The following is a 143,209-nucleotide window of genomic DNA, read 5'->3' as shown; positions in this document are numbered from 1 at the left end:
TCCTGTTATTACAATTGTATATTTTAATTCTGTGAATCCAGATTTCAAGCATAGTGGTCTATCCTGCAGGATGATGTAACTGAGCAAGAGTGGCAAAAAACATGTTTAAAAGCCCAAACTTAGACCATGTGCACTTATTTGAGACTTCTTCAGTATAAATGGCCGAGAGTGGACAATATCTGACTCCAGTTAATTTGCATCACTTCAACCTGAATATTCCTGAAATATGCAACAAAAATTTAAACAAAAGCAGCAAACATTATTCCATCTAATGTGGGAATGCAGTAAAGTTCATTGTATTTGGGTTAAAATATTGATAAGTCAACTCATTGGTAAAATAATTCCTCTTGATCTTATGTTGTGTTTATTACATATTTGTCCTCTGCATTTTAAAATCACCAAACATGAAAGATTGATGTTAATTCTCTGGTTACTGGTAGCGAAATGTGTATTTGCATGTTCCTGGAAAAGAAAAAGAAGAAAGTCCTGGCACATCTCGATGAAAAAAAGGGGATGACCTCATGCCTTGCCTTAGAAAAAAGATAGCTATTTAAAAAAAAAAAAATACGCCATGTATTTTGGTTCATATGGAAAGTGTTCTAGTCTAGAACTTTTTAGAGTCTAAAAAGACAATTTTGTGGAACTGATAGACATTGAGAGTATAGAGACAAGTATGTATTATTACAGTATTTTACGCAGTTATAACTGAACTGTTGTCTTAACCTACATGACAATGTTTAAAATAAAAAATTCTGTGAATAAGTTCAACTTAATTAATATCACTTCTCTGTTAGACCAAAAAGTGTCACTAGAAACAAGAAGTGGTTTTGTTTTCTTAGAGCAGGGGTTCTCTGTCCTATTTCTGGAGGTCCAACATCTTCAGTTATTGCTTTAATAAAAACACATTTGAAACAGTTAATCAAGGTCTTTGGGTTTATCCGTGAGCAAGCAGTCATGCTTGAGCACCGGATATTTTGAGACAGCACAATTCAGATTTGATCACAAATCTTCAGATTTAGTTCATTTAATGCTGAGTTTGACAGTCCTGGAAAAGCAGAAGCTGTGTGTTGTTTTGCTGAAGTACATTCTCAGCGAATCTGAAAGAAAGGCAATTGCCACATTTTCACATAAATGACAAAGCAGAAAAAGCATGACGAAAAGAAAGAGCTAAAAACAGCTTTCATTCTACAATGCTAATACTCAGAAATGGATTTACATGAATATCTTTATGAGGAATATGTCTCTGAGTGTGTGTATAAGAGGATGCTCAGACGTTATTCTGGACACATCAGCTCTGAGATCTTCAAGCTCTACAGAACTTCTACAGACTCTTTCTGTCATTGTGAAGAAACATCTTGAAGAATGAGAAGCCTGATGTGTTTGCTGTTCCTGGTGATCTTCTGCGCTCTGCAGATGACTTCAAACGGTGAGGGCTCTTTTCCATTTTAATTTTTTAATGAAGACCAAATGTATTGCATTTGTTGCAACTGGTGATTTAAAATGTGTCAACATGATCAAACTGAAACCTTTTGTTGTATTTCTCCATATTTCAGCTACCTCTTCAATTGATTTGGCAAACTCAATCTGTTGTGGAGAGTTCAGTAAAGTGAAGGTTCCTGTGAATAAGGTGGTGTCTTACTATTGGACCAGCAGCATTGTCCCACACCACTGTCCCATACGCGCTATTGTGTGAGTGTCATCAACATTATCTCATTTTAAAACTGTAAAGTTAATCTGAATGAGATACACCATTAAACAAACTTTGAACTAAATCTTATTTTGTGTCTTTCCTCTCAGGTTTAAGACAATTGCAGGGAAAGAGTACTGTGTTGATCCAAAGACCCCCTGGGTGAAGAGTCATGTTGATAAAGTGGACAAAAGAACAACAACTGCTACTAAAGCATAAACTCAGAGTCTCACAGTCTAAAAGAAGCTACACTGTTTCTATTTAAAATGTGCATTTCATATTGTATATTTAAACATTGTGCTATTCCCATTGTGTATTTAAAATATATATATTTTTTTAGTTGTTTTAATAAAATATCAATGATACAATAATACAAATGTTTTTATTCTCTATTGCATACAGGTATAATACATTTTATTAAAATATGTGTATCATGAAGAAACAAAGCATTTGTTTTTAAATATTTAGGTCAAGCTATCATACATTTTTTATGTGACTAATCTATTGTAATACATTTCCCTTCTCATGTAAACACTAAAACACTATATACTTAGTGTTAATAGATTTAGTGAAATTAAATATTGACAGTACACTCACCTAAAGGATTATTAGGAACACCTGTTCTAATTTTCTCATTAATGCAATTATCTAATCAACCAATCACATGGCAGTTGCTTCAATGCATTTATGGGTGTGGTCCTGGTCAAAACAATCTCCTGAACTCCAAACTGAATGTCAGAATGGGAAAGAAAGGTGATTTAAGCAATTTTGAGTGTGATATGTTTGTTGATGCCAGACGGGCCGGTCTGAGTATTTCACAATCTGCTCAGTTACTGGGATTTTCACACACAACCATTTCTAGGGTTTACAAAGAATGGTGTGGAAAGGGAAAAACATCCAGTATGCAGCAGTCCTGTGGGCGAAAATGCCTTGTTGATGCTAGAGGTCAGAGGAGAATGGGCTGACTGATTCAAGCTGATAGAAGAGCAACTTTGACTGAAATAACCACTCGTTACAACAGAGGTATGCAGCAAAGCATCTGTGAAGCCACAACACACACAACCTTGAGGTGGATGGGCTACAACAGCAGAAGAGCCCACCGGGTACCACTCATCTCCACTACAAATAGGAAAAGGAGGCTACAATTTGCACGAGCTCACCAAAATTGCACAGTTGAAGACTGGAAAAATGTTGCCTGGTCTGATGAGTCTGATTTTTTCTTGCCATACTTTAGGCCCCTAAGTGCCAATTTGGCATCGTTTAAATGCCACGACCTAGCATTGTTTCTGACCATGTCCATCCTTTATGACCACCATGTACCCATCCTCTGATGGCTACTTCCAGCAGGATAATGTCACAAAGCTCGAGTCATTTCAAATTGGTTTCTTGAACATGACAATGAGTTCACTGTACTAAAATGCCCCCCACAGTCACCAGATCGCAACCCAATAGAGCATCTTCGGGATGTGGTGGAACGGGAGCTTCGTGCCCTGGATGTGCATCCCACAAATCTCCATCAACTGCAAGATGCTATCCTATCAATATGGGCCAACATTTCTAAAGAATGTTTTCAGCACCTTGTTGAATCAATGCCACGTAGAATTAAGGCAGTTCTGAAGGCGAAAGGGGGGTCAAACACAGTATTAGTATGGTGTTCCTAATACCCTTTAGGTAAATGTATATAGCTTTTGATACTTTTCTTTATGGTGTCCTGCAGTCATACTGTCATCTAATGGTGGAAGTTTTCAGTCTGATAGACCTTCAATGACAAAGATAAAAGATTAAACTCTGCTGGAATACATAAGAAATTATACAAAGGTTTCCCAAAGTGTTGTAGATGATAAAAACCATGCTAAAAGTTACTGTTGACTGTAACTATTACATTAGAATTTGCAATGGACTATTTGCATTATAATTGAATCCTAAATCAAAAATCTATAAAAAACTAAAATGTATAGAAAGTTTCTGAGAAGCTAATTGTGATGAGTGGGGCGGGGCCGAGGGACGTGGGAACCGGAGCGAGGTCGGTGGAGTGATTGGAGATGAGCTACACCTGCGACCCACCACCGGTCTCGAGTCCCACGAAGGAGATGGAAGGATATAAAACTGGAGAGACGACAGTGAAGGACGAGAGAGGACCAGGCCTGGGCTTTATTTTATGTTTTGGTTTTTATTTGTGCGCATCAGTCGTCCGTGAGGGGCTGATGCGCTGTTTTGTGTTTATTTTGTGATTATTAAAGTTTCATTTGGATTGTCCGCCGGTTCCCGCCTCCTTCTTCCCTTAGTTATGCAGATTTTATTATTACACTCATGTTGTCTTGTGAGTTTCTAAAAGGACCTTGTAGATCTCCAGATGGACCTTTAGAACTTTCCAGAGACTCCCCTTTTCTAATTGTCTTGAGGAATGCACTTGCTGGTTTGTAAATGTCAAAGATGATTTGAGAGATGTAACAAAAAGCAATTGAGGAGAAATATAGTTGAGAAGTTGAACTGAAATATACTGAAATACTTGTTAATACCAGATCTGTTAAGCATTTAAATGTAAACTAAAGAGGGCAATGTGAAAGTAATCAAGTGTAGAGGAAATAGAATTTGAATAATTTTGATATTGCTGATTCTAAATGATTACTTGGGATAAAACGGGACACTGAAATAAACTAAATGAAAATTTTAATGTAGCATTTTATTCATGCTTTTGTAACTTTGTTACAGAAAGCTTGGAGATCTGCAGGATTTCTTTTTGATTCATTGCTCACTGAAGACTGAGGAGCCTGATGTCTTCTGTTTCTGGTGCTCTTCTGCTCTGAGCAGATGATCTTGAGGACTTTATTTTCAGATTATTTATTCAGCTCTTAGCTTTACTTGTTGCAATTTAGTGTTGCACTTTGTGATTTGAAAATAAAGATAGATACCAATATTCTCAAAAACCTTTGTCTTTTTTGTGCATGAAAAAACCCCAGATACATGAGATTTTTCTAATTTGAGATATTTCAGTTTTAGTACTTGATGTGGCACAATCAAAGTGCTGTTTAGAGATCACTAATGTGAAGATTTCTCTGAAACAGGTGACTTCTTACTACTGGATCAGCATCATCTTTCCTAGACACTAACTGCAAATGAGAAGCTGTCCTTTTCCTGTTATTATATTTGCATATTTCAGTTCTGTGAATCAGTTTAACTGGTGACTGAATTATTCTTACTTCTCTGTTAGACCACAAATGTCACTAGAGACCAGAAGTGGTTGTGTTTTCTTAGAGCAGGGGTTCCTGCTTCTGTTTCTGGTGGTCCAACATCTTAAGTTTAGTGTTTTAATTAAACAAACCTAAACCAGTTCATCAATCAAGGTCTTTGGGCTTATACGTGAGTAAGGGGTCAAGGTTGATATTTGATAACAGCAAAATTCAGATTTAATCATTCAAATCTTCATATTTAGTTCATTGAATGCTGAGTTTGACAGGCAAGGAAAACAGGAAGCTGTGTGTTGTTTTTCTGAAGCACGTTTTCACTGAATCTGAAAGAAAAGTATTTGGCACATTTTCAAATAAGCAACAAAGCAGGAAATGAATGAGAAAAAGAAAGAACTAAAAACACCTATTCATATTGTATATTCAAACCTTGTGTTGTTTCCAATTTGTATATAAATTATTTTAGTGACAGAATAATTTATGTGATTTTTAAATAAAATATAAAAGATGATCATAATGTTTTTATCCTCTATTGCATATTACATTTTATTCAAATGTATGTATCATGAAACAAAGCATTTGTTTTAAATATCTGTCAAACTAAAGAGTTGTATAAAAATGACTAAAAACAAATCTGTTTTAGCCACATATTTCACCAAAGTTTTACTAAAGTACAACATAAAACCATGCTACAAATTCTTATTGAATCTAACTATAAGATTACAAGATTACAATTTGGAATGGACTGTTTGCTATATAATTGTATCCTAAAACAAAAATCAATAAAAAAAGAAAATGTACTGAAAGCTTCTGAGAAACTCATCTTGTCTTATTGTCTATATTGTTTCTCAAAGGACCTTGTGGATCTCCGGATGGATCTTCAGACATTTCCAGAGTCTCCACTTTTTTAATTTTACTCAAAAAAGAAAGAAAGAAAGAAAGAAAGAAAGATTGTTTAATTATTATTTATTAAGTAAATCACAATTTGTTCAAATAAAAATTTGAGCCCCTGTCCCTTTAATCGCTGAAAAAAAAGGTAGCTGATGTTGTTTTCCTCAAGTACATTTTCAGTGAACTTCAGAGAAAAGTACCTAGTACTGTACCTTCAACTCTCTTACATGACCAGAAAGCAGAAAACGGATGAGAAAAAAGGAAGAGCTAAAAACAGCTCTCATTCTACAATGTTGATACTCAGAAATGGATTTAAATGAATGTGTTTATGAGGAATATGTCTCTGACTGTGTATATAAGAGGATGCTCAGACGTTATTCTGGACACAACAGCTCTGAGATCTCCAAGCTCTACAGAACTTCTACTGATTCTTTCTGTCATTGTGTAGAAACTTCTTGAAGAATGAGAAGCCTGATGTGTTTGCTGTTCCTGGTGATCTTCTGCTCTGTGCAGATGACTTCAAGCGGTGAGGGCTCTTTTACATTTTTAATTAAGATAAAATGTATTGTTTTCAGAATATTTATGGATGTTTAAATTGCATTTGTTGATTTAAAAATATTATAACAGCTTATAATCTTTTTGCATGAATACAGATATTTGATATTTCACATATCTTCATATTTCAGCTAGCCTGGCAAGTGAAGTTGCAAACTCAAAGTGTTGTGAAGGGTTCAGTAAAGTGAAGATTCCTGTGAATAAAGTCGTGTCTTACTATTGGACCAGCAGCATCTGTCCCATACGCGCTATTGTGTGAGTGTCATCTTAACTATTATTTTGTTTACAAACTAGAAAGTAAACATGATTTAGAAACTCTTCTGAAGTATTTGACTTAAATCATGTTTTTGTTTTTCCCTTCAGGTTTCAGACAATTGCAGGGAAAGAGTTCTGCTTTGATCCAGAGACCCCCTGGGCGAAGAGTCATATTGAAACAGTGGACAAAAGAACAACTGCTACAGAATCTAATTCTAGATAAACAACAAATGCTACAAAAACATCTGCTACAGAATCTAATGCTACAAAAACATCTGCTAAAGAATAAACTTCTGCTTCATTGACAACTGCTACTACAGCAAAGACTCAGAGCCTTACAGTCTAAAAGAAGCTACACTGTTTCTATTTGATCTCTGCATTTCATACTGTATGTACAATCATATTTCTGATGTGTATATGAATATATATTCTCCAAATAATGTATGTAAATAAATCCAGCTTTTTTTTAATAAAATATAAATTAATGAAAAAAATATTGTCATTCTTTTTTCCTTTTATGAATGTAGTATTTATTCTTTATTTGGATTGTATTTAAACTTTAGTTTTATTCATGAGGTGTGATACAAAACATTTAGTAAATAAATATGAAACAAACAAAAAATCTAATAAATAAGTTAAAGACATTTGTGCAAATCCTTAATTAATTATATAACTGTAAATGCTTCAAAAAGACTTTTACACACAAATATGTTTTTTATGGGTGTTTATTCAGAGTCACCTCTTCATTAATAAATCATTTTATTGCAATCTAATATGGATCAAATGCAAAGTGAAGAAAACTGGTTTGTTACCCTGCTGCAATTGAGGTTTCATATTGAGTGCTTAAAATTCCTCCTAAAAAGTGAGATTAGCAAAACTGATATGAACCAAAATATACTTTACAGTGCTTTATAATAAAGAGAAACAAATGTGATGGAAAAGTTATGAATTATGAATTCTTCTTAATATTATTATTACATTTATATGGTGCACCACCGTTTATTTCATTCACAATAACTCTGGTGGCTTATTTCTTGTAAAAATGGGCTCTATAGATTTATACGGTTCATTATCTCATAGGTTCATTATTCTTATTAGTCTCATAACTTCTTCATCATGTTCATCTCTGCAACCAAGTTGTGACAGACCATAGAAATGAAAGGGGAGATTATCTATAAATGTATACAGTACTTAATGGGAAAAGGCTTTACTTGTTCTTTAATTTCTATAGATAGGTTTATTGTTCTTTTATTACTCTAGAATGTATTTTTATAATTAATATTTATTTTGGTTAAATTATCTTTCTCTTTATACCAGCTGTATCAAACATGTTTATTGTGTTTGTCTATACAAATATGAGGTTGCATTGTAGTGTTTTTTTATTTATTAAATAAATAAATAAATAAAAAGTTATTTTCTCAATGTGTCTTCTGATGGTGATATTTGCTTCCTAAAACACCTTTAACATGAACACAGTTAAATTCATGTAAATATTGAATTTCAGGAGAAACGGTATTTAATCTGTGTACACATCATAATATAATACCTCCATCCATTTTCCTGAAATACACACCATATAAAAATATGAAGTCCGTGTTTGAAATTCACATTTATTGCTGAACATGATTAACTTTTTTTTTAATTTATTCATCAACATTACAGGGCCAAAAAAAAAGGGAAAGTTTTGTGTTGTTTTCAAAAGCATATTTGAATTTTTTTAATCTGAAAGAAAAGTTACCATATTTCCACATGAGCAGCAAAACGTAAATAGGATCATGGGGAAAAAAAGAGCTTAAAACAACTCTCAATGTGTTCTGAAGTTCATTGGACATTTTAAATGAATTTTTTTGATATCCCATAAAATGTAAATGATAAAATTAACACTTGTATCCTCTACTATATGCATTTTGATTATCTTTTATTATTATTATTATTTAGAAGTCAATGTTAAATGTAGATACTTCAAAAATTTGTAAAATTAAATAAAAAAATACAAAAATATGCAGAGCTACAGGGCCTGCAATACTTCTTGAGAACTTGAGTATACCAGCTAAACTAAGTGCACAAGACTTTCCCAAGTCTGAAAAATGCCAAAAGCACCCAGTAAATCCACACTATAATACTACGTCAGAGTGGTCCTCAGGAGCACAGACACATCTAGATCTGTACTGTAAAAACCAGGCTGGTATGATTTCAGTTAGTCTAAAATGTTTACATGCCATTAGGGTTAGAAGACAAATTCTAATTTTAGGCAGACTCAAAAAACCCTCAAGCAGATCACAATATTTTTGACTCTAACTGCAAATGAAAGGCAGCCCTTTTTCTTGTTATAATATTTGCATATTTTGATTCTGTGAATTAGTTTAGGCTGAATTATTCTCACTTCTCTGTTAGACAAAAAAGTGTCACTAGAAGTAAGGAGTGGTTGTGTTTTCTTAGAGCAAGGGGTTTTTGGTCCAACATCTTATGTTTAGTGTTTTAATTAAACACCTTAAACAGATTTATGTGTGAATAAGCAGTGAAGGTTTAGCACCTGATATTGATAGCGGAATACATAATTGATCATTTAAATATGCTGAGCTTGACAGGCATGGAAAGAGGAAGCTGTGTGTTGTTTTGCTGACGCACATTTTCAGTGAAACTGAAAGAAAAGTACTAGGCACGTTTTCACATTAATGACAAAGCAGAACAAAGATGACAGAAAGAAAGAGCTAAAAACAGTTCTCATTCTGCAATGTTGATACTCAGAACTGGATTTACATAAATGTCTTTTTGAGGAATATGTCTCTGACTGTGTATAAGAGGATGCTCAGACGTTATTCTGGACACAACAGCTCTGAGATCTTCAAGCTCTACAGAACTTCTACAGGTTCTTTCTGTCATTGTGAAGAAACATCTTGAAGAATGAGAAGCCTGATGTGTTTGCTGTTCCTGGTGATCTTCAGCTCTCTGCTGATGACTTCAAGCGGTGAGTGCTCTTTTACATTTTGAATTAAGATAAAATGTATTGTTTTCAGAATATTTATGGATGTTTAAATTGCATTTGTTGATTTAAAAATATTATAACAGCTTATAATCTTTTTGCATGAATACAGATATTTGATATTTCACATATCTTCATATTTCAGCTAACCATGCAATTGAAGTGGCAAACTCAAAGTGTTGTGAAAGGTTCAGTAAAGTGAAGATTCCTGTGGATAAAGTCGTGTCTTACTATCAGACCAGCAGCATCTGTCCCATACGCGCTATTGTGTGAGTGTCATCTTAACTATTATTTCATTTTCAAACTAGAAAGTAAACATCAATGAGACACTCTTCTGAAGTATTTGACTTAAATCATGTTTTTGTTTTTCCCTTCAGGTTTAAGACAATTGCAGGGAAAGAGTTCTGCATTGATCCAAAGACCGACTGGGTGAAGAGTCATATTGAAACAGTGGACAAAAGAACAACAACTACAGAATCTAATGCTACAAAAACAACAACTACAGAATCTAATGCTAAATCAACAACAAATGCTACAAAAACAACTGCTACAGAATCCAATGCTACAAAAACATCTGCTAAAGAATAAACTTCTGCTGCATTGACAACTGTTACTACAGCAAAGACTCAGAGCCGTACAGTCTAAAAGAAGCTACACTGTTTCTATTTGATCTCTGCATTTCATACTGTATGTACAATCATATTTCTGATGTGTATATGAATATATATTCTCCAAATAATGTATGTAAATAAATTCAGCTTTTTTAATAAAATATAAATTAATGAAAAAATAATCGTCATTCTTTTTTCCTTTTATGAATGTAGTATTTATTCTTTATTTAGATTGTATTTAAACTTTAATTTATTCATGAGGTGTGATACAAAACATTTAGTAAATAAATATGAAACAAAATAAATCTAATAAATTAAAGACATTTGTGCAAATCCTTGCATCACACAATTAATTATATAACTGTAAATGCTTCAAAAAGACTTTTACACACAAATATGTTTTTTATGGGTGTTTATTCAAGTTATTTTTTTTCATTATTCTAATTAGTCTCATATCTTCTTCATCATGTTCATCTCTGCAATCAAGTTGTGACAGACCATAGAAATGAAAGGAGATATTATCTATAAATTTATACAGTATTTATGGATAAGGAGGTTTATTGTACTTTTATTACTCTAGCATATATATTTTATAATAATATTTATTTTGTTTCTCTTTATACCAGCTATCAAAAATGTTTTTTGTGTCTGTCTATACAAATATGAGGTTTTATTGTAGTGTTTTTTTTTTATTTATTTAAGAAAAAGTTATTTTCTAAATGTGTCTTCTGATGGTGATCTTTGCTTCCTTAAACACCTTTAACATGAACACAGTTAAATTTGTGTAAATGTTGAATTTCATGTTGATCCAGAGAGCCCCTTGGTGAAGAGTCATGTTGACTCACTATTGAAACACTATTTCTATTTGACTTGTGCATTTCATATTGTATATTTAATCCTTGTTGTATTTCCAATGTGCATATAAAATAATTTGTTTACAGAATCATTTATGTGATTGGTTCAGTTGTTATAATAAAACATCAGTGATAAAATTATCATAAATGTAGTAGCCTATTGTTTTTATTCTCTATTGCATGTACGTTACATTATATTAAAATGTTTGTCATTATGAAACAAAGCATTTGTTTTAAATATCTCAGTCAGTATTATAAATGATACAGTATTAATGTAGATGATAAATGATAATAAAACAATGCTAAAGATTCTTGCTTTTTTCTGCTGATGTCACAGACTGCCAGATTCAAACTAGTTTTGAACTTTCACAGAAAGACACACTGGATCACTCATAATCACACAAAGGTGCTCAGACAACCTTTTCAAGCTCATAAATAGTTTCTTTTATTTTATTGATATCCAAATCATAGTCAAAGAAGTAGCAAATAAGAAATTGAATGGCCTTTTCAAGCAACTATATTTCATTATTTTACAGGTCTATAACAGACCAAACCACAGAGTAACTATATAAGTTTATACTGGAAATATGCAAACTAATGTAAACATACTGTATGAAAAGCGGTCATCTATCAGTATTTGGAAATGTAAATGGTCATCTATTCAAGGGCTGTAAAATGTTACTGCTGTTTCACTATTTGCTGTAACACGAGCTGGTGTGTAAATCAAGGTGCACGACGAGATTTATATTAAGTTCTTTTAATGATCAAAGGATAATAAGGGCACATACAGCACAAATCTTCATACATTAGAATATAACATCACATCAATAGTGGACAAGAAGGAACTGAACAGACAGGGTTTTTAAACACAAGTAAAAGTAATCAGGGGAATGGAAACAGGTGGGGATTAATCAATTAACAAAACGAGGAACGGAACATGACCAAAATAGGGAAACACAAAGGAACAGAAGTTCGTGACTATGAAAGTTCACCCCCATCTCGGAAGACCGCTGCAGAGCTGGAGCGACTGAGGGTGGAGGTGGAGCCGGAGGGAAGGAGGAGCCTGACAGAGCCGGAGGAATGGAGTCCCAAGACGGCGGATGGTCAACGACTGACCAAGGTGGAGCCGGAGGGATGAGGGAACCTGGTGGAGCTGGTGGAATGCCGGGCCATGGTGGAGATGAGGGAGCTAAGAGCTAAGGCGGAGCCGACAGGTTGGAGGGTACGAGGTGGAGTCCAGGGCTCGCAGGCTGGAAGCAGAGACAAGGGATCCTCACGACAAGGTGGAGCTTGGACTGGAAGTCCCGAGGCGGACCAGAGCGCCCAGACTGAGGTGCGCTGACTGAGGTTGTTCCAAATGGCTGGACGGAACCAGCGAAGATGGAGCAGAGGAACTGACTGGTCTAGGAGGAGGCGGGAGAGGGAGGCTGGGAGGGAATACAGGGGGATCAGGGCTGGACGGAACCAGCAGAGACACAGGAGAATTAGGAGTTACCTCCCCAAACCAGTCTATAAGGTCCATTTGAAAAATGTCCATTAATTCCTCTACATAATCTTCAGAAAGCAGTTGCAGCTCACCCTCAGTCGCAGAAGTGTGGGCAGGGCTTTCCTCCACGCCCTCGATCTCCACCAGTAATCCAACGATGCACGGTGTTGCCGGCTCACACACCTGGTGTCTAACTGCTCCAGGCGTAGGAGTCGGACTGGCGGGATAGTCATTCCGGGAGAGAGAGAAAACAAAACAAAAAAGAAAGAAAATCGTAGCTAAACACACTTTTGTAGGTCCGCTATTCTGTAACACGTGCTGGTGTGTTAATCAAGGCACACGACGATGGAGATATATATAAAAAGTTATTTTAATAACTTTTGAGCATTGTTTTATTATTATTTATCATCTACATGAATACTGTATCATTCAGGGGAATGGAAACAGGTGGGGATTAACAAAATGAGGAACGGAACATGACCAAAATAGGGAAACACAAAGGAACAGAAGTTCATGACTATGACATTTGCAAGGTTTTGTGTCTGTTTCTCACATAAAAGCATAAACAGTTCGAATAAAAATTTATTTAAATTAGCCAACTATGTAAATTTGTGTATTTGGGAAGCTGTTGAAGGTATCTGTGTGGTAATATTAGTGTCATTTCTCAAAGTAAAATATCCACATATCGTCTATTCAGAGTATATTTTTGTACAAGAATAAAACTGTGAATTGTGGAATGAAAGGCCTGAAAAAAAGGAAGCTGTGTGTTGTTTTCCTCAAGCACATTTTCAGTGAACTGAAAGAAAAGTACCTTCAACTCTCTAAGATGGGTAGAAAGCAGAAAAAGATGAGGAAAAGAAAGAGCTAAAAACACCTCTCATTCTGCGATGTTGATACTCAGAAATGGATTTACATGAATGTCTTTTTTGAGGAATATGTTTATGTCTATGTATATGAGGATGCTCAGATGTTATTCTGGACACAACAGCTCTGAGATCAATAAAAACTCAAGCCCCTGCCCCTTTAATCCCCAACGCTAAAGAACACTTTCAGTCCAATCTTGGGGCCCCTGGACCGCGAGGGCATTTGTTTCACGTCCTCATTGAGGGCCAAGCTCCCCTAAAGTTTAATAACTTTTTAAACTTAGAGTTAACTACTAACTTTAATAAAACACACCTGAATCAGTTAATCGAGGTCTTTGGGTTTACTTGTAAGCAAGGGTTGAAGGTTTAACGTCTGATATTTGGTGACAGCACAATTCAGATTTGATCATTAAAATCTTCACATTAGCGTTGAACTTGAGTATACATGCTGATTGTGTAGTGACTTGTGTAAGTTTGAAAGCATTAGTCACATCTAAACTTCTACTGTAAAAAAAAAATCAAATAAAAATACTATGATGATTTCAATTAGACTAAAATGTTTACATGCCATTTTAAAAAGACAAATTACTATTTTAGTCAGACTCAAAAAACATTTAATTGTGAATGGAAACCTGAAAGTATCACAAAGCTGCCATTTTCCCTGCATTATATTATATGTATTATATAACCATTTTAACTGTTGGCTGAATTATTGTAACTTCTCTATTAGACCAACAAGTGTCCCTAGAGACCAGAGGTGGTTGTGTTTTCTTAGAGCAGGGGTTCTCAGTCTTGTTTCCAGTGGTCCAACATCTCAAGTTTAGTGCTTTAGGAAAGGTGAGGAAAGAGACCAGGTTAAGCACCTGATATATTTTCATAAAATCTTTTGCTTTTTTTTTTCAAAATTCATCATTAAAATTTTCAGATTTAGTTCATTGAATGCTGAGCTTGACAGGCCTGAAAAGGGGTAGCTGTGTGTTTTCCTGAAACATGTTTTCAGTGAATCTGAAAGAAAAGTAGAACATTTTCACATGACTGACAAAGCAGAAAAAAGGAAGAGCTAAAACTACTCTCATGTAATGTTGATACTCAGAAAAGGATCTGTCTGAATGTCTTTACGAGGAATACGTCTGAACACATCAGCTCTGAGATCTTCAAGCTCTGCAGAACTTCTACAGATTCTTTCTTGTGAAGAAACTTCTTGAAGAACGAGAAGCCTGATGTCTGTGTTGTTTCTGGTGCAGAGACTTGAATAGTTTTATTTGTGTTTCAGTGAAATGCTGACTGTGTACTGACTTTTGTACGGACAATGCAAAGGTTAGTTTATTTTGGCAAGATCATATAGGATGAAAATAAATGAGTGATTTATGCACCAGCTTTATACACGAGAAGAGCTTTGACAGAGCGGATGTGATTGTTCTGCTTCTTCATTTTCTCCTGTTTTTACACTTTTGAACTTCATCAAATAAAAATGAAACCATTTAAAATAGAATGATACTTTGTCTATTGTAATAGATTGTGAATATACATGGTGGCATTGGTGAGGTAGTCAATGATCTGTTATGTATGCAATATGGAAAAAACTATTTTTGGAGTTTGCATCAGGAAAAAATGTCAGAGTACACTATTATAACATGGATAAGCATTTCAACTATCTTGTTCATTAAAAATGACTTGTCATTCCAATGGCACTGATACATTCTTATAAATATTTACTTTTGAGAGAAGAACTAGTATTTTGTGCAATTTGGTTACCCATTGTATAATGCTGTTTGTATGAATTGTCTTGAGAAATGCACTCGCTGGTTTGCAAATGTTAAGGATGAGATGAGAAATGTACTAAAGCAAGTGAGAAAAACTGTAATATGTGAAATGAAGTTGAATTGAATACTAAATACTTGTTAATACCAGATCTGTTTACCATTAAAATATAAAGTAAAAAAGGCAAGATGAGATGAGATACTCCATTAAACAATTTTTGATCTAAATCTTATTTTGTGTCTTTCCTCTCAGGTTTAAGAAAATTGCAGGGAGAGAGTACTGTGTAGATCCAAAGACCCCCTGGGTGAAGAGTCATGTTGAAACAGTGGACAAAAGAACAACAGTCTAAAATAAGCTACACTGTTTTTATTTAAAATGTGCATTTCATATTGTATATTTAAACCTTGTGCTATTTCAGATGTGTATATTAAATATTTGATTAAATAGAATAATTTATGTGATTGAGTTCAGTTGTTTTAATAAAATATCAATGATACAATTATCTTAATATAGTAATGTTTTTATTCTCTATTGCATACAGGTATAATAAATGTTATTCAAATGTGTGTATCATGAAGAAACAAAGCATTTTTAAATATTAAAGTCAGACCTAAAAAAAAATCTATTGTAGTAATACATTTCCCTTCTCATGTAAACACTATAACACTATATACTTAGTGTTATTAGAATTAGTAATTTAATTTAATTAAGTTGTGAAGATAAGATTTTCTTTTTCAGTTTTAGTACATGATGTGGCACAATCAAAGTTTTGTGGAGAGATCACTAATGTGAAGATTTCTCTGAAACAGGTGACTTCTTAATTCTGGATCATCATCATCTGTTCTAGACACTAACTGCAAATGAGAAGCTGTCATTTTCCTGTTATTATATTTGCATATTGCATATATTTGCATATTTCAGTTCTGTGAATCAGTTTAACTGGTGACTGAATTATTCTTACTTCTCTGTTAGACCACAAATGTCACTAGAGACCAGAAGTGGTTGTGTTTTCTTAGAGCAGGGGTTCCTGCTTCTGTTTCTGGTGGTCCAACATCTTCAGTTTAGTGTTTTAATTAAACAAACCTAAACCAGTTAATAAAGGTCTTTGGGTTTATACGTGAGTAAGGAGTCAAAGTTAAGCACCTGATATCTGTTGACAGCACAATTCAGATTTAATCATAAAAATCTTCAGATTTAGTTCATTGAATGCTGAGCTTGACAGGCTGGTAACAGAGGAAGCTGTGTGTTGTTTTGAAAGTGAAAGTGAAATGTGAAAGTGACGTGACATGGCCAATATGGTGACCCATACTCGGAATTAGTGTTCTGCATTTATGCCATCAAAAGTACACACACACACAGCAGCTTCTGTATTGTTTCTCAAAGGACCTTGTGGATCTCCAGATGGATCTTCAAATGGATCTTTTTTTCTTTTAGTCAAAAAAAGAAAGACAAATAATTAATGTTTTAATCTAACAGATAGGGTTTTAAAGTTAAAGTCTGACACCCAAGTAAATCACACATTTGTTCCTCACTAAATGAAAAAAAAAAAAAAAACAGCTGCCCTCTGTTCATAACCTGTGCATATTTAAGTTCAAATAAATATATGAGCCCCTGTCCCTTTAATCACTGAAAAAAGGAAGCTATGTGTTTTCATCAAGCATATTTTCAGTGAACTTGAAAGAAACGTAACAAAAGTAACACACTGGTAAGAATTTTTATTTATTTATTTTTTTCCCTTAAATCTATTATTTACTTACCGTAATTATTTATATGTTGAAATGTTGTGTAATAAGTGGCTTGACTGTTTCCCTTAAATGTCTGTCTGAATTTGCTGCTTGCTTGCAACTGCTTTGTTAATGGAAGCTTTGTGTTCAAATATTTCAGCTCAAATCAATATTTAGTGTCTAATTATTTACTTATGTGGCAAGTAGCTGTGTTATAACCAAGATAATTTTTCGTGGGTTACCTTCTCAGGGTTTATTCTGCAATAACAACCAGCTGGATGTACATTATCCTTTACATATATTATTGTCTTCATGTCAATGTCCTAGTCATACACTGTCATCTAAAGTTTTTGGTATGATAGACTTTCAATGACAAAGATAAAAGATGAAAATATGCTGGAATACATTAGATCGGGGGTTCTCAAACCTGTCCTGTAGGATATAGCCCTTGACAATTTGTAAGGTTCTCTTATCAGACACAACCAATTCACCAATCAGGTGTGTTACAAGAGAGACATGCTGTACAAAATGTGCAGGGCTCCTCCAGGACAAGTTTGAGAACCACTGCATTAGATATAAGTTTTCCAAAAGTATTGTAGATGATAAAACCATGCTACAAATGATTATTGACTGCATCTATGAGATTACAATTTTGGAATGGACTATTTGCATTATAATTGTATCCTAAAACAAAAATCAAAAAAGAAAATGTACAGAAAGTTTCTGAGAAACTCTTCTTGTCTTATTGTCTATGTTGCTTCTCAAAGGACCTTGTAGATCTCTGGAGGTTTCCAGAGAAAATTTCCAGAGAAACATCTTTTTTTTTTCTTTTTGTGTAAATAAATAAAAAGGAACAGCTGCCTTTTTTTTCCCTTACTTGTGCATATTTAAGTTCAAAAAAAAAAAAAAAAAAGCCCCTGTGCCTTTAAACACTGAAAAAAAGGAAGCTGTGTGTTGTTTTCCTGAAGCACATTTTCGATGAACTTGAAAGAAAAGTATCTTCAACTCTCTTACATGAGTAAAAAGCAGAAAACGGATGAGAAAAAAGGAAGAGCTAAAAACAGCTCTCATTCTACAATGTTGATACCCAGAAATGGATTTACATGAATGTGTTTATGAGGAATATGTCTCTGACTGTGTATAAGAGGATGCTCAGACGTTATTCTGGACACAACAGCTCTGAGATTTTCAAGCTCTACAGAACTTCTACAGATTCTGTCTGTCATTGTGAAGAAACATCTTGAAGAATGAGAAGCCTGATGTGTTTGCTGTTCCTGGTGATCTTCTGCTCTGTGCAGATGACTTCAAGCGGTGAGTGCTTTTTTTTTATTTTGAATTAAGAAAAAATTTATTGTTTTTAGAATATTTATGGAAGTTTTAGTTGCATTTGTTGCATTTTGTGATTTAAAAAGATTGTTACATCTTATAATCTTTTTGCATGAATACAGATATTTGATATTTCACGTGTCTTGATATTTCAGCTAACCTGGCAATTGAAGTGGCAAACTCAAAGTGTTGTGAAAGGTTCAGTAAAGTGAAGATTCCTGTGAATAAAGTCGTGTCTTACTGTTGGACCAGCAGCATCTGTCCCATACGCGCTATTGTGTGAGTGTCATCTTAACTATTATTTTGTTTACAAACTAGAAAGTAAACATAATTTAGAAACTCTTCTGAAGTATTTGACTTAAATTATGTTTATGTTTTTCCCTTCAGGTTTAAGACAATTGTAGGGAAAGAGTTCTGCATTGATCCAAAGACCGACTGGGTGAAGAGTCATGTTGATAAAGTGGATAAAAGAACAACAACTACAGAATCTAATGCTACAAAAACAACAACTACAGAATCCAATGCTAAATCAACAACAAATGCTACACAAATATCTGCTACAGAATCTACTTCTGCTGCATTGAGAACTGCTACTACAGCAAAGACTCAGAGCCATACAGTCTAAAAGAAGCTACACTGTTTCTATTTGATATCTGCATTTCATAATGTATATACAACCATATTTCTGATGTGTATATTAATATATATTCTCCAAATAATGTATGCAAATAAATCCAGCTTTTTTAATAAAATATAAATTAAAACTAGTTTTATTTATGAGGTGTGATACAAAACATTTAGTAAATAAATATGAAACAAAAAAAAAAACAATCTACTAAATAAGAGACACTTGTGCAAATCCTTGTAACACACAATTAATTAAATAACTGTACATGCTTCAAAAAGACTTTTACACACAAATATGTTTTTATGGGTGTTTATTCAGAGTCACCTCTTCATTAATAAATCATTTTATTGCAATCTAATACGGATCAAATTCAAAGTGAAGAAAACTGGTTTGTTACTGTTATGCAATTCAGGTTTCATATTGAGTGCTTAAAATTCCTCCTCAAATGCGAGATTAGCTAAACTGATCTGAATCAAAATTTTACAGTGCTTTACAATAAAGAGACGCAAATGTGACACAATACAAAAAGAAGTGAACACTAGGAAAAGTTATGAATGTAAGAAAAGTTTTTTTTTTTTTTTTTTTTTTTTAAACATGATGCAGCACAATTTATTTCATTCACAATAACTCTGCTGACTTCTTTCTTGTAAAAGCGATCTCTATAGACTTTATATGGTTCATTATCTTATTATCTCATATCTTCTTCATCATGTTCATCTCTGCAACCAAGTCCTAACAGACCATAGAAATGAAAGGGGAGATTATCTATACATTTATACAGTATTTAATGGGAAAAGGCTTTACTCATTCTTCAATTTCTATAGGGAAGTTTATTGTAGCCTACATTTATTACTCTAGAGTCTAGAATATATATTTTATAATAATTATTTATTTTTGTTTAAGTGATCTTTCTCTTCATACCAGCTGTATCAAATAATATTTTGTGTTTGTCTATACAAATATGAGGTTGCATTGTAGTGTTTGCATTGAAAGTTTTGTGTTGCTTTTCTGAAGCATATTTTCATTTTTTTTAATCTGAAAGAAAAGATGCCAGATTTTCACATGAGCGGCAAAACAAAAATAGGAGGAGAAAAAAAAATAGCTTAAAACAACTCTCAATGTGTTCTGAAGTGTACTGAAATTATTTATGTGTTTGGGTTAAGATATCCCATAAAATATAAATGATAAAATTACCCCCTGTAGTAACATTTTTATTCTTTTTTTATTATTATTTAGAAGTCAATATTAAAGGTAGATAGTTTAATAATTTGTCAAATTAAATAATAAATAAATGAAAAATACAGTCTATGCTGAGCTAGAGGGGCTGAAATACTCACACTTGGCTTCTTTAGAACTTGCGTATACCACCTGAACTAAGTGCACAAGACTTTCCCAAGTCTGAAAAATGCCAAAAGCACCCCTTAAATCCAAACTATCTCTAATACTACTTCATAGTGGTCCACAGGCACACAGATACATCTAGATCTGTACTGTAAAAACCAGACTGGTTTGATTTCAGTTAGTCTAAAATGTTTATGTGCCATTAGGGTTAGAAGACAAATTCTCATTTTAGTCAGATTCAGAAAAAACTCAAGTAGATCACAATATTTTTGACTCTAACTGCAAATGAAAAGTGTCCTTTTACTTGTTATTACATTTACATATTTTAATTCTGTGAATCGTTTAAACTGTTACCTGAATTATTCTCACTTCTCTGTTAGACCAACAAGTGTCCCTAGAAACAAGAAGTGGTTGTGTTTTCTTAGAGCAAGGGGTTTTTGGTCCAACATCTTAGGTTTAGTGTTTTAATTAAACACCTTAAACAGATTTATATGTGAATAAGCGGTGAAGGTTTAGCACCTGATATTGACAGCGGAATTCAAAATTCATCATTCAAATTTTCAGATTTAGTTCATTGAATGCTGAACTTGACAGGCCTGAAAAGAGGAAGCTGTGTGTTGTTTTGCTCAAGCACATTTTCAGTGAACCTAAAAGAAATGTACTAGGCACATTTTCACATTAATGACAAAGCAGAACAAAGATGACAGAAAGAAAGAACTAAAACAGCACTCATTCTGCAATGTTGATACCCAGAAATGGATTTACATGAATGTGTTTATGAGGAATATGTCTATGACAGTGTATATAAGAGGATGCTCAGACGCTATTCTGGACACATCAGCTCTGAGATCTCCAAGCTCTACAGAACTTCTACAGACTCTTTCTGTCATTTTGAAGAAACATCTTGAAGAATGAGAAGCCTGATGTGTTTGCTGTTCCTGGTGATCTTCTGCTCTGTGCAGATGACTTCAAGCGGTGAGTGCTCTTTTACATTTTGAATTAAGATAAAATGTATTGTTTTCAGAATATTTATGGATGTTTAAATTGCATTTGTTGATTTAAAAATATTATAACAGCTTATAATCTTTTTGCATGAATACAGATATTTGATATTTCACATATCTTCATATTTCAGCTAACCATGCAATTGAAGTGGCAAACTCAAAGTGTTGTGAAGGGTTCAGTAAAGTGAAGATTCCTGTGAATAAATTGGTGTCTTACTATTGGACCAGCAGCATCTGTCCCATACACGCTATTGTGTGAGTGTCATCTTAACTATTATTTCATTTTCAAACTAGAAAGTAAACATGAATAAGAAACTCTTCTGAAGTATTTGACTTAAATCATGTTTTTGTTTTTCCCTTCAGGTTTCAGACAATTGCAGGGAGAGAGTTCTGCATTGATCCAAAGACTGCCTTGGCGAGTGACTATATTGATAAAGTGGACAAAAGAAAAACAACTGCTACAGAATCTAATGCTACAAAAACAACTGCAATAGAATAAACTTCTGCTGCATTGACAACTGCTACTACAGCAAAGACTCAGAGCCTTACAGTTTAAAAGAAGCTACACTGTTTCTATTTTATCTCTGTATTTCATAATGTATATACAACCATATTTCTGATGTGTATATACTCTCCAAATAATCTATTTAAATAAATCCATCTTTTCTAATAAAATATAAATTAATGAAATAATTGTCATTTTTTTCCTTTTATAGATTTAGTATTTTTTCTTTATTTAGATTGTATTTAAACTTGATTTAGTTTTATTTATGAGGTGTGATACAAAACATGTAGTAAATAAATATGAAACCAAAAAAAAAAAAAAAAAACGAATAAATAAATTATTATAAACTTAATTTAATAACGTTTATGTGTGTTTATTCAGTCACCTTGTGAGGGACCAAGCAGTCAAGGGCAAAGAACACAGGATTTCCAACCAAAAAGTAATTTATTACATGCCAGAGTAAGTTACAAATTAAATAACTTGAAAAACTGAATGAAAATAAAGTCAGGTCTGGGCCCATAAAAAAGTAAACTAAAAAGAATCAAAACTAAACAATAATCAAACAAACAAACCAGACAGAGAAAAACATGGCCTCCCAAATGCCACACATCGTGAAACGTATATAGACGGTTTCATCGGGCGCACGCGCCTGGACCTAAGTTAACTTCCGGTCTGTGTTGTGTATATCGGTCTGGCTGCGGTGCCATCTACAAACGCAGTTAAAGCCAAGGTGATGAGTAGACTAAAGTTGGGCTCAGGTGGCTGTGCTGCGGGATGTGTTTCCCATACATTTATTTATTTTTGGAGACTCGCAACAATTTTAAAACTGATCGATTTTCAAAAAGGCTTCTTTTAATAAACATGAGTAACGTAACGTCACGTAACGTACTGCACGTTTAATAATAATAATTCCTTACATTTATGTTTAAATATCAAAACGAGGCACGGGTGTTTTTATATCGCTGTGTTTCTGAAAGAAGACGTGCATATGCGTGATAAAGCAGCGTATGAGCGTACCAGCTCTGCTTTGTTTACAGCTGTTACTGGGGAAACCTCTATTTCTCGCGCTTTATGTCTATGCTTTAAAACATCTCCTGCTGGCAAATAATGAATTAGCATTTTCATTAAGTCCGCCTGATCCACACAGAAAACACATTTTGTTTGTTATCAAAAAATATCTACTCTAGAGGGACTTGGCTGTTGTTACTGATTCTATTTGGAGTCTTCGGGAAGTTAAGTTAGGTCCACAAAAGCGCTCACGCGCATTAACGTTTGTTTATGTTGATGCCGTTGAAACCATGGGTGAGGCTAGCCCCTTTAGCAAATGGTGTCATGCTCTTCTCTTTTTCTACTTCTCCTCTGTACCTGCACCGCTCAGCACGACCGTTATCCAGCGCGAAACACGCTGAGTGAGAGCCCGTGATTGTGATCGGTTGAAAGCTGTGTCTGACACTTCTTTCCTTTTACCTAGAGTTGTTCCGAATTCGAAACTGTAGTACATTGATATGTGTGACATCACCAATTGTACGTGATTACGTGACCTCCCTAACAAGCCCCGTCTCTCCCCCTCACTCTGGAGGTGGTGTGATGTGTACGTGCGGTCAATAAACCCACAGATTATAAAGCAGTGCTCTTTGCCAGTTCATTTATAACACACGAGTCAACATGGTGTCAGAAGTGTCCTACAACTACACGCGAAAGTGAGTTTAGTCTACACTGGAAAAGTGTCCATGCAAGTCTCTCGACTCGCAAATAACTAACTAGCCGCTAAGCTACGTAAACTGCTTCATCACACGCGCCAGCCACGGCAGAGGAATTCCGAAGACCCGATCCCCTCTTTTTTTCAATGAAAATATTGCAGAGAACTGGCGTATATTTGAACAAGAGTTTGATTTCTTCATTGCTGCAGCTCATGGAGACAAACCGCGTCGAACACAAGCTTTCATTTTCCTCAACCTCGCGGGTCCCGAAGCCATCGAACGTGAACGGTCCTTTGTTTATGCACAAGAGGTGAGCGTTCCCGGTGAAAATGACAGTGTCGTTATCATTACGCCGGCTGAGTCAAGGGAAGACCCTGACTGTTTAAAGAGAAAGTTCCGCGAGATTTGCGCTCCCCATATCAACATCACAATGGAACGACACAAGTTCAACATGAGATCACAGAAGCCCGGTGAGACTTTTGAATTTTATATCAGCGATTTAAAGCTGAAAGCAAAAAGCTGCAAATTTGGTACATTACAAGAAGAACTCATTCGTGATCGACTAGTTTGTGGAGTAAACAGTGACATTCTAAGAAAATCAATGCTGCGTGATCCAGAACTTACTTTAACTAGAGCCATATCAGCATGTCAGATCTATGAACAAACTGAACAGCACACTAAAGACCTTGCAACACTCCAAACAACAACTGCGACGGTCTATGCTGTGCACCAGGCGTTTGCAAGAAGGACTAGACATTCCAAATCAAACCACAAACCAGATAGCAAAGCACCGCCGATCATAAAGAACTGTAACAATTGTGGTAGTGACCACCCAGCCAAAAGAGATAAGTGCCCTGCATTCGGTCAACAATGCAGCGGCTGCAAGAAGTGGAACCACTTTAAAAAATGCTGTAGGTCCACTAAACCAAACCAAGCAAAACGTGGTTATACCAGAACTGTCCACGATGTTGAACCAGACCAGACAAACAGTGAAGAGAGTGATTCGTTCTTCATTGATGGAGTAACTTCAAAGTCTGTTGATTCCTGCACTGTACACGTATATGGCAAGCCAGTGGAACTAAAAGTGGACACTGGAGTCAAATGTAATGTAATGGATTTTAACACTTTTCAGCACTTGCGAAAAGAGGAAGAACTTAATGTGTTAAACACAACAAAGCTAATAGCATACGGTGGCAGTGAGCTACACACACTTGGCACAGTCGCATTACCATGCTGTCTAGCCAGACAGACTTATGACCTGCTGTTCTATGTCATCAAAAGCTCTGCACAGCCCCTATTGGGTCTACCTGACTGTCTACGCATGGGACTTCTTACACTTGACAAAGAAGTCCACCAGCTGAACACATCCAGTCAGGATGAATTCACAGACAGAATTCTCACCAAATATGCAGACCTTTTCAAAGATGAGGTGGGAAGACTACCTGTCACATATTCCATGAAAATCGACCCCACCATACCGCCAGTCGTCCGACCAGCAAGACGCATCCCAGTCGCTATGCAAGACAAGGTGAAAAAGGAACTTCAACGGATGACTGATCTTGGTGTCATTACACCAATCTCTGAACCAAGTGAGTGGGTGTCTTCCACGGTTGCTGCTCATAAAAAAGACTCTAACAACATCCGAATTTGTATAGACCCGAGAGACCTGAACACAGCTATACAAAGACCCCACCACCCAATGAGAACAGTCGAGGAAGTTGCTGCCCAGATGTCAAATTCCACCATCTTTTCTGTGCTAGACGCAAAAAATTCGTTCTGGCAAATATCCTTAGACCATAAATCATCACTACTTACAACTTTCAGCACCCCTTTTGGCCGATATCGATTCCTAAAAATGCCTTTTGGTATAAACTCAACTAGTGAAGTTTTCCAACGCTCAATGGAGCAAATCTACGCTGGTTACCCTTGTGCTGTAATTGTAGATGATATATTGGTCGGTGGACGCACAGTAAAAGAACACGATGAAAACCTAGAAAGGGTGCTAGAGCGGGCGAGACAAGTTAATCTGAGGCTGAATCCACTGAAATGCAAATTCAGACTGAAGGAAGTGAGCTACGTGGGCCATATCTTCAGCAGTGATGGCCTGCATGCTGATCCATCAAAGATCAAAGCTATCAGTGACATGCCAGAACCTACAAACACGACAGCTCTTCAGAGATTTCTTGGCATGGTCAACTACATGGGCAAGTTTATCCCTAACCTCAGTGACATAGCTGCCCCACTCCGCCAGCTCACACACAAAGACACAGTATGGTGTTGGCTGCAACAGCACCAGGATGCTTTCCAAGCCTTGAAAAAATGCCTCACATGTCCTCCAGTCCTGTCGTATTACAACGTCGATAGGCCTGTCACTTTAACATGCGACTCCTCTCAGTTTGGTTTAGGAGCTGCGTGCCTGCAGGACAACAAGCCTATCGCTTACGCCTCACGAGTCCTAACACAAACTGAAATGCGCTGTGCGCAGATAGAAAAAGAGCTCCTAGCTGTAGTTTTTGCTTGCACTAAGTTCAATGATTACATCTATGGTAAACCAGTAACCATTGAAACTGACCACCAGCCTTTGGTGACAATCACCAGACGTCCAATACACAGCACTCCTGCGCGACTCCAACGAATGTTGCTCCAGCTCCAACGATACAACATCACCCTTATCTACAAAAAAGGAAAACACATGTATATAGCAGACACTTTGTCACGGGCGCCACAAGAATCTGTACATGAACAGGCCATGGAAGAAAATACCTTTGAGGTAATGAATGTTTGCAGCATCTCACCATCACGTATGGATGAACTTAAACGCCAAACAGACAACGACGCCACGCTTCAGATGCTTGTCAACACAATCAGGCATGGATGGCCAACTAAACTGCACAGTCTCCCCCCAGCAATAAGACCATTTCACCCATACAGACATGAACTGATCACAGATGATAGACTTGTATGGAAAGGCCACAAAGTGATCATCCCTGAAACACTTAAGCTGGAGTACATGCAAATCGTTCATAGAGGTCATCCTGGAGCCGAATCTACCAAGCAACGCACACGTGGCATATTCTTTTGGCCTAACATGACAAAAGACATTGATGCTTACATCACATCTTGTGCCACATGCAACAGCACCAAACCCCATCAGCAAAAAGAACCCCTTCAGCTGCCAAGCCTGCCATGGTCAATAGTAGCAGCTGACATCTTTGACTGGAACAGTCATCAGTTCTTGGTGCTTGTTGACTCGTATTCAGGATGGTACGAGATCGATCAGCTACAGAATTTGACCTCATCAGGTGTTATACAAAAGCTAAAGAGACATTTTTCTGTCCATGGATCGCCTCACACCTTCATCACAGACAATGGGAGACAGTTTGTGAGCAAAGAGTTTAAAGGCTTCGCCATGGCCTGGGACTTTGTTCATAAAACCAGCAGTCCATACTATCCTCAATCTAATGGCCTGGCGGAGCGCGCAGTCCGCAGCGCTAAACAACTCATGGAAAAGTCCAAACGAGATGGTACTGACATCTATCTCAACTTGCTGAATCTGCGAAATGTTCCACGAGATCCTAAGCTTGGCTCTCCAGCTCAGAGATTAATGTCCAGACAAACTCGCACCACCCTGCCACTCCACAGCTCTTTGCTGGAACCTTCACCTCTGGCTTCCAATGAAATTCGTGCACAGTTAACGAAGAAAAGACTCTGTCAAAAGATCAGTTATGACAAAAGCAGTAAACAACTGAGCATTCTCTCAAAAGGGCAAGTAGTGAGGATGCAAACCCCTCATGGTTATGCCAGTAAGGCAGTTGTGAAGGAAGTCTGCAGTGAACCAAGATCTTACATTGTCCTGTCTGGAGGGAAAGAATATAGGAGGAACCGCAGACATCTCCTAACTGTGAAAGAGCCTAGGCCAAGTCAACTTGATGATAATGATGATGAGGGTCACCAGGTGATCCCTGGTCCAACCAGAGTGAATGATCCAGTTGTAAAAGTACCAGATGTACTTATTCACAGAACCACAGGTCAAGTAACACCTCAAACACGAGCACAAAAGAAAGACAGTCCTTATGTGACACGATCCGGACGCACTGTATGCCCGAACCCTAAGTACAAGGACTGAAATGTTTGATATGTTGCTGAATTGCACATTTATTTTATCTTGGTTAACAATACCAGTTTCTTTATAGTGCAATATGTTTAATTTACATTTTATTAATTTACATTACATAATAGTTCCTGTTGGTCATTGCTACTGTTGCTAGTTTAAAATACCTTTGATGTTCTAAAGAAGAAATCTGATGTAAACACATCCAGAGTCTAATCTTGCTTTATGTTTAGAGACCATGCTTAGGAAAGGGGATGTAGTACATTGATATGTGTGACATCACCAATTGTACGTGATTACGTGACCTCCCTAACAAGCCCCGTCTCTCCCCCTCACTCTGGAGGTGGTGTGATGTGTACGTGCGGTCAATAAACCCACAGATTATAAAGCAGTGCTCTTTGCCAGTTCATTTATAACACACGAGTCAACAGAAACCATATCGGTGAGTACTGGAGTCAGTATCCTGAATCTCCATGTTGGTACACCTATAATAAGTGTTTATTATCGGACTATTTTAGTCCGGCGGGTCGACGCCGCTGTGGAGTAGCACAGGACCTAGGTGACTCGTCCATAGTCATAAACCGAGAGAAGTAACGACAGTTAAAATTTTCTTCCGCAAGACGCATGCAGTTCTGTTTCTTAACTGCTAGAGCGTGAAACAAAATCAGAAGCGCGACAAATAAACTGCGTACCTGTGTAGTGCGTACGTGTGTCTCTGTTGTTAAAGTTTATCTTTAATTTGATACTCATTTTAAAAATCGAGAGTCACGTAAACATGATGTCACGTGCGCCTTTTCTGGTCAGTCGTCATGGAAACATGAAGCCCTGGCGTCTTGAGTGAAAACAAACCAACAAGTCCTCCAACTCATACGACCGTATGGGTCGTTTGTCACTATCCATAAATACGACCCACACGAGCGTTCTCTAAATTAGCGCCCCTATTGGCAACAGGAGGTATGATAAATGAACTTTCGCCTAAATGCATTGTGGGTTTATTTTAACATGTTTGCTATTTGCGTTTTGAATTGTTTGATTTAAACTCTCCCAGATGTTCGTGGATTTTGATGATATGGATTTTAGATGACTTCGAGACATGTACAGGTAAGGTTTTCTCCCGTCTCATAAAGTAGTCGATCGTTTATGAATAATATGAGTTTTTATTTTCAAATCGATACTGGACACTGTATGTCCTATTAAACCAGTTTGACGTTCAAATCATTTAATCGAAATCTGCAGCTTTATAAAGTTAGTTTTCATTGTGATATTCGTTTGAAATTCGCCTGTGGTGGAAAGAGGTCATGTAAAAGTCGCGCATTTACCATTGTTTTTACCATAGTAACATGTCGCTGAACCATGTCACGTGTTATAAAACCTCAGTAACCACAACTCAATGTATCTCCCGTCATAACTGTAGTTTTACTTTGGTATTTGTAGTATAAACACGTTACCATGCTTTTCACCACAGTAACTGCTTATTGTGTACTCTTTAGTTAAGTAACACATTTGCCATGCCTTTAATACCTTTTTGTAATGTAATTGTGATTCAGTGTTTTTTTTCTTTTCAGTTTTGCAGTTTCTTCATATCACATACATCTCCAGCTCCTACAACAACATTCAGTGTCCAGCAGCTCTTTATGATGCTCTCTCTCTCTCTCTCTCTCTCTTTCTCTCTCTCTCTCTCTCTCTCTCTCTCTCTCTCTCTCTCTCATTTTCCTTTCCTATTTTTCTGAACTGTAATTCATAAATAAGTCACACATATGTTTCTTTCTTTCTCTTGTTCATCATGGCATATTTTCACAGCTCAGAATCAGATTTTGATCAGTTCTTGTATTAACAGGGAACTTGTACTCGAAGCTCAACTTGAAGAAGTTTCCAGTGAAGATGAAGTCCTTCAAAGGTTCGACACAGGTAATGTTGAAGATATGTAGTTATAACTGATTTACTTTAATTAATTTATCCTTACTTTATGTTAATAACCTTCCTTATAGTCCTTCCTTTCAAATATTTTGTTCACAGATCATTTCTAACACACTGTCTAAACATGTATGTATTAAAACAACAACAACAACTTGTTACTTTTTCTTTATTCCAGCTGAAAAGGAAGACCATGGGCCTGTCAAACCTTGTTTGTGGAGAGGGATGAATTTGACCATCTTGTGTGTTTACGGAGAAGACCAAAAGCTGCTAAGGCAGATATTTCCAGAGGTACGTCTGTGTTGATCTGAGCACCTCGACAGAACTTTACTGCAGTTACATTTTGCACCGAATTTTATGTTTTTTACTTTTTTAAATACCTCACGACCCCATCAGTACAAACCCTGTGCTATGTCAAAGTATTAATAATTCAAACAATTTCAGCAAATTCATATGATATTGTACAAGCGTACTCTCCAGCTTTTCCTCCTGCTGTCATTGACCATCGCCTCAGCTCTCATGCAGACTGTGTCCATTTTAAGTAGTCAGAGCGTTATATCCTAAAGTTTATATTGAGTCCACTGTATTCTTTATTAGCACCGTCTTAACCCGTTCTAACAGTACATGATATCTGTCCGCACCTCACAGTCTGCCTTTATTTCCATGTTGATTTTAATTGAACACGTCTGTTTAAAAGCAAGTCAGGAAATGCTGTGTAACTTGTCATGTGACACATCAGATCTTCAGTTAATTTGGCCAAATTAGATCATTTAAGGCTGTTCACACCAAGAATAGTAACTACAATAACTATTTTAGCATCCACACCAACATCAACCAATGATAAAGTTATGTTTATTAATATACACACTGCAGCGACGTTGATGTCTGCCACTTTAAATGATCAAGCTTTTGAAATGTGCATTTTGATTGGCTGTTTAATGTTCATCAGCTGGAAAATATATTCCACTGATGTTGTTCCTCTGTGTCATTAAGTATGGACTCATCCTTGGTATGAAGAGGTCTCTAAACTGCTTACAACAATCCTGCTGCATGTTATAGTGTAGAAAATAATTGAGAATAATATAGCTTGAAGATACAGCTTTCTTCCCTCTCATTTTGTTAAAACTCAAACGCAAGATTTTGCCTTTCTTTGCTTGTTTGTCTTCATCTTAGTCCTTTACTCTCTCCACTCACTCACACATTCTCTCTTGCTCTGTTGTAAGGTACAAACAGAGCGGATGGTTGCATGATGGCCTCTTTCAGGTTTGTCAACTGAATGTCTACTAGTGTGGCTCAGCAAGTTCCTGTCATGATCAGCCCTCTCCAAGAAAGGTTTGTAGAAAATTGTAATCAATATTCATTTAATCCTCTAACCTGAATCTTTTGGTGAATTTACTTAATTATATCTGTCTTAATTCATATGTAATAAGCAATAGTAATTAAACATGGGGTTAATAGACATATTTTTGTTTTACAGCTGAAGAGCAAAAACACAAAGAACATCAGTCCTGTTGGGGATGAGGAATGAACATGGCTCTATTGTGCCCAAACAGAAAAGAGTGAAAAGGTGCTCATCCCCATTGATGTGTCTGTATTCAAGCAATGCATTAGTACAGCATATGATGTTGATCTCTATTCAAGTCAGCAATTATCATTTTTCACATATACATCTTTTTATAAGTCCTAGAATGAACAAATCATCAGGGCATCATTTCTGGAATTTGGGCAGAAAATGACTGAATATGGTGAGTACTGACACCTGCACCTGTATTCACCAAAACTATTTTTCTTATGGACTTACAGTTTTTGAAGGAGGATGAAGTCAGTTGATGGAGAAATGAAGAACGAGATGTGTTGTATATGAAGACTTCAGATGCAAAAGCCTTTAAGTTCTGTATGAAATGTTCTTCTAAGAAGAATTTTAGAAGAAAACTTCAGGTGGAACTTAGATGCCTTTGCATCTGAAGTCTTCATATGTACTATGAGTTTTCAATACATAACTGATTTGTTATGACTGTTTTTATTATTTTCTACTTGTACAGAAAGACTGCAGTAGAAGGAAAGCTGGTACTGAGAACATTTGTCTTCACTCCAGACTAAAGAGAAGCGGGTCTGAGGCCAGAGATGGAGGAGTCAATGGTCACCAAATGCAGTGCTGCAGCCTGAAACAGTGAAGACTGAATTCCCAAACAGCTGTGTGACTGCACAGATGTTACGGCCATAAAAGAAACTTCACAACTGAGAGCCCATACCTCCAACAACCTTCAACAGGAATCAATGGTATGTCCATTACAACAATTCTAAATAATAATAATATATAATTGACACAATGATTTTGTCTCTCCAGGACATCTACGCAAGGTTTTTCTTTTGTTGAGGACCGTCAGAGACTCCAGCCACACGAGCCATGGATTGCTCTCAACATCACCATCAGACAGACATTATCACAGAACCAGCACCAGCAGACTGCAAAACAAGTTCCTTCAACAGGCAATCAGACTGAACTGAACTCGTACCAGTAACACCACACACACACACACACACACACACACACACACACACACACATACACACACCAGCAGCCTCATACTGTGTGCACTGCACTCTATCAGCTACACTGACTGGACTCTGACTCACTATTATTCTGCAACCTGATATTCTGTTTGCACTAATTCATACTGTACTGAAAGTGAAAGTGACGTGACATACAGTCAAGTATGGTGACCCATACTCAGAATTTGTGCTCTGCATTTAACCCATCCGAAGTGCACACACACAGAGCAGTGAACACACACACACTGTGAACACACACCCGGAGCAGTGGGCAGAGGTATATCTACAGTATACAGTGATTGTTGTTAATTGTTTTCATTTTGTTCTCTCTGTATAGTATAGTATTGCACTATATTTTCTACCTGTATTGAGCTCTTATGTATACGGTTTATATTTTTGATACTGTATATGTGTTGCAAATATATTCAGTACTTGTCATGCTGCAGTTTGCAGAAAAGCATTTTACCACCTGTATACTTGCATTAAAAACATTGGTATTGTGATAATAAAATGATTTGATTTGAATTGGTCACATGACTTGTTCATCAGTTGTATTGTTGTGCTGGATAACAATTGCAAATTGTTTATGACATTGAAGAAGATCATGATAGAGACATGGATTTGAAGAAAACCAGGAGAGCTCTGATGATGAGAAGGAAACTGGATGTGATTCTTTGGTGCTCAAGACATTTCACCATGCCTTCATCTGGGTTTCTTCATCTGATTAAAATAAAATGGTTTTAATGTAACCCATTTTTATTTCACTTGAATATAATTTGTCTTAATATGCTTCTTTATCTGTCTTTATGCTGCATCCTAGTAAAATATTGCGTATGGTGTTGGATAATCAAGTATGGTGAATATTCTGTACTAGAGATGGTTTTTTGGTAGATACACCATTTAATTTTGTAAACAACACATATAATCACCATGGTTGTTTTGATGAAGACATGAACATTTAGTAATATTAATGAAATTCAGTTAGATGAAGAGCTGCATTAGAAGAGACTGCATGGACTTCATGCACAACTGAAGGTGATGAATCAAGGAAAGATCAACATGAATCCTGTTCTGTATTATAATGAAGATGTTCATGCACATTACTGATGTCTAGCTCCTGAGCAGGACAAAGATGAGACATTCTTTACAGAGATTTATGAATTAGGTATTTTATATTATGATTCTTTAAATTGCATGAATTGTATGGAACCATAAACTGCACACTGTCACACATTGTCTTACTGAATGACACATTGGCCTTGTCTGATGAAATGTCAGAATATGTATTTGTTGTCTTTGTTTACTATTAGCACTGTATTATTGCTCTTGATCTTATGAAATAAATTGAGCTCTTTCCAAATGGGCACTTATGTTGATTTTCTGGTGTCTTAATTCTAAGATAACTATGACTTCCAACTTACATAATGGTATGCTTTTGAAAAGACAACCTACAAAATGTGTCTCAACAGTTTGTTGCCAATGATGAGAATAGAGCTGTGCATTTTTTTCCTGCCCTTCCATCCCCAGGGGCCCAGTAGAGTCCCCTTGAAGAGCAAAACAATTAACATTCCAAATGGCTGTAAATCAAAATCTGATTATAGTTTCAAAAAGAAAATTGGTAGGACAACTCATTATGCTATGTTTACTAAATAATGTTTGGCACAGCTTTCAAACATTCATAGAAAAGTGCTATACATGTGTTTATAAAAGTACTCTTAGTAAAATAAAAAATGTCAGCCTGCCTCTCACATATGTCATATAACTTTGCACAATAAACATGCTTAGATATCCCTTTGTTTAAAAAAAGAAGTATTTTTCACAATTTCATTATTAAACATTTTAAACTACATTGCCCATAAGCCTTAGCCATTCTATCGATGGAAAGTGAAAGTCATGGCGCTGTTTTTTGTAGTTCAATTAAGTTATGTTCAGGTTTAAGGTTAGGATCTCGGTAAAGAGGTAATTTCACAAAATATAGCAATGCACCATTGTTAACTGAAGGTACTATTGACGTAATAATTACAGCAAAATTTACTTTGCAACATTAAACGTTTTTTAATTTGGGCTAAAAGAAAGTCCAGTCACAGCGAGTCCTCGAGTGCCAAGTGGATTTCAAAGCCAATGAAAATCCAGTTGAGCAGAAGCGACACCCTTACTTGTCCATATACGGCCATTCATGACAGGCTTTTCCGGGTTCTTGTGGTGAATTTATTTTCACCCACTAAATATAAAACTAAAATGACGGATTTGCATTGTGGGGTAAACCTGATTCAGCAATAGATTTGTTGATTACAGTTATTTATTTTCAAACAAGGGCCTCATATTTGCGATTATACACATTCTTTACCCTAATATTAATGTACAATATTTAAGCTCAACATTTTTGCATATACTGTATGAAAAAAATAATATTATATTTATATATTTATAGTGTATTAAATGTATACATTTAATCACTTGTGTGTTTTTTGGAGATGTATTTACAATCTTGCAATTTTTAGCTCTACCAGTTAAACTACAGAAAAAAAGGAAAATAATAATAAAAATAAATAAATAAATACAATTTAAAAAACACAGGGATAATTTTTTTTTAGTAATTTCCATATCAGTGTTTATTGATATGTCAAACTTTTCAGACAAACAATGCAAATAACACCATTCTTTCTCTCTAGTTTGTCACTATGAAGAAATAAAAACAAAAAAATAATATATTATTGTGAAATATAACAACTTTTAAAAATTACTGATTGATAAAGTAACTAATAGGTACAGACATAATTATGTAATAGAAAATCCCTTTAAAACTAAATTGGCTAATATAAAAATATATATATAAAATAAAAAAAAATGAATAAATAAATAAAAATTGTCAATTTGTTTGCAGAGAAGTTTATAAAATGCCAAATAATATTTTTACAAACCAGGAGTTGCAAGGCACCAGCTGAAATCATATTCTTTTCTTTCATTTAAAAGTGATTAACTAATTAGAAAAATATTGTTAAGACTAATATTTCACATGATTACCTCTTAATCTCCTGTAATCACTGATCGCTTCTGTTGTGAACATATGCAAGACAAACTAAAACGGTTATTAATAATTATATTTTATAAATCATTTTCAGCTGGAAAATGCATTTCTATCATTAAATGACCTTAAAGGTCACACACACACACACACACACACACACACACACACACACACACACACACACACACACACACACACACACACATATATATATATATATGGCATATAGAATACAGTAGGTGGGATGGTGATAGTGACAGGAGTGTTCACAGTAGAGATGGGAGTGTTGACTAGAGGAGAAATAATACAAGTAGACATGCTAACGACTGAGAGCAGATGTGCCACACAAGAGAGAGTGATGTGGATGCTTTTGGAAGGGCTGCTATTGTGGAGAGCTGATGGAGAAGGACTCAGTAATCTGTCAGAAATCCTGCAAGACAGGAAAAAATTGAATTTATAACATGATGAATAATTAAAACATTGACAACAAATGAAAGTGACGTGACATACAGCCAAGTATGGTGACCCATACTTAGAATTCTTGTTCTGCATTTAACCCATCCAAAGTGCACACACACAGCAGTGAACACACACACACGGAGCAGTGGGGATCATTTATGTTACGGTGCCCGGTGAGCAGTTGGGGGCAGCGCAAAAAAAGTCGTATTGCCGGGCCGAGACTCAAACCCACAACTTTATGGTTAAGAGTCAAACTTTCTAAGCACTAAGCCACGACTTCCCCCTAGCAACGGGCTAGTGGTTAAAGACAACATAACTGCAGCGTGTATAATAATAAACAGAACTTTATAATTTGTTGGTAGCGATGCTAAAATAGTCATTATAGTTATTGTTCTTGTTGTAAACACCTTTAAATGATCTAATTTGGTCAAATAAATAAAAGACCTGGGGCCGGTTGCATAAACTGCTTAAACTAATCTTTAAAAAAGTTAGCCATATAATTTGATTTACTCTAGACTTGTCATAATTGTTTAAAGTCAGTTACAAAAACATAGATTGGTCCAATTTTACTAAGAAATATGATTATCTCTTGGTTAACTGCTAGTTGGTCACAGTCTTAACATAATAGCTATGTTTACGCAACCGGCCCCTTTTGTGTCACATGACAAGTTACACAGCATTTCCTGACACAGTCTGAACGAGAGCTGAGGCGATGGTCAATGACAGCAGGAGGAAAAGCTGGAGAGTACGCTTGTACAATATCATATGAATTTGCTGAAATTGTTTGAATTATTAATACTTTGACATAGCACAGGGTTTGTACTGATGGGGTCGTGAGGTATTTAAAAAAGTAAAAAACATAAAATTCGGTGCAAAATGTAACTGCAGTAAAGTTCTGTCGAGGTGCTCAGATCAACACAGACGTACCTCTGGAAATATCTGCCTTAGCAGCTTTTGGTCTTCTCCGTAAACACACAAGATGGTCAAATTCATCCCTCTCCACAAACAAGGTTTGACAGGCCCATGGTCTTCCTTTTCAGCTGGAATAAAGAAAAAGTAACAAGTTGTTGTTGTTGTTTTAATACATACATGTTTAGACAGTGTGTTAGAAATGATCTGTGAACAAAATATTTGAAAGGAAGGACTATAAGGAAGGTTATTAACATAAAGTAAGGATAAATTAATTAAAGTAAATCAGTTATAACTACATATCTTCAACATTACCTGTGTCGAACCTTTGAAGGACTTCATCTTCACTGGAAACTTCTTCAAGTTGAGCTTCGAGTACAAGTTCCCTGTTAATACAAGAACTGATCAAAATCTGATTCTGAGCTGTGAAAATATGCCATGATGAACAAGAGAAAGAAAGAAAAATATGTGTGACTTATTTATGAATTACAGTTCAGAAAAATAGGAAAGGAAAATGAGAGAGAGAGAGAGAGAGAGAGAGAGAGAGAGAGAGAAAGAGAGAGAGAGAGAGAGAGAGAGAGAGCATCATAAAGAGCTGCTGGACACTGAATGTTGTTGTAGGAGCTGGAGATGTATGTGATATGAAGAAACTGCAAAACTGAAAAAAAAAAAAACACTGAATAACAATTACATTACAAAAAGGTATTAAAGGCATGGCATTGTGGTTAATGATTTTTAACTACAAATACCACAGTAAAACAGTTATCATGGTAAAAAAAAAAATATGGTAAGTGTTGTGGTCACTGGTCATTTCAGATTCGTTGCGATTGCCACACATTCGTTCACTGGCATTCACAACATATTTGTAAAGAAAACGTCAAACTGCACTTACTTTGACATTAATTGCAGACAATCAGAACAGTACCTTAAAAAATAAACCATAAAATAAAATTGTTTACAAACCTGGACAACAACGCATGGTAAGATGTTGGGTCACGCCTCCTTTTTTTGGGTGGTAACGATGGTAACGACAGTCAAAGGTCATTTGATGACGACACACCCGACAAACGAGACTGTCGTAATACGGCCGCTAGAGGGCGCTTGATTTTAAAACGTAATAATAGGTCGTAATATGCTGCTTGCACAAACGACCTATGTGGTCGTTTTTAAGAGGAGGACAGTCTCAAACAAACGATGTGCCACTGAAAACACTCACTGTGGCTTTTTAAATGGATTGTTATTAATTCCTAGATTTATATCTGTTATTTTTCAGTTATGGCTGACTATCAAACTAGATAATAAAAGAAAGTTTCATGTTTTTCTTTTGCTGTATTTATTCATTCATCACACACAGGATTTAACCTGAACCAGGCTTAACTCCTGAACTCCTAGCATAACTCTCTCTCTCTCTCTCTCTCTCTCTCTCTGTGTGTGTGTGTGTGTGTGTGTGTGGCCTGGCAGTGAGCAATGGATATACGACAATTCTTTAAAAGAAAAAAGACAGATTCAGGTGAGAGACTAGGGACAAGCCATAATGACCTCTGTCTTGTTTTTGTTTTTTTTTCCTTCTGAAAAGTGTTAAGCTAAAGTAACAGATAATGCAAACCAGCTGTAGTTGTATCAAATTACTTATCTAGGCAATGGTCCCCTGCTTTTATTTATTTTTTATTTATTTCAAACTCACAAGCTTCTCTTGTGAAAGGAATTTGTCATTTAAAAAAGTTTCTAAGCCCAATAATAATAATAATAAAGACATTTAAAATGACACGCCTCTGTGTGCCTTTTGATCATATCCTTAGAATCTGTAAATGGTCTCATTTTTGTGACATGACAAACTGACCTCAACTCTCCTGCCTACAATATATTTGTGTATGATTGTCAGTGCCAAGGGAAAGAGAGGGAGATGGAGAAAGGGAAAGGGAAAGGGAGAGCATGCAGGAAGAACCAGGTGAGGAAACAACAACAATAAATTGACATATAGTGAATAGTGGCAAGCAAAACAGTAACTACTCATACTCCTATACAAACTTATTGGCATTAAGTAGCCTATATTATTATTTTTTTGAAACATTATTTTACACCACATTTTTTCATAATAAAGGAGGAGGAAAACAACAAGGAGAGTCCATAATGGATGGAGAGGGAACTGACTAGTGAAAGAAATGAAGAGACAGAGGGAGTGCAACATAGAGACCACCAAACCAAAGCAGCAGAGACAGAAGAGAGCTGTTCAGACTTAGGGGATAAGGACACTGGTCCTAAACAGTTAAAGCTGCCTCAATACCCTCATACTCAGTTTGGCACACAAAAAAGAGCCTTTCAAGAACAGTGGTTCAAAAGTTTCAGATGGCTGGAATACTCAGCTAGACAAAATGCTGCTTTCTGCTTTCCTTGTAGGGTATTTGGCAAAAATGTCAGAAAGGATGCACTTGTTAATGATGGAGTTAATAACTGGCAAAAGGCACTTAGCAAGTTTCAAAAACATGAAACAACACAGTCACATAAGGACAGTGTGGTTTGTTGGAACAGCTACAGAGCAAGCCTGTCAAAAGGGAATGTTGTAGAGCAGAGAGAAGCAGCAAGTATCACTGAAATTAGTGAAAGAAGGCAGTACCTAGAGCGTATTATGGCAGTAACCTGCTTCTTGGGGAAGCAAGGCATAGCATTCAGAGGTCATGATGAAACGGATGAGAGTCACAACAAAGGCAATTTCCTAGAGTGCATGTCACTTTTGACGAAATTTGATCCCTTCTTGCAGAGATACACAGCCCCTTCAAACACCACGTACCTCTCATCTGATAGCCAAAATGAGATGATAGAGTGCTGTTCACAAGGAATAACAGAAAATATCATCAGTGAGATAAAGGGAGCGAATATGTATGCCATTATGGCTGATGAAGCCAGGGATGGAAAGACAGAACAGTTGGCACTCTGTGTTAGATACGTGTCTGTTGAGGGTGCCATCAAAGAAAGATTCCTAGCCCTTACAGAGGTGTCGCAGTTTGATGCTACTTCGATAACAGCTGCAATTGAAAATCAGTTGGTAAAGAAGGGAATTGATCAATTGAAATGTGTGGCACAGACCTACGATGGGGCAGCGGTCATGAGTGGGGATGTTGGGGGTGTACAAGCCCATTTAAAAAAAAAGCACCCTGAGGCAATTTATGTGCATTGTTATGCACATGAGTTAAATCTTGTTTTATGTCACACATGCAAAGCTGTCTCTGAAGCCACAGAGTTCTTCAACATGCTGGAAAGTCTCCATTCTTTCTTTAGTGCCTCCCTTGTAAACCACCATAAGTTTGTGGACACTCAAAAGAAGTTAGGGTTGCAGCCAAGAGAACTTGTGCAGTTGTCAACTACACGCTGGCAATGCCAGCTTCATTCAGTGACTGCAGTGATTGATAATTTCCCTGCTATCATTGAGTGCCTCTCCACAATCAAGACACCTGCAGCAGTTGGACTGAGGGCAAAACTCAGTAATTTCTCCTCAGTGTATTTGCTGATGGGTTTCCACACTCTCCTGTCTGTAACAGCAGGTTTACACAGATACCTACAGAAGGAGACCATTGACATTGCCCAAGCAGTGACATACAAAAATGCAGTGACTGACACCATGAAGCAGAAACGCAATGATACCACTGCTGCAGATCTGTACTCCAGAACAATGGCTATGTGTGAGGCAAACCAGATAGCAGTAGAATCATCCTCAGGACAGAGGCGTAAGACAAAGAGAATGGATGAATATGTTGTTGAGTCAGCTTGTGGGGCAGGCAGTGAAACCTGTGGCTCTTCAGAATCTGAAGATCTCAAGAGGAAACTTTTGTTTCCTTGTCTGGACCGAATGATCTGTGAACTTGAGAGGCGTTTTTCTGGTGTGAATGAGGATGTGCTCAATGGAATTCAGGCATGCAGTCCAACCTCAGGCCATTTCTTGTCTGAGCCTCATCTGACAGCACTGGCTCTGCATTACCATATTGAACTTAAGTCAGAGGAAGTGATAGTTGCAAAAAACTTTCTGAAGCGCAAGAGTGAGGCTGGTACAGTTCAGGACATGCTAGCAGTGTACAAACTCCGATTCGGAAATGTTCCCTTCACTGAAAGCTGCTATGCAGGTTGCCTTGACAATACCAGTTAGCAGCTGTACATGTGAGCGGTCTTTTAGTGCCTTGCGTCGGCTCCATACATGGCTCAGGAGGACCTCAGGCCAAAGCAGACTCCAGAACCTAGCTGTGATGTCTATTGAGAAGGAGTTGCTTGAAAAAATGGAACACCAAAGGGTCATTGACAGGTTTGCCACCCTCAAAGTGCGGCGACATAGATTAACTCTCCCAAAGTAGAGCCAAATGGGGATTCAGGGGAAGTACTTGAAAGATTTCCCTCTTTCTTTTTTTATATCTTTACTTTCTAAGTATTTTCAAGACCTCTGTAAATAATCTGGATATTTTGGACTTTTTTTTTCTTTTTCTTTTTTTTTGCTCTTGATATGAAGCTTGTTTTATTATTATTTATTGATGACATATTGGTTTATGAAAGTTCAGACAGGCATGCATCCAGATATGTTAGAGGTGGCCATTTGTAAATAATTTACAGAAGATGAATTCAATTTTGTTGTCCAAGTACCTGTTACTTTGTTCAATGACAATAAAGTTCAATCTAATGTAACCAATCTGATGACTGTTGATACAAAATGAGGCACATGGAGTTAACGGTCAGGAAAACCAGCTGAGTGTCTGTGTGAACTGTCACAACTAAGCTGTTGTTCTGAAAAGGTCTCAAAAAAAAAAGAAAAAAATCTGGATTTTGGAGTTAGTTGAATCAATGTTAAAATGATAAAGTTATTTTTCAATAGACATATTTTTTGTTTTTGTGTGAAAGAGGGTGGGTGGTGGCAGTGGGGCTCATTGGGTGCTCAGCACCCCTAAAGCTCTGACCCTAGAATCGCCCCTGGTTGAAACCATAGACAGTTGAAACCATCTATACACAAAGGACTAGTCCATTACACACACCAAGAACAAACACCAATTAAATCCTATTAGAATGAATACTGCAATTCATTCACAAAAAATAAAGACATGGGTCATAAACAAATTAATCATATACACAAACAATTAAAACGAAAAACAAACAAATAAACAACCCTACATCCCCCCAGCTAATCTGCAACATGGGCTCAACCACTGGAACAAAATGGCGGCCACTGGCACCAGCCAGTCCTTTATTAGAACGGACCTCCACTGAAGTGCAGCGCTTTGCCCAGACAGCATCAAACCTCCGCCTTCCACACATAGGTAACTTAAACTCAAAAGAAATAACCGTTAACACAAAATACCACTCATAACTAGAAAGTTTGCGGCCAAACTAGTCATGTATGGTAGAAGTGTAAATTAGAAATAAAGTGGTGAAAATTAACCAAAGCGGTGTCTGTCTTTATTATTTATATATATATAATATAAAATGTTTAATTATGAAATATAGACTAAAGGGCAATCAAAATAGCATGTAAACAAATGAAAGAAAGATGCATGTCTGTGTGTGTGGTTTAGTTACCGCCTTGCTGTGTGGCCACGTTTTCGGCCATCACACACCTGTTCATTAATAAATCATTTTATTTATCTAATATGGATCAATTGCTAAGTGAAGACACCTGGTTTGTTGCTCTCATGTTGAGCGCTTAAAATTCCTCCTCAAATGTCAGATTAGAAAAACTGATCTGAACCAAAAGAGTGCTTTACAATAGAGACGCAAATCTGACACAATACAAAAAGAAGTGAAAATTAGGAAAAGTTATGAATGTCATTTTTTTTTACACTTGATGCAACAAAATTTATTTCATTCACAATAACTCCGCTGACTTTCTTGTAAAAGCGGTCTCTATATACTTTACATGGTTCATTATCTTATAGGTTTATTATTCTTATTATCTCATATCTTCTTCATCATGTTCATCTCTGCAACCAAGTCATGACAGACCATAGAAATGAAAGGGGAGATTATCTATACATTTATACAGTATTTAATGGGAAAAGGCTTTACTCATTCTTCAATTTCTATAGAGAAGCTTATTGTAGCCTACTTTTATTACTCTATAGTCTAGAATATATAGGCTATTTTATAATAATTATTTATTTTTGTTTAAGTGATCTTTCTCTTCATACCAGCTGTATCAAATAAAATTTTGTTTGTCTATACAAATATGAGGTTGCATTGTAGTGTTTTTTTTTTTTTTTTTTAGTTATTTTCTAAAGGTGTCTTCTGATGGTGATATTTGCTTCCTTTAAACAACTTTAACATGAACACAGTTAAATTTGTGTAAATGTTGAATTTCAGGAGAAACGGCATTTAATCTGTCTTGGTCATGATGTGTACACATCATAATATAATACTTCCATCCATTTTCTTGAAATACACACCATATAAAACATTTAAATGAGTCTTTTATTACTAATGAAAAATGAATACAGCAAGCTCATGAACATATGCAGTCTATATTTGAAATTCAAATTTATTACTGAACATAAGATCCAAGTTGTGGTTGCTTTTCTGAAGCATATTCTCATTTTTTAAATCTGAAAAGTTGCCACATTTTCACATGAACGGCAAAACAAATAGGATGAGGGGGGAAAAAAATCTTAAAGTGTACTGGACATTTTTACTTAAGTATTTTTATGTGTTTGGGTTAAGATATCCCATAAAATATAAGTGATAAAATTAAAACTTGTATCCTCTAATATATAGACTTTGATTCTTTTATTATTATTATTAAGAAGTAGATATTAAAGGTAGATAAATCAATCGTTTGTCAAATAAAAAAATAAAAAAATACACATCTATGCTGTGTTAGGACAGATAACTCAAGATTCAACTGCAAGTTAATAATTCCTTTATTTAGAACAAAAGAGAATGTACAACGTGATTGGTCAGGAAAGTCTTGGTAGAGTTGGTCCTTGGCAGCACAGGGACTACAATGGGCAGATCTCCGAACACAATCCGACGAGGAAAACACTGACAGATAAACATCCACTCTGAACAGAGGCAGAAACTCCGAGATGAGCTACTGGAACCCACGAGACGAAACGTAGAGAATTGCAAGGAACACAGCGTGAGCCAACAGAACAATCCAACAATGAACAAACAAACACAGAGACATAAAATAGCAGTGCTGATGAGCCGCAGCTGATCACTAATCAGCGCTCGTGAGTTGCCCAGCAACACACGTGACAGCAAAGACACACACAAAAAACAACAGAACAGGAATCCACAGACCTGTGAACGTGACATGCTGAGCTAGAGGGGCTGAAATACTCACACTTGGCTTCTTGAAAACTTGTGTGTACCACCGGAACTAGTGCACAAGACTTTCCCAAGTCTGAAAAATGCCAAAATCACCCCTTAAATCAAAACTATCTCTAATACTACTTCATAGCGGTCCACAGGCACACAGATACATCTAGATCTGTACTGTAAAAACCAGACTGGTATGATTTCAGTTAATCTAAAATGTTTATGTGCCATTAGGGTTAGAAGACAAATTCTCATTTTAGTCAGATTCAGAAAACCCTTAAGTAGATCCCAATATTTTTGTCACTAACTGCAAATGAAAAGTGACCTTTTTCTTCTTATTACATTTGCACATTTTATTTCTGTGAATCAGTTAAACTGGTGGCTGAATTATTCTCACTTATCTGCTAGACCAACAAGTGTCCCTAGAAACAAGAAGTGGTTTTGTTTTCTTAGAGCAAGGGGTTTTTGGTCCAACATTCAATTCAATTCAATACAATTCAAGTTTATTTGTATAACGCTTTTTACAATACGAATCGTTACAAAGCAACTTTACAGAAAATTATGTTTCTACAATATTTAGTAGTAGCTTATGGTGGTGACTGTCAGTTTGTGCACGTTTGACAGGATTTTTAGAAAAAATTAATACAAGACGTAGTCAGCTAGACGATGAACATTATTTATATTATTAATTAATAATTGTTATATGATGCAGTCACACTTGTAGCAATATTTGTTAGTTCTGTTTGTTGATTCAGGGTTAGCATCATCTGAGGTCCTCTGAGGGTCAGCATCATCTCTTCTCAGGTGTTCTGGATCCAGACTGGAGCTTGTGTAAATCCTAGTTACCACGGGATGTAAATCCCGTGGCAAAACATAGAAACAAATAGAGACATCATTAGCATAGCTGCTGATCCAACAAACTAAAATTAGTTTAACCCAAGCTAATGAATAAAAATGCACATTTGATCAGATGCAACTACAATCACAATTTAAGAGGTACATTATTCGAATGCTTGGCGAAAGAGATGTGTTTTTAATCTAGATTTAAACAGAGAGAGTGTGTCTGAACCCCGAACATTATCAGGAAGGCTATTCCAGAGTTTGGGAGCCAAATGTGAAAAAGCTCTACCTCCTTTAGTGGACTTTGCTATCCTAGGAACGACCAAAAGTCCAGCGTTTTGTGACCTTAGGATGCGTGATGGATTGTTGCGTGGTAGAAGGCTAGTTAGGTACGCAGGAGCTAAACCATTTAGGTTTATAGGTAAGTAATGATAATTTGTAACTGATACGGAACTTAATAGGTAGCCAGTGCAGAGAGTGTAAAATTTGAGTAATATGATCATATTTTCTTGACCTGGTAAGGACTCTAGCTGCTGCATTTTGGACTACCTGTAACTTGTTTATTGACGAAGCAGGACAACTACCTAGAAGTGCATTACAATAGTCCAGTCTAGAGGTCATGAATGCATGAACTAGCTTTTCTGCATCAGAAACAGATAACATGTTTCGTAGCTTGGAAATGTTTCTAAGATGGAAGAATGCAGTTTTTGTAACATTGGAAATATGATTTGCATTGTAGTGTTTTTCATGGGTCCCTGCTCGCCACATACTGGACAAGAGTCTTATTAAGGACTTCATTCGGCTCCACCCGACCCCAGCTGTTTGGAACGTCAGGAGCCGTTCCTAAAAGAGGGGGTTCTGTAATGTTCTGCCTGAGTTTTCCTGGTTTCACCACTGGATGGCGTACTTTCAACCCCAGATCACCTCTTTATTAGAGACTTGTAGCACACCTGTATTGATTCTTTGCTAATTGCACACCCTATTTAAATGCCTCACTGACTATTGTTCTTGTTCAGTCCTAAAGTCTTTTTGAGTATGATGCTGCCAAGGATTTTTGGTTAGAGAATTTAGCTGTCTTCTGTTGAGTGTTGCTTTGGATTTCTCTCTTGTCTGACACTTAAGGACAGAGTTGTTGTTGTTTTTTTTTTTTTTGAGTAAAGAACTTTAGGAGTCAGACTCTGAGCCTCTTGGTTATTTCCTCTGCATCTGGGTTAGACTAAAGTAGATGATAATAAAACCATGCTAAAGATTCTTGCTTTTTGTCACAAACTGCCAGATTCAGTTTTGCACCCTCTCAGAAAGACACACTGGATCACTCATAATCACACAAAGGTGCTCAGACAACCTTTTCAAGCTTATAATTTGTTTATTTCATTTTATTGATATCCAAATCATAGCACTTTTTTTTATTGTGTATTTGGGAAGCTGTAGAAGGTTGTTGAAGGTATTTGTGTGGTAATATTAGTGTAATATCTCAAAGTACAATAGCCACATATTTTCTATTCCGAGTATATTTTTATACAATAATAAAATGGTGAATTTTGTAAATCATCAGATTTAGCGCTGAACATGACAGGCCTGAAAAAAAGGAAGCTGTGTGTTGTTTTCCTCAAGCATATTTTCAGTAAACTGAAAGAAAAGTACCTTCAACTCTCTTACATGAGTAGAAAGCTAAAAACACCTCTCATTCTGATATGTTGATACTTAGAAGTGGATTTACATGAATGTGTTTAGTAGGAATATGTCTCTGACTGCATATAAGAGGATGCTCAGACGTTATTCTGGACACAACAGCTCTGAGATCTTCAAGCTCTACAGAACTTCTACAGATTCTTTCTGTCATTGTGAAGAAACTTCTTGAAGAATGAGAAGCCTGATGTGTTTGCTGTTCCTGGTGATCTTCAGCTCTCTGCAGATGACTTCAAGCGGTGAGTGCTCTTTTCAATTTTGAATTTAGAACAAAAGTGTTCTTTTCAGAATATTTATGACAGGTTTAGTTTCATTTGTTGCATTTGGTGATTTCGAAATATAGATATAACAGTTTTACATTTTCTTAAAAATGTTTTTCTTTGCATTTTTGCCTGAAAATGGGTTTGTGATATTTTGGATATCTCCTTATTTCAGCTGTCTTATCAATTGGAGCAGCACGATCTATTTGCTGTGGAGAGTTCAGTAATATAAAGGTTCCTGTGAATAAGGTGGTGTCTTACTATTGGACCAGCAGCAGCTGTCGCAGACACGCTATTGTGTGAGTATCATCTATTGTTTCATTTTCAAAGTGAACCTCCATGAAATAATCTTCTGAAATGTTAGACTTAATTCATGTTCTTTTTTTTTTCTCAGGTTTAAGACAATTGCAGGTAGAGAGTTCTGTATAAATCCAGAGACTTCTTGGGTGCGCAGCCATGTTGATATAGTGGACAAAAGAACTGCTACACCACCCTAATAATCTTAATCACACATTTTTGTACAAGTATTCAGTATATTGTCAAATTTATATTGTAATAATATTATTTTGAGTGGTGACTTTAATTGTTTCTTAATCCTACCTTGGATAAATCACCCTCAGTTACCATTGTGCAGTGTCTAGTTTGATTTGTGATTCAAATCAGTCTTCTTATTTCTGTAAAATAAAGCCTTTTGATTTTATGTATGACCAGTTTGTGGAATATTTAAACGAAAAAACTGATTATTATTTCCTTTGTAATGAGTTAGTAGAAACTGATCCCAGAGGGTTATGGGATAGCTACGAAGCTTATATTGGAGGTATGATAATTTCTTAAAAAGAATAAGGATAGAATAGATAAACAACTTCAATTAGAAAAGCAAATATCCAGTTTACAAGGGCAGTATTATATCTCAAAATCAGAAGATGTACTAACTCAAATAAAGCACATTAGGACTTTATTAAATGATTTGAGAGACCACAGAAACTATCACTATATCCATCAAATATAAAACCTTTGATAGTAGAGGTTAAGAAATATTTGACACGGTCTACTCTTCCTGTTTCTTTCTTAGGAACGATAAATGTAATTAAAATGATTATCCTTCCCACAATCATATATATTCTTTCTTCAATTTCTTTAAATTATCTGAAATTAATAAATGTATAAATGTATGTATAATAAAAGTAATATCAAAATTTATATGGGCAGGCAGGAAATCTAAGATTAAATTGGATGTTTTACAACTGGTAAAGGTGGATGGGCAATGTCAAACTTTAAATTGTAAGCTTGGGCAATACAAGCACAAATAATTATGAGCTGGATTTATAAACCTCTTGATGGTCAAATAGAAATGGACTTATGTGGCACTTCTGAATTAGTAAATCTCTTAGATGATAAGATCTCAGTTTCTTCTGAATTTAATATTTGTTTCTCTTATATTTGCAACTTTGCAAGCTTTGTCTGTTATTAAAAGATACCTTCATTATAAATAACCCTTATATGTTCTTTCCTCACTGGTAAACACATCTGGTTTGTGTCCTAAAATGTGAGCATATATTTTTCTCATGGAAGCAAGCTGGTGTACATTACATATGTATCACTTTCATATTGTGCAAAAAGACTTAGGTCAATAAACTTTCGTTACTCACCACCAGAGGTCACCAGCTGTCCACATGGACTCTCACACTGCTCTGACTGTTACACATCACCCCGGACTACATTTCCCATGCTCCATTACACCAATCACAAGTTCACCTGAAACCAGTCTCACACAGATGCTACCAATAACACACTTTATCTTACACCGCCATTAATGGTTGTGTAATGTTGAGTATTGCTTGGATGATTATCCAAGATGGTGATGGTTGTTTACACCACACAGAGAGGAGCCTTCAAATGGATGACAGGGGAGGTCTACAGACTCCTGAAGGCTCAGAACGCTGCCTTCATATCTGGAGATGAGGTGGACCTGAGAACAGCTAGGGCCAACCTGTCCTGTGGCATCAGAGAGGCTAAGAGACAGTCCTCCAGGAGGATAGCCCATCAATTCAGCGAAAGCAGAGACACTCGGAGCCTGTGGCAACCTGTTACAGACTACAACCCCCCCACCGCAGACCTGAGACAGCAACATCTCTCTGCTGAACGAGCTGAATACCTTCTTCGCTTGCTTTGAGAAACAAAACAGCACCACTGCACAGAAGACTCAACCTCCTCCCGGTGACCAGCAGGATCAATGCATGTAAAGCTCTGGGTCCTGACAACATTCCTGGGCATGTACTGAGAGACTGTGTAGCACAACTCACTGATGTCTTCACAGACATTATCAACATCTCACTTAGTCAAGCTGTTGTTCACACATGTTTCAAAGCTACCACCATTATTCCAGTCCCGAAGAAGCCATCTCCAACGATATTTGCATATAGGTCCAACCGTTCGACCGATGATGCCATCGCCACTGCCGTCCACTCAGCACTCACACATATAGACAAAAAGGACTCATCCATTAGAATGGTGTTCATAGACTTCAGTTCAGCATTCAACACAATCATACCTCAACAGCTCATTTACAAACTGGTCCAGCTGGGGCTCAACACTTGTGTGTCTTTACACAGTGTCTTTACTTCCCCCACAAACTGAGGAGAGCCAGAGCCCCGCCCCCTATCATGTTACACCTTCTACAGAGGCACCATTGAGAGCATCCTGACGAGCTGCATCACTGTGTGGTATGGTGCCTGTAGCGTGTCCTGCCAGAAGACTCTGCAACAGATAGTAAGAGCAGCTGAGAAGATCATTGGTGTCTCTATCCCCTCCCTCCAGGACATTTATGGAACCCAACTCACCCATAAAGCCCTCTGCATTGCAGGAGATACCACTCACCCATCACACAGCTTCTTCAGTTTGCTGCTTTCAATTTCCATGCCCTCATTCAGCATGGAGTTGACCTCATTCTACCACCTCATCAGTAAGTTTAAATAAAATAACTGCCCTTTTGTCACTTTAATCAGACTGAATAAGCTTTTTTGCACTAAATAAGCTTTTTATTTGCACTGTTTGTTAATTTCACTGGTTTGCACTCTATCTGCCACATGCCTTGCGCTGCTTTATTAAACTTTATTTTTATTATATGTCCTTTCTACATGCCCTGGTGGTAAGTAACGGAGTAGCTTTACTTCGTTACTGTACTTAAGTACATTTTTCAAGTATCTGTACTTTACTGGAGTAGTTTTATTTTGAGCAACTTTTACTTTTACTTCACTACATTCCAAAGCATAAAATCGTACTTTTTACTTCACTACATTTCATAAAACATATCGTTACTCCCTATAATATCATGTGCTCCGACACTCAGAAGCGGTGTCTGATTCATCATGAACGAACTGAATCTTTTCAAAATAAACTTTTAAATCGGATCGCGAATCACACCAAACAATTCGTTTACGAATTAGAATGATCCGATTGCAGCTGTTCTGGAGTCGACCACTCACTGATTCAAATGAACCGTTTAGTGCGAGTCACCAGAAGTAAGAACCGGGAGATCTTGTTAGCGCGCGTGCGTCTGATGTTGCTAAAAGTAAGTTATGTCGAAATTTTGGATTAACTATTGTAACTGAAAATCATATTTAGGTCAAAACTGTCAGTTGTTTGGGAACTAAATCCGTTGTAAAGATAGATCTATTTAAGCCCACTCAAATGCTCGAGTGCAGACGATGCAGACACATCAATTTTAGGTAAAAAAAAACAACAACAAAAAAACCTTAAAACAACACAGATCATGCATGTTCAAATTCACCGCTGCCGTAATGTTAACAGTTTTATTAAAATGTCCTATGTGACGTCTGTTTTTATATTGTTTATCGACAGTAACGTTATACATATGTATATTGTTTTGATTAACTAGACGAGTAGACAGACATGAATGTTCATCGTACTGAAAATAAGTAAATATTGTTAGCTGATGCTAACTGTCTAGCTAACAAGCTTGTTGGTGCTAAGTTGATGTATTTTTTATAAATGTCCAAATATTTTTATTCAGCCACACATATATATATATATATATAGATAGATAGATAGATAGATAGATAGATAGATAGATAGATTACATCTGGTTAGAAAAGAAAGGATGTGATGTTCAGAACATGGTAACTACAGTAATTATTAAAGTGGGAAGAGATGCACCCTGTTTGGTCAGGGGTGTTTTTAAACCACAGACAAGATTTTAGAAGGAAAAAATCATTATGAATTTTTTTTTATTATTTTTTTCCTTAAAATGTTCTTCCTAACTTCAGGCCTTATTATCATGTCATATATACAGTACAGACCAAAAGTTTGGACACCTTCTCATTCAAAGAGTTTTCTTTATTTTCATGATTATGAAAATTGTAGAGTCACACTGAAGGCATCAAGGGCTATTTGACCAAGAAGGAGAGTGATGGGGTGCTGCGCCAGATGACCTGGCCTCCACAGTCACTGGACCTGAACCAGTTTTCCAAACTTTTGGTCTGTACTGTAACTTTGATGTTCTGTAAAACAACTAACTTTAAAATACTTTTTTCTTACTGGTGAAAATCAGATGGTCATCTCTGTTTTCTCTCAGGTACATCACAGTGTAAGCTTCACAGTGAGCATTACTCTCATCAGCGTAGTCCATATCAACAACAAAAATATATTTTGACTCCATATAGTGGTTATTTTGGAAAAAATCCCAGGTATTTTGAGCAGTGGGATTATAAAAAAATGTGCTAATATAAAATTAAATTAAGTAGCCTATGTAAAATTGCAAACATCTATCTTGCAGTACTTTTTTACTTAAGTACATAAAAAATTGAGTATACTTTTGTAATTTCACTTGAGTAAAATTGAAAAAGGAGTACTTTTACTTTTACTGGAGTAATATTTTACCATATGTATCTGTACTTTTACTCAAGTACTTGATTTGTGTACTTCGTCCACCACTGGTTGTATCTATATTTTATATTTGATCTAGATTGTTAGGCTCTACTGTTCGTGTTACCTGTATGCACCGAGGGTCTGAGAGTAACGCAATTTCAATGTTCTGTATGTAAGTACTGTACATGTGGAAGGATTGACAATAAAGCATACTTGACTTGACTTTAGTGTTTAACGCTCATCATTCCTGAATCTAGTTTAGCCTTGTTCTTAGTCTTTTTACTTGTGTCTTGATACTTGCCTGTTATCAATTTTTTTCTGATCTCTGCCTACCCTGAAGTTTATAGACTGAGAATGAGCTTTTGCCTTGCTTTTTTGGACTGTGTTTGCACCTTACCTGGACTATTGCTCATGTTGTCAGATTACCCCTCCTACTACTAGCCACCGATCTACCAAGTCCGTTTTGGATTACTCTTCTCTTACCCTCAATATACCTCTGTGCCATTGTCTGACCCTTGCCTGTTTTGATCTAGTTTAAGAAAAAAAGCTTTGCGAATGGATCCTCACGTCTCTGTCACTTCGTAACATTATCTTAGTGTTATGGTGAACTCCACATCAGAAATAATGATTTTTTTGGAGGGAGTTTTTTTTCTTTGTTCAGACACTAAAATTGTATCTAAATTTTACTCTTAAACTTATTGATCTCCAAAAATCTTGGAGTAAAAACATTGGTTATGATGTTTCATGGGAAAACATTCTTAAACTCTCTGTTACTATTTCTGTTTGCAGTAAACTTGCAGTTTTATATAGTACATCAAGATTATGTGTCACCATATTAAATATAGCAAATTTAACAAACAGAAGTCTCCTAACTGTATGAAGTGTAAAAATTCCATTGGTACTTTGTTCCATTGTCTGTGGGAATGTAAGAAGTTGGACATTTTTTGGATTTTAATTTGTGAGGCCCATTCAAACGTTTGTAAAATTAGTTAAAGCTTCCCTTATTATGTGTTTTCTCTGCATTTTGTCGCCTCTTTAATAGGAAAATAAAGACATTTTTCATCCTTTGTTGATGCTGGCAAGGAAAGGCATTATGAATAAATTGGTTGGAGATAGCCCTCCCTTACACAGGTGCTTCTCAATAAATTAGAATGTCGAGGAAAAGTTAATTTCAGTAATTCAACTCAAATTGTGACACTCATGTGCTAAATAAATTAATTGCACACAGACTGAAGTTGTTTATGTTTTTGGTTCTTTTAATTGTGATGATTTTGGCTCACATTAAACAAAAACCCACAAATTCACTTTCTCAACAAATTACAATACTTCATAAAACATAAAAAAAAATACATTTAGTGAATTGATGGCCTTCTGTAAAGTATGTTAATTTACTCTACATGTACTCAATACTTGGTAGGGGCTCTCCTTTTGCTTTTAATTACTGCCTCAATTAGTCATGGCATGGAGGTGATCAGTTTGTGGCTCTGCTGAGGTGGTATGGAAGCCCAGGTTTCTTTGACAGTGGCCTTGGCTTTAAAAAAAATGAAATCAGCATCTTCAAAAAGCTGGTCAGCAGAAGGAAGCATGAAGTGCTCCAAGATTTCTTGGTAATCGGGTGCAGTGACTTTGGTTTAAAAAAAAAAATACAATGGATCAACATCAGCAGATAACTTTGCACCCCAAATAATTTCAGACTGTGGAAACTTGGGCTATGAGCTTCTTCACCCTTCCTCCAGACTTTAGGACCTTGGTTTCCAAATGAATTACAAAACTTGCTATCATCTGAAAAAAAAGTGAGTGAAAAAAGAATGACATGACATACAGCCAAGTATTATGACTTATACTCAGAATTCGTGATCTGCATTTAGCCCATCCAAAGTGCACACACACAGCAGTGGAAATACACACAAAGCAGTGGGCAGCCATCTATGCTGCGGCACCCAGGGAGCAATTGGGGGTTCAGTGCTTTGCTCAAGGGCACCTAAGTCATGGTATTGTCGGCCCAAGACTCAAACACACAACCTTAGGGTTAGGAGTCAAACTCTCTAACCACTAGGCCATGACTTCCCTTTAACTTTGGACCAATGGCAACAGTCCATTTCTTCTTCTCCTTAGCCCAGGTAAGACACCTCAGACGTTGTCTATGGTTCAGGAGTGGCTTAACAAGAGGAATTTTGTAGCCAAATTCCTTGACACATCTGTGTGAGGTGGCTCTTGATGCCTTGACCCCAGCCTCAGTGCATTCCCTGTGAAGTTCTCTAAAATTCTTGAATCCAGTTTGCTTGACAACCCTCATAAGACTTTTTCTTCCACACTTTTTCATTCCACTCAACTTTCTGTTAACATGCTTGGATACAGCACTCTGTGAACAACAAGCTTATTGGGAATTAATTTTTTGTGAAGGGTGTCAGTGGTTGTCAGAGACCATTTTGAAGGCTCAGAAAACATTTGAAGGTGTTTTGAGTTGATTAGCTGATTGGCATGTCATCATATTCTAATTTATTGAGATGAACTGTGAATTGGTGGGTTTTTGTTAAATCTGAGCCAAAATCATCACAATTAAAAGAACCAAAGACTTAAACTACTTCAGTTTGTGTGCATTTAATTTATTTAATACATGAGTTTCACAATTTGAGTTGATTTACTGAAATAAAATAACTTTTGCTTGACATTTTAATTTATTGAGAAGCACCTGTATAGGTAAAGGCAATTTATGATAAAATACCTTATATTCACTAGGGTGGAGAAAAAAAACACACACAACTTAACTATACTTCACGCTATGATACTTCAACAAACGTCAACCATAACTAAACAGAAAGGGTTTATAAAACAAGAAAAGTAATTAAAAGAAACAATTAACCTAACAAGAAAAGAAAAATGACCAAATAACGAAAAAAAAACTCAAAAGAAACAGGAGGATTGTGACAATGGGTACATTATTTAACAGAATATGGGAAGAACCATAGAGATCTTTGGGGGTTGATAAAGATCCCAGCATGGTACAAATAATATGAAAAATTGAATATAAATCTACATACCCGTACTTGTTTAGTTAGTTATAAAAATATGCTGATATAAATTGGACATGGTTGTTTTTGTTTTTGCCCATTATGTGTTATGGTGTGTTTTATCTCTCTCTCTTTTTTTTTTATATGTTTTTGTTACTTTTGTTTATATTATTGTTGCTATTATTATTATTGGCTTTTCTGTTGTGATCCTGATTTGTAGTATGCATTGTGTGCTACCCAATGGTTGCTCACCAATTAATAAATAGAGCAATTATTTCAAAGACAGTAGTAAAGATAGATGATAAAAATAAATAAATATAAAAATCTAATAAATATAAAGATAACTGCAGTGCTCTGCATCCATTTCAACAGCAATTTCAACAAGACAACAACAGAGACACTTGAGAAACTCCTCATAAGATACTAGTAATTTATATGACTGTCAAGTCAAGTCAAGTCAAAAGATTGTGTCGAAGCAACTGAACAACATTAATTAGGAAAACAGTGTGTCAATAATGCAAAATGACAATTAAAGGCAGTTCATCATTGAATTCAGTGATGTCATCACATCAGTTCAGTTTAAATAGTATCTGTGCAATCATTTGCAATCAAGTCAACAATATCGCTGTAAATGAAGTGACCCCAACTAAGCAAGCCAGAGGTGACAGCGGCAAGGAACCGAAACTCCATCGGTGACAGAATGGAGAAAAAAACTTGGGAGAAACCAGGCTCAGTTGGGGGGCCAGTTCTCCTCCGACCAGATGAAGCAAGGTCAGATTGTGCAGAAGAATCATCTGTTTTCTGTAAATGTTTCAAAAAGACAGTTACACACTAAAAGTGAAGAAAACCGATTACTTTAAAGAAACATTTCATGTTCAGTGCTTAAAATTCACGCTTAAATGACACAATCAAGGCCAGTCTAGAGCAAAGGGTTCACTCTGTCTGTTGCGGCGCATTACAGTACAAATGTGATGCAATACAAATGGTGAAAAGTGAGAAGTGAGGAGAAGTGGTCTCCCTTACAAAAATTAACAATGGTTTTACTACAAATAAAACCAAAACTATGGTTACTATTGTTGAACCTACTATAATTTGCAACACTAACCATAGTTTTACCATTGTATTTGTAGTAAATGCCATTATATCCATATAATTAAAGTAAGCATTTGTAGTAAAACAATGGTTATAATGATAATCAGTATGCCTAAAAACATCATCGATACTTCTACTATAATAAAGCCATGGTTAAATTTCATTAGCACTGCAAAATTTAAATATGAAGAAAAAGTGTTAATACTAATATTTGAGATAAAGCAGTGGAGGAAGGTCAAGTTTAAAACTAATAATGTCAGTATTAATGGGTTAAATGATTGCAGAAAGGTTGAACAGTTTAAGGGTTTAAAGTGTAGCCTAAGTGTACATTATGCATTCTTTGAAACAAGCAACAGAACTCACTCAAAACAAAACCAAATTTTCTCATTTCATATTAAGTAAATTAATAAATTTCATATAGGCTATTAAATGCAGATGAAAACATCAAGCCATTGGCATGACAACTGAACATTTGTAAGGATTCATTTGTAAGTCTGTAAAGTTATTCATACGTCATGTTTTAGGTGTTGTCAATAAGTCAGTATTGTATTGTTTAGATGCTGTAAATACTTCAGAACTGTAGAAACATTTTATGAAAATACACATAAATTCTCATAAGATCACATTGTAATTCCATGAATATCTGAGAAGCATGCCTTACATCTCTCTTTCTCGAATATTTGACCCTGTGAGAGTTAATGCTGAGTAAGATAACTTGAAGGAAACATCAATTGTATCCTTCCTTAAAAAACTGAGGAGAAATAAAACAGAAGTAGAAATGGACTATGAAAATAAATGGTTTAAGTCACTCATTTCACCATATATTGGTCCTCAGTAATGCATTTCCTTGAATATCTGTTGGAGAAATATCTCTTATAGTCAGCAGGCTAAGTTATTCTGTGCATGATCTGAAATGTCTTCTCAGCAGAAAAAAAGTCACATAAAAAAGAGCTTTTATTAAAAGAGGAAAATAAATTTCAGAATGTTCAAGATCCTATTCCTCTTAAGTTAAGACCATGACCATGGCAATGTTTTAAAGAAACAGTTCACTCAAAAGAAATTTTGCTCAAAATCCTCATATCATGCAAGATGTAAATGGATGTGTTTGCTCATCACAACAGATTTGGAGAAATTTAGCATTACATCGCTTTCTCACCACGGGATCCTCTGCAGTAAATGGTAACCCCCCCCCCACCCCCGGCTTATCCATAGTAATAGACAAAACAAAAAAGGGAACAGATGTGATCATCACTCAGTGTTGCTTCAAGTTCTGTGAATGTCTGCTCCAAGAACTTCTCTCTCCCTCACTATATAACAGGAACCAAGCAAATCATTCAGCACACGTTTCTAGACCAGATTTTGTGTGAGAAGATACTCTGAAGAATGAGGATCCTGATGTCTCTGTTGCTGCTGGTGCTGTTCTGCTCTATTCAGCTGACTTCAAGTGGTGGGTAGTGATTTGACATTATGTACTTCAGTGCAATGACCACTCAATGCATTTCATTTCAGGAAATATTTGACAGTGTTTAATTCAGTCTATTAATCCTGTCAGCATTTTAGCAGTAAACTTTTTGACATTTTGACACTTTTTCTAATACCAGTTGAATTCTTTCAGCTCCTCATGCACTTGAAACAGAATCATCATGCTGTTTCCAATTCTATAATAATAAAATTCCTTTGAACCGGGTGGTGTCTTTTTACCGGACCGGAAGCAACTGTCCCAGACCAGCTATTGTGTAAGTGTCCTCTAGAGATTTTCGGAGCCAAACTGAATGAGTCTGTTTAGTGAAATCTCTTACTTTGAAATTGTTTTGATGTTTTATTTCGGTCCAGGTTTCGAACAGCTGCTGGAAGGGAGTTCTGTTTAGATCCATACAACAGCTGGGTGAACAGCCATATTGCGGAAGTGAACAGCAGAACAACAGCAGCTACAGCAAAGACTCTAAGCACTACAGTATAAATACTGCATCTTTTTTAGTATTTAATGGGGAAAGTCATAATTCATAATTATTTCTGTAGAGCAACTATCATGCTTTTATTAAAATAAATGATAATATTTGATTTGTTGAAATTATATTTCATTTTACACAAGCTGATTCAAAAGCAGTTTTCTGTGAATTTAAATTAATGTGTAGTTGAATTGTTGTGTTTTGTGGACTTTAACATGTCTTTTTATAATAAAAGGGAATATCTATAGTTGTCTTCTGATGGAGATCATTCATAATAATATGTAATTTTCCATCTTGGCTGATTCTTGGCAGACAATGAGAATGTATTTTAAATGTTTTATAAAAACGTATTTTATATTTCAAAAATAGTGATTGATCTGTTGTGGTCATGTAAGGCAAAATCTGCATCATTATACCTTTGAATTACAAACTGACAAAAGCGGGTTTTCCAGTATATGAATTAGTTATATTTTCTATTAATAATAATGTTTTTAAGTATTATATACAATGCTAACATATAAATTATTTAATGTAGTGTTTATCAAAAAAAATAAAAATTCTCTCTCAGTATAAATGAGTCTTAAGCCGAGCTCATACTGCAGGAGTTTTAAAATCATATAACTGATTTTGAAATCTGGTTGCAGGACACACATAAGGAGATTCTTGGCAGATTATCTTCCCTCAAATATTAAACATGCACCTACTACAAGATTTGAACATCGTGCCACATCACACACTGCAAGATATCATTAAGATTATCATGCCAGAGGGAGCTCCGTGATCTCACACAGCAGATCGTCACAGTTTTTTTTAGCATGCTAGTAGCTTTCTGCACTCACCCAGTGCATTTCAGATATATGTGACATATTGAGATGTGTAGCCAAAACATTAAATCCACACCTAATACCATTTCAAAAACCCTAGGATGTGCCCTAAAAAAATCAAAAGAGAAAATGCAGAGAACACATTAATGAAAGAAATGATAGACATATTAGTGCTCTTAGTGCCAGTCGTTTGAGAACATCTGCAGCTTCCTAATGTGGGACACATTATTTTATCATAATAAGTCTGTGATAAAAGGTCAAAATCACCTTTCATGTAGAATAGCCAAATCTTAAAAGTTAGTATTTCTCTTGGTTATGGATGGATAAAATAATCAAACATCATAAGACAAATAATACAATATGATATTTTTTATTAATTTCATTATGCATTTATTAAGACATCAAGCAACTATTTTCATAGACCTGCTATACAGTAGACAGAATTCTTTACTGTTCTCTAGTTCAACAAACACATACAACCACAGCAGGCATAAACTATAGGCCTATTTGAAGGCAAAATATACAACCACATTTGAGTCTTTAGGTTAAGTTAAGTTTAACTTAGATCAACCTTGGCTAGATCAACCCTGATTCAGAATTCATGAACATGCAGTGAACTGCTGTTAAAAACATTTAAGACCAATTTGCCTAACTCTTTCTTTTTACTAAACAAACACAATCAACCATAACTGTCTTTTTGAAAACCTCTTACAGCTAGCCTGCATAAACCTTGAGAACTACCTGAATAAATACAACCTACTGAGGTTAACTCATTAAATCTCTGAAAACAAGCAGTCCTTTGCATGTTAGACACCACCAATATCATCTATAATCCCATCTACAATAACAGCATTGCATAACAACACCTAAACCCTGTAAATAATCATTTTTGCCCCACAAACCATGGCCGAGGCTAATCATACTCTCCCACTTTTCGAAACCATATTTCTTAAAGTGGGACGGTAGGAAATTTGATTAAAATATGAAATACATAGTTTATACATAGTTATACAATTTCATGATGGACAAATATTTAATAAGCACATTAGACAAAAAAGTAGCAGGATTGTTTAAAATCAATTTCTACGTCTTAATATCAAGTTTGTCAAAACTCTATGTCACTGACCTTTGGGTAGAAACTGGAATTCATTTATTTATGGTGGATCTACAAACAAGAAACCTTAAGTGTCCAAAATTAGGCAGTGTCCCACATTCATCATAGCTATCATCATCCTGATTTAAATCTTAAATATCAAACATATCTGGGTGCCCCGATTTGTGTGCGAGCAGATCAGTAGGTGCAAGATCCGAACGGTGAACGCCTCACACTACCATATAATCCACCCTGAACATTGGGACAGATCGAGGTGTTTTTGGCAAGATGTTTGCTCCGATTCTCAGGAGATGGAAATTGGCACTAAATCAAGCAAAAATTCTGTAGTGTGAGCCAAGCTTAAAACATACAAGTGCATCTCAATAAATTAGAATGTTGTGGAAAAGTTCATTTATTTCAGTCATTCTGAATAACACAGGTGTTTTGGTGGTTTCTAGAATGTGATGATTTCAGCCTACCTCCAAAATCTCTATTACACTCTTTTGATATGGCTTGGATCCCTCCATTAAATACAGTATATAGCAGCTGTTATTATAAGAAGGATGTATTTGTGGATTCACTCTCAGACATTAAAGAAAGACAGATGTCACTGGGTCAAAAAAGAAAAGAAAAGGAAAAGTCCATCAAAATCAAAGCTTCTCAGACCTAGAGGTCAAAGTTCAATTCAAAATAGTAAGAGTAGTAGTTTTGAGTAGATGGCCAAAATTTGAACCGAAACTGCTACTTTAACAGAAACTTTGACATTAAGCTGCCTGTAAGTACATGAAATGATCTAGGTTTTCATGTAAACTCTGTCACTGCGGTGGTACATCTTAAAAGCTACTATTTTGTGGAAATTGGAAATGGAAAAAATGGAACCACTAGAGAAAACCAATATTAAAACCAATAAAACCGATTCAGCTCCCATTATAAACAGTAAAACCATTACAAATTCTGTGTTGGTTTCTGTTGTGTTTAGTTAGTTTGTTTGTTTTGGCTACATTAATGTGACAATCTTGCATAACCTTGGTAGAACTGCAAGTGGATAATAAAAAATAGAAATCATTTTAATTTCCTTTTAAGGTGTAGCTGCACATAATTCACTCTCATAGAAAAAAAACTTTCACTTTCATCAAACGTTTTATGTTAAAAGTTAGAAGACGCTAACAAATGAACAATCCTAGGGTTTGGCAACACACCATTAGGCCTAGTTTAATTAAGACTGCTTTCTACTTCTCTACGGAAAGATTGTGTTACTGCCTCAGAGAATCAACATGAAACGAATTCACCTTCACTGTTTGATGTCTGTTTATAGCAGGATACAATCCAAATGTGTTGTTCCACACAGTATAGGGCATTGCTAGAGTGATATGTGGCTGACACTGTACTGCAAAATCTGTCTTCTGAAGCACAATCTTGTCTTTGAGTATTTGTAAAATTCAAGAGTAAAACAATTTTTTATTTCACCAGTAGCTCAAAATCTTCCAGTCTCTGAAAGGTGTTGCTTCTTTTCCAGTTCCTCATGTAGGTATAATTATAATTAAAGATCAGAAAAAGAGGTCAAAGCTTAATTTTGAACCTCTTATTCTCTCTATCTGACGCAAATTAAATTCTTGATTACAGCGTGACCTGTCAATGAGTGTTACTTTCTAAGGCATCTATCCTGCAATGGTACTGGATGTTTCTGTACAAATTTGTGGAATGCTGGAAAAAATTATAGTCCAAATTTTTTGGAATTCTAAAACTCACTTCATTACAAAAACTGCTTACACTTTTGTTATTGTGCTGCAACTTAGACATTTCTAGAATACCAGCATAGTTACTTTATTTGGAATAATACAAATATTAGATATAAAAATAAATCTCTTTTTGCACAATTGGCTTGATAAAAACATACTTTTAGTCAGTCAACTTTTAGATGATCGTGGTGTTTTTTTTTTACTTCTGATTTTTGTCATTTATTCTCTGAATTGTGTCTTTTTTTTTTTTTTTCGTTTTTGATACTGAACAGGTGCTGTGAAGATATTCAAAGACACTATAAAATGTACAGAAAGCCATACAGCATCTAGGTGCAGTGGCCTACAGTGCAGACAAAGACTGTGGGTCTGGTCACCAGGGAAATGGACAACAGGGAGTGCTTTTGGGGGTTTACTCCTCAGATGACCACCCTGGCTACTGTAGCTGGGATTGCTTTATAGACGATGGAGGTCTTGAAGAGTTAAATGTGTGTGTGTGTGTGTGTGTGTGTGTGTGTGTGTGCATGGTCACTTGCAGTTCATGTGTTTTCAATATAGTGTAAGATGCGTTTATTATTATTATTATTATTACTCAAAAACGATGAAAACAAGTTAAATTGTGGAAATTATTTGTCATTATTTTACTGTGGTTTATTTGTATATGTTGTTATTTTGCTTAAAATACAAAATTCAACAGAAAATTCAGGTTGAGGTATTATTAATTTACTAATTTATTTAATATTTAATTTATTGTTCATTGGTAAATATCACACACATAAGGTTTACTTTCTAAAATGTATGAAATGTTACATTGGCAGATGTACATTGGTAAAACAAACATGAACAAAAGGCAGAGGCCCTCAAAATATGGATTTTTGATGTCTGATGATGTAGTGCAAATTGCTGGAGGGGGAGGGGGTAAAAAAAGAAGACTTTAGCGCCCTCGTGTCATAAAACGTAAAAAATTACGTTAGTTATTTTTCTTATTATTTCTACTAGGTAAAAGTAACAAAGATAAAAGGATAGAAAATATCAACATTACGTACAAAGAGGTGACATTACTTACAAAACACCCTTTATACATATATATAACAATTAATAATACAAAATGAAAATTTTAACAAAATAAATTAAAAAGATGAACTGTTTTAAAAGTTTGTCCGGACCACTGCGTCGCTTGTAGAGCTGACGAAATGTAACGGGACGTTTAGCCCGGACCAGCATCTTACTATTCTACCACGTCCGTTTTGGATTTACTCTTCTTTAGCCCTCAATATATCTGTGTGCCATTTTCAGACCCTTGCCTGTTTCGACCTCATTTAAGAGAGAAGCTTTGCATGGATTCTCATGTCTCTGTCACTCCATAACATTATCTTAGTGTTAGGAATGGTGGACTCTCCATCAGAAATAATGATCTTTTTTGGGGGGAGAAAGTTTTTCTTTGTTGTTCAGACACTCTCAGAAATGGTATAAAAATTTTACTCCTTATGAGCATAGGCAGAACAAGCTTATTGATCTCCGGAAATCCTGGAGTAAAAACACTAGGTACGATGCTTCATGGGAAAACTTTCTTAAACTCTCTGTTACTATTTCTGTTTGTAGTAAACTTAGAGAAATGCAGTTTAATATAGTACACCAAGCATATGTGTCACCATATAGATATGGCAAATTTAACAAACAACTGTCCCCTAACTGTATGAAGTGTAAAAATTCCTTTGGTACTTTCTTCCATTGTCTGTGGCTGTCACGATCATTAGTTGGAGTGCCCATGATCTTCTGTAGAGGGCACTCACCTCAGGACTCCATTTCCCATCCTGCCTCATTCCTGGTAATGATTGCACACAAACACCTGCATCTGCACTCACACCTGCACCTCATTTCAGCTAACACACACACACATATAAGTAGCACACTCACTCCACCAGTTTGCAAAGTCTTGTTTAGCCTGTTTAACATTTCCAGGCATTTCTCCCTGTGTTTGTCATTCCCGTGTTTAATCTTTGGACTGTGTACTCTGATTCTCTGCTGCCTGCCCCGATCTCTGCTTGTTTCTGGTTTCGACTCTGGTTATCCCTAACACACACGACGCTATTTCTGATTTCTGCCTGACCATTCTTAAATAAAGCGCTGCATTTGGATCCAAACGTCTCTGGCTCATCATTACAGTGGCAATGTAAGAAGTTGGACATTTTTTAGACATTAATTTCTGAGGCCTTTTCAAAAGTTTGTAAAGTTATGTGTTCATCTGCATCTTGCCTCCTCCTTAACAGGAACATAAAGACATGTCATCCTTTGTTGATGCTGGCAAGGAAAGCCATTATGAATAAATGGGTTGAAGATAGCCCTCCCTTATATAGGGAAAGGGTATGATAAAAGACTTTATATCCCTAGAAAAAATAAGATTCTGTCATATGGATAAACGTATGTTATTTAACAGAATGTGGGAAGTACCATAAAGATATTTGGGGGTTAGTGAAGATCCCAGCATGTTACCCATAATATGAAAAATGTAATATAAATCTACATACCCTATATTTGTTTAGTTAAAATAAATATGGCGATATAAATTGGACATGGTTGTTTTTGTTTTCACCCATTATGTGTTATGATTAATATTCTGTATGTTTTCTCTCTTTTTGTTCTTTTGATATGATTTTGTTGATGATTGTTGTTGTTATTATTATTATTATTATTATTTGCTTTTCTGTTGTGATCCTGATTTGTAATATGCTTTGTGTGCTACCCAATGGTTTCTGACCAATTAATAAAAAAGCTATTATTTTAAAGACAATAGTAAAGATAGATGAAAAAAAAAAGATATAAAAATCCAATAAATAAAAAAATAACGGCAGTGCTCTGCATCCATATCAACAGCAACTCCTCATAAGATACTAGTTATTTATATGACTGTAAATGTTTTAAAAAGACCAATGTTTTTAAAAGTGAAGAAAACTGGTCTATTACTGTAAAGAAACATTTCATGTTCAGTGCTTAAAATTTACGTTTAAATGAGACAATCAAGGCCAGTCTAGAGCAAAATGTTCAGTCTGTCTGTTGCAGTGCATTACAGTACAAATGTACAAATGTGTTGCAATACAAATGGTGGAAAATGCTGAGTGGGTGATTTTAAAACCACACATGGTGCAACAACAGTATTAATTCCATTTACAATAAATCTGCTTCCTTCTTTCTTATTGCAGCATCTAAAAACTGAGTGGGTAAAATGTTTATTTTCAGATTAAGAAAGTTACACGATGGTGGAACTGCCTCATTTGGAGTTAGGAGAAGTGGTCTCACTTATGAAATTTAACCATGGTTTTACTACAAAAAAAGTATTATTAATACATTTCATATAGGCTAATAAATGCAGATGAAAACATAATGCCATTGGTATGCCAACTGAACATTCGTAAGGATTCATTTGTAAGTCTGTAAAGTTATTCATACGTAATGTTTTGTATTGTAAGTCAGTATTGTATTGTATTGTATAGATGCTGTGAATACTTGAGAATTGTAAGTGTCTTTGCAAACATAAGTAATTGTACATTCTGTAGAATCATTTTATGAAAATACATATACATTCTCATGAGATTATAGTGTAATTTCATGAATATCTGAGATGTAGGTCTTACGTCTCTCTTTCTCAGAATATTTGACCCAGTGACATATTTAATTCTAAGTAAGACGACTCGAGGGAACATAAATTACATCATTCCTTATAACACTGAGGATTAAAACAGAAGTAGAAAACGGATGAGAAAAAGAAAGTTAAAATCATTTCATCATATGTCTCAGTAATGCATTTACTTGAATATCTGTTGGAGAAATATATCTTATAGTCAGCAGGCTATAAGAATCTGTGCATGCTCTAAAATGTCTTCTCAGAATTCTTTTCTCTGAAAAGAGCGAAAGTAATTTTTTTGAATGTTCAAGATCCTATTTTCTTAAAGGGACACTGATTAGGAATTACTCCCATCTAGTGGTGAAATTGTATTTTGCATTCAAACTAATTTTGCTCTCCAGCGCCTCGCTTTTTCAAATGCGCGTTGCATCTACGGTAGGCGATATGTACCAAAAAGCTTTGACAGGATGTCTTCTAATAGCACTTCGTCGAGTTTTCCTTCAGGTGAACAGGTGTGTTATTTCAAACAAACTGCAACATGACAACTAACAAACGAATGTTACAGTATGAATTACTGACTGTGGAAAACATGAAATATTGTAATTAGTAGTTATGTCTAATTTATTCGTTATATTTTCTGAATTATATGCATTGTTAGATATAAAAAATATATTATAATATAGATTGTAACACTGACCTACCTGTCGAGAAGAAAACTGGCCACTTCAGCGTCTCTTTTGAAATCTTTATCCAGCATTAGCTCTTTCCACCTAGAAAAAGCTTCCCCGACATTAACTCTTGTTTTCTGTAATCTACGGTCACGTTTCCTTTTACGTTCTATTTTTGACTGTTTTGGCGACGATGGTTTCTTCTCCTGTGGCGCGGCATATTTATGGTCCATAATAAGAATGCAATCCAGACTTTTAAACTTGCCGGTGCAGTTTCAAGCGCCTCTCACTGCTCTGCACCTGCGTTTCTGGCTCTGACCGAAAACGCGCTGTGGAAACGCGTTGGCTTAGTACTTTTTGTCCCTCTCTGCTATTATAGTTTTGCAAGATGGCGGAACTACATGGAAGCCTCCGTCAACCTACCCGTCCCATTTTTACTCAAAATGGGAACCATATTAGGCATTGATTTTGAAGGTAATAATTTTATTGTCAGTCAATTTGCTGATGACACTACTCTTTTTTTAAGAAATGAACAGCAAATACCCCTAGCACTTCAGTTAATTAAGTTTTTTTCAGAAGCTTCAGGTTTAAAGCTAAATATGTCAAAATGTGAGTTATTGGCCATTCATGATCATCCTAATGTAACATTATATAATATCCCAGTGAAAAATGAAGTCAAATATTTAGGTATCTGGTTATCTAAGAGGATGGATAATTTAGAACATTTAAATTTTGATAAAACTTTGGATAATTGTAAATTAATAATGAATACTTGGCTGCAGAGAGACATAACAATTTTTGGAAGAATTTTATTGACAAAAGTAGAGAATCTTTCTAGATTCATCTATCCATGTTTCTCTTTATCAGTTTCTGCAAAAAGGATAAAGGCAGTTAACAAATTAAACTTTGATTTTATATGGAAAATGAAAAGTCATTATATACGTAAAAGTGACATGATTAAAGATTATGAAGAAGGAGGTCTTAAAACGATTGACTTTGATATTATGAATGGGGTCATTAAACTTAGATGGTTGCAGGCTTTCATTAATGATAAGTCCTCTTTCTGGTTTGAGATTCCTACTATCGTATTTAATAAATGTGGTGGCATAAGTTTTCTGCTGCAATGTGACTTTGAACTTTCGAAACTCCCTGTAAAACTTTCTGCTTTCCATCAACAAGTATTATTATACTGGAAATTGATTTTCAAGCATAATTTTAGCCCTCATAATATGTCAATCTGGAACAACAGATGTATAACTGTGAACAGAAAATCTTTGTTTATTGATGAGTGGTGGCAGAAGGGCATATGGTCACTAACACATTTAGTGGATAATGTGGGAAATATACTAAGCCATGTTGCTTTTTGTGGTAAATACAATATAAGTTGCTCTTCTAAAATGTATGAAAAAATTATCAAGAATATTCCATTACAGATGCTTAAATTAGTAAGTGAACATCTGAAACATTCAAGGATAATACCTAAAGTACAAGAACTTATTATAGAAAATGTAAGCTTTGTTGACAGAAAATGTTCAAACAAATTCTTAAGAGACCGTTTAATACATCAATGTTTCCCAGGACCGGTATTAAGAAATTACATTTTTCGTCATTATGAGAAGAAAGAAGTGTGTAAAATTAGGACCAATTTTCTTTCATTTCCTGTTAATCCTAAATGTAAAGAGGTGCACTTTAAAATTCTGAATCATATATATCCAACAAAAGAATTTTTAAGAACGAGATTTAATGTTGGGGATTCAAATTTATGTCAAATATGTAAGGTAGAGATAGAAACGGTTGAACACTTGTTTTTTCAATGCAGTTTGGTAAACACATTTTGGAATGATGCATTGAGATGGATGCAACAAAGAATACCTGTAAGGTTGATACTGTCGTGGGAATTTATTAAATTTGGGCTATTAATAAAGGATAAAAAGGTATCCTATGTTATTAATAATGTGTTGCTTTTGCTGAAATTTTATATACACAAATGTAAATTTTTCAAAATCCCTCCAAAATTAGTGGTTTTTAAGGAGGAGTTTAAAGTATATTTGGAGACCGTGAGAAGGATGAAAAGTCCTAAAGCAGTGTATTTGTACTCCTTATTGGAAGACTTTGATTTTATAATTTGAATATTGTCCTACTCCCCTACTTTATATATTTATTTGTTCATTTAACTTTATTTGTATTTTATTTAAATTTTTTCTTTTTCTTTTTCTTTTAGTTTTATTTTCACCTAGGCTTCAACTTTTCTTGCCTGCTGATGTGAATATGTATATTGTGTTGTAATATTTGTATGTACGCTCAGGTTTGATTGTAAATCTGAAACTTCGAATGCCTTTTTTTGTTAAGGTTCAATAAATGTCAATAAAAAAATAAAAAAAAAAAAAAAGCTAAAAAAAAAAAAAAAAAAAAAAAAAAAAAAAACCTACCCGTCCCATGTATATAAAGATAATAAATTCTTCATTTACGAGGATTAGTTTAAACATTGGCATATGTATTTGTACACCATTGAGGGCATATTTATGAATAGAAATATTGATTTTAGATAATAAAATACCTAAAAAGTTACTTATTGTCCCTTTAAGTTAAGACCATGACCATAGCAGTGTTTTAAAGAAACGGTTCACTCAAAACTGAAAATTTGCTCAATTTTTTTTCATCCTCATATCATGCAAGATGTAAATGAGTGCTTTAATAAATAAATGTATATTAAGTTTAAAGGTAAACTTTTTGCCATTTTCACACTAGTTCTAATACGTAATGAATACTTTCAGCTCCTCGTGCACTTGAAGTACGTCATCATGCTGTGTCCAGTTCTATAAAAAGAAAATTCTTGTGAATCTAGCGGTGACTTTTTACTGGACCGGAAGCAACTGTCCCAGATCAGCTATTGTGATGTGATGTTGCAAGATGCATTGTTGTGTTTTGTGGACTTTAACATGTCTTTTTTTATAATAAAAGTGCATTTCTAAAGTTGTCTTCTGATTTTGCAGAGCTTTCATAATAATATTTAATTTTCCATCTTAGCTGACTCAGATGAGTGAGTCATGAGCATGAGAATGAGCATTTGTTTTCCAGCTCATTTTTGAGAATATATTTTAAATGTTTTAGAAACAATATATTGTATATTTCAGAAATAGTGCATGATCTGTTGTGGTCATAATGTACACTTTGACATGGATTAAGCTGCCTGTAAGTAAGTGAAAAGCTCTAGATCATAGATATTCTGTGTTGGTATTTTGGTATCTGTTGTGTCAGTTTGTTTTGGCTACATTAATGTGACAATCTTGCATAACCTTGGTAAAACTGCAAGTGGATAAAAAATAAAAAACATTTTCATTTCCTTTCAAGGTGTAGCTGCATGCACTTCACACAATTCACTCTCATAGAAAAACACTTTCACTTTAGTCAAATGTTTTATTTATGTTAAGTTAGAAGACGGTAACAAATGAACAATCCTAGGGTTTGGCAACACACTATTAGGCCTAGTTTAATTAAGAAGCAGGGTGTTTCCGGTGTGAAATGCTGCATTTTCTCTTATGCATTTTTAGCACCCAACAGCTACAGCTACGTAGAATAAAGAGGAATTAGAGCATTCAGAAACAGACTGCTTTCTATTTCTCTACGAAAAGATTGTGTTACTGCCTCAGAGAATCAACATGAAACTAATTCACCTTCACTGTTTGATGTCTGTTTATAGCAGGATACAATCCAAAATGTGTTGTTCCACACAGTATAGGGCATTGCTAGAGTGATATGTGGCTGACACCGTACTGCAAAATCTGTCTTCTGAAGCACAATCTTGTCTTTGAGTATTTGTAAAATTCCACTCAAAGTAATATTACATTTTGTTTTACCAGGAGATCAAATTCCCCTTTGATCAAGATAAAAGCCTCTGAAAGGTGTTGTTTCAATTTCCAATTCCTCATATATCATTATTTTTAATGCAGATTGCATGCAAGCCCTTTAAACAAAAATGTTTTCCCTCAGGGTTATGACACATAAAAGTCAATTTTGTGAAAGACCAGACATGTCTTGGATAAAGACAATAACGTGAGCTTCTTCGCTGAAAATGCAACATGTCGCCAGAATGATACTGTTTAAATGATTTTTTTTTTTAAATGTCCACTTTGACAGAGCTGGTGTGACAGGAAAACAACGCTCACCACAATCGACCCTCCTTCACTCCCCACTATATATAGACCTATACTTCATTCCAGCAATCCACCTCACTAATCCCTGCCAGTCTCCACCACCCCTCAAATTCCATGCCCATCCTGCCAAAATCTTGCCTGTCGCCCCGTTACACATACCCTGTCACTGGAAACTGGCCTGTCAATCAACTTGTCACAGTTAACATCCTCCACTCCATCCTCCAAGTCGACTGAGTGGTGCACTCTGCTAAACCGCTGGTTCTAAACTTCTGAGGCTGTGGGTACAAATCCCGGGAGGTTAATGTTCCTTCTTTTCTAGACATTGGATTTTCTGGGGGAAGTTGTGGCCTAGTGATTTGAGAGTTTGACTCTTAACCCTAAGATTGTGGGTATGAAACTCGGGCCGGCAGTACCACAACTTGGGTGCCCTTGAGCAATGCCTCGAACCCCCAACTGCTCCCCGGGCGCCGCAGCATAAATGGCTGCCCACTGCTCCGGGTGTGTGTGTTCACTGATGTGTGTGTGCACTTTGGATGGGTAAAATGCAGAACATGAATTCTGAGTATGGGTCACCATATTTGGCTGTATGTCACTTCACTTTTTCACATTTATTTTAATTTTACTTCCTACTGTTTTGGAGAGGAAAGAAGTTTCACAATGTTTTGAGTTTCGTTTTCCTTCGCCTGTGACCTAGTTTTCCTAAGTGGTCTGATTAGTTATGCTGTTCACCCGGAGTCTCATTAATTCATTTAGTTCCCTTTTCCTCATCTGCAAAAGTGTGGTGTTCTCTGGAATGTTGATATTTAAAACTGTTTCATTTATTCTCTCTGTTGTGTGTTTTCATTGACTGCCACGTTCCATAACAACCATTGTAATGTATGCCTCTATAAATGAGTTGGTCTCGCGATCTTTGTGTCAGTAAGCCTTACCGATCTGATTTAAACTTTAAATTAGCTATTTTGTTATTGCCTTTTTAAATATAGAGAATACTTCATTTAAGTTAGCATGTGCAAGATTTCCTTTGTTTTATTGTCCGTTATTAAAGTATACCTTTTAATTTACTAATTACTTGTGAGTTTTGTTCTTCAAGGTTGTTTTTCCAATCAGTTCATATTAGAATGAAAAATTGTGATCTGTTATGGTCATTATTTACAATCTGTAATCATAATACAATACTTTAATCTAGTTTCTTCTGAAACAGGCAAATGTTTGAAACTTTTATGAGCTGTTTAGGCCATCATTAAAACAATTATATCCTTTATGAAAAAATGACTATTGCAGTCCATTAAGTATATTTGAAACATCAACAGATTTCTATGCAATTTAAATGACTGTGGTGGTGTTAAAGAGGGATGCTTCATGTGTTATAAAGTCAAAGTAATATAATACATATATCAGAATTAAAGTTAAACTCAGAGCATGTCTTTTCACTTGTATCCAAGCAGATGCTAATGAATGAATAGTAAAGGTTCAACAGCAGAACAATAGGCCGAATTTAAAGGGGTCAAATGATGCGATTTCAAGAGGAGGTCATTCTGACTTTGCTACAACAATCGGACACTTCTGAATCAGCCACTGTAAGTATGTTTTGTTATTAGTTTAAGTATTTGCTATTGCATGATCAAATGGGGAGTTTGTGTATGTGTGTGTGTGTGTATTTGTGCACACGCGTGTGTGACAGAGAGAGAGAAAGGGTCACACAGTGGAGTCAGTTGTCTTAACCGTCTGTGGCTTATGTACCGCAAACACATACAAGCTTCATCACTGTTTCTGTCACACGACCTACCCGTACAATAATGTACAGTGTTTGAAAAATAATGTGTTTTTGAACATTAAAGCATGTCAACATATTCTGTTACACCAAACACACAAAATAATGATCTTTAAAAAAGCATCATAATGCAACATCATTTTATGAGTTTTATGACTTTTGTGATGAGAGAAGTAGGGTATTTACTTTAAATGCATCCTTTTAGCACGTTTAAAAACCACATGCATAAAGAGGAAGAAGGTTTAAAGAGAGTGTGGTTTTGTACTTGGAAAAGGCTATGTCACTGGTCCTGAGAATAAGCATAGAGTATTTCTTTCAACATGAATACTGTCACTATAAATGGACTGGCAGTTCACCACATGCGCTCACTCTCCCTGTCTCTCATACGCTGCCTTGAGAATGAAGACCTTCATGAAGATTTCATCACTGTTTCTGACGCTGTACTGTGTTCTGCAGCTTACCTCAGCTGGTGAGTGTCTGTTTCTGTCATAGAATGTAGAAGTTTCAGGCTTCAGATTAAATCTTTTTTTTAAGAGGAGGCTTCATTTGAACAAACTAAAACAGTTTTTAAATCTCTTTCTAAGAATATTGGATAACCTGTATTTATTCTGTATTTTAAAAACCTTTTCAGGCACAATGTCGGTTGACTTGGCAAACAGTATCTGTTGCTTTAATGAAACCAGTCGAATACCTCTGAAACAGCTGCAGTCTTATTTCTGGACAAGTAGTATTTGCCCCCTCAAACACGTTGTGTGAGTATCCCCCATGTTTAGATGTACACCTATATTATTAAAATGATAGCATTTAATTGTACAGTCCCGTTCCATATGTAAATACTATGTATTTATCATAATAATTTCAATAACTGGGTAATAATTAAGTACTAACCATGAACCTAAACCTAATCATAACCCATGTAATTATATTGTATTATGATATGTAAAAATAGATAGCCTGAATGCACTTTAAGTCGCTTTGGATAAAAGCGTCTGCTAAATGCATACATTTAATTTAATTTTAATTTAATTTATATTGGCCAGTACTTTCTATGTGCATGTACTGTAAACTAATATGCAACCTCACATTCATGTTGTTCTAATGCTTTTGTCTGGAATCTTTTTTAGGTTCGTAACAATTAAGAAGAAACAATTCTGTGCAAACCCTGCGAGTGCCTGGGTCAAGCGGGCCATAGAGCACGTAGACAATAATCAGGCTTCAAATTCAGCAAAATGAAACTTGGAAAATATTGTCTGATTAGAATTTTAGGAGAAACATTTCAGTGCTATTATTTGACATTATTCTATTATTATTTGCCTTGCTGAATATTATCTATGTATCTGCCGTTTTATTGGATTTTGTGGCATGTAGCAGTTTTTGTGTAAATAGTATTTACTTATGTTTTAATGATATATATATATTGTAGGTCTTTGATTTATTTTTCCATTGTTTCCAAGAAGTTTTTCTAAAAAGCATCTTGTAAATATTTTTTGTTTAATTTTTTTATGAACAAAAGAATACTGAATATTGTAATATTCTAAAGTCATTATTTATATTATTATTATTGTTATTGTTGTTATTATATGAAAATAGGACACAAAAACTTTTTGACTATTCCACTAGAGGGCACATGTACATCATTACAGATGCCTCAAACTGTTGGTATTAAGAAAACGGCTTCATTTAAAGGTAATGTCAAGAGCTGATTTTGTAAAGTAGTATTTTTTCATTGATTGTGGAGGGCTATACCACTTGCTCTACATAGTAAGTTGAATGTGCATTTAAACACAGCCCAGATTATCTTAATAAACTCAAATTTTACAATGGCTTCGTCTAGTCTTTCTGCTCTTCTACTTGATAAAATAGCTTACAGTAAATCACTGGTTTTTGGGTGCAAGACTTGCTGTTAACTGCTTTTGTGAACCAGACAAAACAAAGCTGACAGGTTGGTGGTAGGCCTAGTCTAGAAAACAGAATGGATGATGTACTTCGTTTATTTTAAATGTTGTGTTTTAGGGGAGAGTGTTTGTTTAATGTCTGATTGTTATTCACGTGACGGTTTGTATGTGTTCATAGTGTTTAAAAAGTTTAGGCTTTGTTTTTATGCATTTTAGTTGCAGGTTAAATGCATTCATGTCCCCTCTAAGTAACATGATTAAACAGATCTATATGCCACTTCAGATGCAAATTCCAGTAATGTTTTCTTATGTTGGAATGAAAGTGCCTCTTATGCTTACCCAAAAGATATCAAATGGAAGAAAGGGTTGAAACTGAATACAATCTTGCTGCTTTAACTGTATATTCACATTTTTAAATATTTATTTGCTCCTTTAACATTTTGCATTTACTTGTACTTTTACGTTCAATACTTTTAACATTAAAAATACTTTACATATATAAATGTTTATACATTTTTTTCTTTCTAATAATTTTATTATTATTTATTATATAAATGTATGTACAGCACATGGGTCAACAGCTGTTGTAATAAATACTGGTTTATAAATAAAGTGACATTGGAATTGACATTGATATTGACATGCAGCTCTTTCCTTTTACATTGAACTATTTCACAGTCTCTATATAAATAGCTGTTGGCAGTTCACCACATATTCTCACTCTGCTTCTTGGGTGCTGTATCATACCTGGAGAATGAAAATTAAATTAAATTAAATTTATGCAGGTATTAGACGCTTTTATCCAAAGCGATTCAGGCTATCAATTTTTACCAAACCACGAACCTTGCGCTTGATAAAGCAATGCTCTACCAATTGAGCAACAGGAACACTGTATGAAGACCTTCATAAAGACTTCATCACTGTTTCTGATACTGTGCTATGCTCTGCAGCTTAATATTTCAGTATGTGTCTGTCATATTTGTTCTCTGTAATGGGAACTGGATGTAAAGCATTTCAGGCTTCAGACTGAAACTTTTCTGGAAACTTCATTTAAACAATCTAAAATAGTTCTTAGTATTTCTACCTGAAAATGTTGGATATCCCTTATTTACTCTGTATTTTACTAAACCTGGATAGTAAAAACATTTAAAAACATGTTGAATCACATTGTAACTCTTCACTTTTTCAGGCACTTAAGCAATAATGAATGTTAACAGTATCTGCTGCATTAATGAAATCAATATCATAACACCTCTGAAACAGCTGGAGTCTTATTTCTGGACGAGCAGCAGTTGCCCTTTCAAACACATTGTGTGAGTGTCCTCTCAATATGTTTAGATGTACACTTATATTGTGACTGATCTTCAGTATTTACTTCACGTCCGTGTAGTTTTAATGCTTTTGTCTGTAATCTGCTCTAAATTTGTAACAGTTCCAGATTCCAAGAAACAGAAGAAAGAAGAGATTCAGAAGAATCTATTCTGTATGGACCTTGAATATGGGTCCAACAGGCCATTAAGAAGGCTACTTAAACAAGAAACGTGATTGAAATTGAATGAAACTTTCTACAAATCTAAATTTAAATGTAGAAATGTATACAGATACACACATATTTGCATAAATAAGTAAGACTGAAGAAAAAAAGATATGAATTGTAACATTTAAGAGAGTTACTACTGTGATGTGTATTATAGCCTATATATAAATTGATGGCAGTGGAAAGAAACTTAAACTCCATCTGTAAGATAAACCACGCCCAGTCGGGCAGCAAGTGATATGTTTTTTTTATTTTATTTATGTTTTATGAACAAATGGTTATCAAACATTTTAACATTCCCTTTCTAAAGGAAATATTATTATGATAAATAGGACACCTTGTAAGTTGCTACGTTTGGAATATTCCTCTAGAGGGCAGGCGTAGGCCTACATCGTTACAGATCACATAAATCGCCTCATAATCTGTTTTCCCTTGTCTGTTAATAATTAAAAAAATATTTGCCCATTTATTTATTTATTTATTTATGAGATCCCAGTATTGACGTGTGTGTGTGTGTGTGTGTGTGTGTGTGTGTGTGTGTGTTGTGTGTGTGGGTGTGTTTGCGTATGCTTCTCCAGAGGCAACTTCACGCAGCATCTTTGCCCATCACTACAAATACCACAATCCTTTGTAAAAATCCAGTGATCCAATGAAAATCGAGGGTGGGCGGGATTCTATGACATCACATCAAGCGGCCAGTCGCTGACCAATAGGGTTTTCATCCTCAAGGAGGAGGACAATCGCCTTTCATGCTCGCAGCATTGTAACATTTTTCCCCCTGCAGATGCTCACATGCTTGTTTTTGTTCTGTGCAAATTTACTTCCTTTAAAAATCCATTCATTTCGTCCAAATCCGAATCAGCCGTTAGAGTTCATCATCGCTTCTGCACTCCACCCTTTCTGAGTCTACTCATCTTTTTATGCCTGGTCTGTTGGGATTCAGAGTGGGTGTTGTCACAGGACAATGATCGAGAGACCCGACTCAGCTGTTTCCAGCGTTGCAGTGAGTACACTTTTCATACATTTACCCAAATATGTCCAGAAAATACATTTAAGGCACATCTGGCTTATGGATTCATGGATTTGCACAGTGGTGGGCGAATTGATTCCTAGCGTGACTGTCCCTCTAATCATTTTATGGCAAGCCGTTTTCACATTAAAACTAACTCGCATCTATTTCTGTTAGCCTACTACTTTCACCAATAACTATTAAGCAGATGCTAGCACTTTTCCATTGTTATCAATTAGGCTATATATTCAAGTACTAACTAGTACTCTTTCATTACATGCATATTTTCTTTTCTGCTAGTCATTAATCTCAGTATCAAGTCATTATTTCTCTGTTAATTATAACACACTGCAAATTCTGTGGGAATGTGTGGTAATTATTTGTAGTACTAGTAAAAAGGTAACAACAACCCTTGCTATATACAATACACAGATTACCATGAAAGTTAATTGCTAATATTTGCAACTTGTCAATGCAAAGTAAACTTGACTAGTAAAGGAATAAGCACTAGTAGCCTATATGAAAAACAAGTGTTTTTTCTATTGGATTACTTTTTAGAAATGGGAAAATAAGTATGAGTTACGTTAAAGTAGCCAGTAGCTGTTTTTTTACGAAATAAATGTAAAATAGCTTGCCATAATCAGGGATCCATAAACTTGATCCAAACCTGTATTTTATTGATAAACAACTATTTATAAAGTGAATTATGTCACATGTGCCTTCGCTCATTTATTAAAACATTGTGTTTTTGTCCAAACCATATGAAACTAAGAAACTATTGTGGTTTTACACATACTGATATGTTGAATATGCTGATTACCACACCATTGACCTCAAGACAGATGTGATTGTGATTGCAGATGCATACGAATGTATTTTTGGAGTTCAATAGTTGGGCTGTTAATAGCTATTTGGAGCAAATGAGAATGACAGGCTCTATGCACGATGCACAGCTCTTGCGGAGAGCAGCGAGTGGAGATGCATTTCAATGGGGTTAGAGAGAACAGCAGCCAAAAACTGTCACCAAGCATATATCACAATCCCATTTGTGTGAACTTAAAGGAAAGTGTCTGCTTAAAATCAAAATGGGGCGCTTTGGTTAAGAGTTAATACAAAAATAGCTCATTCTTTGCATATGCCAATTGATATTATATACGTATATAACTTTTAATACTCTAAGTGCTTTTTGGGGGCCACTATATTTAGGGTCCCCAAATCAGCTATGCTATACATCCTTCAAAGGGTGAATTGAATAGTAAGCTTGTGAACACCTACATTGTTTCCCACCTACGCTATCTGCGTCGTTCAATCTGTCCTGTTCTCTACACTGCACGTCTGAGTTGAGATTGTAACAGGGGTTCCGATAATCAATGATTTGATTTGATTCACCCATTTGGTCAGATGTTTTGTTGTTTTGACATGTTGGGCATCAATGACATCAATCTTACAGTTATGTAAGAGCACTTGAAGAGTGAAAGCATGGAAAATGCCCTGAGCTGTTCACAAGAGCAAGGCTATTTATAGACTGTTGTATGAATTTTATAGAATGGTTTTGAAGAAGATGCCGTTGCATTTTGCACTGCAAGTGTCCATAATCTGCTAGAGTTTCATAATCAGATACATTTTTATATTTTGGTCTTTTAAAGGGATAGTTCATACACAAATAAAATCATCGTCATTTATTTATTCATGTTTTTCCAAGGCTGTATAAGTTTTAGGGATGCACCGATATTCAAATTCTAGCCAATACTATATGACATTTTTTTTTAAATAATTATGTTATGGCCAATAAATAATAAATGTTATCGACCGATAATTTTTCTAATTTATTGGTATTGCTGATAACCAATATGATACCGATGTGTCATGCATCATTAATGATTTTCTATCCAAGTATGCTTCTTTTTTTTTTTTTTTTTTTACATTTTTGTAACGTACAACATAAAAAATACTTTTTAATAGTTTTCTAAATATTGCAATTTAGCAGTGTTAATAAATTAGTGTTTAAAGATTATTTTCATTATATAATGGAAAAGGTAATATAAATATAAAAACAGGGAAATTAAGATGATTCATTCTTTAAATATATCATCAGGGATGCATGTTATCAGCCAATAATCTATCTAATTTATTGGTATAATCATTTTCTTACTACGAATTCTAACACAATTTTCATTTTTGTGTGAACTATAGGAAATAAACTGTTTCACAAAGACTCTATGGGGTTAGTTTTGGTTGAGATTGGTTTGGTACATCTGTGGTTAGGCCCAAAAGAGTTATTTCTTATATATAGTCATTCTGAGAACTGTAGCCCTCCCCATTCAAAATATCTCTCTCTAAATGATCAGTATGACCCCTACTAGTTAGTTTTTCATTGGCCTGCCATGCATGAGAAGCTCAGTGAAGCCAAAGCAGAGCGATCAATTGTGTTTGCCTCGCCTAGCATGTGCTTCAGCCCTGTGCTTCCGATAGCATGAGATTTGAGATGGAAAGCGACAGAGAGAAAGGGATGGAGGAGCCAGAGAAGGACTTACAGCTGGACAAGGCACTGGCTGTGATCTGGAGCGAAATCCACTGTCTCCATGACGACATTGAGTTCATGATGGATATGATTCGAAATGTAAATGAGCATGTGGGCTTCACCTCATCCCATATGTCCTCCCTTCCCCAGCTTCTTGGTTTCCCAAAGTTTGTGTTTGTGCTAGAAAAGCGCTCAACCTCCTTGTTGGCCTGCAGCTGTTTTGGTGTGTTACTTTTATATGTGCTTAACAGATCTTATCCTCAAATTAGCAGAATTCCATGTTATGCTTTGTTGTGGTATCCCTGCATGGGAGATTAGAAGTCGCTAAGTCATTATCCAGTGTAACTAATGATAATATTAGCATAGCCTTTAAATCTTTCCTCTGAAGCACAGTTTTGAGAGGGATAACAGTAATGGAGGAGCCGTTCTGCTCTATAATCAGTGGAATGTGGAGTAAAGCTGTGTTCTCTTCCAGCAGAGGAATCTGGAGGGTTATGTCGGCTTCGCCAACCTCCCCAACCAGGTGTACAGGAAGTCCGTGAAGAGGGGGTTTGAGTTCACACTCATGGTTGTCGGTAAGTTGCAAAACTCTTTTGCTCGTATCTGACAAGGTCAGATGTTTGCAGATTTTTTTTTGTTATAAGGTTTTAGACCTATAACAAGTAAACGTTGTGTTTCCATTTCCAGCTAAATTAAGTTTGGATTTAATTAAGAAGATCATTTCCAGTTGACATTAATAGTGTTGACACGTTTGCAGCTCAATTATCAAGAATCGTGTTTGTGAAACTATAGCATGTTTTTTTAAAAATGAATGTTGATGCTAATTTTTTTCTTTTTAAACAAAAACTGGTTTCGTTGTGCCTATTAGAAAAACATTCAGGAAACATTCATAAAATATTTTTTATTATTAATTGAATGCTGAAAATGTATACATTTTTATACATTTAGTTCTATTTATATCTATTATTTATGATGAAATCATGGCAACATAGTTAAACTTTTATAATACTAATGACATGAAAAGATTAAAACAAAAAAAATACGTGTTCGCATTCACATATTGAAATGATGGCGATGTCATAATTACATTTTTTTTTACATTTTTTATTCATGGTAGTTCATCATTTAAAAAAAAATATGATGGTAACTGGGTTGTGCATAACTTGGGACAAACAGTTTGAAGTTGTTAATGTTAATTGTTGTTAAATGTTTTTAATAATCCATACACAAAAAAAAAAAAAAAAACCACAAAGACAAAAAGCTGGCTTTTGATTCCAAGTATATTTGATCTAAAATTTGCTGGTAAAATTGAATAAATTTGATGATAAGTACAGGCCTAAAACTGCATAAAGATGAGTGAGCAAAAAAAATTGTAACAAAAAATATATTGTAAAGTTGACATTGTTGATTATTTGAAAAAGTCTCTCTTTATATACACGAGGAACCCAAATTAAACTTGTTTTGTAAAATGACTGACAAAAATTAGACTGCTGTGGTTTGTAGTTTGCTTAAATTTAATAATCTGTCTGTGGCTTTGCATGAAAGTGATTTTTTTTTTGCTGATTAAATTCCCACATACAAGAGTAGATAGATGAGAAACGTTCGGATGATCAATACTGTTGTCACCATCACACACTCTCTGTGGTTTGGATGCTGTGACTAAATCTGTATTGGAAATATGGATCTCGGTGACATAACTACTGCGGAGCGCTTTGCCATAGTAACGGCTTTGGGTCTGTTAGCACTTGCGGAGGGTTTGCTTTCCAGCTCCAGGGTGAAATAATCTCTTTATTTTTCTGTTCCTGTATTCCTCTTCCAAGTTGTTACTCATTCTGTGTCTTTGTCTCTCACTCCATCCCTTCCTCTGTTATATAGGCTAGTTGTCTAGTTTGTGGTTTCCTGTTTGGTAAACTGGCCTTTTGAGATACTTGTTCTGGTGCCAGGAGTAGAAAGCTAGTTGTGTTGCCTTGAAGATGTGTGGCCCTGTTAAATTTACCGTGCTCGCAAGCGTAAATGTGTGGTCACAAATTTAAGTGAAATTTTACTGGTTAAAATGGTCCATTGACATTACAGTAGCAAAGTAACTTTCAAACCAAGAAGCTTTCTGTTCATCATTACGGTGAAATTGTGTGACCATCTTGAAGATGAGCAAAATCAATGCATGAGGAGTTAATTCGCAAAATGTAGCTGAGCTTCAGTAAATGCGACCTAACTTTTATCCCGACTGTTTTGTTTACAATCTAGTCTTTAGCTGGTCCATCTGTTTTTGTTATCATTTAAGATTACAGTTTAATGTTTTATAAAATGAACCAACAATATTTGCATACAGAATTGCGATTTGGTCTTGCGGTAAAAATACAGTATAAAATACATTTAAAAACAGTAATATTTTGAAATATTTTTAAAGTTAAAGTAACTTTTTCGTTTTCATATATTTTATAATTAAATTATTTATTGTGATGGTAAAGCTGAATGTTCAGCAACATTACACCAGCCTTCAGTGTCACATGATCCTTCAGAAATCATTATAATATGCTGAATTGCAGATGAACAACAACAACAAAATATTTTACTGACACCAAACATTTGAACCGTAGTGTATTTACACACTGAATAGCTCTACTGATCTTTAGAAATGCAAATCAAGCAAGTATCAGCATCTATCTTGAAGTGTTTCTCTTTCACTAATATTGAAATGGCACATTTTACTTAAGAAACAAGTTTTTCCCCTCCACATAAATTCTGTCTAAACAGGACTGTCTGTACAGGGCTTTCCACAAACTGGGCTGAAAATGTGATGTAGTCTAACTATCTAAGTGTGTAATACACGTAATGGGGGTTTTGTATCTACTTTAAAAGGCCACTGACTTGCCTGAAGACAGTTTTAAGGACAGAACTAAAAACTGTCGTCTTGTTCTCTTGTCACTCATCCTGACACACACCACTGGGCTTTGGCTGTGGACTCCATTTTTCCCTCCAAATATTTTAGGGAGGAAAAAATCTGTTTCCTGTCCTATCTCTTTCTCTCTCTCTCTCTCTCTCTCTCTCTCTCTCTCTCTCTCTCTCTCTCTCTCTCTCTCTCTCTCCCCTCTCTCCCCCTTGTGTTTTTTTTTCCACAAGCATTTCCTTTCTTTGGCTTTCCCTCTCAAACCAGCTGGCAAAATGTTTCTTCAGGGAGAAACCGTTGGAAAATGTGAAGAGTTTTAGAGGTTCGTTTTTCAAATTGAGTTATCTGAGGCGTGTTTGAGGTGTAAGAACAGGCCACAAAAAGATTCACGGAGTGAAATGAAACCTTGAAGTTTTAAAAATATGGTTTAGTCTGTTTTATTAACTGTTACTCAGTCTGTGTGGTAGAATTGACACCTGTACAAGCAATGGATAGAAAAAAATCGTTAATTACGCTGTTTGCATTCCTTCACAGTAACAACTCCAACAGCTGTGTTTGGACAAAACTTGAGATGTTTTAAGTAATTACTCACCCTCATGTCGTTTCAAACCCGTAAGACCTTCGTTCATCGTCAAGCCAATACGCTGTTTCCGTTCAGATCAAATCACAACTATGTAGGAAACGGATCTGGCGTGATGCAGCTTACAAAAAACGGCCTACGTCCAGCAGATATTCTCCAAAATCACACCAGGGTCATGGGGAGAAGGCAAATTGTTGAACAAAGTCTTTTGCTTTTCTTTTTTTTCTTTTTTTTCGCACAAAAAAAAAGTATTCCTGTAGCTCCAAATAATTGTGGATTAACCACTGATGTCACATTCATTATTTTACAGATCTCCTTGCTACGTTTCTGCACTTGGGAACACTTCAGTTGCGTTGCTGTCTATGCAGGGTTAGACAGCTCTCAGATTCCATCAAAAATATCTTAATTTGTGTTCCGAAGATGAACGAAGGTCTTACGGGGTTTGAAATACAATTAGGGTGAGCAATTATTGACGAATTGTCATTTTTGGGTGAACTATCCCTTTAAGACCTGACATGTTATTGAATTCCATGTCATGCTGAGATCTTTTCAACAACACCGCAGCAATTTGTCCGGTGTGGCTGCACTAGTGTAGCTACTCGTAAGAGCTGCCACTTTTCTCATACATTAGCATGCTATACATCCATATAAAAGGTATGTCCCTTCCTGAAACACGGTCACACACAGGGAGGAGATTTTAATCCTTGGATTATGAAGCCAAAGCTTCCTCTCTCTGGCCTGCCAACAGGTCATCTAACAACCCGGTCACAGAGCTAAGCCTGTCAGCCAGTCTTAGCCCACACATGCTAATGTATCCGCCAGCGCACAAACAAACACTGGCGTATCTCTGGATTTTCAAATAAACATTTTTAAAGTTTCGTTCAAGTTGAAAAGGGGGATATTTTAAGTTGATGTCTCTTGCGCAGGACTTCTGAGGTTCTCAGCTCTCAATGGCTATGAGTGTAGGAAGTAGAGTAACACCATTATGCAAATCCTCTCTAACTCTACGGAAGCCATGGATGAGTATCATGAGTTGGAGAGATCTTTGACCATATGGAAGATATGTGTGAAATGTTGAAGTGGCTTTTCAATTTCCAATGCGGTCCACTTTTCTAATTATTATTATGAAAATGAAGCTTTGAGGGGTAATTTTGTTTATTTGGTGTAATGCAATGTGTTTATGCAGTTTAACTTAAGACTATACATTATTGTTTCTCATCTATGCCCCGCCTTTCTGAAACACACAGATTTTTACAAAACTCATCGGTCTGAAAAGCGAGCTGTGCTCTGATTGGCCAGTTATCCAGTGCATTGTGATTAAGCAGGGTCCATGTGGTTAACATAATGACTTTTAATTGTGTGAAGGCTGCTATGAATGAGAAGAGTGGCTTTTGGACAACCATTACTTGACCATCTGAAGCATTTCTTTAAGCGGTTGTATATAATTTTACAGATTCAAAACAGAAATTGATGCATGTGGCAGAAACAGTCCATATATCTTAGGGCAGACTTATGTGTGTTTAAGAGTCTTGCATTGCCGGTGGGGAACATCTAACTAATTTACACCAAATCTGCATGTGATTTAATGTAAATGTGAGTGTGTATGCTGATCAAGCATGTGCAGTGTATAACATCACACGTGTCACCTCATGGATCTTATTTTCTATGTAGGTCAGATTGATTTTCCTATTTAAAGTTACTTTGTGTGTGTGTGTGTGTGTCCATGGGAGTTTTTTTCAAAGCATTGCTGATTGTTATCTCAGGCTGTTCGGAGATGAACTCTGACCTTTTGTTGCCGAACAATGGATCTTATCACTACAGGAGCCCCTCTCTGAAAACCAGTTAAACACACACTTGCTATCACACTTGCTTTCTCACGTCCTTTACATTCAGTAGCTGTACTAAATACTTGATCCCAAAGCTCTAATTTGTTCTGACTTGTCCAAATGAAAATACTTTTTCCTGCTGTTTATTTGCACCAGCAATTCAACTTTGTTTATGTGCTGGGGTAGTGGGGCATCTCTTTCGCTCTCTGTTCACTATCTGTTTGTTAAAATGCTCAGCAAATGTATGGCAGCAGTGCTTAAGCCCCTTTTATGAGGGGAAAAGAGTGAGTGAGTGAGCGTGCAGAAAAGACAGCAAGAGATGGGATTGCTGGGATTGGATGGGGGCAGGGCAGTGGAAAAGAGGAGGAGGTGGGGAATCGTCAGGATATCTGAGCCCAGAGCGTGAGGACAGGAAGAGGTTAAAGATGAAAGTCAAGAAGAATGTGCAGAATCTCTTGGAAGGTTTGTCTGTTCCTCCCAATCCTCCCATCCACCCATCCATTTAGGGCAGTGGTTCCCAATCCTGATCCTGATCCTGGAGAACCCACAACACTTAACGTTTTTTGGTGTCTCTCTTATCTGACTCACACATTTGAGTTCTTGGAGTCTTCGCTAATGAGCGGATGATTTGAAACAGGTGTGTTTGAATAGGGAGACATCTAAAATGTGCAGTGTTGGGGGTTCTATAGGACCAGGATTGGGAACCACTGATTTAGGGTTGTAGCAATTAATAAGAGTAGAGAAGTAATCTTTCAGTCTAAATGGGGAAGTTTGATTGATTGATGATCAATTAATTATCATAATTAACAATCCATGTTAAAACACTTTTCTAAATTATTAAATGGATAGTTTACCACAAAATGTAAATGCCATCATTTACTCCCCTTCATGTATGTATTTTTCTTTCTTTTTTTTCTTGAACAAAAGATTCTTTGAAGAATGTTGGAAACCCAACCACATTAATCAAAAATGTATATTTTTCAGTTTTCATTTGAAATTTTAGTGTTTTTTGTAATGCATGTATGTGTTTTTTTCTATATCGATTTAACTTAATTTTGAAAGTTTAATTTTTTTTCATAATTAATATAATTTTTTAAGCATATTTTACTATATATTTATATTTTAATCATTTTACTTTGAAACAACATGAGAATGAGTAAATGGTGACAGAATTGTAATGTAAAGTTTTTTTTAAAGACATTTTATTAACATACTGCATGAAATGTTGATTTTAAAATACTTTCGAATAACATTCGCCCCCCACTTTTTCAAGCTAAATGCTAACCGTGTTAAACTGAGTCAGGTAATGATGCTAGCATGCCCCTTTTATTCTGAAATGTCTCTTTCCCATATAGCTTGTATTGGTCTAGTTCAGCGTAAAGCCAGTGTGCAAATGTGGTCTATTTATCTGCACTATGTGGTTGTTCCGCTCTATTAGCAATGCTAGACTTTTTCCTCTGTTTAATGGTTTTCTAGTGTCTCTGTTTGTCCTCGCTGGAGAAGCACACGTGCTGTATCCCTTTTGACTGGAGTAGAAAAAGAAAGACGTTAAAGAGTCCAAAACGAGACAGGGAGGTGAGTTCACTCCATTCATCCGTGAGTCTGATAAAGGTCAGCCAACTGTGAACTAGACCTGGATCCTTGCTGTGTGACTGAAGCATCTCGTTTTCAGAGATCATGCGGACCGATATTTAATTAAAAGAGGGGATGAGGCTAATTGGGTCCGGTTTTGCCCTGAGGTGGTGAGAGGGAAAGAGAGGGAGAAACAGTTTTAGAGATATATGGAACTGGAGGCTAATCTACTTATTCACGTCCGTTAAAAGCAGTGGCGTTGGGATTTCATGAATACATCTGCTGCAAGGGTGTATACTAATACTAGTGCGTGGTTTCTGTAAAGCACAAGTTTTTACTAGAATAAACTAACCTCTGTAAATGGTTTGAGCAAACAGATCTGCTATTTATTTTGATTTCATTATTTTTTCAGAAACATTTTATATGGTTTTAACCAATCAGTTATGTAATCAAAAGTAAACTGCAACAATAACAATTATTTATTATATAGCAATTTATTATTATATTTATGAAAAGTATTTTTGTGTCTGGTTGTAAAATTTCCTTTTGTCTTAGTTTTCCGACTATATCTAACTTTTACCATTGTAACCCGTTGATTAATCATTAAATGTAACTATAAAACATAGTTTTTGATAAATGAAATACATCTGAAAAATATATAAATATTTGATAATCTTAAAATTTGAAAATTTCCTTTAGTAACTAACTGAAATGAATATTGAAATTTAAAGAAATAAACGAAAACTTAATAGAAATATTTAAAAAATTACGAGCACACAACAACAATTTAACTGAAAATATATAATCTATTTTGTAATATTTATAAACCATATAATAGTAGCCTATATAAATTATTTAAAAAAAACTGCCTAATGGGCAGTGCACCCACAAATAATGCCGTTATGTTACGGGTGTCCTGAGTTCAAATCCAAGCTCGAGGACCTTACACTGTCATAACATAATAAAGACAAAACACCAAAAATAAATGTTTAAAAATAACTCCAGTTAATCACGTATATCTTGAATATAGGGAACTTGCTGTACATGATAAACCAATCAGTTTAAGTTCCTTTGAATTTATTTGAAATGTATTCAACAGTCATTGCTGGTTAGCATGTTATATCCTGCATATGTTAGTGGGGAAACAGTGTTGTTTCCCAATGGTCTTGTTGTTGGTACATGGTTTCCATTAAAATGCCAGTGTAAGTGCAGACAGACACTAACACTACCCCCCCCCCCCCCCCCACTCTTCCACTGGTCACGTCAGTTTCAGGTTACTGATGTCCTCTCATCTTGCCCCCCAACCAAACACACACAGATGCTCTCACAGTCCAGTCCCTCTATCTTGTTTAGGTAAGTCTTTTTAGCCAGAGGCAAGGAGGCATAAATTTACTTAGAAGACAGAGGGTGGGTTTGGTGTCTGTGTGTTATCTCTGGCATAGCATAGACATGTGTCCAAATGTTGAACCGTTTTGGCTCCATAGGACACACTGGTAACTGCTCATACTTTGGCAAATTTGCTTGCTGTTATAATCAAGCCTAACATTCCAATCAGATATCAATGAACAAAACAAATGATTGACTGAATATTGGTTTCTTCTTATAGTTGGTAAATGTCCACATTAGGCTTGGTGTAGTAAATTAATCAGGCAAGATATTTAGGTTCCGTAGCAGAGGATTTGTCAGTGGGAAGATTGTTTATTGAGAGAAGGAGCTTTCAACACACCCTTTTGAAGCCTAGGATCAAGCTTCGTGTCAAAAACTTGGAGTGAGAATGTGTATTTGACTAAGCGAAGATGGTGTACATTGGTGGTATTTTCTGCCAGATGAGCCCAAGCGTTCCCTTCCCCCAGTTCAAGAGATGTTCAGAATGACACAGCCTCTTGCTCATCAGTTGGAAAGAGAAGTGAGGAGTTGGCTAGAAGGAATGGCAATGTTGTATTATTACTTTAGAATAAAAGAGCTTTCTTTCTCTCAGTCTTCCTCTTTGTCCACAATGCTTTCCCAATATACCCATGAATCTGCTGTCATTTGATTACTGTCTTCAAGAAGCTCTGGCTAGTGTCCCACATGTGCCATTGGTTGGCTCAAAAACAACAAACTAATTGTGTGTTTCTGTGTGGGTTGTTGGATGTGAGAAAGCTTGTGAGGATCTGTAGAGAATCTTATATTCATCACCTCCTGTTTTTAAGTATGGGTGTCTCCGTCTGTCTTGCATTTGGCATTTCATTCTGGCACAAGTTAAGCACAGGCACTTAACTTTTTTTTTGCCACTTTTCTGTTCTAGGTGAGTCTGGACTGGGCAAATCCACGCTTATCAATTCCCTCTTTCTGACAGACCTGTACTCCAAAGACTACCCTGGCCCATCTCAAAGGATCAAGAAGACTGTTCAGGTATGTCCTCTTTAACTGAACTTTGACTCCTAATACTAGTCCTGTGGTCTTCCCTTTATCTAACACTAGCTCTGTTAGTTTTCTCTGTCTTTCTTCCCTTACCTTTGACCCTTTATCTCCAGCCACCATTATCTTCCACTGCCTTGCAGCCAGATGTGACAGAGAGAAGCCTCGATGTGACAGGGAGGCATCTTAGGTCCGATTACTTATTCTTACCTTGGACCAGGAGTAGGCAACCTTTTTTGTTGTGAACAAAGTGTACCATTTGAGATTAACTGTGCTACCTAACTATGTAACCTTTTGTATAACACAGAATACCAATTCTTATTTCTCGTATGCCTCAGCTTTTGTGCTGCAGTAACCAATTTTGGTCTGTCTGAGGTGATTTTGTTGTCGAAACTGGCCTATATGGTGCTATCAGCAAGTTGAGGAAGAAAAGAAATCCCCTCTGCGTTATCCAGAGGTTACACATGCAGTTGGGACCCAATGCTCTACTTAGTTGAGCAACATAGTTTTGATAATTTTTTTGTGTGCTTTTTGTTAGATTAGCTGCATGACTATGAGAAAAGATTGGGCCTTATTGCATTTATCACACTCATGCACTCAATTGCTTTTTGTCTTGGAAATTTCAAGTCCACCAACACGCAAGTGCATTGAGACAGCTAGAATGCAGAGGACCAAACAGGCTCAAGCAATCTCAAATTCCTGATTCCTGTCTTCTGAAGGTCCCAGGCCAGAGCAAATGCTCCCAGACTTCCCAGAGGAAAGAGACCGCAGAGGTTTGACCTTATATGGATTTGATAAACAAGGCGCGAACAGATGCTGAGACTGGAACATCAGAAATGGGGGAGGATACACGGAAAAGAGCTTGCAGTATGATGGAGTGACTCAATTGGAGTGTTTTTTGAAGAGGATGGGAGGGGCAATATGAAGGGGTCTAGATTCCTCTGGAGGCAAGTAGGGTTCAGTAGAAGGTCAAGAATTTTCCCACGAAACCCAACACCCGGCAATGACTTTCCCACCACCCTTGAGATGGGACATGTTCCGAGGCGGCCCGGCCCTTTCTGGGGTTTTAAGTGCAGACACTCTCGGTTCTCCTTTATCTTGATGAACAAACTCTGTCTTTGTTGACATCATGAGTATGTTAAGTTCACTGCTGAGGTTTGGTTCCAAGTTGTTTTGGACCTTGGTCAAGCTTGGATGACATGACATCCTTTCTGAGACAAGTTATTTCACTTACTGTCCAACTTAAAAAATCTATCCATTCATGTATACCTCCTGTCTGATTGAATGGGCAAAGATTGAAATTAAGAACTTGTCTGCCATACTTATTGTGCAATAACACATGGATGTCCAGTTCTGCTCCTAAAATGCCACTCTCCTGCAGAGTTTAGCTCCAATCTTAATTAAATCACCTGAGCTGGCTAATCAAGGTCTTCTGGATTACTAGAAATTTATGGACAAGTGTGTTAGAGGTAAACTCTGCAGGACACTGGCCCTCCAGGAGCAGAATTAGGCATCAAATCACCAATAAAATCTGATATCATAACTGGTCCAGCAAATGTATTTGTCTCTTGCAGCCGCGGTGTCAAACCTTGTGCCCAGTGACATCCTAAGTCCATACGGTCCTCCTCCAAGTCCACACATTAATGATGTAATGCCACATAGACCATTGAATACAATTTCAATGGTCTATGTGGCAAATCAGCTGTCAAGACAGCATCATTGAAGACACTCTTGAGATCCCTTTTGAAACCTAAAATGACAAATGGACACCATACAGCCTCATGGACTTCACATTCACAGGACCGTGATTAGGGCTTCAAATGTGATTTTTATTTCTACTCTTCTTTTTTTATGAGAAGCCTGTGTTTTCAGCATATTTTATCTGTTCACATGGATCAAGGTTTGGGGGTTGCTTGTTTAGGGTTATATGCTTTCTCACAGCTGTGCAGAAACCAACCAAACAGAGCCTCCACATCATCTTACAGTCTGAATCCAGCTTTTGTGGCATCTGTCACCCAACATCTAAACAAATCCATTCTCATTTGGAGAGGTGATGTTAAACCAGGGGACATTGCTCCTTCCCACTGGAATTCGGTAGAAGATTCATCTTAGAGGGCACTTATTTTTTTTTTTACCACAAAACTACTAGAGATTTTAGATTTGATCTCGCCACTTGACATAGTTTTACCTGGATTTCACAAATGAAATCTGACATTTGAAAACGTTCTTCTATCTGTGCTTTTCTCTTTAGACCCTGTTTAACCTTCTCTGGCGTTTTCCCTGGTGGCAAGATACTTTCTGCCATACACTTTGTCTTAAGCTGTTCCACAATGAATGCCCGTGGTATAAATTTGTCAGCCTGGCCAAGGGCCATGTGGTGATGTGTGGCTGTCTAGTCCTCTGTGGTCACAACAGGCAGGACATAGAGTCAGCGGCGAGCGTATTTATATTCCAAAACAATCTGCAGTGTTTGTCATAGCAGCCACACAAGGGCCACTCTAGATGTGTCTAATGAAAGTCTTGACATTTTTGTGGCTTTGTGTTTCTACATTTATTTTTCTGTCTTGTTGCAAACTGAAGTGGCCCGATGTGCCTCATAAACATCCTAGCACAAGCAAGGATGGAAGAGCTTTATTAAGGTTCACTCCACTTCCATTCCCCTCATTTTCACTTTCCCTCACTTTCTTCTCCTCAAGTCTCTCTATTTTCTCCCTCGCATTTTCTCCTGGTTGTTGTTTTTGTTAGCGAGAAAGCGTATGTGTGAATGAGAGCGCAGTTTCAGAAAAAGAAGGTCAGCCAAAAATAACCAGACCTGTTAGAATAAGCCGTTTTTTACTGAAAGCAGCTGAAATAACTTCAGGAGATGATGAAGCTGAATCATAGTGACATTGGAGATGACTATTTCAGTGTCTCACCTTGGTGCCTGACACTGGCCTAACCTCGAATGCAACTAATGTAGAAGATGACGCAGAAACTCTCGCGAGATAACATCTGTTTTAGCAAGGGGAAGGATTATGATTTATAAGTTGACGTCATTTTAAAAACATGCACATGTCTGTATGTTGCAGCAGTGAATTTTAAGATGCACCTTTTAATACAGTAAACTAGCTGACCATGTTACCTTGTAAATGCTTATTTGTTATTAGCATCTTTTGTATGACATACAGCTAACATTCATCAATGTTTATGTTCTAGGGTCAACTGTGACCTTTTTGTTTGATGCAGGTGCAAAAGTACAAATTTTGTTGCGCAAACCAGTATTAACCAATCTTTCCACTTACATGTTTGTGGTTTGAGTTAGTTAGCAATGATGTTGTGCCAGTGACATGAATTTGGAACAAACAGGCAAGGTTGCTTTCCCAGGCTAACTCGCATATCCTGTGGTGACAACTTGTGGTGCTGCTTTCAGGTCGAACAGTCTAAAGTGCTGATAAAGGAGGGGGGCGTCCAGCTCACGCTGACCATCGTCGACACACCAGGCTTTGGAGATGCGGTGGACAACAGCAACTGGTGAGTTTAAGGATTTTGGGGCCATTTCAGAATCTTAGATGTAGTGAAAAGATAAGATTGTTAAATCTGTTGTGATGCAATGACTTCTCAATCTTTGCATCTGCCTTTGCTTTTCATCAATTCTTCCAGCTGGCAACCAGTCATCAACTACATCGACAGTAAGTTTGAAGACTTCCTCAATGCTGAATCCCGGGTAAACAGGAGGCAGATGCCTGACAACAGGGTGCACTGCTGCTTGTACTTCATCGCCCCCTCTGGTCACGGGTGGGTACTGCACCCTGTACAAACGAAGCCTGGCATGAATCAAACAGCTTAAAATAGAAACACCACACACACACATGTCCTGATTTACACATTTTGCACTTTGCTCAGGAGTGGGATGATGTTGGAATTTTGTGCATGAATACCGTACAAATATGGTACAATGAAGGCATTAGAGCATCAGACCGTGCATTGAATGAAATGCATTAACTTGTGAAATGGAGAGACAGAGGACATGTGAGCACAGATGGAGATGCATACTACCCACCCCCAGATCCAAAAGCCTTACATAATGCCTACTAAAATGGGCTTGACGTATGATCGTTTATTTTTGAAAATTATTAGCTTATTTGGCTAATTTTTGCTGAAACGTATGACCTTTTTTATTTTATGAAATATTTTAATATCAGAAATTAGATTTGTAATTAAATTGACTGAGGTTGGATTTTTTTTTTTTATATTGGGTGTTTCTTATTTATCTTTTCAATGCAGTTGTCTGTTGTTTTGTGGATTTAAAGGAATAGTTCACCTAAAAATGAAAATTGACATTGACTTCCATAGTATTTATTTCCCTACTATGGAAGTCAGTGGGGACCAACAACTCTGTGGTCCTTCAGAATTCTTCAAAATATCCTATTTTGTGTTCAACATAAGAAAGAAACTTACACTGAGTTTGTAATTTATCATCTATTTTCTCTGAATAGACAAACGAAGCACTGTACTTCCATATTTACATACAGTATTGTGTGACCTCGTAGCCCTATGTCTACAAACAGCTATTTTCTTGCATGCTCTTTTTGAGACGCCACCATGAAGCAACATTCATATCTCTGTGACCTTTGTGTTGCATCCTCAGTCTTGACATTCCTGAAATGTATAAACAGCCCCTTCAGCTGGCCCCCTAAAGCCACAAAAACACACACACACACACACACACACACACACAAGCCCTGCTTAGTGTAAGAACAGCTTCTTTGTCTGGAATCCCAAACGAAAGTGATGCAAAGGGAGACAGAGTGAAGCCCTCATTCCCTCCATGACATAATTCATCTGGTTTGGAAGGAAACGATGAGAAAACGTTCAGTGCTGTGTGGTGGCGGCTCTGAGCCTCTGCTCTGTCTGTTTATTCATGCCCATTTCTGGTGCCTTACTTGTTTCAGTTCTATTGCATCACTTCAAAGGACACAGCTCATTTTTGTGTTTGGTTTATGTGTAAGCTATGCAGACTTATCCGATGTTTTACTTCTCCTTAGCGTTACTGTCATTGTTCATTATATTTATATTACTCATGTGCAAAACTATGTGAAAACATATGCTTTTGTATGTTTTTTTTTTTCTCCCTATTGTTCCATGTTGTTTTCATGGTCTCTCTACTTTAGCTTTTTAAGACTTTTCAGGATTATGTATTCACTCAGTTCTAAAGTTATTTCCATAATGCACTATACTACGATAACCTATATTATCAAAAATGACTGTATATTTTTCTATACTGTATTCTATATGCTATGCATAGAAGGGTATACATTTATACCCCTAAGAGAAAACTGGAGGAGTCACACCCTTTTAATTAATTCATTTTAGTGCTGGGAAACAATTAAATCGTTTTATCACGATTAATCACATTTTTGTATGTGATTTAATCAAATTAATTGCATTGAAGTGCAGATCTTCTGATACATGCAACATTATTGCGTGAATATGTCTGAGTGGCAAAAGCGATAGATCTGTAAAGCATGTGTTAACGCGTCCCATACGACTCAAAATAATAAACCATAAAGTTAACAATGATTCAGCGCTTCTCTGCTGTCTTAACGTGCTATCGGAAACTTCCTTTTTTCGAACTTATAAAGTCATGGTTATGAGCTCGTTGCATTCTTTTCTTGTTAAAAATAACAGTGGACAATGGTTTGTGAATCTTGATGCTTAGCCTAAATAATTTGATTGGGAGCATCTCCTCCTTTGACCATGATTTGTCTTTATGTGTATTCACAGCCAGTGAGAAACGGACTTATAATAATTAAAAACTGCGTTAACGCGCGATTTAAAATAATTGTTGGCATTATTCAATTAATGTGTTAACGCGGTAACACGTTAACTTGCCCAGCACTAATTCATTTATTTATTTATACTTTAACTTTTATTTTTAATTTGTTTCCTCGTTTATTTATACTTTATGTTAATGCATTTATTTATTTTACTTGGCTTTCATTATTAAGTAGTAAATCAGTAGTTGTATCAACATTAAAAGATGAATATTTTAAATAAACATTTTATATGCAGTATATTTTGTACTGCACTTTGTGTACTGTAACTGTATCTTGCTGACAATAATTAAGTTAATCTAGTAATATAAATAATAATCATGTGCACCAAAACAAGTGTAAACACAATTCACTTTTATTCTGAATCTTTTTTTCAGACTGAAGCCTCTTGATATAGAGTTTATGAAGCGTCTTCATGACAAAGTCAACGTTATCCCTCTGATCGCCAAGGCCGATACTCTTACGCCAGAGGAGTGCCAGCTGTTCAAGAAACAGGTGTGTGATTATTACATTTTACAGCTGATGATTTGCATGTTACAGTTTTTCTCAAGTACAAATACTACTGTTCTCTCATCATTAGATCATGAAGGAGATCCAGGAGCACAAAATCAAGATCTACGAGTTTCCCGACACAGAGGACGACGAGGACAGCAAACTGATCCGAAAGATAAAGGTAAAGAGTCAATCCATTTGCTTAACACAGAGCACTAAAAGAAACTGTACACTGGCAGGAGTAAAGTAGATAATTACGGACAACATTAGTTTATTCATTATGAACTAAAAATGAACACCAGTATATTTATAAACTAAAATTGTCAAAGATAATCTCCCTGACTGTGAGATCCCCAAATTTGGTAAATGATTGTTAGAAATATTAAATAGAAAAAAAAAAAATATATATATATATATATATATATATATATATATATATATATATATGTAAATGTATGTGTATATGTATGTATATGTTATTATTGATGACATGCATACTGCTGCAGAACCAGTTAAGTTGACTGACCCGTCTGAATCTACGGCAGACCCCCTGTGTCTGTTCACTTTCAGTGTGCGGTCGATACAGGCTCACTTTAATTAACTGTGGTTTGTACCAACAGGAGAAGATGCCTTTGGCCGTGGTTGGTAGCAACGTGGTGATCGAAGTTAATGGCAGGAAGGTTAGAGGGCGTCAGTACCCCTGGGGTGTGGCAGAAGGTACGTGCCGCATCAGCATGACCCATTAGAGTTTGTACCATTTCTAAAGAGAACAGGGGTGTTCCAGAGCGTGTGAAACAAGTGCATGGGCTTGCGGGACGAGTTGTCTCTCAGGTCGAATGTGCAACCTGAGGGGTTCTGAAAAAGGGAGGTCGATGAGGTGTTAGGTTTTCCAGAGAAAAAGATTGCCCCCCAACTCCTCTTTTCATCATAGGCCACAAATGACTTGTTGTTGTGGTTTTACTTCCCCCACATTTCTTTCTTTACAAAGCTCTCCTCCCTGAAAGCTTTTTCATTTGGAATTGTTGTTGTGTGGTGAGCGAGTGTGTCTTTTTTCCCTCGGTTGTTTACATGTCATTCTTTCTTTTCTCTTTTTTTTCTTTCTGTCTGCTCTTTTCCATGACTGACAGAGGGCATTATTGGTAAACAAAACCATTTTTCATTTATACGCTCTTCGTTAAGGCCTCTCCCTCTCCTTCCTCTTTCACCTTTTTGCTGCTCGGAATCTTTTGAGAAATGGAGAGACCTGTAAGCTGCAGCCCCCGTAGAACATAGAGCAACTCTGCTCTCTAACATGTTTATAGGATCTTAATCACCCTCTATGTAGGGCTGGATGATATCGCTCGAATAATACGTCTCAATATTTTAGATGAAGTTTTGCTAATTATTGATATGTACAAATGCATCAAAGTGTGACACACATTTTTTTTTATACTTTTGTTGAGGTCTAAAAAAATAATAATTTAGTATACATTACAACAAAAAATTTTTTAATGTGTTATTGCATAATATATTTTAATTTGAGCTTTTGAAAATTACCATATTTATGGGCGTGTGTATGTATATGTGTGAGTGTGAGAGACCAATAGTTAATAAATGTTTCTGATTTAATAAAAAGTATAATTTAGTAATTAAAGTAAAAAAAAAAATTATATATGTGTATATATATATACAGTATTGTTCAAAATAATAGCAGTACAATGTGACTAACCAGAATAATCAAGGTTTTTAGTATATTTTTTATTGCTACGTGGCAAACAAGTTACCAGTAGGTTCAGTAGATTGTCAGAAAACAAACAAGACCCAGCATTCATGATATGCACGCTCTTAAGGCTGTGCAATTGGGCAATTAGTTGAAAGGGGTGTGTTCAAAAAAATAGCAGTGTCTACCTTTGACTGTACAAACTCAAAACTATTTTGTACAAACATTTTTTTTTTCTGGGATTTAGCAATCCTGTGAATCACTAAACTAATATTTAGTTGTATGACCACAGTTTTTTAAAACTGCTTGACATCTGTGTGGCATGGAGTCAACCAACTTGTGGCACCTCTCAGCTGTTATTCCACTCCATGATTCTTTAACAACATTCCACAATTCATTCACATTTCTTGGTTTTGCTTCAGAAACAGCATTTTTGATATCACCCCACAAGTTCTCAATTGGATTAAGGTCTGGAGATTGGGCTGGCCACTCCATAACATTAATTTTGTTGGTTTGGAACCAAGACTTTGCCCGTTTACTAGTGTGTTTTGGGTCATTGTCTTGTTGAAACAACCATTTCAAGGGCATGTCCTCTTCAGCATAGGGCAACATGACCTCTTCAAGTATTTTAACATATGCAAACTGATCCATGATCCCTGGTATGCGATAAATAGGCCCAACACCATAGTAGGAGAAACATGCCCATATCATGATGCTTGCACCTCCATGCTTCACTGTCTTCACTGTGTACTGTGGCTTGAATTCAGAGTTTGGGGGTCGTCTCACAAACTGCCTGTGGCCCTTGGACCCAAAAAGAACAATTTTACTCTCATCAGTCCACAAAATGTTCCTCCATTTCTCTTTAGGCCAGTTGATGTGTTCTTTGGCAAATTGTAACCTCTTCTGCACATGCCTTTTTTTTAACAGAGGGACTTTGCGGGGGATTCTTGAAAATAGATTAGCTTCACACAGACGTCTTCTAACTGTCACAGTACTTACAGGTAACTCCAGACTGTCTTTGATCATCCTGGAGGTGATCATTGGCTGAGCCTTTGCCATTCTGGTTATTCTTCTATCCATTTTGATGGTTGTCTTCCGTTTTCTTCCACGTCTCTCTGGTTTGCTCTCCATTTTAAGGCATTGGAGATCATTTTAGCTGAACAGCCTATCATTTTTTGCACCTCTTTATAGGTTTTCCCCTCTCTAATCAACTTTTTAATCAAAGTACGCTGTTCTTCTGAACAATGTCTTGAACGACCCATTTTCCTCAGCTTTCAAATGCATGTTCAACAAGTGTTGGCTTCATCCTTAAATAGGGGCCACCTGATTCACACCTGTTTCTTCACAAAATTGATGACCTCAGTGATTGAATGCCACACTGCTATTTTTTTGAACACACCCCTTTCAACTAATTCAACTAATTGCCCAATTGCACAGCCTTAAGAGCGTGCATATCATGAATGCTGGGTCTCATTTGTTTTCTGAGAATCTACTGAACCTACTGGTAACTTGTTTGCCACATAGCAATAAAAAAATATACGAAAAACCTTGATTATTCTGGTTAGTCACATTGTACTGCTATTATTTTGAACAATACTGTACGTGTGTGTGTGTGTGTGTGTGTGTGTATATATGTATATGTGTGTGTGTGTGTGTGTGTGTTGATACAAATAATACAAATAATGTCATTTTATATCACATACTTAATTTTTTCCAAGGACTCAAATTATTTTATTGTATATCGTTACATAATGTAATTTGTAATGTTTATAAAGTGTGTGTGTGCGTGTGTATGATTACAAATTACTTCATACAATAATAGAAAATATAGTTTTCAGTTTGGAAATATAGTTTTTATAAAAGAGGATGATTTTTTTTCTACTAAATGACCACAAAAAAAAAAAAAAAAAAAAAAAAATATATATATATATATATATATATATATATATATATATATATATATATATATATATATATATATATATATATATATATACACAGTATATTCCATTTTGATTATATTTGCTAATGTGGCAGTGTTAATAAGCAGCAATATTTACATTCAGATATTTTGCAACTCATAGATGACCTTAATATTTATGATGTTGCTTAATTTGATTTTTCCAACAAAATCATTGCAAATACATCATAAATATTTGATATATCACCCAGCCCTACTCATATGTTTAAACAAAACCTTGCATCCAGACATGCATGCCTCCCATGACTTCTTTCCAACCCCCATTTTGGATTTAAATACGTTGAGGGATACAAAATGTTCCCCTGAGGTCAAAACATTTTTTCCCCCTTTACATACATAATTTTATTTTATAGTACATTGACATCATCATTTATAAGCATTTTTGCCTCAGAACTCTGATGCTGGGTTGGCTGAGTGCTAATGTTTCCATTCTAACCTCTGATCAACGTTGTCTTAACATACGACCCAATGTAAGAGAGGCACCATCAATACCTGTCAGCATCAGGAGTTTGCTGTCCCATCAAAGAGGAAACTACAAATCCCATGATCCCTTTAGATGTTTGACTCCACCCCCTGCCCCTGCTCCTCCTCCTAGCTCCATTTGGCTGGTCTCTATGCTTGTCATCGCTATGCCATGTAACCCTTCCTACAACACACCATTTTTAGTCGTAGAAGCCCATGAATCACAGGTTGAGTGGGTGTTACCTCAGGAGAGACTTTAGTCCCGCCCTTCCAACTGCTCTCTCACAGGTAGGTGGTTGTAGCAGATGATTGACATGTGGGGCGGTCAATCAGCATGAGTTCTCCTTATAGGTAAGATGCTCACTTGGTAAGCATCGTAGGGCTCTATAACTGCTGTAACGGTGCAGGTTAGACTTGCAGAAAACATTTCATCCTTTAACCATCTTTCAGAAAACAGTGTCTCTGGTCCTTTTCCAGAATACCATGTTATGACAACCGTGTTTGACCATACACACCTGTGTATGATCACATAACAGCGGTCTGAACTGCTGCTAACCTGCTGTTTATTTTTGTGGCAGTTTAACCGTTTTGATGTTTAACTACTAAATTATGTTTTTCGTTTAATTTGACAACCACCTGACCTGTGTCTTTTGATTTTTCGTTTGTCTGAAATTGTTACCTGATTAATTTTGTTCCGTCAACAACCTCAGTCTCTGATCCTGTTTGCTTGTAAATGTGTAATTTGTCACTGTGTTATGTTTTGTTATGTTTTTAAATGTATTTTTTTTTTTTATTAGGGATGCACTGATACTCAAATTCTCACTGATATGATCAGCCCAGTAATTATGTTATGTTATGGCCCATAATTGATAAATGGCTAGAGGTATAATTGTGCACTATTTAGTCTAAGTAAATTAAGAATACTGTACAAAATTACTCATCTTGTTATGACCAATAATACAGAAATGTCTAGTCGTAGAATTCCATACTATTCTATCGAAATAAATGAAGAATAAATACTAAAAGCTAAAATAAAGTTTAAAATGCTTAAGTTAAATTAAGCATCAACATTATTTATAATTGAACTGAATTATTTTAAACTTTGTTTTAGGTTTTAGTATTTATTCTTCAAATAATAAAAAAAAATAAATAGTATGGTATTCTACTACCAGAGTTACAAACTTACTAGGGTTGCAAAAAGGTAGAACATTTCCAGTAATTTTTTGGAATATTCCAGGGACTTTTGGAAAGTTTCTGGAAATTTATCAGAAATGATCCACCCCTTTGGAAACCCTAATAATGATTCATAATTATTAATTTTCAGATTTACTATAGATGCAAAGGTTAGAGTGAAATAAGCGTGAAAAATTACATTTCTAATACTGACCGATACTGGTAAATAAAAATAAAAAAGTCATCTGATAACTGATATGTTATTGATAAATCATGCATCCCTATTAACATTTGTTTCTGACTGCATATTTTATTAAAATAGAGGTCCAATCTCATATTAAGTGTCTATCATAACTGCATACATCCACAAAAATAATGCATTTTCGTGTCAACATTTATTGTTACAATTAACAGTTTTACAGCATATGTTGTAGCCCTGCACATCAATATTCAAGTAGTTCCTATTTTTTTCCTTTCTTTAAAGATTTAATTTTGACATTTTAAATGAAAGCTGAAGATGTAATATTAGAGATTTGAAAGTTTTGAAGGGTTTGAAAGTCAGTGTGATATTACAGAGCTTAAAACATCAGTTTCTTCCTGTTTCAGTGGAGAACGGTGAGCACTGTGACTTCACGGTCCTGAGGAATATGCTAATCAGGTGAGAAATGTGATGTGTTACATGAGAAAACTATGAATTAACATTGTGTTCTATCCAGGCTCGGCCTGACAAGTGTCCAGAATCAAGTTATTGAAAGTGAAAAACTGAATTAGAGATTTAATCAAAGTTTAACCTGTCATCAAACAATCCTCTGCAGGACTCACATGCAGGACCTGAAGGACGTGACCAATAATGTTCACTATGAAAACTACCGGAGTAAAAAACTAGCAGCCGTCACCTGCAACGGGGTCGATGCCACCAAGAACAAGGGCCAGCTCACAAAGTAAGAGAACAGTTGTGTTTTTAGTTCAATGTTTTGAACAAACAACATTGAGTGTTATTGAGATCCTGAATCACCCTTTCCTGGGATCAAACCTGCAAACTGTGTCGTTTAGTGGATAAAAATTCTTAAAAAGTCTCATCTTCAAGGAGTAGTTCACCCAAAAATTAAAATTTTCTGAAAGTTTACTCACCCTCGGGCCATCCAAGTTATAGATAAGTTAGTTTCTTCATCAGAACAGGTTTCAATGTATTTTACCTCTCTGTAATGAATGGGTGCCGTCAGAATGAGAGTTCATAAAATCAGTCAAGTCCACAGTTAACATCTTGTAAATCAAATGCTCCATGTTTGTAAGAAACAAATCCATCATTGTCAATTTTAACATTTAACTGTTGTTTCCAGCTAAAAAAAAAATTAGCCCTTTGAATATGGATTATTGTGATGTTTTTATTAGCTGTTTAGACTCTGACGGCACCCATTCACTGCAGAGAATCTAATGGTTAGACAAGTTACGTAATGCTAAATTTGTTGTGATGTCTCTCTTGTAGGAGTCCCCTGGCCCAGATGGAGGAGGAGAGGAGGGAGCATGTGATGAAGATGAAGAAGATGGAGACGGAGATGGAGCAGGTCTTTGAGATGAAGGTCAAAGAAAAGAAGCAAAAACTGAAGGACTCTGAAGCAGAGGTGTGTATGTGAGGACGCTTGCGTTTGGTTTCCATTTCCACATTTTTCCCCGTTGCACTCTGTTTGTCATGACTAATATCACAAATATCTTTGGGCATCTTTGATGCAGTTGGAGCGGCGTCACGAACAGATGAAGAAGAATCTAGAAGCTCAGTATAAAGAGCTCGAGGAGAAGAGGCGCCAGTTTGAGGATGAAAAAGCCAACTGGGAGGCGCAGCAACGCATCCTGGAGCAGCAGAAACTTGATGCATCAAAGTGAGACTCTTAATTATGCAGTAAATGATTTTTATGTTTTGTTTTCATAAATACAGCACTCATGCAGTAAATTCAAGCAAGCTGACTGTCCCATATGTCGCCTACATCCGAATTCAGAATTTTTTCATTCAAAAACAAAGTGTAATACAAAATTAATATAGTGATTTTAGTGTATTTAAAATGAATGAATACCTTTTTTTAAACAATGTTATTTTAATTACAGGTATGGTTTAATAAATTCCCTAAGAGATATTCAAGACAGTCTGCATATTATGGATTATGTCTTAATAAACTTTCAGTTTTTGCATGAAACTACCATTCAAAAGTTTGTGGTCTGTATGTTTTTGCTTTTCAGGATTTTTCAAAAAGTTCAAAAGAACAGCAATTATTTAAAATATCTATTTTTGTAACATTATAGATGTCTTTACTGTCGCTTTTGATAAAGCATTTATTTCTTTAAAACTCTAAACTTGTAAATAGTAGTGTATATTTCTGCAAAGCATTAGAGTGATGGCATAAAAAGAAAAGTATTCTTGTTTAAAAAAAAAATTAAGTAATGTGAAAATATTAATAATTACATTTCAGCATCTATAACTAAAAATGTACTATTTTATTTAATTTATTGACCAATGTTTTTGTCTTTTTGTGTTTTTCAGGACTATGGAAAAGAACAAGAAAAAAGGAAAAATCTTTTAAGGCATCATGAAGCTCCATTCCTTATAAAACCAGAAACTCCTTGCATCTCTTCTGAGGCTGTAATGTGCTATGACCCCATAAGAAACACACGCAAGAGTGCTATGGTACACTTTACTGCTCATTCCATTGCATGAATGAAAGCTATGAAAATATAGGCTATTTTTATAGTCACATCTACACACAAATGTACTGCCCTCTTCTGGATGACTATAACATTATACCACATGCCCAGTATGTCAAGTGCATGTTCTCAACCTTTCGATTAGAATGAGAATATTGACCAACATTCCTTTGAAACCTTATATTCTGGTTATTACAAACAATACTTAACGTTAGGGATCATTTCTGACATTTTCAACACATCTTAGTGTGAAGAAGGTCTCGTGGTAGGTTTGGATGGGTGTGATGGAGGATGATTCAGACGGACGGAAGCAAGTGCAACAAGTTTTTACAGAGCTAAGCATGCATGTGTTGAAAAGCAACGCTAAGGATAGATGGTTTATGGTCTTTGATTTCAGCTAGTGTGTGTGACTTGTGTGTTTCTTTGGGGTCATAAACATTTAAAGACTTGTTTTAACATTATTGCACAGCTAAATTATGACAATAACAGTTTTCCATGTTTTTAAAATCCATTTCCTGGCTGTGTACGTAGATAATTGTGTCCCTACCATAGATAGTGTAATACAAAATGGCATGATTGTCAACATAAATAATAACAATAGTCATTTTTTGATATGGGTGGATATAAAATAATTACAATAACATTATAGGATGTTGCTTGAACATTCTGCCTTAAAATTGCAGACTGTTTCTCCTAATTTTGTTTTATTCTATTTTTTATTGTCAACCGATTATGTCAGATGTCCCTCAACCTATTCCTAAACTGATCTGAGACCAGTTTGTTTCATTTTAATAGTTGGGACTTGGATTTTTAGTTGTTATGGCTGGTCCAAGATCAGGGCTTGATGGTCAGTTTTTAACCTGAGTGAGTTCAGTATATCTAAACAGATTTTATTTTAGCCATACTTACTCAGATTACCCTTTATAATAAACCCGCTTTACATTCCAAATAGAAATGAGAACGGGAGAGCTCTTTTGTTACCGTTGGATAGTTTAGAGTTATAACACGCAGGCTCCAGGTCTAACACATGCCAAACATAGACAGCAACGTGCACAAAACTCTCGATGCAAAGGACAATAAAGAGTCCCTGTATGCCTCATGTGATCACACACTATTATATATTTTGCAGGTTTGTCAATATGCAAGTTCGAAAACACTCCGTTCTTCCTGTCGTGGAATGCTAATCCACACAGACGCTCTGAAGTACGTTTCGTTTAAGGTTTTAGTAGAACAGTATTCTGGGAAAAATAATTAAAAAAAAATTTCCTTTAACCACTCATCACTTTTTCTTTTTAACGGTAGACCTGAACATGGCTCTAGACATGTTTGTTTTCTTATTATTGTTGTTTGTATATGTATACAAATTTCTGTTTCATGTTTATATCTTCAACTGTTATTCTTTCTGCCTAACTGTACAATATTAAACATGAGATGTTATGCTGATACTGGTCGTGTTGTCATGTTTTCTTATCAGTACTCTCAGTGGTCCAACACTGTTTTTGAGGTTGTTAAATGTATGTTTTATTTTTTCTTGATAATAAAAACGTGAGCATAAAAACATACTTGACAAATATAACAACAACAACTCTACTCCTTCAGAAAACAGCAGAAGGTTCTTACAGTTCTTTGTAACACTTCACACTTATAATGAACCATTTTCTGATCTAGAACCGTACTTGGAGAACAGAACTTACAAAAACACCCTTCTATTGATGACTTGTTTGGGAGTGTGGCTCTGGGGGGCTTTGGGGTCCGTTTTCTTCATTGGGGCGGACGTCTTTGTGGTCGGATCTGTTTTCTTAGGTAGGGTGGTCGTCTTTGGGGTCGGATCTGTTTTCTTCGGTTGGGCGGTCTTCTTTGGGGCCGGATCTGTTTTCTTCGGTTGGGCGGTCTTCTTTGGGGTCAGATCTGTTTTCTTCGGTAGGGCGGTCGTCTTTGGGGTCGGATCTGTTTTCTTCGGTAGGGTGGTCGTATTTGGGGTCGGATCTGTTTTCTTCGGTTGGGCGGTCTTCTTTGGGGTCAGATCTGTTTTCTTCGGTAGGGCGGTCGTCTTTGGGGTCAGATCTGTTTTCTTCAGTAGGGCGGTCGTCTTTGGGGTCAGATCTGTTTTCTTCGGTAGGGTGCTTGTTGGTGGTTATTGGCTGACATGGGTGTTGGCAGAGGGCTGGTTGGGTGGTTTGCCAGGATATATTTTGGAGATTTGGATATTTTGCCAATACTGTCACATTATCTCTGTCAGCAATGAAACAAAACAAAAATGGAACTAGTTAGAAGGAAATGGTTCTGAATATTAAACGTTATTTTGGATACAAATGCTGCATTTTCAGTGATAAAGCTCACGTTTCTCTATTTCTCTGAGCACTGTCTAGTTGCACACAAAATTTGTCACAGTGTCTGGGTTGGGTTCCCTGGGTTTCCAATAGGTGTCCTCCTTTTCCACAGTGTCTGTTCCCTTATTTGGTCACCTTCCTCCTTGTTTGAGTTAATTGATTGTTCCCCACCTGTCTCCAGTTCCCTCATCATCCTTCTGTGTATTTATACCCGGTCTGTCTGAGTCTGAGTCACGGAGTCCTTGTCTTATGTCAGATACTTTCCATAGTCTTGTCTTGTCTTGTCTTGTCTTTTATGTTTATAGGATATTCTGGTTTTGACCCTGCCTGGACTGTTTACCCTTTTGGATTGCCCCTCAATAAACCTCTTACCTGAACTTGGATCTCTCCTGTGTTTCCTGTATCACCGAACGTCACAGAAGGACTCAGTCACCCTGAGATCCAGCGGTATGTCGGTTGACGCTTCTTCCCCAGCCACCGAGCGGGAGAGAAGCAATCAGTTTGAGGGCTCCCTGTCCAGAGTCATGGCCCAAGATGGCTGCTTGCCCAGCGCCGCTGCACAGGATGACAGTCACAGTGGACCCTCCAGAGTCGAGTCAGGTTCCAGTGGACCCTCCAGAGTCGAGTCAGGTTCCAGTGGACCCTACAGAGTCGAGTCAGGTTCCAGTGGACCCTCCAGAGCCGAGTCAGGTTCCAGTGGACCCTCCAGAGCCAGGGCCAAGTCACCGGTGACCCTCCAAGGACAGAGTCAAGTCACCGGTGACCCTTCAAGGACAGAGTCAAGTCACCGGTGACCCTTCAAGGACAGAGTCAAGTCACCGGTGACCCTTCAAGGACAGAGTCAAGTCACCGGTGACCCTTCAAGGACAGAGTCAAGTCACCGGTGACCCTTCAAGGACAGAGTCAAGTCACCGGTGACCCTTCAAGGACAGTCCGGTGACCCTTCAAGGACAGAGTCAAGTCACCGGTGATCTTCATGAACAAGTGCCAGTCATCAATGATCTTCGCGAGCAGAGTCAGGCCAGCGCCGATCTTCTGGAGTCCAGTAAGAACACCAAGGGATTACCAGAGCTTCACCGTTCGGCTGGTCCGGCCGCACGGAGGTCTGATCCGCCCTGGAGGGCTTCCGCCTTGACCACACAGCTGTGGTGGTCTTCTGCTCTGGGAGACTCCGGCCTCAACCACAGGGGTGTGGTGGTCTTCTGCTCCGCCCTGGGAGGCTTCCGCCCGGACCACACGGTTGTGGTGGTCTTCTGCTCCGCCCTGGGGGACTCCTGCGTCAACCACAGGGACGTGGTGGTCATCCGCTCCGCCTTGGGGGACTCCGACGTCGACCACGAGGACGTGGTGGTCATCCGCTCCGCCCTGGGGGACTCCGGCATCGACCACGAGGACGTGGTGGTCTTCCGCTCCGCCCTGGGGGGCTTCCGCTCTGACCACACGGTTGTGGTGGTCTTCCGCGCCGCCCTGGGGGGGCTTCATGTTGTTGTTTGTTTGTTTTGTGTGTTCACTCCTGTCCCTGTTTCCCTCGGTTAGTCTGGCCCTCTGTCCCTCCCCCTGAACCTCCTCCGGTCCTCCTCCCTCCTGGTCTCCCTGTTTTGTGTTTACATTCTGGTGTCTGTTCCCCATGTTTTTCTTTTCTGGCCCTCCGTCCCTCCCCCTGAGCCTCCACCTGTCTGCCTCCCTCCTGGTCTCTGTTTTGTGTCTGTCGTGGAGCGTCTGGGAGCCGCTCCGTAGAGGGGGGGTACTGTCACAGTGTCTGGGTTGTGTTCCCTGGCGTTCCACTAGGTGTCCTCCTTTTCCACGGTGTCTGTCACCTTATCACTTACTGTTCCCTTATTTGGTCACCTTCCTCCTTGTTTGAGTTAATTGATTGTTCCCCACCTGTCTCCAGTTCCCTCATCATCCTTCTGTGTATTTATACCCGGTCTGTCTGAGTCTGTGTCACGGAGTCCTTGTCTTATGTGTGATACTTTCCATAGTCTGCTCTTGCCGTGTGTTCTTGTTTTGTTTTTTATGTTTATTGGATATTCTGGTTTTGACCCTGCCTGGACTGTTTACCCTTTTGGATTGCCCCTCAATAAACCTCTTACCTGCACTTGGATCTCTCCTGTGTTTTCTGTATCACTGAACGTGACTAAATTTGCCTATAGATGTTGAAACCCTGAAGGAAAAGTTTCACATTTACTATTTGTTAAAACTTTTGTGACAAAATATGGTAAAAAGTATATATCTATGTGTATATATATTTTTTTTTAAACCATATTTTGTCACAAAATAAAAATAAAAAAGTCTATGAACATGAAATGTCACCTTTCAGAGACTGGAGATGCTTGAGCTGTTGTTTAAACAAAAAAACAACAGACTTTATACTGAATATGATTGATTTCTCGGCAGAACAATGCTATCCTTGTGTTACTGTAAATTGTGTACACTTTTATAAATATGTAAATAACTTTTAAACTTACTTTGATTCTCAGAAATCCAGGCCATCAGCAGTACCAGTCCGAAGGCCAGAACAAAAGACGTTCTCATGGTTTATGATCTGAATTTCATCTGCAGTCTTTGATGAGATTTTGTGTATTAGAGTCTGCTTCACAATTCAGATATTTCCCCAGTGTGATGTTATAGAAATTCAGATCTGAGGTTTGATGCTCACGGTTTTAAACGCCCGACACTACTGCATTTCCTGGACCTGCAACCAGTGGTGTATAAAGTATCTGAAAGCCATACTCAAGTAAAAGTACAGATATTTTCCCAGAAAATTACTTTGGTAGAAGTTGAAGTCACCGTTTAGAATATTACTTGAGTAAGAGTCTTAAAGTATGTGATATTTATTGTACTTAAGTATGAAAAGTATATATATATATATATATATATATTTATCTTAAACATTCTTAATCATTGAAAGTAAAAGTACAAGTAAATGCAAAATGGAATATATATGTGTGTGTGTGTGTTCATACAACACTTGAGTAGCAAGATTGTGTTTTTCCATTTTGGATTTTCGGGTAAGAATAACAAGCACTTCATCTGGTACTAAGTGTCTTTCATTCCAACATAAGAAAACATTTTTGAAATGTCTGAAATAGCATTTAGACACAGTTTTTTTTATCTTAGAGGGGACATGTTACAGATGCATGAATAGGCTTAATATTTCGTTTTTGACAAACAATTTGAAAACTGTTTTCTGAAATAATAAAAAATATGAAAAAAATTGCCGAAATGTGAAATTAAAACCGCCAGTAAGTGACAGCAAGTGACTGTGAGTAATTGAGATTCAACCGATTCATTCAAACGACTAATTCGTTCAGAAACAAGGGCTGTGTTCGAAATGGCACACTTGCTTACTGCTTACTGCCCAATACACAGTGTATACTGCCTACTGGTTCAGAGTTATAACACGCAGGCTCCAGGTCTAACACATGCCAAACAGTGTATATAGACAGCAACTTGCACAAAACTCTCGATGCAAAGGACAATAAAGAGTCCCCTGTATGCCTCATGTGATCACACACTATTATATATTTTGCAGGTTTTTCAATATGCCAGTTCGAAAACACTCCGTTCTTCCTGTCGTGGAATGCTAATCCACACAGACGCTCTGAAGTAAGTTTCGTTTAAGGTTTTAGTAGAACAGTATTATGGGAAAAGGGAAAAAAAACCTTTTCTTTAACCACTCATCACTTCTTTTTTTTTAACGGTAGACCCGAACATGGCTCTAGACATGTTTGTTTCCTTATTGTTGTTTGTATATGTATACAATTTTCAATTTCCGATTATATTTCTACATGCTTATATCTTCAACTGTTATTCTTTCTGCCTAACTGTACAATATTAAACATGAGATGTTATGCTGATACTGGTCGTGTTGTCATGTTTTCTTATCAGTATTATCAGTGGTCCAACACTGTTTTTGGGGTTGATAAATGTTTTATTTTGTCTCTGTACTAAAAACAAGAGCATAAAACCATACTTGACAAATATAACAAAACAACAACTCTACTCCTTCAGAAAACAAAAGGACAGTATTTGAAGGTTCTTATGGGTCTTTGTAGCACTTCACAATTGTAATGACCCATTCTCTGATCTAGTTGGACAACAGAACTCACAAAAATTAGCAATAATTGTTTCGGGGGTAGGATATGTCTTCTTTGCGTGTTATTACGGGTAGGATCGGTTTTCTTTGGGTGGTTTTCTTTGGTGTAGGGTCTGTTTTCTTCGGTAGGGCAGTGGTTTTCTTTGGCGTAGGGTCTGTTTTCTTCGGAAGGGCAGTGTATTTCTTTGGCGTAGGGTCTGTTTTCTTGGGTAGGGTGGTTTTCTTTGGTGTAGGATCTGTTTTCTTCGGTAGGGCAGTGGTTTTCTTTGGCGTAGGGTATGTTTTCTTTGGTAGGGCAGTTGTCTTTGGTGTAGGGTCTGTTTTCTTTGGTAGGGCAGTTGTCTTTGGTGTAGGGTCGGTTTTCTTCGGTAGGGCCGTGGTTTTCTTTGGTCTAGGATCTGTTTTCTTCTGTAGGGCGGTCGTCTTTGGGGTATGATCTGTTTTCTCCGGTAGGGCGGTCGTCTTTGGGGTAGGATCTGTTGCCTTTAGGGTAGGATCCGTTTTCTTCAGGTGGTTGTCTTTGGAGTAGGATCTGTTTTCTTCCAGTTGTTTGGTTTGCCGGGATATATTTTGGAGATTAGGTGATATAACGTTTCCTGGTCCTTTCACACAAAATTTGCCTATAGATGTTGAAACCCTGAAGGAGAAAGTTTACATTTAGTATTTGGTAAATAAATAAATATATATATATTTGCTGTATGTACAAATCTATGAACATGAAATAACACCTTTCAGAGACGGGAGAAGCTTGAGCTGTTGGTTAAAATAAACAACAACATATTTTATACTAAATATGATTGATTTCTCTGCAGAACAAAGGTATCCTTGTGTTACTGTAAATTGTGTACACCTTTATAAATATGTAAATAACTCTTTTAAACTTACTTTGATTCTCAGAAGTCCAGGTCATCAGCAGTACCAGTCCAAACGCCAGAACACAAGACATTCTCATGGATTATGATCTGAATTTGATCTGCAGTCTTTGATGAAATTTTGAAGAAAAATTTGTGTAGTAGAGTCTGCTGCACACTTAAAATATTTCCCCAGTGTGATGTTATAGAAACTCAGATCTGAGGTTTGATGCTCACGGTTTAAACGCCCAACACTACTGCGTTTCCTGGACCTGCAATCAGTGGTGTATAAAGTATCTGAAAGCCATACTCAAGTAAAAGTACAGATATTTTACCAGAAAATTATTTTGGTAGAAGTTGAATACACCATTTAGAATTTTTACTTGAGTAAAAGTCTTTAAGTATGTGATATTTATTGTACTTAAGTACGAAAAGTGTTGAAAGTAAAAGTACAAGTCAATGCAAAATGGAAAAGAAGCATATATATATATATATATGTTCATACACAGCTTGAGTAGCAAGATTGTGTTCAGTTTTAACTTTCTTCCATTTTGTATTTTTGGGTAAGAATAAGAAGTATTTCATCTGTCTTTCTGGAATATACGTCTGAAATAGCATTTAGATGTATTTACACAGTTTATGTATCTCAGAGGGGACATGGATGTATTTAAACTGCAGTTACAGATGCATAAATAGGCCTAATACTTGTTTTTTTAACATAAAAGGTTGAATACTGATATCTGAAATGTAAAACATTTTAAAAATAGTCAAAATGTGAAATTAAAACTGCCAGAAAGTGACAGGAAGTGACTGTGAGTCATTGAGATTCTACTGATTTATTCAAACGGCTAATTCAATCAAAAACAAGCATTTGAAAATTAGTTAATTAGTGAAACACAGAATAAATTAATCTACATAACACTCATTTATTCAACCAATTCATTCAAAAATCTCATTCATTCAATCAGTAAACACCGCCCATTGCTCAGAGACACAAAACACTGCTGTGATCCTTGTTGAAGTGAACTGTATTAAATATAAAAAGCATGCATAAGCATTTTTGCCATATACAATTCAGAGTGTCTGGAAATTTGAGTTTAAATAGACTGATAAATCAACGTGCATGCACTCAGTGATCTGGTGATATAGCTTACTTGATAAGGTCTGACCGCACACTTGAAAATGAATCATCCGTGGTTGTGCACACATTTGTTTGCACTTCAGCACAGATGTTTGACCACTAATTCGTCAAACCTGCTTTCCTGCAGCCCGTGTTATTCTGGCTTCTACCTATTTTGTAGTAGGCTAAGAAACAAATATTCTTCAAGGGAAATGTATCGGAGTAAAAGTATCCATTTTAATTAGGAAATGTAGTGAAGAAAAAGTAAAGGTTGGCTGAAATATAAACACTCAAGTAAAGCAATAGGCCTACTACCAAAAAATAATTAATGCAACAAATTATTATCACTAAGTTATTACACTACTGCCTATAACCACGAACAAATCATCTAGTTGAATGTAACCATTTAAAGTGCCCCATTATGGATTTTTGAAAATTACCTTCCATGCAGTGTGTAACAGCTCTAAGTGAATGAAAACTTCCTGCAAAGTTTTAAATCTGAATGTCCACCGTGTATAAAGTTATTTTCCCACAAATGAAAGAGTCCACCCTGAATCATTGAAACAGGCTTGATGAAATGGAAATGAGACCAATCGGCCCAATCACCACAGATTAGCCTCATGCAAAGGAGGGATTTGGAAAAATCAATCATGGAGGGAATTGTTTGGGAGTCGTAGAGCATGTAAGGTTAAATACACTGTAAAAAAAAAAAAATCCTGTAAAAAAAACAGTAAAATTCTGGCAGCTGGGGTGCCGGAAAAATACCGTTAAATAAAAGCAGAACAATAAGAAGTTGTAATGGACATGCTTGTGGTGGATGTTTGCTATAAAGTAGTATGTGAGAGGTTGTTGTGTGTGAGGCAGACTAAGAAGGTTGTGACAGTGTAAGAGAGTGTGTTGTGTGAGGATACATGTAGGACTGCACGATTAATCACATGTGGTTGTCTGATGCGTTTGCAGATGAATCTCATTTGATTATGAACAGGATATTGCGTAGCTTATCAGTGAACTACAGCTCTCTGTATTCAATTTTGTTCGATTTGAAAACAGGTGATGGATATTTACTACTAATCACTGGACCGGCTTTACTGATGAGACACGCCTGAAAAACACATGTGATTAATCATGCAGCCCTAGAAGCGTGTGTAGGGATGTGTGTGAGAGTGTGTGTGAGGATGCATGTGTGACTGTCTATGTGAGAGTGTGTGGATGTTTGTATAAGGATGTGTGTGTGTGAGAGTGTGTGTGTCTGTGAGAAAATTTGTATGTGAGAGTGTGTGAGTGTAAGGATGCATTTGTAAGAGTATGTGCAAGTGTGTAACTGTGTGTGTGAAGATGCGTGTCAGAGTGTGTTTGTATGAGAGTGTGTGAGGATGCATGTGTTACTGTCTATGTGAGAGTGTGTGGATGTTTGTATTAGAGTGTGTGTGTGTGTGTGTGTGTGTGAGGATGTGTGTCTGAGATTGTGTATGTGAGAGTGTGTGAGTGTAAGGATACATTTGTAAGAGTGTGTGAAAGTGTGTAACTGTGTGTGTGAAGATGCGTGTGAGAGTGTGTTAGTAGTGTGCGTGTGTGTGTGTGTGAGGATGCATGTGTAACTGTCTATGTTAGAGTGTGTGGATGTTTGTATTAGAATGTGTGTGAGGGGTGTGTGTGTGTGGGTGTGTGTGTGAGGATGAGTGTGTGAGAATGTGTATGTGAGAGTGTGTGAGTGTAAGGATGCATTTGTAAGAGTATGTGAAAGTGTGTAACTGTGTGTGTGAAGATGCGTGTGAGAGTGTGTGTGTATGAAAGTGTGTGAGGATGCATGTGTAACTGTCTATGTGAGAGTGTGTGGATGTTTGTATTAGAATGTGTGTGTGTGTGTGTGTGGGCATGTTTTTGTGACATATCAGGACACAACTCTGTGTAATGACATGGGTATGACACAGGTATTACAAGGAGAGGGTGACTTATGAGGACATAACCCATGTCCCCATTTTTCAAAACACTTATATATCATACAGAATGAGGTTTTTTTGAGAAAGTAAAAATGCACAAAGTTTCCTTTGAGGGTTAGGGTTAGGGTTAGGGGTAGGGTTGGTGAAGCGCGATAGAACATACAGTTCCTACATTATAAAAACCATTACGCCTATGGGATGTCCCCACTTTTCACAAAAACAAACGTGTGTGTGTGTGTGTGTTTGAGTGTGTGTGAGGATGCATGTGTAACTGTCTATGTTAGAGTGTGTAACTGTGTGTGAAGATGCGTGTGAGAGTGTCTCTAAGAGTGTGTGAGGATGCGTGTGTGTGTGTGTGTGTGTGTGTGCGTGCGTGCGTGCGTGCGTGCGCGCGAGTATGGATGTGAGAGTGTGTGTATGAGTGAGGAAACTTGTGAGAGTGTGTGTATCTGAGATTATATAAGTGTGAGGATGCGTTTGAGAGAGAGTGTGTGTGTGAGGATGCATGTGTGAAAATGTGGATGTGAGAGTGTACTCATCTCTTTCAAATATTGATAATCAGAATATTAGAATGATTTCTGAAGGATCATGTGACACTGAAGACTGGAGTAATTATGCTGAAAATACAGCTTTGATCACATGAATAAATTACATTTTAAAATATATTCAGATATTTTAAATAGTAAAAAAATTGTCACAATACTTAATGTTAGGGCTCATTTCTGACATTTTCAACACATCTTAGTGTGAAGAAGGTCTCGTGGTAGGTTTGGATGGGTGTGATGGAGGATGACTCAGACGGACGGAAGCAAGTGCAACGAGTTTTTACAGAGCTAAGCATGCATGTGTTGAAAAGCAACGCTAAGGATAGATGGTTTATGGTCTTTGATTTCAGCTAGTGTGTGTGACTTGTGTGTTTCTTTGGGGTCATAAACATTTAAAGACTTGTTTTAACATTATTGCACAGCTAAATTATGACAATAACAGTTTTCCATGTTTTTAAAATCCATTTCCTGGCTGTGTACGTAGATAATTGTGTCCCTACCATAGATGGTGTAATACAAAATGGCATGATTGTCAACATAAATAATAACAATAGTCATTTTTTGATATGGGTGGATATAAAATAATTACAATAACATTATAGGATGTTGCTCGAACATTCTGCCTTAAAATTGCAGACTGTTTCTGCCCGTTTTGTTTAGTTTAGTTTTTTATTGTGAACCGATTATGTCAGATGTCCCTCAACCTATTCCTAAACTGATCTGAGACCAGTTTGTTTCATTTTAATAGTTGGGACTTGGATTTTTAGTTGTTATGGCTGGTCCAAGATCAGGGCTTGATGGTCAGTTTTAACCTGAGTGAGTTCAGTATATCTAAACAGATGTTATTTTAGCCATACTTACTCAGATTACCCTTTATAATAAACCCGCTTTACATTCGAAATAGAAATGAGAACGGGAGAGCTCTTTTGTTTCCGTTGGATAGTTTAGAGTTATAACACGCAGGCTCCAGGTCTAACACATGCCAAACATAGACAGCAACGTGCACAAAACTCTCGATGCAAAGGACAATAAAGAGTCCCTGTATGCCTCATGTGATCACACACTATTATATATTTTGCAGGTTTGTCGATATGCAAGTTCGAAAACACTCCGTTCTTCCTGTCGTGGAATGCTAATCCACACAGACGCTCTGAAGTACGTTTCGTTTAAGGTTTTAGTAGAACAGTATTCTGGGAAAAAGAATTTAAAAAAAATTCCTTTAACCACTCATCACTTTTTCTTTTTAACGGTAGACCTGAACATGGCTCTAGACATGTTTGTTTTCTTATTATTGTTGTTTGTATATGTAAACAATTTTCAATTTCCGATTATATTTCTACATGTTTATATCTTCAACTGTTATTCTTTCTGCCTAACTGTACAATATTAAACATGAGATGTTATGCTGATACTGGTCGTGTTGTCATGTTTTCTTATCAGTATTATCAGTGGTCCAACACTGTTTTTGAGGTTGTTAAATGTTTTATTTTGTCTCGGTACTAAAAACATGAGCATAAAACCATACTTGACAAATATAACAAAACATCAATTCCGCTCCTTCAGAAAACAGCAGAAAAGTATTTGGAGGTTCTTATGGGTCTTTGTAGCACTAGACAATTGTAATGTCCCATTTTCTGATCTAGTTGGACAACAGAACTCACAAAAATTAGCAATAACGGCGGCTGTTTCGGGGGTAGGATATGTCTACTTGATGTGTTGTTACGGGTAGGATCGGTTTTATTTGGGTGGTTTTCTTTGGCGTAGGGTCTGTTTTCTTCGGTAGGGCAGTGGTTTTCTTTGGCGTAGGGTCTGTTTTCTTCGGTAGGGTGGTTTTCTTTGGCATAGGGTCTGTTTTCTTCGGTAGGGCACTGGTTTTCTTTGGCGTAGGGTCTGTTTTCTTCAGTAGGGCAGTGGTTTTCTTTGGCGTAGGGTCTGTTTTCTTCGGAAGGGCAGTGGTTTTCTTTGGCGTAGGGTCCGTTTTCTTCGGTAGGGTGGTTTTCTTTGGGGTAGGGTCTGTTTTCTTCAGTAGAGCGGTCGTCTTTGGTGTAGGGTCTGCTTTCTTCTGTAAGGCAGTTGTCTTTGGCGTAGGGTCTGTTTTCTCTGGTAGGGTGGTTTTCTTTGGTGTAGGATCTGTTTTCTTCTGTAGGGCGGTCATCTTTGGGGTATGATCTGTTTTCTCCGGTAGGGCGGTCGTCTTTGGGGTAGGATCTGTTGCCTTTAGGGTAGGATCCGTTTTCTTCAGGTGGTTGTCTTTGGAGTAGGATCTGTTTTCTTCCGGTTGTGTGGTTTGCCGGGATATATTTTGGAGATTAGGTGATATAACGTTTCCTGGTCCTTTCACACAAAATTTGCCTATAGATGTTGGAACCCTGAAGGAAAAAGTTCACATTTAGTATTTGTTTACATTTTTGTGACAATTTTATTTATTTTTTTGCGGAAGTCTTATGAACGTGAAATAACACCTTTCAGAGACGGGAGAAGCTTGAGCTGGTGGTTAAACAAAAAAAAAAAAACAAAAAAAAAGATTTTATACCAAATATGATTGATTTCTTCAGAACAAAGGTATCCTTGTGTTACTGTAAATTGTGTACACCTTTATAAATATGTAAATAACTTTTAAACTTACTTTGATTCTCAGAAATCCAGGCCATCAGCAGTACCAGTCCGAACGCCAGAACAAAAGACGTTCTCATGGTTTATGATCTGAATTTGATCTGCAGTCTTTGATGAGATTTTGTGTATTAGAGTCTGCTTCACAATTCAGATATTTCCCCAGTGTGATGTTATAGAAACTCAGATCTGAGGTTTGATGCTCACGGTTTTAAACGCCCACCTCTATTGAGTTTCCTGGACCTGCAATCAGTGGTGTATAAAGTATCTGAAAGCCATACTCAAGTAAAAGTACAGATATTTTACCAGAAAATTAATTTGGTAGAAGTTGAAGTCACCGTTTAGAATATTACTTGAGTAAGAGTCTTAAAGTATCTGATATTTATTGTACTTAAGTATGTATTTTTTTTTTTTTTTTTAAATCATGTATTGAAAGTAAAAACACAAGTCAATGCAAAATGGAAAAGAAGCAAATAAATATATATATTAATGTTCATACATGGCTTGAGTAGCAAGATTGTGTTCAGTTTTAACTTTCTTCCATTTTGTATTTTTGGGTAAGAATAAGAAGTATTTCATCTGTGTTTCTGGAATATACGTCTGAAATAGCATTTAGATGTATTTACACAGTTTATGTATCTCAGAAGGGACATGGATGTATTTAAACTGCAGTTACAGATGCATAAATAGGCCTAATACTTGTTTTTTTAACATAAAAGGTTGAATACTGATATCTGAAATGTAAAACATTTTAATAATAGTCGAAATGTGAAATTAAAACTGCCAGAAAGTGACAGGAAGTGACTGTGAGTCATTGAGATTCTACTGATTTATTCAAATGGCTAATTCAATCAGAAACAAGCATTTGACTGTGTTAATGAGTGAAACACAGAATCATTTATTCTACATAACACTCATTTATTCAACCAATTCATTCAAAAATCTCATTCATTCAATCAGTAAACACCGCCCATTGCTCAGAGACACAAAACACTGCTGTGATCCTTGTTGAAGTGAACTGTATTAAATATAAAAAGCATGCATAAGCATTTTTGTCATCTACAATTCAGAGTGTCTGGAAATTTGAGTTTAAATAGACTGATAAATCAACGTGCATGCACTCAGTGATCTGGTGATATAGCTTACTTGATAAGGTCTGACCGCACACTTGAAAATGAATCATCCGTGGTTGTGCACACATTTGTTTGCACTTCAGCACAGATGTTTGACCACTAATTCGTCAAACCTGCTTTCCTGCAGCCCGTGTTATTCTGGCTTCTACCTATTTTGTAGTAGGCTAAGTAACGAATATGCTTCAAGGGAAATGTATCGGAGTAAAAGTATACATTTTAATTAGGAAATGTAGTGGAGCAAAAGTAAAAGTTGGCTGAAATATAAATACTAAAGTAAAGCAACAGGCCTTCTACCAAAAAAAATTAATGCAACAAATTATTATTACTAAGTTATTATACCACTGCCTATAACCACGAACAAATCTTCTAGTTGAATTGAACCTTTTAAAGTGCCCCATTATGGATTTTTGAAAATTACCTTCCATGCAGTGTTTAACATCTCTAAGTGAATGACAACTTTCTGCAAAGTTTTAAATCTGAATGTCCAACGTGTATAAAGTTATTTTCCCACAAATGAAAGAGTCCACCCTGAATCATTGAAACAGGCTTGATGAAATGGAAATGAGACCAATCGGCCCAATCACCACAGATTAGCCTCATGCAAAGGAGGGATTTGGAAAAATCAATCATGGAGGGAATTGTTTGGGAGTCGTAGAGCATGTAAGGTTAAATAAATGTTTATTATACAGGGTTAACATGCGTCCTCTTTTCCCCGGACATATCTGGCCAGGATTTCTTTACACCTAATAAGTCCAGGATTTGGCTGTTTATTAAATCCCACTTAATGCAGGCTTGCCAAGTCCTTGTTTTTTTCTACAGACTTGGGATACTTTTAAACTGTTGACATGGGTAGTTTTTTTCAAGTGGGTTAAAGGTTGTTGTTTTTGTTTTTGTCTTCCAAAAAGGCTATTGCATAAAATATAATCTGTATTTTTAAAAATTGTGTTCAACCTGTGATAAAATTTTGATGGAATTTTTCATTAACTGTTCCCTCCTGGTGGAATGACTCATTCCAAGCAGCCGACTCCTTAATCATTTTTAAGAAACGGCTGAAAATACATCTCTTTCATCTTCATTTGACCCTCTAACTCTCTAACCCTCTAACAGCTGCACGCTCTATTATATTTCTATTCTAACTACTTGTTGTATTTAAAAAGTGAAGAACCTTTACTTTCCCTATTCTCTTGACATATTTTATTTTTATTTATTCTAAAAACAAAACACGCAAACAACCATATGCAAAGTTAGGCAAAATCCGTCTCCTGCCCCCACCCACAAACCCGCCCCCTACTGTCCTCTTTTTGAAAAACTAAAATACGGTCACCCTCACACATAGTCAATGAAAGTAGCCTATTATTTAATTTAATTACTTAATTTATTTATTTTTGATCTTGCATGCAATCGATCTGTTGTTTGGAACTCCCAAAACTAAAATATGAACCTTTCATAACCCATAATAGGGGCACTATAACACAAAAAGCAATACAGATATGTCTCTAAACATATTCTTAAGCTGAGCCGAAAGCAGTTTGTTTCCTCTTAATGGCTTGGTTATTCAACCTAAATGAGTTATATCTAAAACTACTGTAAAGGGAAATATCTTTCATTGATCACAAATGATATATTTTCATGTTTGTCATTATGTAAAACATGTTTTATAAGTATTAGTAGGAGTATATGTGTTTGCCTTTATTTTAATTAGGCTAACTGCCAATAGTTTTTTCATGTTAGGCTAACTTTTTATTTTCTTAGAAGGGTACATTATTAAACAATGGGTTTATGCTGATGACAGTCATGCTGTCTTTCACATTATTTATGCTAGTAATTCATATTTTGAACATTCAAATTAGTCTGACACCAGGTAATCTCGTTGCATTTTAATATTTATTTGCATAGATTAAGCCAAGATTAAAAGACATTCAAAAGACATTTCGACATTCAGTATCTCACAGTTTTTATGGGGAGATGAAAAAAAAAACATTTGATAGGAAAGGACTGTTGAATAAAGCAATAACAGTATTATTTTGTGCACATGTTTTAAGCTTCACGGATTCATTGCTTCACTACTTTCTTAATCCATTCCTCGTCTGGATTCACACAAAATTCCGTTCTTGGTGTTGTAACCCTGAGGGTGAAAGTTTATATAAGTTTCTTTTTTTTATTTTGTAATATGTTTTATATATATTTTTCTAAATTATGGATTTCAGAGTTAAATACTTACACAATGCCAGGGGAAGGGCATTTTGCACCTGTCCTCAATGCAGTAACAATTTTTGTGACTGGAATTTGGAAGTCGATAAAATTGAAGCAACAACGCTCCGGAACTGCAGCGGCAACTGCTGGTGGCAAAAAAAAAAAAATATATATATATATATACATATATCAAATATGTCACATTTTAATATGAGTTGATATTACTCATCCTTCAGAACATCATCCTTTCTAGAACCATGAAGGATCATATCTGCATGGTTAATCAGCATATTGGTTTGTTTCTGCATTCTTTTAAGCTCTATATATGTTTTGTTGCTTATAGGAGAATATACTGTAAAGTTAATTGAACATGCTAAAATGAAACATGCACGAGATTCCATTATGTTACCTGGCTGTATCCATTTCAGTCACTTTAAATTTATATGTACGTTTATGTCTTATATAGATAACAATTTAGTCAGAAGCAAAGACAGTACTTCAAAAGATCTTACGTTGAGCCTCAGAAGTCGATGCCATCAGCAGGACCAGCCCGAACACCAGACACATAGATGATGCCCTCATGGTTTCAGATTTGAAATCGATCTTCTTCACGCTTTGGTAATGAGTTGTTTCAGTTGTCTGAGACAACCTGAGTCTGCACCACATTTTTAAATGCTTTCGGACGTGATGCTAGATAGCAGCTCAGATCTGTGGTTAGATAAGGAAGTGTACTGCAGTCCCCCTCCTCTTCTTCAAAGCCCACACGGAGAATCATATTTGCTAAACTGGGTTTCTATGCTTTTTGCAAACAGAGATCGTGAGAAGATAAAATACAGGTGTCAGAAGTTTCCAGAACATCCTCAGAGAGTGCAGATTTTTTGCTGATGCTCATCACAGGAAATTTAAAAAAGATCTTTTTACTCTTGTACCACCCTTTATGTCCAAATCACAGAAGGACTATGGGCTAATTCATCGATTCCATGTGGCAAATTCACTTTCCACAGTCTGCATTTACAAAGGGACAAAAAGTACATGACCACTGACATGGATTTTCATTATGCAAATTTTAAACGGCATTGGAAACGTGTTGTAATACACAATGGAAATGCTTTGTTATAACTTCATGCATAATTCATGAACATAAAGAACACTTAACCGATTACCTAACATGAGAAAATCCTGATGCAAATATATTTACATTTAAATTCAGTTCAATTAAAAATTAAATATATTTCAAATATATTTATGTATTATATAAATATTGCATATGTATTATTTAATCTAATGTAATTATTTGTCATGTTCTATTGAATAATTAAAAAAAAACATGATATATTTGAAATAAAATTATTCAAATATTATAAATATTAATTATTTGACATTGAAATATTAAAACATAATTATTATTATGCTATCCCAATAAATTTAGATGATTTATTCTATAGATTAATTATTTACATTTTCTATAGGTCATTCATAAGTTTTACTTATTTAGCTGATATGTGTAATAATTCTAATCAAGATCCCACAAATATGATCTAATTTGTTCTCATATATATATAGTGTTCTTAACTGCTTAAAGAATCATTATCATTATATAAGATTTGTCTGTCTGATCTTTTGAATCTCTTATGATCTTATTTCCATGATAAATTGATTTCCGTGTTTTGGTATTTCACCCAATGTCCATATGAGGTTTCAACATTTTTTGATCTTGATCTACCTAAAATGCACATTAATACAGAGTCATTCTTCTGTAGAAACCATGGAAAGTCATGAGAAGTTGTAAGATGAAGGTGATGCATCTCAGAAAACATTAGCTCAACCTGATAATGATCAAGATCTTCGTGTTCAGCGCTTTTGGCATGTGGTTTTTTGTACAATTTGTACCCTCATTTTCATTTGCAGTAAATGGCACACATGGAAATACTCTGTAGAATGTGTAAATGTGTGTGTATATATATATATATATATATATATATATATATATATATATATATAGTTTGACTTATTTTGATGTGAGATACATAGTAAGTTACTAAAAAAAGTAATCCACTACAAATTACTAATTACTTTAAAATTGTAATTTGATTACATTAATGATTACAGCATTTTAAAAGTACTGTAATTAGATTACTAATTACTTTCAAGTAACTTTCAAGTTTACTTTATTTTTCAAGTTGTAAAACCTATAAAATACACTATAGACTCAGTCCGTCCTTTCATTAATTTAATAATGACTGAAAAAAATGCACAGGTAGACTATTATTTTTATAGACTGCACTCCCAATATCTACAAAACTTTTCTTTTTGGTTTTGTAAAATAAATCAAACAAATAGGTTGTGATTTCTGCATTCAGTCTCTGTGAATATCTTCCTGAAACAAGTCACTAAAATGAATGTACAGAAATACAGTATATCTAAAGAATTCTTGAAGTGTCTATTACTAAATGAAGTAAGTCATGTCGAAAACAAATATTCACTGTTAAAATAATCTATATAAAAACCAACACGAGGTACAGTCTTTCCCATCTGAGCTCCCCTATAAATGTGTCCACGCACATTACTGTAATGCATCATACCCAACTCTGGTAATAAATAATATGATCAAACTCTTATTAGTCACAGATTTCTGTGAGAATTGAATCATTCTTTCTGGATTTCAGCTTGAAGTGATTTAAAAGTTTCTTTATATAATTGCAGTACAAAGGCATCCACTTAATCTACATTAATTTGGCTGAACAAAATTCCCCTTAAAGAATTGGGTTAAAATGTTTCTTTTCCTTTTTTTTTTTTTTTGCCATAAGAGCAGAAAGGTCAATTAGGTTCACTGGAAAAGGCACATAGATCAAGGCCACCCTTATTCTGAGAAAAACACCCCACTGAAACTGTCACCTACACCTCACAACCGTTCTGCGGTGGCCATTTAGTGCACAGCAATGTTGGTCTCAATCTTTGCACTTCCTTCATTCACTATACAGTGTGCAATTCAGTGTACAGAGTGAAAATGCAATTTATTACACAGCAATTTTGGATGTAGGATATAGATATATATATACTCTAAAAAACGTTGTTAAACTGAATGTACCTTCGTTTCCTAAAGGAAATGATGTTATGTAATAAAGACTAGCATAGGCCTAATCGTTTTGAGGCTGTTGAAGTGGTAATTGTTAAAAGTAATGTTTTCCGTGTAATATTTCAGACTTGTTGAGCTTGTGTCTTCATTGTGCCCGAGCCGGGAGTTAACTAAGTTACACAGAAGCCTGTTTGTGTGAGGAGGAGGAGGTTTACTCAGCTTCTTCAGAAGAGAGGGAAAGATGGTTTGAAGGCAAGTAATGTAAACTTCATAATTTCATTGTTATTTTTTTTGAAAACTGTTGATGTCTGTGTTTTTCATCGCAGAACTCAAACCAACTTTGAAGTTGTCTGATTTGGAGAGTCATCTTGGTCTTCCCTCTTAAAGGAATAGTTCACACAAAAATCTTTTACTGGCCCTCATGTCATTCCAAACCTATACAACTTTTATCTGTCTTTAGAAAACAAATGAATATATTTTTTATTTTCTCATAATTTTAAATTAATCTACTGAGAGTCTAGATAATCTGTATTTTCAAGCCTCACAAATATTGTAGAAATTATCCATTCCGATATTTATATATGATAGTGTACATGTATGTTCAAAATAAAATATTGGTCTCCCAGACTAGCCATTTGTGTTCCAAAAATTAGTAGAGTTTGTATGGGTCTGGACCAACATGGAGGAGAGTAAATTATGATCATTTTAATTACATTTTTTCTTTTTTCAAATGTTTTTCTCTTTTTAGGCCACTGATGAAGAACAGGCGGTGACTGGGATGAATGCTGGTCACAGAAGAGGACATCCTTTCCCCTTAACTGATGCACCAGTGGTTTTAAAAGAGGACGCTGCCCTGGATGATGTAGAAGATGTCACATGCTCATGGGGCTTTTTCATGACTACGTCAATTATGCTGAAGAGATCATGAAAACTGACAGTGATGCATGATCTGTATTCATGGACTATGAAATATGTAAAAACAAAATGTTAAAAGCTTGTTCTGTGTTTAGTATGGAGTTCACACAGTCATTCACACATGTGTCTGTTAAATGTTATAATATCAGAGTTAATGCTGTGGTTTATTTGTGTACTGTCATGCCAGAATAGTTTGTAAAGAACATTACTAATTGTACAATTATTGTATAATAGTGTTTTTGTATATTTTTATACAATATATAAAATGTACCCCAAAAAAGTCAAATTTGATCTTAAAAGTTATATACAACAAATGTTCAATCCTTTATTTATAAACTCTGTAGCTGTTAATGCCATACTTTTCTGCATTTCTTCTTACATGCACATTACTTTTTGACAGTTTTCTCTTGTTTTTAATAAATATTTACCCTTTGATAGTTATTCTTTGTGTGTAAAAGTGATTTTAAAATGCCTAGCTCGATTTGGGTTCATTTTAGCCTATAGCAATGTGGTAATTTTAAACCATAAAAAAGGCAACCAGGCATGCTGGGTTAAACATAATAAAGGTTAAATGGTTAAAATAACCCAGCGTTGGGTTCGTCCCTTTTTGACCAAGCGCTGGGTTGCCAAAATAACCCAAATTGGGTTGTTTTCAACCAAGCAGTTTTTAGAGAGATATATGTGTGTGTGTGTGTGTGTGTGTGTGTGTATATATATATATATATATATATATATATATATACACACACACACACACAGTTTTTAGAGAGATATATGTGTGTGTGTGTGTGTGTGTGTGTGTGTGTGTGTATATATATATACATATATGTATGTGTGTGTAAATACTTGTATAGCTACATGTTATATATATTGTACAAACACACATAAAAATATTCATTCATTGCTTCATTACTATAGGTTATTAATTTTCATTCAATTTCTATTGTATATTTTCATCTAAACAAACAAATTAATTCAAAATAAATAATGCAATATCGAAAATAGTTTTTTTTTTCAAAAGTACAACTTTCATAATAATTAGTGAACTTATTATTATTATTATTATTATTATTATTAATTACTGAAGAATTACTGTTGGAGGAAGGGAAACTATCTGTGTGCTGGATGAATCAGGCCCCATTATCACCTACCGCAATTATAATAACCTGCAATGAAAATGAGAGTCGTGGGCTGTATACAGGGCCTGCCCAAGCCTTTATGGGTCCCTAAGCAGAATTTTACATGGGGGACTGATTATTGTAATTTCTTGATTATTCGCACACCAATTATCTATTTTAATTTTGTTGTAGCTGTGTTGCTTACATCACACTAATGTCTTCCTGTTATGTTTTTACCCTTCTACATTTTTTTCTTTTAACAGTAGCAAACCCACAAGAGTGGTCAGGTGTTAATCTGCACTTTAACATCCAAAGTCTTACAATATCAGTGGCATACTTAATGTGGTATACTGAAAAATAGCTAAATAAACTAGCTGACAATGCATTTACTGAACAAAATGTTATTTTAACAACATGCACACATCTAAAACAACAACTCTTAATTTATAACTAGCTAATTGAAGCATATTGATATTGAAATATAGCAAGACCCCAAGGCTAAAGTAAATATTTATATATATTTATATATAAGTTTATGCAACAGAAGCTTATTTTTTTATTACAAAAATACATAGGATACACAGGAAAATTATAATATATTTTGTTGTCAAACCTATTTAGGGATGTTTAATAAAACATGAACTTCCATAAAAAGGAGATACCCAAACTAGGCTATACTAGTTAACTAGTCAGCCAAATAAAAGTCATTGTGCCTGTATGATTCGTTGCTATTGAAATAATAAGATGCTACGTATAAATGATTAAAATATTTAAGAATGTTTTTTTTTTTCATGTACTCTTGGGGCCCCCGGTGGCCACGAGGGCCATAAGCAGCCGCTTATTTCGCTTATAGTAGGCAGTTTTGGTAGCATTATTTGTCAGAACACTGGCTCTGGCTATATACACGTTTGCATTAAAGGGATAGTTCACCCAAAAATCTCAAATATGCCATTAATAACTCACCCTCATGTCGTATAGAGTATTACGAGTATTCGCAACTCTTTTTAAATCTATTTAAATAATAAATACATGACTTCAGCCACCAAAAGTAATGCAATATTATTTATTAAATTGTATAGGCTATTTATTATTATTGCTATTTATAATAGATGAACATACTCTATATTAAATAACAGCATACTGAAATCGAATAAAAATAAACAAATAATAGGCTATATTTATACTTTTAAAGCATTTATTGTTATTAGTCACTGGAAATTTCAACATTTAGTAAATTGCATTTTTGAAATCAAAATTGTTGTATATGTCAACATTAATTTGTTAACATTATTTCACTAACGCGAATAAACATTGAGCGATTTTATTTTTACTAACTAAAAATAACTATGATAGAAAGGGTAATTGCTTTAATATATATATATATATATATATATATATATATATATATATATATATATATATATATATATATATATATAGGCCAAATGTAGATCATGTTAGCTAATGCATTTACAAATGTGCTCACACTTTAGAATAGGGAACACTAAGACTTTTCCCTCAAAAAATGTAAGTTTAAATATTGGGTAGGATTAGGGATGTAGAATAAGGTAATGTAGTATAAGGTATTAACATGTGCTCAATAAATGACTAATATTCTAGTAATATGCATTCTAATATAAGCAAATATTTAGGAGCAGTGCTTGAAGTGGGCCGACTGAAGTGTGTACGGGGCTTCAGCCGCTCCAGCAGAGGTCGCCAGTTAAACCAGCCGCACGTTTTCACACCGCGCGCTCATTCTGTGCGCATGCGCACTCGTCGCGCATCTCTTCACTTCCCGAGGATCAAACCGCTGCTTGTCCGCGCCGCCGAAACGCCGAGCCGACAATGGCACAACTGGTGGGACCTCTCCGCAAAGAGCTCGCCGACTCGCTGTCCTCCTGCCGGGTGCTGGTGGTCGGAGCGGGAGGCATCGGCTGCGAGCTGCTGAAGAACCTGGTGCTCGCCGGCTTTAAGAATATAGAAGTGGTAAGCTGGAGGAAGGCGGACTCTCTTTGTGCTGCATCAATCAGGCCCCATTGTCACAGATCTTCACTTACAGCATTCTGAAATGAAAATGAGATTCATGCATTGTATGCATTATTCGTTATAGTCAGTTTGTAAAGAACTGCAATATTTCTCTTCCCATCGTAAACATACAACAATAAACAAGCCCTTTTCTTTCGCGCCATGTTGTATGCGATACTTGAAAACATGGACCAGTGTGGCCACATTTTACTCCTAATTATCGTATTTACTGTTACGCGAAATCGGTGCGTTTTCGAAAATATTATTTTAAAATGAAACCATTTATTATTCTAAACCTTATATCAGAAATTTAGTTTTGATAAACAGCATCTTGCGTCGTCTGTAAATGAAACGTTTGTCGTGATAGTTTCAACTATGTTAAACAAACAGGATTGATATTATAGTTTTAGCCATTATTAGTCTTGCACACGTGTTATGAAACTGCAAGATGTTTATTGGCAGGACATTTCAATGCAGGCATTTCTACATGTAGTTTTAAATAAATAGTTGTTTAGTGTACGAAACCTTGGTAACAGGGTTGAGGTAAAATTGTAATCTGATAAATATAAGAAGCATAAAGTGATAAAATAACGCACTTAATTGATGTTGAAGCAATTATGAGCTGCAAAGATAATGTTGAAGATATCAGTGTTTTTATTTATGTTATTGAGTGTTACAATGGCACATAACTGACTGTGTTCTATAATGAAAATAAATATCATCCAAGTAATGATAGAACTGAAAACAATATTAAACAATACTGAAATTAGGAAATGCTAAATTTGCAATTGATTTTTTCTTCATGAATAATAAATTCTGCAAAATAAACATTAATTACAACATTTTGTGCCATCTTAGTAGATATTAAGGGTACATTCAAAATGAATTGTGATATCATGGTGTTGCACTTTTTTTTTTAAATTATTCCAATAGTGTAGTGTTTTTTTTTTTTTTTAATCCACGTTTACTATATTTGCAGATTGACCTGGACACCATTGATGTCAGCAACCTTAACAGACAGTTCCTGTTTCAGAAGAAACATGTTGGAAAGTCTAAAGCTCAGGTAAGTGGTATTTCTGACTTCAGCACATATGATTTTGAAATCTGCATCAGACATTGACTTATTAGCATGTTTCAGGTTGCCAAGGAGAGCGTGCTACGGTTTTGCCCATCCGCGAACATCACTGCTTACCATGACAGCATCATGAAGTGAGTCCAGTCACATTATTACCAAGATAAAGACTTGGTGTATGAACATTTGATAATGCATTTCAAAAGTTGATCTGTCTTTGGGGATACTATATAAAGCACTAATTCTAAGGTCAAGAGGTATTTTTTTTATTTCTTGCTCTTTGCAGCCCAGATTACAATGTGGAATTCTTCCGAAATTTCCAGCTTGTCATGAATGCTTTGGACAACAGAGGTATGAACTATTCAGCAGACTTTAGTAAAGGTTAAGGAACGCTACGCTTCAAAAATGCATCTTTTCTGTTGTCCTTGCAGCGGCCAGGAATCATGTCAACAGGATGTGTTTGGCTGCTGACATTCCCCTCATTGAGAGCGGCACAGCTGGCTATCTGGGACAAGTCACAGTTATCAAGAAGGCAAGGCTCTTCTTTTAAATCAACCACTTTTGTTCGGCACCTGTTGCTGTATTCATTTCAGTGTTACGCTGTTTACATTCACATCTTGTACATTCCCAAATTCCAGGGTCAGACGGAGTGCTACGAGTGCCAGCCTAAACCTACGCAGAAAACCTTCCCAGGTTGCACCATTCGCAACACGCCCTCAGAACCCATTCACTGCATCGTGTGGGCCAAATATCTCTTCAAGTAATTTCTCCGCACTAATACGTCTCCTTGTAATCCAACTTGGCTTAGTTCGGAAATAGTCATTTCTATGGTTTTCCATGTTCAAGGGTGTCATGTTGTTTAAAAGGTTTACTGCACTTTGCACGAACAATACTGTATATAAGTCAAAATCCACTGCTGTGAGTTAATGACGGAGAGTGGTAGTGCGTGTGTGAATGAACTGTGTCTGTGCAGCATTCTCTAATAATAATAGTGAGATTTCCTAAAATCATTGTTTACTAAACTGTCATTTTATCCTGCCTCCAGTCAGCTTTTTGGTGAGGAGGATGCAGATCAGGAGGTGTCACCTGACACCGCTGACCCCGAGGCTGCTTGTGAGTAATCATACGTCTATAGCATCTCATTGACTCCTACAGTGGTGGACTTTTTTTTTTGCATGTGGTTAAATATGCTTGAATGAAAAAGAAATGTATAATTTGGTGTTCTGTGAAATATGTAATGCAAGTTTGAATTATGACTTTTTGATGACATTAGGTTTCTGGGATGTTTCTTGTCTATAGGGAACCTTGCAGATGCAGCAGCCCGAGCTACCGCTTCCGATCAGGACGGTGACATCAAGCGAGTGTCTACTAAAGAGTGGGCTCGGTCCACAGGCTATGATCCTGTTAAACTCTTCAACAAGGTGCAAGTTCTTTTGCAAACTTGTTAATTCATTACACACTCTTGTTTTTTTTTTAGAAATAACCTTAAGGTGATGATCTTGTGCTTCCTTTCAGCTTTTTAAAGATGACATCATGTATCTGTTGACCATGGATAAGTTGTGGAAAAAGAGAAAAGCTCCATTACCTCTAGACTGGACTGAAATCCAGCAGATTGGTGTGTATTTGTTCTAGAACTATGTACCGGTAGTTATATAAAGAAATAAGTAAATCTGTTTAGAAGACATGCTAATGAGGTTGTGTTGTGTGCGTGTGAAAGAATCTTCTCAGGAGGAGGCCTGTGGCACAGGTCTGAAGGACCAGCAGGTGTTGGGTGTTCAGGGTTACGCTCAGCTCTTCCGCCACAGTGTAGAAACACTCCGATCTCAGCTGATAGAGAAGGGTGAGGGTGCAGAGCTAGTCTGGGACAAGGTGAGCATTCAAAAGACAAGCGCGGGTATACATGGTTTGTACAGTTGTGGGCAAAATTGTTAGAACACTTTGCAATTTAAGAAGTTTTTGTTGAATTGGTTTTTACAATACCCATAAAACCAGCCGGAACTACCTGCAAGGGATAGAATCTGCTGGAACATTGAAAAGAAGGCATGGGATAACATTAGTGTTGGAAGTTCTCAGGAAATAGACTGAAACTATGCCAGAGAAATGTGCGGCTGTAATTGTAGCAAAAGGTGGACATATCAAATATGAAAGTTAAATGTGGACAAACTGTACAACTCACTTCTGATATATGATGTGCTCATAGCAACCATCTGCATGTTTCATGAACGTAATGAAATTAAATCAGGTCAGTATTTTCAGATCTGTCAGGTGTTCTAACATTAATGTCCGTCACGGTGCCTTCATTTTGTCTCGTACTAAGTGTAGTTTTTAATTGATACTTATTTAGCAAGGACACATTGGTAAAGTGGCAAAGACATTTCTAATGTTACAAATGATTTCTATTTAAAGGGTGCTGTATGTAGGATTGACACAGAGTGTTTGAACTAGGTATTGCAGTCCAAATTCAAAATATTGGAGCAGGGTTTTTACATCCGGCCCCTCCTCCTCAGACTTGACACACATTCAGGTTGCCAGATTGACGACACCAACAGAAACGAGCGCACTTGACCATGAATGGAATTAAATGCACTGCGTTTTCACCCTACTGGCAACCTGGCTTGTTTTTCAGTTAAACAAATGTTAACTTTATTCTGCTAAATTAATAAATGTAATGTAACTTGAGCATTTTTCTTAAAAATTTGCAAACATTTTTTTTTTTTTTTTTGCTTTAGTAGAGTAAAAAACTTAACAGCACCTTTAATGCAATTGCAGTTCTTTTGAAATTTCTATTCATCAAGGACTCCTGAAAAAAAGTAGAACTCCCTTTATTTGTGCTGCTGTTTTCAGGATGATCCTCCAGCTATGGACTTCGTAACAGCAGCCGCAAACTTGCGTATGAACGTTTTCAGCATGAACATGAAAAGCCGCTTTGATGTCAAATGTAAGTGTTTGGAGGGCTGTATTGCCTTGATCATTTTGATGGGAGTTAAACAATATTACCTAAAATTATGTGAACCATATTTTCTGCCTTAAAATGTCTTTTTTTTTTATTATTGTCCCCATTTTTTGGCTTAATAAAATTTTGTATGCTTTAGTTACCAAGAACTCCACTTCAATTTGTCAGTGTGTTATAGCCTTGGCTTTAAAAACAAATAAACAACACGCAGTACTTCATAATCAATTGTGTCAATAAAAAGTTGGTTCTGGATTTAATGGCTTTAAACTGTGTTGTATTCTCATCTAGCCATGGCAGGGAACATCATACCCGCAATAGCCACCACTAATGCCGTCATCGCTGGTCTCATTGTTCTGGAGGCGCTCAAGATTCTCAACTCTGACTTCGACCAGTGTCGCACGGTAAACTTGCGGTGTAACTCCTTTGACACTTTAAACCCGAATTGCATCATGCCCTGTCTAATCTAACACATCTTTGCATTTGTTTTTCTCACTTAGTTTGAGGTATTTACATCTCAGCAGTAGTTTCGGTTGTAAAGACCTTTCTCTGACCTTTTTTTGAAAGTCCTGTCAAGTGGTATAGGTGGGAGTTATATGGCATGTCCAGAAACTCACACTTATGGATTTGCATTTTGTTCTGGTGAGCATGAAGAGGACAAGTTTTTAGAAATTCTCATTACTGGATGGGACACAGCTATAGTATTATTATCAGGGTTTGTACAAGTTGCTTAAAGTGCTTGGAAGTACTTGAATTTGACTTTTTGAAATTTAAGTCCAGGAAAACCCTTGAAAACAGGCATATTTCTAAAACTTTTTTTTATGCAAAATGAACAATGCAGCACATCTGATATACAAACGAGATCTCGTGATATTACTCCTTGATGTGAAAATCGGTCTTGTAAGTTGTGTTTGTGGTAAAACCTTTGATAGTGCTTGCATTATATTGTTTGGTCTTTTATTGCATGTGCTGTTTGTCTGGGTTTCATTTGGGAACATAAAGTCTGACGCATGTTGTTTTGCACTGTTATTGCCAGGTGAACTGTTCATGCGAAAAAAACGGTTTCCATTGCAGTTTTGCAAGATATTTCTTTTCCGAATAACCTAAAAAACCATCTCATGCAAGCGTGAAAACTTTTTTGCAATTATATCGGAGTTTTCGCGAAAGTGGTATGTTTCTATTGGGCTTATTTTAAATTCACAACTTCAATTTGCACTAATTTGAAGGGTAATGGAAATGTGGCTACTCTTGCTCACATACTTCCTATTACTTCCTTATGCCTATGGCCCACAGCCTTACTCTTATGTTGTTGTGTGTGTGTTTTTTTTTTAAAAGATCTTCCTGAATAAGCAGCCGAACCCCAGGAAAAAGCTTCTTGTACCATGTGCGCTGGACCACCCCAATCCCAACTGTTACGTGTGCGCCAGCAAACCTGAGGTCACAGTCAAACTGAATGTGCACAAGACCATTGTGCAAGCTCTTCAGGACAAGGTACCAGTCATTTATTTTAATTTAAAAGCCTTGATGTTTGTGTGATTATCCAAGAGCTTCAAGTCTGTATTTAAACGTTAGAGCGTTCATTTCTGCTGTTGTTTTTCAGATACTGAAGGAGAAGTTTGGCATGGTGGCACCTGATGTGCAAATCGAGGATGGAAAAGGAACGATCCTCATCTCTTCAGAGGAAGGAGAGACTGAAGGTGTGAATGAAGTCAGCCTCTAGAGGGCATCTTTCTCTACTTTAACAAACTCTGAGCTTTTTTTTAATGTTGGTCTCTCTGTTTTTCTGCAGCCAACAATAACAAGTTTTTGTCTGACTTTGGGATTCGGAATGGGAGCCGTCTTCAAGCAGATGACTTCCTTCAGGATTACGCTCTTCTAATCAATGTGATTCACAGGTCAGTGTGGCTTCATTCAGCTAAAAGGATGATACTTTGGGTTTCTTGAATATTAAAATGCATCTTGCCTTTATTGCAGTGAGGAATTGGAAAAGGATGTCGAGTTTGAAGTAGTGGGTGACGCCCCAGATAAGGCGCCTACACCAAGTGCCCCGGAGGAAGGGAAAAACATTGCCAATGGTAACAAAGACTCTGCCCAGCCGTCTACCTCATCTAAAGGTAAGAACAACATGGATTGCCTGCAAAACATCAAGTCTTTAAAAGAAATAGTTCACTTCAGAATTGGAAACAAGCAGCTTGGACATTCTGCTAAACATCTCATTTTGTATTTTACGGGTGAGACAGTTTCATTGCATTTGAGAAATGTACTTTTCTCATGTTTACAGCAGCTGCAGAGGACGATGATGTCCTTATTGTAGACTCGGATGAAGAACCGTCCTCCAGCAACATGGAAGCTTCCCCGGAGTCTAGTAACCGCAAGAGGAAGCATCATGATGCCGATATGGATGATGCTGCATCTAAGCGTAAACGCCTCAACCAGCAGCCGGCCGATGATGATGAAGACATCATCGCTCTAGACTAGCGTCATTCACAAGATCTCACCTGCCCACAACAGAGAATTTTCCTTCAGTTGAATTTTTGTACGGTTTCTCTTACCAAACATGTAAATATATCTGTACAATATGGTTCAAGCTCAATGGATGTCGTCTTTTCATTCTGTCCTTTGTTTTTTGGAAGCAGAAAACAGCAGTTATGAACTACACTTGGTTAGGTTTGTCCCCAAGATGGAGAAAATGCTTTTCAACACAGTATTTTTTACAATGTGTGTGTCCTCGTATTTTGCAGTGTTTTAGAAAGGCTGACAAAAGTGCTCATGGTATTTCGATGCATTTTTTTTTTCATCTTGAAAACCATATTCCATATTTATTACAGGTTGTTTTTGTTGACAACCATAGTAATATTTCTGATCGCCAAATCATTTTACAGTAACGATGTATTACTGTATGATGGCTGATGTCTTCTCTTGCATTGCGTTAGAACCACAATGAAACATATATTGTGACTCCTTTTTTTTTTTTTTTTTTTAAAGAAAATACACTTAGACAACTATTTACATCTTTGTGTTTCATTCTTATAATTTTAGTCTTCACTTGGGTAGTATAAATTACGGTAACTTCATTTACTGACCAAACTGAGCAGCTGAATAAACTAGGGCATCATCTCATTTATGCTTTATTTACCATGAAAACGTGGTCTTGAAAGGGTACAATGTCCTAATTGCTCTTTGTTTACATTAGAATGTTTGACGTAAGAACGTTCTGTTTTCACTTATTACTCACGTAGATGTCAGAGTCCACCGTTCACGTGGTATTTGTCGTCAGTGGCGTTCAATGAAGATTCTACGTGACACGTTAACCCTTCCCTTAGTTGGCACGTCAACTGTAATACTTTTTTAGTGTTTGTGTGTGAATACAATGTTTGCAGAAAAATCTAACAGACAAGGAATACCATCTTGTGTATATTAGGAGCAATTTTCGTTTCCCAAACGATGAAAAACGCAGAAAATACATGCTTCTCGGTGCTCACAATGAAAGTGCCGTTGAGTGGCTGTAGACTGGTTGTTCAGATGCATTATTATGGGATTGAATTAGTGCCCTCCGTAGTGTCCACTATAATTTCGAACACTACCACAAATGTCTTTCCACTTAAACTATTATGGCGTTATTTTAAAAGGACTGGTTCACATAAACGGTTTTGAAACTAACTTAGCACAATTCAAACTCATTGATTAGTTTTTATTAGGGCGTGTGTTTTTTTCCCCCCAAGTCTAAATGTTACTTGCATTTTCAATAAATTATATTAACATTTACATCACTCAGTGGAAAATTAACACGTCTTAATAAAATGCAATTTTATGTGTTACGTGAACCAGTCCATAAAAAATATATTACCATATTTATATATTATATAAACTGGGTAATAATGCCTACAATTTTGTAAATATATGTGTTTGTGTATACATTTATGCATATTTACATATATAAAGCATTTTCCACTAAATAATTGAACCTTTATTATCCAGTTTACGTAGGTAATAATATTGTAAATAAATTCTCTAAATAAGTCTTGAATGTGACATAACCCTTTCCTCGTGTCCTGTCTCGGCCCTCCTAAGCCCTAACGCCCCTCAGAGGATGAAGCTGATTGGATTGAGGCTGGACACCCGACCCCCGGCTGGACGTTAGTCCTCCATTTTATCTCTCTTTTACTGGGATATTTAAACCTGTCCGTCCACATTCGTGTCATTTTCGTCCTGCTGTCTCGACTACAAACAAAAGCTGTTTCGTAAGACCCACACATCTGGAAACATCTAGATCTCCGCTCGGAGTTTGGTGGGTGTTTTTAACCAGCCCTTTTTGCTTTCATCCGCCAATCAGTAGAGCGCGAGAGCGAGCGGGTTGTTGTTGGCACGAGAGCGCACGCGAAAAGACAATATTTCATATGCTGTTCTAAAACGAGTCTTAAGGCACGCAGGTTTTAATCCTATGTGGTTAATTTTTAGGTTATTAAAGTAAACGGCAAACATCATGGTGACTCTGACCGCGGTCGTCGCTCCTCTCGGTCGACAGATCCACAGGCATCTGCTGAAGCATGTCAGGAGCCAGCGCTGGATACCGTCTCGGGCATGCAACTTATCTGCATGCTCCAGCAGATTAGTTTTCAGTCAAGGTTTGTGGATTTTTTGCTTAAAATTATTTTTGTTTTGTTTGTGTCATTACATTAATCCCACCACCTTGTTTTGGTGAGTGGTCTTTTTGTTGAACCATTTGTGCACTATTTACACCACTTTGGTTTATTACAGATTTTGTAATGTCTTTTATGACTGGGTTGATGATTATACGGTCACAATGTGTTTTTATTATCAGCAAAATCGCCTTCCTGAATGACTTCCGGGTTTTGCGTGAAATGGAATGTTTATGAAACGCGGCGGATAATGATCACTGCATTGAAAGTGTCCGGAAGGTGCTGTAGTTTATCAAGTTTTTGCTGATAAATGATGCTTGAGTGTTATCATTAAGGATGTATGAACTAACCCCATCCGTTTACTTCGTGCTTTACATCTTTCACATGTCACTGTTTTTCCTCAAGCCCCGCCCATGAGGCCATGTTTATGATTTCTGCAGAACATTCATTGAAAACGGCCTTGAAGATGCAATATAAGTCACACTGGAAAGAATATAATTCATTAAAGGACAAATAAAACAGTTTTTCCCTCAGTAAAAGTTTTTTAAAATAAATATATATTTTTTTTGTTGTTAGTTTTTTTAATTAATATGAGTGATTTATTTGTTTGGTTTGTTCTTGATAGTTACTGATAATCAAACCAAGCAGATACATTTAAATGCTGAACAAGATAGGACCTAAAACTTTCAAAAGGTAAACTACTTTTCTTGCATTTTCAACACATAGAAAATGTTAAATGCCATTAAAAGAAATATGTAATTTATGCAAGAATGAGTGGGTAACAAACTTAAATTCTCATTCAGTGGGAGTAGTTATTTATAAACTTAGATTTCATAATTCGTCGTAATCATGCTGTAAGAGGTTTGCAAACAAGAACGATCAATGTCATATAACTGTTATTTATACTCATGTCTTTACTGTGTGATTAGCAGTAGCTTATAGCTGTCATTTGTATTGTGTAGACTTTATCTTATCTGAACCAGATTGGTTTATCAACAAATAAAGCCATTTTTATACTGATTTTAATTGTTACACCTCACATTGAAAGCCACATAAATGCAAAGGACAATTAAAGTTTATGAAGTAAAGGTTACATACAATTAACCTATTTGTTAACGAAGGAAAACACCAAATTACTTCAGTGAATGTGGTCTGTCAGCTGTGGTTTTGGGATGGAAAATAACAGAGTAAAAATCCCTAGTCAAGTTTATTTCAAAGCTTGGACATTTAATCAAAGACTAAGTTTGAATGATTATGTCTTTTGATATTTTATAAGAGTTATAGTTAAAACCCATGCTGTGTTTGCTTTCCATAAAATGGGTCCGCACGGTTGTAATCCCTCTTTGCTGGACCACTTAAATGTCTGACAGGAATTATCGTCAAGGCCATTTTAATCTCCTGAAAGGCAGTCGGTCACATTCTCTGGCTGTTTTAATTCAACTCCTTTTATAGAATCTAGAGCATGTGACCACAATCTAAGCAGTTATTGTGTAAGACGAGCTTCTTGCTGTATAAAGGAGCTCACACATCTGCACAAGGATCGTCTATAACGTTCTCAAGGGAATGTCTATTCATAAAAGTGGCATAAAACTCTGCTGACCATCTTCCTGTTGAGCTCTACAGTCACTTTTTCCCTGACATTCCACATTTTTCTTTTTTTCTTTTGAATCATCGAGTCACAGAAGGAAGCATATTTTCTTCTCGACTTTCAGTTCTCTGATCCGCTCCAGAAGGACGGCTCGTCGGCTTTTTGTGCTGCTTTGGGTTTCTTTTTGCTACTTTTTTCCTGTTTGGATTCCAAGCATTTCATTTCAGAACAGATGTGTAACTCAACGCACGAGGCTGCACTTTGTGCCATAAAATGTAGGTTTATGTGTTCTATCTATCTATCTATCTATCTATCTATCTATCTATCTATCTATCTATCTATCTATCTATCTATACTGTATGTTTTGGTAAGATGTGTTTTTCACTTCGCTGTTTTTGTCTCGTTGGATGTAAAAACCAGCATACAATATATGAAAATGTTTCTTTTTTTTTTTTGACTTTTTAAAAATCTGGCGTTCTGCCTACTTAGCATTTTGGGATTTCGTGCTTGCATTTACACATTTTTGAGTGCCAGAATCCCGCCTAGATGAACACAGACCTAGTTTTATCCGTTTCCTTCTCCTAACTGGTCTTTTTTTTCCCCCCAGTGCATCCGATGTGGCAGGAGCCGCTCGCCATTCCCGGTGGAGATCGCCAGTCGCCCATTGACATAGTGGTGCGTAAAAGCGTCTTTGATCCACAGCTCAGACCTCTGAAGGTACAATATGAGCCAAGGACCTGCCAGCAGATCTGGAATAATGGCTACTCCTTTCTGGTTGAGTACGACGACACAACTGACAAATCCAGTAAGTTACCTTGATTGTCTTCATAACAAAATCATCCATAGTTGTGACTAAAAATCTTCTGAAAGAAGAACATCCCATGCTTACTGATTCTGATCTTACAATAGTAAAACTAGGAACTATATTACTTTAGTGGAGACTCTAGCTTTGTCCAAGTAGGAATTTCCAATGGTTTTAAGTGTTCCCAAGAACACCACACAAACACTTTGTTTTTAATTGTATTATTGTCCCAAAACCGAATTGCCAGGAAAAAAATCAGCTGTTCTGTGGTGTGAGAAAACTCTTAACTCTCTTAAATCTCTTTTAGCTCTGAAAGGAGGACCTCTGGAGGATCAGTTCAGACTGTGTCAGTTTCATTTTCACTGGGGGGAGAACAACGCCTGGGGATCTGAACACTCCATAGACCGCCGCCTTTACCCTGCGGAGGTATTTTTAGTACTTCTGTCAAAATGAAGAAAACAGAATCCCTCCATTACTTACTTAGCCATCTTTTTCAGCCATCTGAATGTCATTTTTAATATAAGGAAGTATTTGTCTCTTGCGACACAGACAGAGCTTCTCTAGAACAGAGGGTGGATACTTTACCGTTAAGACTGACTTGCTATTTCTATTGTAAGATCGTTACCTCGATGAATATGTGGCACTTACCCAAGACAAGTACACTGTACCGCTTTAACTCCGAGCAGGTTACATAAGGAGACGTGTGTGAGCGACTTTACTATGACAAAAAGCCAAGTTTGCCTTTGTTAGCGCTGGTGAGAATGTGACCTTTTTATGCTCTCAACACTCCTTCAGCTCTACTGATTTATCTCCCTGAGTCTGTGTGTGTGTGTGTGTGTGTGTAACAGCTCAAGTTTCAGTCCTGTAAATGTATCCTGTATTCTGTTAAGTGGTTTCATTCCCACCACCCTGGCTAAATCTAATCGTTTCAGAATGAATGGAGTTCTGTCCGTTTGTACGGATGTTGGTTTAAACCTTTGCGGTACGTCAAAAGCACAAAACCTATCTATGTCCAACTGCAGGATTGTGTAACAGGACGAACAACTGTAGTAACCTGAACCAAATGAGAGGGATTATAGGAAATGTGCTCATTAGGATCATTCATATTAGTGTGGATGTGTATTCACAGCTTCATCTGGTACACTGGAACTCGGACAAGTACAGTTTGTTTGAGGAGGCTGTTATTGAGGAGAATGGACTAGCTGTTATTGCGGTCTTTCTGAAGGTACTTGTGTGTGTAATTATTATCAAACTACATCTTCATAGATTTTTAAGAATAGTAGGCTTTTATGATTGCAAAAAAAACCTCAATTTGATTTGTGTTTATCAAAGATTGGAAAGAGACACGAAGGTTTGCAGAAACTGGTGGATGCCTTGCCTGCAGTCAGGCACAAGGTAAGGCATTAAACATTATGTTTTGTACACACCGAGATTCAGCTTTTTCTGTGAGATTAGGAACCTCAGAGCGTGATATTTTGGAAACAGTAGGATGAGGGATAGACTTGTTGCATACATCTTGTTTTACAATTTCACAGTATGTATTATACTCATCTTCCCCATCCAGGATAGTGTGGTAGAGTTCACCAAGTTCGACGCTGCATGTCTCCTCCCGGAGAACATCGATGACTATTGGACATATGCAGGGTCTCTGACCACTCCTCCTCTAACTGAGGCTGTGACATGGATTGTGATGAAACGCCACATTGAAGTCAGTCATGATCAGGTAGGAGGCTGATGTGTTTGGGGAATGTGAGACAGGAAATGAAGGGGATATTTTTCCCCTGCGAATTTAACAATGCAACTGATCTTATTAAATAGCTCCGCTAGAAAAACATAAGTTTTTGCGAATAGTAGTAATTGTGTAATATAAAACATGCACACAAAAATGAAAATGAAAAATGAATTACACTCATGTCGTTTCATTGGCAGCAACGCAGCTACCACATTCAAGGCCCAGAAAAAAAGTAAGGACAAGGTTAAAATAGTAAGTGACATCAGTGGTTTAACCATAATTTTATGAAGCGACGAGAAAAGTTTTGGTGCATATATAAAAAATAAAAAAAAACGTTATTTAATCATTTTTTCTCGTCCGTGTTGGTCTTCGATGTCTGTTCATTAGATTACCACGACACACAAAGTAATTATTTCTGTTTTCTTTGCACACAAAAGTATTCTCATACCTCTATAAAATTACAGTTGAACCACTGATGTCACATGGACTTTATTAACAATGTCCTTACCACCTTTCCAGGCCATAAACAGGGTTGCTGTCTGTGCAGGGTCAGAGAGAGTTAGTTCACCCAGAAATGAAAATTAGCCCATAAATTACTCTGAAGTCATCCTGGGTGTATATGACTTTCTTCTTTTAGACGAGTCCAGTCGGAGTTATATTAAAAATGATTTTAAAAAAAATTGATCTTTCAAGCTGTTTAATGGCACTCAGCGGGTGTTACAGTGCATCAGTCCAAAAGAAGTTAAATAAAAAAGCACCCATCCATTTGAAAAAAAAAAGTGTCTCTTACAGCTCCGGAGGGTGAATAAAGTCCACCTGTAGCTAATCGATTAGTTTTTGTAAGAAAAATAACCATATTTAAAACTTAATTATCACTTTAATCTAGCTTGCGCTCACTTTTGTACAACGAGCAAGGTGTGAAATTGCGTTAAAATGTTGTTTTCTTAAAATCTTTTGTAAAAGAATTTCAAAACAAACCACATTTAAATATTTTGACTATCACACTGAAATGATCAAGGATCAAGGATGTTAAAAAGAAGCCATTAATTCCTAACTGTGTTAGTCTTTAGGACATGCATAGTGGTGGGCAATACGCAGCTAGGAAAAGTACAGGGTTTGCTGGATTATTGCAATTAATACATGTCATTAGATTTCCTGGTGTTTAGGAAGAAAGTTGTGAAACTTCAGAAACAATCTTTTTTGGCAGCTAATTTTCAATGCATAAAAAAATGCTAAGAAATTTGAGTTCTGAATGTATATGTGAGACACCCCTCACACTGGCGATTTGAACTCCGCTGGGAGTCTGTTTGTTATTCCGACTTCATGTTCCACTGCTCCATGGCAACCTGGGAAATGGAACGGAAAAGTTCATCGGCTGACTGCTGACCTCAGTTTTCTCTGTTTTCTCAATCTTTTATAAACCAGTTTCCTTTTATTCTTGGCTCTCATTCTACATGCCTTTATGTGAATTTGTTCCCTATTTTTAAATCTTATCTCCCGTTCTTTTTTGTCTTCTCAGTTGGCAGTGTTTCGAAGCTTGCTGTTCACATCGGCAGAAGAGCAGGTGCAGCGAAGCATGGTCAACAACTTCCGCGTTCAGCAGGCTGTGAAGGGACGGACCGTCCGTTCTTCTTTCACCCCCTTCCTCCAAGATGCTCCCTCTATGAAGTAGCAACAAAACTCAGTGATCTAATTCACATCTTAACCTCCAAAACAAGCACAGACTCTTCAGTAACTCTTTATCGTGGACTCCTGATATCCATAATGTCTTAACTAGATTTAAAAATCACTATTTCCAAACAGGCATTTAGGTATTGACTGAGAGATTCCATTGAAAAGGATTAGCAAAAATGTAGTTGAGTAATTAAAGGGCCTGTTAAATCCTCCGATAAAAGGTTCATGCAGTAAATCAACATTTCGCTGTATTTTTTTGTATTTAAAATAATACTAGAATTTCGAAAATTCTATTTTTAGTATTAAACGCACATTTCCTTTTATTATACAGTAGTAGCAAAGGGAGTCCACTTTTGAGGACAAACAGCCCCCTCTTGTGGATAACTGACAGAATGCAAGTGGGGTGGGGAGGGGGATGGTAGTCAATAGTTTTAGTTTAATGGTACACTTACTTTGTTTACTGCGAGGGAATTTCTTTTATGCATGAAACTGCACATTGCCTTTCACTTTTGATTGGTTTTTAGATGTAAAATAATTTTAAGTTTAATACTCTAAAGTAATAAAACTTGTAAATATTTCAAGGCTACATTTACATATTGCAATATAAATGAGACTAGAAATACAGTCTTTGTGAAAGGTGCATTAGACATTGAGAGGTCTGAAAGGAAGGGGAGTAGATCAATGCGCACAACTGTTTAGTGAAGATACATTACTGTACGTGTGTACTTCAGAATTGTATAGAATAGATTATCGTCACCAGTGCCTTTTTTATTGTACTCTGCTATCTAATCATTTGCACAAGTGGTTGGCCATAATTGCCTCTCGGTAAAATGTGTGCCTCCAGTGCAAGTGTCTTGTAGTCGCTGTTCTCATCCATTAAGCTCATGATCATAATTGTTCATTTGGTTGATCTTTAAAGTATATTTAGTGTCAGTGATTTAAAAAAATAATAATTAACCGAGAAACTGTTTAGTTGTTATGTAAGAATGTCTTGTAAAATGTATTTGGGAGCACCTGGATGTGTTTTTCCACTCTGTGTCATGAAGACATGGGCATGAGACCAGGCACAATGTAGAAATGGGATCTACAGTAAGACCAATTGATTGTTATAGGCTAGTTTAATCCTGGTCATTCCGTTTTCCTTTAAACGTGCTGGAAATGGCAATAAGGTTAAAATCAGACGCTAAGATTGTCCAGTACATATAATATTATATATCTGTAAATTAATTGTGCATTTACATCATTGGGAGTTTGAGGTTTTTGGATTGCTGATAATATTTAGAAGATGGTTGAGAAGTAACGTCAATATTCAGTGATTTCAGAGAGTGCAGAAACAGCAGAAGTTCCGCATTCAGCTTTATAATTGCAAAGAGGCGCTGGTCTCTTTGTGATGGCTGAATAACAATGTTCTTGTATAAATTGTCCCTAAAGTGGCCTCTCGCTTGAATGGGGCACCTGGTTTTCTTCCTATCGGGTTCATGGTTGAAATTCAGAGTGATACTAACTAGACTGGAAAGCTGGGTTTGTACTGTACAAACATTACGTTACACGGAGACTGGGATCCATTCCCTACAGCTGCCCAAGTCTTTCGCTGCTCTCAGAGTAGTGAACATTCTTTCACATCAGGAGGCCCTGGATTAATGTTTTCTCATTGAAGCAGATTTCGAAGAGCGTATGAAGACACCTTTTGTTGTTTGAATTTAAATTATGCAGTGGGTGAATTATAGTTTGAGGTTTTGGGACATTCTGATTCTTTGCTGTAGTGGGTTGGCATGGGGTGCTTTTGTTATTTGCGTTATAATAAATTAGCTTGAGGCCTTCCATTTTATAAGGGACAATAATAATCAGTTTAACACTAAAGCTAGTTTTGTTTTAAAGACAGCCTCAGCCTTCACTTATCATCTCAAGTAATTTTCATAAATGTCACTTATGCTGCCTTTAATAAATTTTATGATGCAAATGTATGCAGAACTTTGTTAATATGATTTCTTTGTTGTATTGCATGCATATTCTGTGTTTTATTCACTTGTTTTGAGGGATTTTTGTATGAACCTGAAGTCTTTTTTACATTTGAGCCATTTTTGGTTGATGTAGTTTTGTTTTACTTTTGGGCGGACACAAGCATGTGCCCTAGGGATTTAGGCAGGAAGAGGGTGGTGCCGGAGGTTTATGGAGACCCCATCCCAGCAAGTGTTGTTGCACCAGGCGCTGGTTAGGTCCGGATCAGCTGCAACTAAAAAGTGCGTTTTGGCGGACTAAGCAGAGGGGGAGCCTACAGAGCCAAAGGTGAACATCAACAAATGGACAACGTAACTTCATTCATTCATGTAAAATCATGCTGTCTGATGTTCCCGATTTCACAGACCAGGTTTAAAGCCGAACCCCAGACTAAAATGTAAAAATCTAAAATGTTTCAATTAAAAGAAACTTGTACTGATTGATCTTAAAACATGTCAGTGATTTTGTTTTATCTCAAGATACTTTCTAATAAAAATGACTTACATGTACTAATGGAACTATAACCAGGCCATTGTGTATTAACATTTTTATGTGTAAAAATAAAATAAAAATTTGATGTCTTTATTGGTGGATTGTGAAATCATTCTTTTAGATTTAAACCCTGAACTGAAAATGTATAACATTTAATTATGTAGTTATATAATGTAACATATACCCCCGGTTTCACAGACAAGGCTTAAGCCTATTCCAGAATAAAATGTAAGTCTATGATGTGTCAACTGAAAGAAACTTGCACTGACTTCTTAAAATAAATCCGTTTCTTTGCTTTGGCTCAAGATGCACACTGGTAATGTGTTTAAGGCATGTTTATGAATCCTTTCTTAAATGTTCTATTTAAACTATGGCCTAATCCTGGTTAAATCTAAGCCCTGTCTGTGAAACCTATATGTATTATTTTTTTAGGTGCACTGTGAATTTAAAGGCTAAAAAGGTTAAGACTTATTTTAATGTTTTTAACTGGTTGACTTGTTAATACTGTTAAGGTGCTTTGAATACCAATTTAGATAACCTGGCTGATATGTT

The 143,209-nt window shown here is 36.3% G+C and overlaps 10 protein-coding genes and 3 long non-coding RNA genes across 45 annotated transcripts in view; 11 read left to right on the top strand and 2 right to left on the bottom strand.

The window, feature by feature from the left end:
• LOC128014253 (monocyte chemotactic protein 1B) overlaps window positions 1–18,933 on the top strand; it is a 21,605-nt gene extending 2,672 nt beyond the window's left edge. The window contains exons 1-5 of one of the 21 annotated variants that reach the window (XM_052597675.1): window positions 1,297–1,389; window positions 6,256–6,289; window positions 6,450–6,492; window positions 18,380–18,460; window positions 18,569–18,933. In XM_052597675.1, the coding sequence (XP_052453635.1) occupies window positions 1,363–1,389; window positions 6,256–6,289; window positions 6,450–6,492; window positions 18,380–18,460; window positions 18,569–18,806 (423 nt within the window). In that variant the 5' untranslated portion in view covers window positions 1,297–1,362 and the 3' untranslated portion in view covers window positions 18,807–18,933. The other 20 variants (XM_052597678.1, XM_052597672.1, XM_052597673.1 and 17 more) reach the window with 20 other exon arrangements.
• LOC128014256 (monocyte chemotactic protein 1B) lies at window positions 1,285–2,026 on the top strand. The gene is made up of 3 exons (XM_052597681.1): window positions 1,285–1,426; window positions 1,554–1,689; window positions 1,798–2,026. Exons 1-3 carry the CDS (start codon window positions 1,363–1,365, stop codon window positions 1,904–1,906), a joined length of 309 nt encoding a protein of 102 aa, XP_052453641.1. The 5' UTR covers window positions 1,285–1,362; the 3' UTR covers window positions 1,907–2,026.
• Window positions 18,934–20,984: 2,051 nt separating the features above from the next.
• LOC128014255 (monocyte chemotactic protein 1B-like) lies at window positions 20,985–21,959 on the top strand. The gene is made up of 3 exons (XM_052597679.1): window positions 20,985–21,125; window positions 21,286–21,409; window positions 21,518–21,959. Exons 1-3 carry the CDS (start codon window positions 21,062–21,064, stop codon window positions 21,651–21,653), a joined length of 324 nt encoding a protein of 107 aa, XP_052453639.1. The 5' UTR covers window positions 20,985–21,061; the 3' UTR covers window positions 21,654–21,959.
• A 5,599-nt stretch (window positions 21,960–27,558) lies between these two features.
• Window positions 27,559–33,313, top strand: LOC128014258 (uncharacterized). 6 transcript variants are annotated; one of them, XR_008183508.1, is made up of 9 exons: window positions 27,559–28,424; window positions 28,519–28,571; window positions 29,036–29,378; window positions 29,563–29,675; window positions 30,608–30,716; window positions 30,862–30,951; window positions 31,066–31,129; window positions 31,427–31,664; window positions 31,732–33,313. It is a non-coding gene; the product is annotated as an uncharacterized LOC128014258 (long non-coding RNA). The 6 variants fall into 6 exon arrangements; XR_008183511.1 differs by having other exon boundaries at window positions 27,570–28,424; window positions 28,519–28,565; window positions 29,308–29,378; XR_008183512.1 differs by having other exon boundaries at window positions 27,570–28,424; window positions 29,308–29,378.
• Window positions 33,314–34,699: 1,386 nt separating this feature from the next.
• Window positions 34,700–37,514, bottom strand: LOC128014259 (uncharacterized). Of its 2 annotated transcripts, none has more exons than XR_008183513.1 (4): window positions 37,297–37,514; window positions 36,649–36,991; window positions 36,352–36,464; window positions 34,700–35,395 (listed from the first exon to the last, which is right to left on the bottom strand). It is a non-coding gene; the product is annotated as an uncharacterized LOC128014259 (long non-coding RNA). The 2 variants fall into 2 exon arrangements; XR_008183514.1 differs by having other exon boundaries at window positions 34,702–35,395; window positions 36,649–36,719; window positions 37,226–37,514.
• Window positions 37,515–46,061: 8,547 nt separating this feature from the next.
• On the top strand, window positions 46,062–47,062 carry LOC128014257 (C-C motif chemokine 13-like). Its single transcript, XM_052597682.1, has 3 exons — window positions 46,062–46,385; window positions 46,582–46,705; window positions 46,801–47,062. The coding sequence occupies exons 1-3, from the start codon at window positions 46,322–46,324 to the stop codon at window positions 46,901–46,903; spliced, it is 291 nt and encodes a 96-aa protein (XP_052453642.1). The 5' UTR covers window positions 46,062–46,321; the 3' UTR covers window positions 46,904–47,062.
• A 9,593-nt stretch (window positions 47,063–56,655) lies between these two features.
• Window positions 56,656–57,592, top strand: LOC128014706 (C-C motif chemokine 4-like). The gene is made up of 3 exons (XM_052598415.1): window positions 56,656–56,843; window positions 57,012–57,132; window positions 57,230–57,592. Exons 1-3 carry the CDS (start codon window positions 56,780–56,782, stop codon window positions 57,354–57,356), a joined length of 312 nt encoding a protein of 103 aa, XP_052454375.1. The 5' UTR covers window positions 56,656–56,779; the 3' UTR covers window positions 57,357–57,592.
• A 5,342-nt stretch (window positions 57,593–62,934) lies between these two features.
• LOC128013972 (uncharacterized) lies at window positions 62,935–63,568 on the top strand. Its single transcript, XR_008183468.1, has 2 exons — window positions 62,935–63,171; window positions 63,269–63,568. It is a non-coding gene; the product is annotated as an uncharacterized LOC128013972 (long non-coding RNA).
• Window positions 63,569–71,445: 7,877 nt separating this feature from the next.
• Window positions 71,446–73,707, top strand: LOC128014499 (C-C motif chemokine 22). The gene is made up of 3 exons (XM_052598117.1): window positions 71,446–71,682; window positions 71,845–71,965; window positions 72,338–73,707. Exons 1-3 carry the CDS (start codon window positions 71,553–71,555, stop codon window positions 72,444–72,446), a joined length of 360 nt encoding a protein of 119 aa, XP_052454077.1. The 5' UTR covers window positions 71,446–71,552; the 3' UTR covers window positions 72,447–73,707.
• Window positions 73,708–75,364: 1,657 nt separating this feature from the next.
• Window positions 75,365–113,967, top strand: LOC128014157 (septin-7). Of its 5 annotated transcripts, none has more exons than XR_008183487.1 (14): window positions 75,373–75,648; window positions 78,651–78,750; window positions 87,328–87,434; window positions 90,850–90,950; window positions 91,080–91,214; window positions 93,631–93,748; window positions 93,834–93,926; window positions 94,366–94,462; window positions 99,667–99,718; window positions 99,876–100,001; window positions 100,547–100,682; window positions 100,792–100,937; window positions 101,594–102,973; window positions 113,811–113,967. XR_008183487.1 is itself a non-coding variant. In XM_052597496.1 (13 exons), the coding sequence occupies exons 1-13, from the start codon at window positions 75,610–75,612 to the stop codon at window positions 101,631–101,633; spliced, it is 1,287 nt and encodes a 428-aa protein (XP_052453456.1). In that variant the 5' UTR covers window positions 75,365–75,609; the 3' UTR covers window positions 101,634–103,197. The 5 variants fall into 5 exon arrangements, 2 of the variants coding, with proteins under 2 accessions (XP_052453456.1, XP_052453455.1); XR_008183488.1 differs by lacking the exon at window positions 113,811–113,967 and adding an exon at window positions 112,862–113,804 and having other exon boundaries at window positions 101,594–102,023; XR_008183489.1 differs by lacking the exon at window positions 113,811–113,967 and adding an exon at window positions 107,501–107,659 and having other exon boundaries at window positions 101,594–102,772.
• Window positions 113,968–118,247: 4,280 nt separating this feature from the next.
• LOC128014158 (C-C motif chemokine 3) lies at window positions 118,248–119,255 on the bottom strand. Its single transcript, XM_052597497.1, has 3 exons — window positions 119,088–119,255; window positions 118,604–118,721; window positions 118,248–118,507 (listed from the first exon to the last, which is right to left on the bottom strand). The coding sequence occupies exons 1-3, from the start codon at window positions 119,239–119,241 to the stop codon at window positions 118,435–118,437; spliced, it is 345 nt and encodes a 114-aa protein (XP_052453457.1). The 5' UTR covers window positions 119,242–119,255; the 3' UTR covers window positions 118,248–118,434.
• Window positions 119,256–125,446: 6,191 nt separating this feature from the next.
• Window positions 125,447–132,324, top strand: LOC128013998 (SUMO-activating enzyme subunit 2). The gene is made up of 17 exons (XM_052597216.1): window positions 125,447–125,670; window positions 126,689–126,772; window positions 126,848–126,918; window positions 127,068–127,132; window positions 127,213–127,313; window positions 127,420–127,541; window positions 127,827–127,894; window positions 128,081–128,202; window positions 128,297–128,396; window positions 128,499–128,650; window positions 129,626–129,719; window positions 130,023–130,135; window positions 131,067–131,222; window positions 131,332–131,428; window positions 131,521–131,626; window positions 131,706–131,845; window positions 132,013–132,324. The coding sequence occupies exons 1-17, from the start codon at window positions 125,530–125,532 to the stop codon at window positions 132,207–132,209; spliced, it is 1,929 nt and encodes a 642-aa protein (XP_052453176.1). The 5' UTR covers window positions 125,447–125,529; the 3' UTR covers window positions 132,210–132,324.
• Window positions 132,325–133,851: 1,527 nt separating this feature from the next.
• On the top strand, window positions 133,852–142,750 carry LOC128014000 (carbonic anhydrase 5B, mitochondrial). Of its 3 annotated transcripts, XM_052597217.1 has the most exons (8): window positions 133,852–134,019; window positions 134,190–134,356; window positions 136,567–136,764; window positions 137,069–137,187; window positions 137,891–137,986; window positions 138,094–138,156; window positions 138,326–138,484; window positions 140,013–142,750. In XM_052597217.1, the coding sequence occupies exons 2-8, from the start codon at window positions 134,215–134,217 to the stop codon at window positions 140,163–140,165; spliced, it is 930 nt and encodes a 309-aa protein (XP_052453177.1). In that variant the 5' UTR covers window positions 133,852–134,019; window positions 134,190–134,214; the 3' UTR covers window positions 140,166–142,750. The 3 variants fall into 3 exon arrangements, with proteins under 3 accessions (XP_052453177.1, XP_052453178.1, XP_052453179.1); XM_052597218.1 differs by lacking the exon at window positions 133,852–134,019 and having other exon boundaries at window positions 134,046–134,356; XM_052597219.1 differs by lacking the exons at window positions 133,852–134,019; window positions 134,190–134,356 and adding an exon at window positions 135,599–136,234.
• Window positions 142,751–143,209: the final 459 nt, after the last annotated feature.

Source organism: Carassius gibelio, chromosome B25 (genome assembly GCF_023724105.1).
Source record: "Carassius gibelio isolate Cgi1373 ecotype wild population from Czech Republic chromosome B25, carGib1.2-hapl.c, whole genome shotgun sequence".
Classification (NCBI taxonomy): Eukaryota; Metazoa; Chordata; class Actinopteri; order Cypriniformes; family Cyprinidae; genus Carassius; species Carassius gibelio.
This window is presented reverse-complemented; position numbering and strand designations above follow the sequence as displayed.

Coding starts and splice junctions, on each gene's coding strand:
- LOC128014256 (XM_052597681.1), top strand. CDS start 1,363: ATGAGAAGCCTGATGTGTTTGCTGTTCCTGGTGATCTTCTGCGCTCTG. Junction 1,427..1,553: donor TCTGCAGATGACTTCAAACG/GTGAGGGCTCTT, acceptor TCCATATTTCAG/CTACCTCTTCAATTGATTTG. Junction 1,690..1,797: donor TGTCCCATACGCGCTATTGT/GTGAGTGTCATC, acceptor CTTTCCTCTCAG/GTTTAAGACAATTGCAGGGA.
- LOC128014255 (XM_052597679.1), top strand. CDS start 21,062: ATGAGAAGCCTGATGTGTTTGCTGTTCCTGGTGATCTTCTGCTCTGTG. Junction 21,126..21,285: donor TGTGCAGATGACTTCAAGCG/GTGAGTGCTCTT, acceptor TTCATATTTCAG/CTAACCATGCAATTGAAGTG. Junction 21,410..21,517: donor TGTCCCATACACGCTATTGT/GTGAGTGTCATC, acceptor TTTTCCCTTCAG/GTTTCAGACAATTGCAGGGA.
- LOC128014257 (XM_052597682.1), top strand. CDS start 46,322: ATGAGAAGCCTGATGTGTTTGCTGTTCCTGGTGATCTTCAGCTCTCTG. Junction 46,386..46,581: donor TCTGCAGATGACTTCAAGCG/GTGAGTGCTCTT, acceptor TCCTTATTTCAG/CTGTCTTATCAATTGGAGCA. Junction 46,706..46,800: donor TGTCGCAGACACGCTATTGT/GTGAGTATCATC, acceptor TTTTTTTCTCAG/GTTTAAGACAATTGCAGGTA.
- LOC128014706 (XM_052598415.1), top strand. CDS start 56,780: ATGAGGATCCTGATGTCTCTGTTGCTGCTGGTGCTGTTCTGCTCTATT. Junction 56,844..57,011: donor TATTCAGCTGACTTCAAGTG/GTGGGTAGTGAT, acceptor GAATTCTTTCAG/CTCCTCATGCACTTGAAACA. Junction 57,133..57,229: donor TGTCCCAGACCAGCTATTGT/GTAAGTGTCCTC, acceptor ATTTCGGTCCAG/GTTTCGAACAGCTGCTGGAA.
- LOC128014499 (XM_052598117.1), top strand. CDS start 71,553: ATGGACTGGCAGTTCACCACATGCGCTCACTCTCCCTGTCTCTCATAC. Junction 71,683..71,844: donor TCTGCAGCTTACCTCAGCTG/GTGAGTGTCTGT, acceptor AAACCTTTTCAG/GCACAATGTCGGTTGACTTG. Junction 71,966..72,337: donor TGCCCCCTCAAACACGTTGT/GTGAGTATCCCC, acceptor AATCTTTTTTAG/GTTCGTAACAATTAAGAAGA.
- LOC128014157 (XM_052597495.1), top strand. CDS start 75,610: ATGATCGAGAGACCCGACTCAGCTGTTTCCAGCGTTGCA. Junction 90,951..91,079: donor GCGGTGGACAACAGCAACTG/GTGAGTTTAAGG, acceptor CAATTCTTCCAG/CTGGCAACCAGTCATCAACT. Junction 99,719..99,875: donor CTGAGGAATATGCTAATCAG/GTGAGAAATGTG, acceptor AATCCTCTGCAG/GACTCACATGCAGGACCTGA.
- LOC128014158 (XM_052597497.1), bottom strand. CDS start 119,241: ATGTGGTGCAGACTCAGGTTGTCTCAGACAACTGAAACAACTCATTAC. Junction 118,722..119,087: donor ATCGACTTCTGAGGCTCAAC/GTAAGATCTTTT, acceptor TTTTGCCACCAG/CAGTTGCCGCTGCAGTTCCG. Junction 118,508..118,603: donor TGCCCTTCCCCTGGCATTGT/GTAAGTATTTAA, acceptor TTTCACCCTCAG/GGTTACAACACCAAGAACGG.
- LOC128013998 (XM_052597216.1), top strand. CDS start 125,530: ATGGCACAACTGGTGGGACCTCTCCGCAAAGAGCTCGCCGACTCGCTG. Junction 127,542..127,826: donor TGGGCCAAATATCTCTTCAA/GTAATTTCTCCG, acceptor TCCTGCCTCCAG/TCAGCTTTTTGGTGAGGAGG. Junction 128,651..129,625: donor CAGAGCTAGTCTGGGACAAG/GTGAGCATTCAA, acceptor TGCTGTTTTCAG/GATGATCCTCCAGCTATGGA.
- LOC128014000 (XM_052597217.1), top strand. CDS start 134,215: ATGGTGACTCTGACCGCGGTCGTCGCTCCTCTCGGTCGACAGATCCAC. Junction 134,357..136,566: donor CAGATTAGTTTTCAGTCAAG/GTTTGTGGATTT, acceptor TTTTCCCCCCAG/TGCATCCGATGTGGCAGGAG. Junction 138,485..140,012: donor TTGAAGTCAGTCATGATCAG/GTAGGAGGCTGA, acceptor TTGTCTTCTCAG/TTGGCAGTGTTTCGAAGCTT.